Source organism: Lytechinus pictus, unplaced genomic scaffold (assembly GCF_037042905.1).
Source record: "Lytechinus pictus isolate F3 Inbred unplaced genomic scaffold, Lp3.0 scaffold_20, whole genome shotgun sequence".
In the NCBI taxonomy this organism is placed as follows: Eukaryota; Metazoa; Echinodermata; class Echinoidea; order Temnopleuroida; family Toxopneustidae; genus Lytechinus; species Lytechinus pictus.
Genome location: NW_026974141.1, coordinates 732953 through 877131, shown reverse-complemented (window position 1 = coordinate 877131; position 144179 = coordinate 732953). Strand labels below are relative to the sequence as shown.

The window sequence follows — 144179 nt, the reverse complement described above, 5'->3', positions numbered from 1 at the left end:
CTGTCATTGACTCCTATATAAAGAGCAACTTTGCTACACTTGGCAGAATACAGTTAATATCATTTTCCGCATTTAACCTTGAAAATTTCACTTAGAATAATATGTTTGAACTATAAATGATATGGTAATGGAGCCACATACTTTTCTGAAACTTTTCATGGTGGAAATTTAGAATAAACATAAATACTTTAATTATTATAGCAATATTACCTTAAATTTTGGTCATTTACTGTTGTAATGAATATTCATGAGTGCATAATCATTATGTCCAGATGAGGCAGGTATGGCAGCGTTGTTCCAATGTTGGTCCAACGTTGGGTAACGTTGATCCAACGTTGGTCTAATGTTGGTCCAATGTTGATGGAAAGTTGATTCAATGTTAGTCCAACGTTGGCGTAAACGTTGATTCAATGTTTGTCTAATATCGGTTCAACGTTGGTGTAACGTTGCTTCTTTGTTGGTCTAATTTTAAACAAATCCAACGATGCGCCATTTCCATCAAACAGTTTTCAACACTGTGCCATCATCATCTGTAACCTGTTCATGATTCTGTCAAAAAACATTACAACTATTATTACAACTATTCATTTATTTTCATTCTTTCTGTTACAAGTCTCTTCACATAATTAAGATGAATCAAGAGAATTACGTGTGATATTTATTGAGGCCTTTGTAGCATTTAAACAGTTTTGACATCCTCTTTTTCTTAAACAAGACTAATACCAAACATAGGCATATGTAATAAGAATTAAGATGTACTACATTTTCTTGCGAATTGCAATCTCTGTTTCTGTCTACAATTGTTTGATGACTCGGTATGCAATGCCAATTGCAACGTCAGTAATCATCACAAAAACTCACATGTGTAATTGCAGTCTCTCAGTATTTACAAAATCTAAAAAGGAGGTCGCGTAACTTGGCCTCACTCAGAGTAACATAGCTAATGCCTACTGTAACTTAAGAGCGCCTCTTTTTGATTAAGACAGAAGTCAACGGATATCTCAATATGCATGGCCATGGCCTAGTCTCGCTCATGCCATAACTCTTAAAAGATATTTCAGCGTTAAGTGTAAGCCACTCACACTATTGCGAGGTTAGTATGCTATACGGTCATTGGGTGATTTCAAGTACGGCCGGTGTTCGGTGTTGAGAGCGTGAAAGGGCTGCTGAACTGAGCTCCAACACCGAGCATAATATTTTTTCATTAAAATGTATTAAAACTCTAATGATTTGCTCTCATCTTAACTGTAAAAGATAATTTTACGGGGATGGTTCGTCGTGTTCGCCTTCTGTCGCTCACGGACAGGGGGCGAACACGACGAACCATCCCTGTAAAATGCAGTGACTGGTGTTAAGTACTTACACGAAAATACTAGCGTCGGACTGTATGCACACAGAAGCTGACTCCCTGACTCCGGGATCTTTCGGAGGGGATCAACAGTTGCAGTTCCCGACTATCTGCAAGTGCAAAGAAAATTTCACTGTAGTTTGTAGGTCCTAAATATGCAGCTTATAAGTACTGTGCCAGATCACTAGATATTCGGGAATTTAATTGTCTATATACCCAGTTCAAATTCTGCCAGATTCTTCAAGTTCAAAATTGAAGGAAGCAGACTACACAGAAGAAGGAGTCTGACGTCGACGCGTCGCGACTAATTCTGCGCATCAGAATAGTATGGTATTTTTAAAAAGGCACATTTGATGCTTGTATTTCCTTCTTCAATTTCTTCTAGCTATGTGACGGTAGGCCTATATCTCGTACTTACTGTGAGAGGCCTAGCCAGCTGCAAAGTACCCCAAAGGACGAGGGCGTTTCTGGAAATTCTGGTCTTGAACTGCATTTGTTTTCTTGTTTTTCTCCTTTATTTTCTATATATTAATCGACACATTTGCAGCCCCCGGTAGCCTGATCTATTCTATCCCGTCTTTGTTTTTGTTTTCCCCTTTAAATTCCTCTTTCCCTTCCCATTATTTTCCTTCTCTCTCGATTACTTTTCCCCTTATTGCTGGGAGCATACAAGGGTGACATGGATAGACAAGCAAACTTACTTGATCGCCCCCCCCCCGGCCCCATTGGATTTTATGCGAGTAGTTGTCGTTTGTATATCAATTCTCCAATGAACCAGTTCTGTTCTCTACACTGTGTATCATTATGCCGGGATATTATGTTGACTGTCAAACAAATATCCACCAAACTATAGTTTCCAACATTGTGTCAATGTTAACTGTCAACAACTCTCCAAAAAACTAGTTTCCAATGTTTGTCAACATTGTGTCATTGTCGGCTGTTCAGTAACTATCTAATCAAACATGTTTCCAACGTTGTGCCATTATCGACTGTCCAACAAATCTCCAATAAAATAGTTTCCAACGTTGTCCACGTTGTGCCATTGTCCGTTGTTCAACAACTCTCCATCTAACTAGTTTCCAGCTTTGTCAACGTTGTGTCATTGTCGACTATCCAACTAATCTCCAACCTAATACCATTTTCCAACATTGTGCCATTGTCGACCGCCCAACAAATCTCCAACACACTAGTTTCCAACGTTGTGCCATCGTCGACTATCCAACAAATCTCCATCAAACCAGTTTCCAACCTTGCCAACGTTGTGTCATCGTCGACTATCCAACTGATCTCCAACCTACCAGTTTCCAACGTTGTGCCAGTGTCAATTGTCCAACAAATCTCCAACACACTAGTTTCCAGCTTTGTCAACGTTGTGTCATTGTCGACTATCCAACTGATCTCCAACCTGCCAGTTTCCAACGTTGTGCCAGTGTCAGTTGTTCAACAACTTTCCATCTAACTAGTTTCCAGCTTTATCAACGTTGTGTCATTGTCGACTATCCAACTAATCTCCAACCTACCATTTTCCAACATTGTGCCATTGTCGACCGTCCAACAAATCTCCAACACACTAGTTTCCAACGTTGTGCCATCGTCGACTATCCAACAAATGTCCATCAAACCAGTTTTCAACTTTGTCAACGTTGTGCCATTGTCAGTTGATCAACAACTTTCCATCGAACTAGTTTCCAACCTTGTCAACTTTGTGTCATTGTCGACGATCCAACTAATCTCCAACTTACAAGTTTCCAACGTTTTGCCATTGTCGACTGTCCAACAAATCTCAAACAAACAAGTTTTCAACTTTGTCAACGTTGTGCCATTGTCGGTTGTTCAACGACTTTCCATCGAACTAGTTTCCAACGTTGCCAACGTTGTGCCTTTGCTGGCTGTTCAACAACTATCCAATCAAACGTGTTTCCAACGTTGTGCCAGTGTCAGTTGTTCAACAACTTTCCATCTAACTAGTTTCCAGCTTTATCAACGTTGTGTCATTGTCGACTATCCAACTAATCTCCAACCTACCATTTTCCAACATTGTGCCATTGTCGACCGTCCAACAAATCTCCAACACACTAGTTTCCAACGTTGTGCCATCGTCGACTATCCAACAAATGTCCATCAAACCAGTTTCCAACTTTGTCAACGTTGTGCCATTGTCGGTTGATCAACAACTTTCCATCGAACTAGTTTCCAACCTTGTCAACGTTGTGTCATTGTCGACGATCCAACTAATCTCCAACTTACAAGTTTCCAACGTTGTGCCATTGTCGACTGTCCAACAAATCTCCAACAAACAAGTTTTCAACTTTGTCAACGTTGTGCCATTGTCGGTTGTTCAACGACTTTCCATCGAACTAGTTTCCAACGTTGCCAACGTTGTGCCTTTGCTGGCTGTTCAACAACTATCCAATCAAACGTGTTTCCAACGTTGTGACATTGTCGACTGTCCAACAACTCTCCAACTAACAAGTTTCCAACGTTGCCAACGTCGTGTCATTGTTGATTGTCCATCATCTTTCCATCAAACTAGTTTCCAACGTCGATTCAACGTAAATCCATCAAGTTTTTCCAACGTCCAACGACTTTCAAGTTTCCAACGTTGAGCCAACGTTGGCTTGTTACCTGGGTAACCTGGAAATCGATGTTTACAGGCATGGCGAGGTATTGATCTTGCTATGATCTATGATTCAACGCAATAAGGCCTCATAATCATGAACTGAATCTTAAAGGAAAATGAAACCTTTTCGAACAAGATTGTGCAAAAAACAGAAAAATCAAAGAAAAGGATCAAAGAAAGGATCAAAGAAAGTCATTTGGCGGGCTGTATCTGGGTTTCAAAAAGAAAACCACATTGTTAAAAAGTTCAATATCTGCTCTTTAATTTGATACCTCAATTACAGAAAGTGGTCAAGAAATAACAAAGTTCTGGTTATTTGAAATAAGGCTTGTATTTCAATAATTTCATAAAATGAAGAGGTTCTACAGGCAAGCGTTCAAACTCACTTGACACTCCGTTTTGTTGACGATCAGCCATGCATTAAGTCTTTTGTTAACCATGCGATAGCTCCTGTTGGAAACCGGTGAAAACACGTTTATTTAATGAAAGTATGGTAATACAAGCATTGTTTCGAGGGAACATAACTTTTTTACTTCTTGACCATTTTTTGTGATTAAGGTATCAAATAAAAGAGCAGATATTGAACTTTTTAGGCATGTGATTTTCTTTTTGAAATTCAGATACCCCCCCCGCCAAATGAGTTTTTGGTATCCTTTCTTCAAATTGTTTTTGCTCACTCATGCGTGAATGAGGAATATTCTAAGTAATATCAGATGAAAGAGGAGATTCTAAGCTTATACATTGGTAGGTCATTTGTCTATTGTATTTGTGATTAAGTTATGATAATTCATCGCTTAATCTCGGTTTCGTTTTTTCTGGGACGCACTGTACATCACCATAAAGCTGAACTTCTGTACTTTCTCACAATGCCACTCTTGATATGCGGCACCTTTTAATCGGGTCAAGATCACACTTTTCCCACCAAGGTACAAGACGAGATTTCTGAAATTTTGTACTTGCATGAAATCCAGAGTTCTGATTGGCTGGATAAGGTTCACAGAACAACAGGCGCGGGGAATTTGAAGAGATTACCACATGGGAAGTGTGACCTTTCCATGAACCCAGGCACTGGAACCGTTGGAATTTGCCAGTGTGTGGTCTCTTTGACCAATCAGAGTGCAGTATTCTTGTTTTCAAGCTGCTTTATGTACTTGGCCAATGAAAAGTGTGATCTTGACCCGATTAAACCAATTCTTATTTTGAAATCTATACCATTTTAAAGCATACATATTCAGCTTTATCGTAATCTAAAAATCATTTGGGCTCAAACTAAAATAAAGTGTGAAAATAGCATCTTTTGTCAGGTAAAATAATTATTTTGTAGCACTCTTTAGATCAAAATTTTAAACTATATTACAAATTTTTTGATTAAATTCAAACACATGTCCTAAAAGAATTCTTCTTCTTCCTTACAATAATACCAAAATCATGAAATTCGATGCACAATTAGAGCAGCAATGACCGAATGAAAAGAGGTGTTTTGGTCCGCATCTAGCTCATTAAATATGCAAAACATCTCAAGTCATGAATATCACTTGGATGAAAGAGGCCACTTTCTTGGGACCTGCCGTCTGACTGTATGAACTATTTGCTTCCGTACACATAATTGTCTTCGACAACAAATGTAATCGACAACCCTTTTCAATATGGCGGTCTAGAAAATAATTCAATATAACTTAAAATGCCTGTGACCTAGAGACATTCAGTTATACTCAGGAAAATTAATGCATTGGTTTCTTCCTACAATCAACTATAAACCATTGTCATTGTTAAAACTTCAATATACTATGTCTTTCTTTCCTCCACAAAACATTGTGTTACCTTACACAATATCATGTAATTTTCTGGGTTTTCACAATATTGAAATTAATTCTAGCTGAGCATACAGTATTACAGTATACATGAAATATAAATCTAACATTATGCATCTTCAATGCTTACAACTCTTTGAATATCTCCAAATATTGTCTTTTCTTGCAAAACACTTGAATTGAGTTGGTGCTAAACTGAACCTGGTTTTGTCTTCTCTTAATTGGCAATAACAATATCAAACTCTTTGTATCAATCTGACACATTTGTAAGAAATACAGTCTTGTTTGAATAACATAATTTATCAACTGTGATCATCAATATGCTTTTTAGATAACAAAATACACAAAAATACATCATGAGGATTAGATATATAAATACTAGTTTAACTAGTCTCTTATCAAGTTGAAATGTCCTTTTTATATAGTCATTCTTCAATCTACAATTTAATAAACATTTTAATGAATTTCGGAACTTATTATGTCCATCGTCTTGAAATTCAAAGTTCTTCATGTTGTCAATTTCAAACTGTTCATGTTGTAAGTCATGATTCATGATAGCCTTGTTTCAAGTCTTGAATTTTTCGAAACTTTCGATTCTTCAAGAATTATAATAATAATAATAATATACAAAATTTATAAAGCGCTTTATACAAAAGTTTCAAAGCGCTAAGAAAGAAGGGTGAAAATACAAGATATCTCAGAAAAAGAACAACAAAGGAACTGAAAGTGAAAACAAAATTACGAAAACTTAATTATACGTACAAATAAAGAGATAATCGGTGAATACACAACTTAAATATAACGGGTCGATAATCATGTATGTAAATCTAAATAATCCTAATAACTAAGCTTACAATCCGACTTAAAAATCTGAACACAATATGATAATGCCAATTAACTAAGGGGGATAATTTCATACAGAACAAAAGAAGCGAAAAATAGGCAAGTGAAACTTATTAAAAGAGGTGGGTTTTAAGGAGAGACTTAAACAGTTCTAACGATGATGCCTCACTCATTGCTGCTTGGCTGAATGTCGTTGTGATAAATTGCTTGAAAATGTCTTCCTCGCTAACAGTCATTTATCGCGAAACAATGAGAATGATTGCTTTCACATTCTTAAACATTCCTTTGTGCATTTTAACACAATTCTTGATAACTGATGCAAATTCCTTTTCCTTGATTAGCAATTCCTGCTTTTGCTGTGCTATCAAATTATCAATATTCAATCGACTTGGTACTACACTAATTTTCTTGCTTTGTTCAATAAGAGCAAAATCAGTATTAAGAAATTCTTAAACAGATTTGACAGATAAATCTCAGATAAGAATTTACTTCTAATCCATTTATCAGATCTATATTCCGCACAAATTGCTTGTTAAGTGCACTTAGGCCAGGGAGGTAGGAGTTTAGACACTGCCATTTTAACTCGCTCACTGATTTAAACTTTCTGCTATTTCCAAATATACAATTTGTGTACTGGTCTTTTTTGGATCTCACTACTACCTTTTTACACTTTCACCACAATGAGAAATATATCTTTGTAGTGCCTTAAATTCAAATATTTTCTCTAACAAAATACATATGTATCAGATAATTTTAATGACCAAGCATGTACAGAATTTTCAACCGTATCCCTTTTCTGAATTACTTTGTTTTACAATGTACGGTGTGAAACTATCAACTCCAAAATCCATGTAGCCAAATAAAGGTTAACCAGGTGACACTCTGGGCAGATTAGCCAGGTCCGGCCCCTGTGGAACCTTGTCAGGTAATGCTTCTTCATTATGCTTTGCCACACAATCACTAATAACTTGTGGACTTATGACTAAATGGTGAGGTAAGTACAATGAGGTTATATCTTCTAATTGTTCTGTCTTATTAACTTTCATTACAGATTCGTTACTTAGCATATGTTCTACGTCCACTTGGTGTTTCTTCTGAAGTGTATCATCTATCAGTAATCTCTTGGGTGATGACTGCAAATGCTGTTCTGCAGTCAAAATGTCGTCTGGTGGTTTTGGCGTTTTCTTCTCAAATGCCGTTGGCGATATGTTGTGAACTCCATCCTTTTCACCACTACTCTCCCGGAAAGCTGATGCATTACTAACATTGACGGACGAAACATTGTCCTTCTGAAGAACTTCTGAGCTTTCATTCTTCCTGAATCTCTGAAGTCTGTCATCCTCCAGTTTGATGTCGCTACCAACAAAGCTTGTAGTAGCTGTGTGTATGTCTTCTGGCATCTTGGGCTGGACAGGACCACTTACTGCCCATCCTAATTTGGTTCTTACAGCATAAGGTCCATCCTCGGATGCTCTCATTTCTATAGGTATCAATGCTTCAGGCACATCTTGCCCGATCAAAAGTCCAACTTCATGTTGTGTGACGATAGGAATGTTGATTCCTTCTAGGTGGTTCCATCCTCTGATGTCATCCACCTTGGCGATGTGAGATTCTTTGACGTTGATTGACTCTCGTATAAACACGTGGTAACTTCACTATCTCTGTATCTTTGCCTGTGTCTACTATGAGGCTAACAACTGATGTATCTACTGTGCTGTTAGATCTTCCAAGTGTTGATAGATTTAGACTTTGCTTCCTTTCCACTGCATTAAGTTGTCTAGATAGGGCTGCTGTACAAAATGTGCTGGTATAGCCAGTGTCTAGGAGAGCATAAGTTTCAACAGACTTGCTCTCGTTGTGAGCCCTTACCCTAACTGGAACGATGGGAAGTACACACCTACCGGCCCCTGTGACCGATTTATCAATGAAGCTATTCTGAGCTGTTTGGATTTCATCAAATGGCGTTTGAGTGGAAGATGATCTCAAATGTTTATTTGGTTGAGGCTGATTCTCTATCTCTTGATGTGGAGTACCTCTTACAGGTGATGAGCTTTCCCGAATTACGTGGAGGAACTTTGTATGTTTTCTCTGACATCCTGGAACTGAGCATGTTCTGTTCAACTTACAAATTCTGCTGGTATGACCTTGTTGCAAGCAATTGAAACAGAGTCTATTCTCTTGTGCAAATTTAAATCTCTCATCAGGTGTCATGGAATTAAAGCTGTCACAACTAAACAAGGTATACTCTTGATGACCCTTGAAGCAGTTCTTGGGCTTAGGAAAGCTTGAATTATCAGTGACTGCTGTAGAGTAGATGCACTTGGAATATTGCTTGTTGAAGCTTGGTTTAGATGCTGATCTTGGAGAAGTCGCAGTACGCTCACCGAAGACTGGATCGTTAACTTCTTCGGCGAAATCAGATACAAACTTCACCATGTCAGTGATATCTGGTGAGCGACCTCTTTATCTAATGTCTCTCACTACTTTCAACCATCTAGCTTTGAGATGAAATGGGAGTCTTTCTGCCAGTTTGACCAGCTCTCTGTTCCTGCTGATTTCCTTTGTTAGATTCAATGCCTTAAGAGTCTCAAGACATACCTGTAATTCGTCAGCAAACTTGCGTAGTCCAGTTCTATCATTTGCATGAAGTGCTGAACCAGTAGTTATCTGTTCGATCCATGCTTCTCCTATCTTAAATCTACTGCCAAAGCGTTCTCTAGGTAATTCTCTGTCGCGTTGATATCCTAGCACTGGATCCATTACCATACAACACTGTATGATGTTCTTGACATCACCTTCACAGCACTGATACAGCTTCATGGGCTTTGTCCCTGTGTCTAGTGTAGACGAGCCTATCAAATTATCAAAACATGCCATGAACTCATGATAGTGTAAAGGGTTACCGTTAAACTTCATGATTTCCACATTTGACAGGCTTATTGCTTCCAACAAACGATGCTGTATTTTCTGATACTGATACAAATCTTGCTTGTGCTGCGGGTATGGCATTGTGTCTTCCAAATTCTCCTGCTGTACATTGTTGTCATGCTCACTGGCCTGAATCTGTGGCTGAACGGGCTGCTGCTGTTGACCAAGTTCTATGATGGCCTGAAGGAAGTCTATGGTCCCTCTACCACAGGCTCACTGTCCCCCCCTCCTCAGTGCTGATGGGTCTACTATAATCACAGACAAAGAGAAAACTCTAGAAAGATGGGCAGAGCACTTCAACGGTGTACTGAACATGCCTTCAGTCGTAAAAAAATGAGGCCATTGACAGGCTGCCTCAGGTCCCGGTCGATGAGACAATGGATGCCATACCAACCTTGGAGGAGACTCGGAAAGCAATCCATTCATTATCTAGTGGCAAAGCTCCTGGTTTGGACTCCATTCCAGCTGAAATCTACAAAAGTGGTATGGCCCTGTCTAAGAAACTCCACCAGTTGTTTCAACAAATTTGGCAACATGAGACAGTGCCCCAGGACTTCAAAGATGCCTCCATCATACATTTATACAAACGCAAAGGAAATCGCCAAGCTTGTGACAATCATCGTGGAATATCTCTGTTGTCCATCGCAGGCAAGATCCTTGCTAGAGTCCTACTCCATCGCCTCACCGTACACCTTGAGCAAGGCCTCCTACCTGAAAGCCAGTGTGGCTTCCGAAAAGCACGTGTTTGCTGCTAGACAGCTACAAGAGAAGTGTCAGGAACAAAATGCTGACCTCTACTCCACCTACGTCGATCTTACCAAGGCTTTCGACACTGTTAGCAGAGAGGGTCTTTGGAGAATCATGGCAAAGTATGGTTGCCCCAGAAAGTTCATGATGGCATGCTGGCAAGAGTTCAGGACAACGGTGAGACCACTGACTCATTCCATGTCTCCAACGGAGTGAAACAAGGCTGTGTCCTTGCTCCCACCTTGTTCAGTCTCATGTTCTCAGCCATGCTGACTGATGCCTTCAGCAATACAAACATGGGCATTGGCATCAGGTACAGGACTGATGGCTCTGTCTTCAACCTTTATAGGAGGCTTAAAGCAAAAACCAAAGTCTCAACTGACACTATCAATGACTTCCTGTTTGCTGATGATTGTGCCCTCAATGCTTCCACAGAGGTTGACATGCAGCATAGTGTTGACAAGTTCTCTGAGACCTGCAACAACTTCGGCCTTACCATCAGCCCAAAGAAGACTGAAGTATTACATCAACCAGCTTCAGGAAAGCCTTACGTTGAACCTACATCACAATAAGCGGACAACGTCTAAATGTGGTGGACAAGTTCACATACCTCGGCAGCACACTCTCAAGAAACGTTGTCATTAACGATGAAGTCAATGCCAGACTTGCTTAGGCAAGCGCTGCCTTCGGGAGACTATACAAGATCAATGTGTACAGGGCCATGGTTCTCACCGCATTGCTGTACGGCTGTGAAACATGGACAGTATATCGGCGCCATGCCAGGAAGTTGAACCATTTCCACACCACCTGTCTGAGAAAACTTCTTGGCATCAAGTGGCAATACAGGATACCAGACACAGGTCCTCACTCGTGCAAACCTACCCAGCATTTACACCGTCCTGATCAGTCTCAGCTCCGGTGGGCAGGACATGTAGCTCGCATGCCGGACGAACGTCTTCCAAAGAAACCTCTGTTTGGCGAGCTCCAGGAAGGAAGACGCTCTCATGGAGGCCCAAAGAAGCGCTTTAAAGACACACTAAAAGAATCACTTAAGTCTTTTAACATCAACCATGACACATGGGAACAGAAAGCCCAAGACAGTGGAGCATGGCGAACAGCTGTACATAAGGGTGCTGAAGCATGTGAGGCCAATAGGACCGTAGTGGCCGTAGCCCGCAGGCACGCCAGGAAGGCAAGGACTGCCAACCCTGTAGCAGCAGCCAATATTCCCTGTCCACACTGCCAGATACTATTTAGGGCACAGATTGGCCTGACTAGCCATCTGCGGACCCATCAAGCTAATGATTAAACCCAGGATGATTAGATGGTCCTCGTCGCATCGACGGACAAACAAGATTCACTTGTGGGTTCTATCTTAATGTCGAGTTGACTGGGATGCTGATCAAATTGTTCATATACAGCCTCTTCTGCTGCTGCAAATTTGAGCTTAGTTTCTAACATAAACTGTGCCTTCTTTTGCTGTAGATGAAATTCTTGAAGCTCTAACTCATGCTGTTCCTTCAAGGATGCTAGCACTGCTGCCAGGGCTGCCTTCTTGGCCTTCGTCTTTATCCTCAATGACGCTGTTGAGCTCTTCCCACCTTGGCTGGCTGAGTCCTCGGGCTTGATACTTTCAGATGATCCACTCATGGCGACTGACGGTGACGACTGTTCTTGAACACTGTTATTGAACAATGTTATTGAACTTTATGTGACGTATAACTACTAGTGACTTGACAGTAGACAGTACTCAAACAAAGGACTCGGTGACGCAGAATTTCCAGTTATCATACGATGCATCAAGTATACCATCAAGCATACGATCTAGCATACCAACTAGCAAACCATCTAGCATACCATCGAGCATGTTCAATCTGTAGTATAAAAATATAAACAAACAATAATAAGCATCCCAGGTAACAAGCCAACGTTGGCTCTACGTTGGAAACTTGAAAGTCGTTGGACGTTGGATAAACTTGATGGATTAACGTTGAATCGACGTTGGAAACTAGTTTGATGGAAAGATGATGGACAATCAACAATGACACGACGTTGGCAACGTTGGAAACTTGTTAGTTGGAGAGTTGTTGGACAGTCGACAATGTCACAACGTTGGAAACACGTTTGATTGGAAAGTTGTTGAACAACCGACAATGGCACAACGTTGACAAAGTTGGAAACTAGTTTGTTGGAGATTTGTTGGACGGTCGACAATGGCACAACGTTGGAAACGTTGGAAACTTGTTAGTTGGAGAGTTGTTGGAAAGTCGACAATGGCAAAACGATGGAAACATGTTTAATTGGATAGTTGCTGAACAGCCAACAATTACACAACGTTGGCAACGTTGGAAACCAGTTCGATGGAAAGTTGTTGATCAACCGACAATGAGACAACGTTGACAAAGTTGGAAACTAGTTTGATGATGATGATGGGTTCTTGTATAGCGCCGGTATCCACCTCAGCTGGGCGCTCATGGCGCTTGCTCAAAAATAGGAAACATCTCACAAATTTCAATGTCTTCAAACAGTGCTTAGGATCATCATTCAGTTCAAGTACTGTCCTAGTAATGCTACAATTGAGTTATTCTTGCAATAATGTTGGAGTGGGGAACAGAAAAGTCTTCAGGTAAGACTCAAAAGTTGATTGGGTCTCTGCTCTCCTGATGAATTGGGAAGGATATTCCACAGCTTTGGTCCAGAGATGTAGAAGGCTCTGTCACCCCAAGTTGTGTGGCTGAGGTTGGCAACGTTGGAAACTAGTTCGATGGAAAGTTGTTGAACAACCAACTATGGCACAACTTTGTCAAAGCTAGAAACTAGTTCGATGGAGATTTGTTGGATAGTCGACGATTGCACAACGTTGGAAACTGGTAGATTGGAGATAAGTTAGATAGTAGACAATGACACAACGTTGATAAAGCTGGAAACTAGTTAGATGGAAAGTTGTTGAACAACTGACACTGGCACAACGTTGAAACCTGGTAGGTTGGAGATCAGTAGGATAGTCGACGATGACACAACGATGGCAACGTTGGAAAGTTGTTGAACCACAGACAATGGCACAACATTGGAAACTAGTGTGTTGGAGATTTGTTGGACAGCCAACAACGTCACAACGTTGGTAACGTGTTTGATTGGATAGTTGTTGAACAGCCAACAAAGGCACCTGTAGCGTTGCAATGACTACGTCAGAAACTAGTTCGATGGAGAGTTGCTGAACAACCGACAACGGAACAACGTTGGAAACTATTTTCTTGGAGATTTGTTGGACAGTCGACAATGGCACAACGTTGACAAAGTCGGAAACTAGTTTGATGGAGAGTTGTTGAACAACGGACAATGGCACAACGTGGACAGCGTAATTGGAATAGTTTATTGGAGAGTTGGTGACAGTTAACAATGACACAACGTTGGAAACTATAGTTTGTTGGATATTTGTTTGACAGACAACATAATATCCCGGCATAATATACAGTGTTGAGAACGTTAGAAACTGGTTTATTGGAGAATTGATATACAGACGACTACTACTCGCATAATTTCCAAGGGGGGAGTCGATCAAGTAAGTTTGCTTGTCTATCCATGTCACCCATGGTATCCCCCAGCAATAATGGGAAAAGAAATCGAGAGAGAAGGAAAATAATGGGAAGGGAAAGAGGAACTAAAACTAAGGGGAAAACAAAAATAAAGTTGGGGTAGAATAGAGAGGCTGCATGCATCGGGGGATGCAAATGTGTCGATTAATATAGAAAATGAAGGAGAAAAACAAGAAAACAAATGTAGTTCAAGACCAGAATTTCCAGAAACACCCTCGTCCTTTGAAGCTGGCTATGCCTCTCACAGTAAGTACGAGATATATATAGGCCTACCGTCACAAAACTAGAAGAAATTGAAGAAGGAAATACAAGCATCAAATGTGCCTATTTAAAGATACCATACTATTCTGATGCGCAGAATTAGTCGCGACGTCGGACTCATTCTTGTGTGTAGTCTACTTTCTTCAATTTTGAACTTGAAGAATCTGGCAGAATTTGGACTGGATATAGACAATTAAATTCCAGAATATCTAGTGATCTGGAACAGTACTTATAAGCTGCATATTTAGGACCTACAATCTACAGTGGAATTTTCTTTGCACTTGCAGATAATCGGTAACTGCAACCGTTGATTCCCTCCGAAAGATCCCGGAGTCAGCTTCTGTGCGCGTACAGTCCGACGCTAGTATTTTCGTGTAAGTACTTAACACCAGTCACTGCACAGTATAACATACTAACTAACCTCGCAATACGTGTGAGTGGGAACGAGTATGCGATACCAAGGGCAAGGCAACAGTCATTGGGTGATTTCAATAATTTCAAGTACAGTGTTCAAATGTGGTGTTGGTGTTGTGACAACACCGTACTTGAATCATGCTGGTGTTGAGATCGACCTCGGAAAATATGGTGTATTTCCGGCAGTTTGTGTTGATCGAAGGCTGGTGTTGATTGTCATCTGTTGAACCCAACACTGCACTGCGGCTGCATGGTGCATGGTGTTGATGATCTACGTGCAATTTCCCCATTCAGCAACACCGACCCCCAGGGATTGGGAGAATCGTGATTTAAAGTTCGGTGTTGGTGTTGATGAACTGTAGGCCTCACAAACAGGGGGCGAACACGACGAACCATCTCCGTAAAATTATCTTTTACATTTAAGATGAGAGCAAATCATTAGAGTTTTAATACATTTCAATGAAAAATAATATTACTCTTGGTGTTGGAGCTCAGTTCAGCAGCCCTTTCGCGCTCTCAACACCGTACACCGTACTTGAAATCATCCAATGACTTGCTACCTGGCATTCATGCCTTATTCATTATACGCTGCCTTGAATTGACCTGGTCGGTTCTGCCTGGCCTAGGTTCGTAATTCCGAAGATTCGGTAGTCCGAAAACGAAATAAGGTTCGATGTTCCGAAGGTTCGATAATCCGAAAACGAAATAAGGTTCGTTGTTCCGAAGGTTCATTAATCCGAAAACGAAATAAGGTTCGTTGTTCCGAAGGTTCGTTAGTCCGAAAACGAAATCAGGTTTGTTAATCATTTCGTTTTCGGACTAACGAACCTTCGGAATTACGAACCTCATTTCGTTTTCGGATTAACGAACCTTCGGAATTTCGAACCTCACTTTGTTTTCGGACTAACGAACCTTCGGAATTACGAACCTCAATTCGTTTTCGGACTACCGAATCTTCGGAATTACGAACCTTCGGAAATACGAACCTTCGGAATAACGAACCTTCGGAATATCCGAACCTTCGGAATAACGAAGCTTCGGAATTACGAATGTATGCGGAATTCTCATGGGCATAGCGTCACGATATTAGCATTCAATCAGAAAACCACAAAGGACTTTCCTTCCCCGGCCCAAACAGCAAACACCGTTAGCCTATAATCTGCTGCCTTGCTGAGAAATGCATTATTTTTTTAACAATCCATCGAATAGATAGAAATTAAGCATGTTTTCAACTTTTTCTCGCCCATGCGCTAATCATAATTTTGTTATGCATAAGGTCTCATTATGAAAGAAGAAAAAAATAATGTTCAATTTCAAGTTATGCACTTTGTTTTCTGAATGACAATGGTGAAAGCCAAACAAATTTTCATTGATATGCATCTCATGAAGTAAATTAATGATGTTAACTGCAAAAACTTTCACTGAATTACGGGTTTTTTTTTTCATCTGGGACGCGCTGTGTAGCCTAATATATTCATAGCCCATGGGGTGGGGGCGAAGAAATGATAGACCACATTGTCTTTACCTTAAAGGTGCAAAAACTATGCATATAGTATAATTCTCAGTTACATCAGTCATCATCTTCATTGTCGATGCTGTCTCTTCAGTGTTTAAGTCCGCTGAAGTTGGTGTAACATCATCATCATCATCGGTTAATATTACTGTCGGTGCTGTATTGTTGCAATTGAGGCCACTGCATTTACTGCACATCGAGGTACAAAAGAGTCCAAGTTTCTTGCAGCTACATGTCATGCTTCTGCAACCATCTGGTTTGGGTTACACTTCGTAATTCTGAAGGTTCGTAATTCCGAAGGTTCTTTATTCCGGAGGTTCGTAATTCCGAAACACGCAAATTGCCTATACCTCGATGTTCGTTAATCCGAAAATGTAAAAGGGTTCGTTAATCCGAACATTTGTGGCGTTATTCCGAAGGTTCGATAATCCGAAAACGAAATAAGGTTCGATGTTCCGAAGGTTCGTTAATCCGAAAACGAAATAAGGTTCGATGTTCCGAAGGTTCGTTAATCCGAAAACGAAATAAGGTTCGTTGTTCCGAAGGTTCGTTAGTCCGAAAACGAAATAAGGTTAGTTAATCATTTAGTTTTCGGACTAACGAACCTTCGGAATTACGAACCTCATTTCTTTTTCGGATTAACGAACCTTCGGAATTACGAACCTCACTTCGTTTTCGGACTAACGAACCTTCAGAATTATGAACCTCATTTCGTTTTCGGAATAACGAACCTTCGGAATTACGAACCTTCGGAAATACGAACCTTCGGAATAACGAACCTTCGGAATAACCGAACCTTCGGAATAACGAAGCTTCGGAATTACGAATGTATGCGCTGGTGGTTTGCACCCACATGCTACCATGTTGAGAAGAGTATCAGGTGCAACAGCAGTGTCTGTCTCTACATGTGTAAGCCTTCCATCTTGAAATCCCAGCCCCAATCTGTTGGAGGTAAATAGTTTCCCATCCATTCTTGTACTGTGAGATAGGTGCGGAATGAATGTTGCCTTGCTGCAGCACTAGTTGGAGGCAAACTTTCTAGCTGAAAAGATGAACTCAGCGAACTACGGCCAATAGCCTTCTTGTATGCAATATGACGGTAGCCATAAAGAGATTCAAAGCTGCTGGCTCCATAAAGCTTCAGAATGAAGGCCTCTCCAACTCGTTTTACCTCGTCATGGGTGCTTCCCTTCTTTGTGAAAGTATCCAGCAAGTCATAGTCCCGCTTCTTGTGTACCATATTGAAAGCTTTACGCTTGCCTTGGCGATAGATTGCAGAAACTGTGTCACATCCTGTTACAGCGTGAAGAAACATCAAGTGATCTCTATTGCAAGCTGAATTTCATGAATGCTAAAGACCGTGACTAGATTACTACGGCATAGCATGTACATATCGGTGCAAGAAGTTGCCCGAGCAACTAGCATGACCAGTAAATCTGTGTCCGTGCCAACTACAACAACAGGCATCTGTTCTGACTCTGCTACCGCTAGTGCTGTGGAGACAATCATGGTGTCAGCATCTGCCTCTGCCTGCTTGACGCGTATACCAGCCATTAGCATTCTGTCACGTAGATTTTGTATAAGTCTCATCTTATTGTTGCTGTTGGCTAAGAAAGCTGTTTAGGTTGTGGAGATTGGCATATTGTCTTCAAATATGATGTCACCAGAGGTACACCTCTGGGCTCTTCGTCTCTGCTCAGCGACCTTTGTCGAGTTTGCACTTCCATATCCATCGAATATAACTGTCGAATTGGCTCCATAATGCTTCAGAATGTATGCAATATATAAGGTCATTTTGCCTCCGACGAAGATTCTGCTAGGATCGAAAGCTTAGGCCCCTTTTTGACTTTCTAATTTACTCCATTGGCTCTCTTTTATTAGATAAGCAGTTTTCAGCAGCTTCTTTTTGCCAATATATGACTGAACAACATCAACATAGGTAGAAGGTTGTGGCCAAACAACTGACTGGAGGAGGTGTCCACCATCTAAAACGAAGAGCCTATTTTCTGGCAGGTTGGATTGTTTGGTGAACGACTTCAGCAGGAGACCCAGAAAACTTTTTGTTGGCTTCCGCATCACCCCACCTTTGAAAAGGGAAGGTGGCTGGGGAGAAAGTTCATAGGCAAAGAACGTCTCCATTACCGCACTGTTATTCAGGACATAGGTGATTCTATTGAATAGTAGCGTTGGGTTGACCTCTGTGCTTTGGCCCCTGATTTTCACTTTCTTACTCTTGGAACCAATGGTCTTTACCCTATCATTACGATGCAGCTTGATATCTGCAAAGTTTCCACCATTCATTTTGGATGCTGCTACTAGGCCAATTTCTACAGCTTTATCGCAATTGACAGATGAGTCAGCGACAATGCCAGTGGACAAGGAGACCAAGCTTTCGGATTCATATCCAGCGAATGGTGGATGCGCTTGTAGCCATCCAACAAAGATGCATCGATCTTTATTGTCCCTTGACCTGGTACTTTGCCGTATGTCTTTGTGTTGCTCCGATGTACCAGTGTGCACTCCAGTGAACTGTTCAAGTTCATCACAAATAGGAACACAGCGAGGAAGTGCATGAACCCGTTTTGCTGGTGTACTGTCTGTGATCCCACGTCCATGAGTCATTCCTCCAGATGTTTTCAGCTGCCGCATCAGGAACTGTTCAATGGTCTGGTCAGAGACATTTCCACCCCAGAATGAATCTGTACGTCGGATGGTGAAATAACCCTTTTCTGTGAATTGCTTGTATTCAGTTCTTGGCATGGTTTGCTGTAGGGCTTCCATCTGTTGCAAATATAACCTGGCAGATTTGGCATAGGGAAGATGTCCTGATGCGTGGAAATGTGGTATCATTTCCCTCACACATGTTAGATGGAGCTCCCAGTCCCCTGTCCTTTCAGCTCGAATGAAACGTTGCAGAAGAACCACCTGTCGCATATACTGCACCCAAAGCTTTCCTGTCCTAGTTTCTTCTGCTGCCTTGTTAAGAACTTGCGAAATGATATTACTTAACTGGAGAATACAATCATCCTCGGCTACATCTGTTGCCTTCTTGTCCTGGTTCACCATAAAGATTTGCTAGGTGATCCTTGTCTAGGCTCTCTAAGGTGCCAGGTGTACTCATTAACACGCCAACGAGGGCTGCTGCAGTGAGAATATGAGCACGGAGCGAACGGGAAAATGCATGGCCACAACTCTGTTAGCCCACTTCCATCCATGATATGCCCTATGCTGCCGAGATATGACAAGGTTGAGGTGAAATACACCAAGACGAACAATCACTTTGTCAAGATTTTGCGAAGAAGCTACAATTTCTGCTGCCTTGATGTACAACGGCTGATCAAATGTTACTGCACATATTCTCAAGTCATGGTTTTCACATTGTGACCGTGCAAAGCATAATGCCGTGTAGATGGTACTTACTCATTGGTGGTGATTTTTTTTTTACCTGATTGCTAAGAAAGCATGAATGCTTGTAAGCAAGCAACCAGAGGACCGACGGCTTAAGGTCCCCTCCGAAGGACCTGGTACTGAGGATTAATGCTTTACCAAAGGGCACTAGCGCACCAAGTGGGAATCGAACCCGGGTCACCGGAATACGAGTGCCCCGCTCTACCGACTGAGCTATCGCGCCTCTTGGATTTGAGGGGTCCAAATTAATGAAGGGTAGTGTTTCAATTCTTGTCATCTGGTACTGATCACTCTGCATGGCCACCTTCATGAAGCCACTCCGTGAAGGACACATGTCTATCTCCATAACATACCCTGCAACCCAAAGGGAGTCTAAGGCGTCTGCGGTTTGGAGAGACAGGCACTGCTGGTCAGATTTCTTGAGTGGATCTATTACAACAGACCGTAAGCCAGGGAGAGCAGGTTTGCTGTATGTCTTTATCGGAATGTGTCCAAATGCTCCAACCTTGTCAGCCGATTGCAATGTCACGGTACGTTTAATGGATGAGGGATCCACATTCCCAGGTGGAGTAACATACACGATTCCTCCCATGTTGTGGAAAGTGTTGCGGCCAGTAACTGTTGCAACGTTGAAGTCAGCATTGTCAAAAAAAAAATGGGTAAAGGCGCCCAGGTGATAGGATGGTTCATCATTTAACAGGAGGGCTTGTTCAAACCGATGTACTTCTCTGTAGTCTTCCGCAAAGCTCATACTGCTCAAGATGTCTACCAGTTCACGTGAGCCATACTTTCGGTGTATATACACCGCTATTCCCAATAATATTGGTGACAAAAATGACCTTGGTCTGCTAGCAGAGATGATGGCATGTGTAATTGTGGTGCATTTCCTCTGTGTAACCTTGTGATTTTTGCCTTTGCTGTCCACTACATTATGCATGAAACGTTTTAGGGACCTTGGAACTAATGTTTCTCCATTTTCAGATTCATCTTATGTTGAGTAGTCTTCACGAGTGTACACCCATAGGCGGCGGAAGCGGGGGGGGGGGCAGGGGGGGACGTGTCCCCCCCCCCCTAAATTTGAGGTGGGGGGGGGACGATCCCCCTCTAAATTTTTCGGTGAAGACCTGATCAGCCTGATATAATTGAGGATGATTGAAGCAGCCATATCTATCATACGATCACTTTGGCTCTCAGCGTTTGACACTCTATCACTGTTCCACTTTTCATGAAGAATTTTGTGTGCCGAGTCACGAAAACTCACAATAGTGGACTTTCCTTTGATGCTTGTTAGGACTAAATCATCACCATAGTGTACCTTGAGCTTGTTCTTAAGATGCTTCATTGAGTAACCCACACTTCCTTCCAAAAATGTGGCCATGTATTCTGAAAGCTCTTGGAGTGAGTATTGGCATTCATCACTATCATCTAGAAACTTACATAGTTTCTGAAATGCTTTCTCTCGGATGGTTTCAGTTGATATTCCCTCATTCTTTTTGTGGAGAAAAGATTGGGCACATGCTCGATGATACTTGGCTTCAGCTGCAATCAGATCATACGCATGTTGTACACGATCAGAGACATCATTACCCCACTTGTCACCTCGCTCCTTTGCATGGTTCAGTACTGTTTCCTGGAACTCTAGGGTCTCAACACTACTTATTGAATATTTTCTGCGGAAAGGATGTCTACTGTCCCGAGTGATTGGCTCCGAACAAAACATACAATCACGTTTTATGTCAAATGTTTTGGAAGTACTTGATCGAAGTTGAGTTACATCTTCATCTTCTTCAAGACATGAAGATTTTCTCTTTGTAGAAACTATGGAAGATTTCCTTGTGTAAATCTTGCGAGAAATAGCATGGATCCAAATAGGTGTTGTATTCTCAAATAACTCATGAAAGCCATCACCGCGTTCTAAACTTGATGCCACAAGTGTCCTTCTTCCCTTCTCCCCCACTGCTACTGTATCAGCTGATGTCTCTTTACATATAATGCAAAGCGAATCCATTATCTGTAATGAAAATAAATGAGCAGTGGATTTAATTGTTCGTGAAATATTGTTCGGGAAATAGGAAATAATAATTTAATAATCACATAGTTGCTTTGGAATATAGGGTTAGTAACGTAAACAAAATTAATTGCCCTTACTTGTCACCTTCTGTTGCAGTCAAAAGGTGTTAAGAAGTCTCTTCCAATCGCCTTTTATTTTTTGATGCTTTGAATATAATATCTCCTGTCCGTCAGAAAGGATATAATTTGTTTTGAAAATATTCGAACTGGGTTTGTAGCTTATATATACCCGTTATGATTTCCAAGGAACCAGTTATCAAAATAAATAGTAACTTTTAAGATAACCTTTATTCAGTAATTGAAATGCTGGTTTCAATGCCCAAGATTATACGCTTTTGGCCCATTTCATAATAAGAAAGGATAGTGTATATATGTATAAAATGAAGGAAGAGAAAGGCATACATCACATGATTTAGTATTTTACTGTACCGCCATACTTTTATATAAACCATGAACATAAATCGAAGAGCTGTCAAAACATGTGGGGAGCCTGAATGTGTTGCATGAATGAAATAAATTGATCATCACAATGTTTGCAGGTGAAACAATATGCTACTACATCATGTCCATGTAAATTTACTCTTATGTGACATTTTTTGCACTTGGATTGTTTAATATTAAAGACAAGCATGAAGTGCGGGTACCAAAATGAGAGTTGTGCTCCCTAAGTGATGATTTGATGTTCCATTTAAAAATGATATTCTTTAAATCCATTTTATTTCTCTATGATTCATGAAAAAAAAAAACATGTATTTAATCAATACATAATGTCTCATTCGAATTGTATAAATTCAGAAGAAAACATTAAATCAAATCAAATCAAATGAAAATAGAAATGAAACTTACCTTATAGTAGATATAAACTGCATCCTGTAGTTAAGAGAAGGAAGACTAGCACCAAATTTCCATCTCATGTGCTTGAGGTAGAGAAAATGGACCCTGTGTACAAAGTGTCACCATTTCTGTTCATCCACAGAGCTGATAACACAATTTTCTCCCATAAGATTATAAGTGATTAAGGACAAAAAGACAGACTTTCAAATGTATCAGATTGTTTTTGTTGATATCACACATTAATTCATTACTGGTATATATAGGTATATTTCTCTATGTCTCTAGTCTAGTCAACACACTAATTTAATTATAGTCAAACAAGTATATTTACAATTACTATATGAGATAAAATTGGAAATGATGGCCATTTTGGACGTCATTTTGAATTTCGGGAAGGGCTAAAGCAGTTTTATTGTCATTTGTTTGGTCCAAAATATTTTACTATGTATTTGATATAATTCTTTATGTCTCAAAACATTTATCTAGACATTTAAATGTTGGTTTGGCGTTATCTGATTGCAAAGTCATCAGAAATGCATGAATCGGCCGCAATTTTTTTGCCATTTTGGATTTCAGAAATAGCCTAAATTATTTTATTGGTATTTGTGTGTTTCAAAATCTTTGAATAAGCATTTCATTGTATTCCTTGTATCTCAAAACAAATATCTAGACATTTAAATTTTGGTTTTGGGTTATCTCATTGCAAAGTTATAAGAAATTGAAGAATCGGCGGCCATTTTGGACGCCATTTTGAATTTTAGGAAGGGGTAATACGGTTTAATTTACAGTTTTACGTTCCAAAATCTTTTACTTTGTATTTATTGAGTTCCTTTTGTCTCAAAACATATATCTAACCATTTAAATTTTGGTTTTGGGTTATCTAATTGCAAATTTATAAGAAATTCAAGAATCAGCGGCCATTTTGGACGCCATCTTGGATTACGGAAAACCCCCACGGAGGATACATGGGGACTTTTAATATGTTATTCTAGACATATTCCTGGACCTATCCTGAAAAAATCAGCTTGTTACCAGAAATTTCCTTTCTTAAGCCTATTTTGGTCTAATGCTCTTGGCCTAATAGTTCAAGACTGTGTATTATTTAATTGCTTGTATCGACTAAATTGATTCTCTTCTAACATTATACATGGGGATTATATTTATAAACGTTGGTCCCACAGTTAAGAGTTCACAGTCTGAAATGTTAAGGGTTTCCTAAACGCTGCGATGCCACATTTAGCAAAACAAATTTTACATTTATGAAACCTCTTCTGCTCTTGGACAAATTAGAGAAAGACAGAAAAGGTTTCTGTGAATGCTTATTTTGAGCCATGTTTTAGTCAAACGGGTTACTTACATACGATGTTATTTAAGGAACTCTGCACTTTTCATGTTTATGCTTAGTTCCTACTTTGTATTTATATTATTATTATCAATGTAACATTATTCTGTCAATTTATGGAGAAAAATAAAACATTGCTATGGATGTTACATGCAATGACGTTCTGGTAACTAACGCCTAACCCCATTGAGAGCCTCTCGAAGGTACTCCCCACCCTTTTCTCAATATTAAGAGTTATATAATTTTTATTCGACATTATCGCTCTCATTTCCTTTCGAAAAAAAAGACAAAGACGTCCTGGTACATTGAAGCCTACACCCTTTACTATTTACGTTGATTGTCAAAGTAGCCCCATCATTCTCCTTCGACTCTATTAGTCTATTTAAAATGTCCTGTTGATATCGCCCCTTCTGTAATAGCCCAGAAGGAAAAACCAGTAAGACCAGTAAGAATTTTTACTGGTTTCCAGTAGAATTTTACTGGTTTCCAGTATATTTTTACTGGGCCAGTTGATTTTTAACTGGACCAGTAAAAATCAACTGGAGACCAGTTCCAACAATTGCATTCCAGTTGAAGCAATAAGTAATACCAGTTAAATTGTTTTTCATCAAACTGGTGTTTCTGGTCCAATAAAATAATGGTTTCCAGTAGATTTTTACTGGTTTCCAGTATATGTTTACTGGACCAGTTGATTTTTAACTGGACCAGTAAAAATCAACTGGAGACCAGTTCAAACAATTGCATTCCAGTTGAAGCAAATTAGTAATACCAGTTAAATTGTTTTTCATCAAACTGGTGTTACTTGTCCAATAAATAATGACTTTATTTTAAGTCAGATCATTTGACGAATTATGGAAAATCAATCTTGCAATTCAGAGAAAGTTATTATCGTTATCATTGTTATCATAATTCTTCTTCTCATTATCATAATTATTATTATTATGATTATTATGATCATTGTTGTTATCATTCTTATTACTGTTATCATTGTTATCGATATTGTAATTATTATTATTAATATCATAATTATCAAGTATTAACATTATCATTAAAATAATTATTTCCTTTAATTATGATTAACATCAAAGCAAGATATATTCCTCTGATATAGTCAACTGGTCTAAAGTAATTCATTGTTTGAAATTGAACTGGTCAAGACCAGTAATACCAGTAATTCTGATGATGCTGATCACGTGGTTTACCTCATTTGCATATTTCCTATTTTAAAAAGAAAAATCAGGATTTAGAATGGAATATCCTTGCAATGGCACTCATTGTTGTTTAAAAACTTTCCAAATAAGTGTGTGCACTAATTCACAATGAAAATGTGTAATTTCATATATCACATTTAAAATAACAGCAGAAAAATTAATTTACTAACCATCTTTTCCATCACATTTCACTGACCATGGTATATAACAAACCAAATGCATGTAATAAATCGATCCAGTAAGACCAGTACGAGGACCAGTTCGAGGACCAATCAGCCCAGTAGAAAATACCAGTAAAGACCAGCTTGAATTGGATACCAGTTTGAAGACAAGTGAGACCAGTAACAACCACCAGAAACAAGACCAGTACAAAATTCCAGTAATTCAAGACCAGTTTAATTTTTAACTGGACCAGTAAAATTTTAACTGGACCAGTATGACCAGTTAGACCAGTAAACCGATATTCCAATTTCCAGAGTTACCAGTTAAAATTCTACTGGTCTAACTGGTCCAGTGGAACTGGTTTTTCCTTCTGGGAGGGGCGCTTTTGCTGAATATTAAATCAGCTTCTTTTTTCATTAACGTCCAGGAGGCATAAAGATTAAATGAAGATAAATCCTGACAAAATAAAACCTATCCCCATCGAAACCTATAAGAAGATACACGACTAATTATCTTATTAATTACATTTCTGCAAATTCTGCTACACTGTATAACACTTCAATACTTATTGTTCTCTTGGATAAGAAATAGAAGACCCTATACTCTACTAGTTACGTTAACATTTGGTACATCAAAGCCTTTCCCAAAGGGATTCCCCATGGCATTTCTAGTACACGGGCACACATCAAAATATATTATTGTGCGTAACATAGACATGTATTCTTGAATTTAGATGGGTATTGGTCCCGGGGGGGGGGCACTTCCATTGACGAGTGGATACCATGCGCGACCACGGGGTCTCGAAAAGCACCCTAAACACGTATTTTCCATGTTCTGAAAGTGCACCCCTTAACAAGTATTGGTGTCTGAAACCCTACCCTTAACAAGTATTGGAAACAAAACTATACTCTTGGCAAGTAAATGAACCCCTAAAAAAGTATATAGCGATATTTCATTGTTGTGTCACGTGTCCGTCGGTCGTCGGTTTTACCCAATTTACACACCATTTGGTTTATACGGCCCTACTTTCCTCACCTTGCGCAAATCGGGACTCTAAACACGTAGTGTTGGGGCAAAAAGGACATCCTTTATACAACATTTTAATTTTGTTTCATCATCCCCGCAAATTTGACCCTAAACACGTAGCTTTCCTAGCGAAATAGATACCCTTTTTTCATTATTTTTGTGTTTTTGACACCCTTATCGCGTTACGTACGTAACGTGCCCTATCTTGAAAAAGACATCCTTTTTACGTGTTTTTTTGGTCGCGCATGGTATCCACTCGTCAATATAAGTGGCCCCCCGGGGTATTGGTACATTTTCCACTATCAATATTGTAATACAAAATATGAAGAGATTCCATTGGAAAAGGTGCCTATCCATTAGCCAGCCATGGTAACTATTAACAAGTAAGAGGAATGTCTTTTTTCCCCCAAAGGGGGTTTAAAAAGTGTAGTATGGAAAGGAGTGGGGAACCAGGAAGGTATGCTCTGTACCATGAATTTTCTACATGCAACTTGTGGAATTATGCCTCCTATAGATCTTTTCCAGGATGGTTTATCTAATATGTAATATAATATGTAGAATTGTGGGGGGGGGGGGTACTTCGACGGGCACACGATGTTGGATATGTTTCAATGTGCCGGATTTTCTTTACCTGTAACTTGCAGACAGACAGAGTGTCCCCTCTATGTTTTTTTAAAGAAATCAATAAAAAAAATGGAAGTGACTTTTCGATGTAGAAAAAATGACGTTTTGTCAAAATTGAGAGTTCCAAAAGGACGCTAGTTTCAAACATAATAGTCAAATGCGGAATGAGACGTGATACTTTCGACATGCAGGCTCCTTTATGGAATGGGATCTAATGAACTACATGAAATCGACAGAGCAACGTCTCTTCTATCTACTAAACAGAGGTTCCATAAAACTAAAATTTGCTTTGATAGGTACTAAAGACGCCTTTTTGCCACAGTTGGGGCTACAAAAACATGAAATATTTCAATATAGTCAAAATATGGAAATATGGGGAGCTAGCTCCCTCAGAAGTAGGCTTTAATTTGACAGAATTTCTTATTTATATAACCTGTGCACTAGGACAATGCTTCCTCCAGGGCACTGTAAACGATTTTTACCGCGGCGGGTGCTGAAAAGCGAAAAGGGTTCACTATAAAATGAGGGTCACTTTGGGCCCAAGAAATTTAACAAGCAAAGAAACAAAAGGGATTGCACTGCAAAATGAAGGTTATTTTGGTAACTTTTTGTTTTTCGTTTTGTCACATCCGCCGGAATTTCAGGGGGTGCTGTCTATATGGAGAATAATACACGTAATACCCCTCCCCCGAAAATCTTGGGGGCTTCAGCCCCTGCTTCCAGTGCCAAGGCCTCCTCTATCGTTATAGATGCTGCTTACCCTTTTCCAGATGAGGGCTTCATTAAGACGATTTTTTCAATATACATTGTCAAAACAAAATAAGGGGTGGGCAACTTCGACAGGCCCCCGTAATTTGCACACTAACTTATTTTCATGGGATATAAAACAAAGCCTTCTCTGTTTTTCCAAGAGGAGAATGTAAAGCGGCTTTACTGTGTAGTAGAAATGCATCTTTCTTCCGATGGGGCACTAAAAATATTTCATTTTAACATAGAGTGGAATCAATAAAGGGGTTGGGGTAGTTTAGAGCTCACATGTGGCTGTTCTTCAATGTACCACAGCTCATCTACATGTCACTTAAGAGTATTTTCTCCTCAATCTATTCCAAGATATCAATACAAACAAAAGTAATCTTTTGGGAGTACTAAAGACAATTAATTATTTTCGAATACATAAAATCAAAAAGGGAAAGGGTACCATATAGGCATGCTCCTGTTGGGTTATAGCCTTTACTGTGATAGAGCATCTTTACAAACTGCAGAGTAATATCCCATCTAAATAAAAGAGGTTCCCTAAATATAAAAGTTGCTTTACCAAAAACACTATTTGCCTTGCCGGTGGCTTTAAAAACACGATATTTTTATATAGTGTTGAAATACGGAGAGAGGTGGGGGTAAAAGGGGGGACGGGGGTCCCGTGGGCGTAGGCCTAAATAAACGAAAAACTTTCTTTGGGAAACATGTTGACTGATGTATCATAATTATGTCTTTTCCATGTCGATAATACAAGTCAAACTGGCTTTGTAAAGTAGCGGGAATCCAGTTTTGCCATTTTGGGGGTCTCCAAAAGATAGATATTTTAAAGGGGAATCCAACCCAAATAAAAACTTGTTTTTATATGAAAAAGAAAAATCAGACAAGTTGATAGGTGAAAGTTTGAACAATATTGGACAAACAACAAGAAAGTTATGAATTCTTAAAAGTTGTAAATATTGGTAATCACTATACTCATGGAGACTTCAAATTGGCCGCATATGAGATGTCATAGTGATGTAAGGCAAGGACTACTCTTTCATGTACTCCAATACATATTATGGCTAAAATGTCATTTTTCCCAAAAGTTTTATTTCAAATTATATTTTTCATTCATGAAGACATAAAACAATATACTACCTGGGTTTTATTTAGATTACTGCCCCATGGGAATTGGTACTTAGGAGAAAACCACAAATCCCTGATAATAAAGTACATGGCCTATGGGAAAGTTGTCCTTGCCCCTTGTCATAATTTACTTACCTAGTTGCCAATTTGAAATCTACATACTATTAGTGATCTCAATTTTAAAGCAGCTATAACTTTCTCATTGCTTGTCCGATTTCTTTCAAACTTTCACCATTCTGTTTAAATTATTTTTCTCCTTCCCAACACAACATTTTATGGCCAAGGCTGGATTACCCTTTAATAAAGTGAAAATATGGATTGATCGCGAGGTGGGGGTACATTCGTCATGATTCATGTGTTGATATTTTTTATGTGCCAGAGCTTCATTATAGTAACCTGCATAGCAATATCTCCTCTCAATTTTCCAAGAGATGCCATAAAACAAATGGTGTTTTACCGATACCGAAATGCATTTTGCTCGTATATACCCATAGCTTACGGTGTGGCAGACACACCAACAATTTAAGCGATACGAGAAGCCGATGGAAGCTATTGTCTTTGTGTTGAGATTGTGTTATCTCGAATGACATACCATTGATCGCTTTATTGTCGGATTCGTGAGTGTGACTGCGACATAGAGGTTTGTTTTGGTAACGTTTTAGCGCAATATTACGTAATACATTTTGACATTAAGCATTATTTGCCCTGTTTCTAAGCAAATTAAGATACTAATACTGTCATGACTCATGAAGCATAGGCTATATGTTTTCGCTAATAAAATTATATTCTCTTTCGTACGTGTAGAATGTTGACATTGTGCATTAATTGCTGTTATTTATAAAACAGTTCAGGATTCATGAAAATATACTTTGTTTTAAATTATAATTTGCATAATTTATGTAAATTAGGTAATAGTAAATAAGGATATCCCAATAATTTCATGACAATTTTCTTCCCTTTCTTACTTCAACCAAAGTCTTTGTTTCCAATTTTAGAGCAGTTCTGGTTAAATATATATTCTTAAATACTAAGCTTGATTTCACTATATCGACATAATATGCAAATTTAAGCTTGATTTCACTATATCGACATAATATGCAAATTTATGCAAATTACTTACTTATTTGCATAGAGACAGCGTGTCTCTTTGGATGAATCTTTTTCTTTTGACTCAAGGAACATTTGTGCCAAGTGGGACATATTTTGTACTAAAATTAAAAAATGCAGCGTTCAACCTCTTAACAAGTCTACTATACTGTACTATGAAGCGCCAAATGAGAGGTCGAATATTCGTCCTACAATTCAATTCAATCCAGACACAGCTGCATATATATGCAGAGGTCCATATCATCAAATAACATACATGTAATATACATCAAGACAAACATACAAAGATAATACTGGAATAAACAAAGAACAAATAAAGTATAAACAGTCGGAAATGAGAAAAACAAATCATACTAATAACTAGGAACAAACAATGAATACCTAAAACAAGTGGTTTAATAAGCAGTAAGTGAATATAATGGAAATATTTACATATGACAAAATGAGTAAGTAGAATATATATCTATAAAGATGTAGTCAGTAATCAAAGATACACTATGGAATAAATATTTAATTAATATGTCTGATTATGAAATAAATTGTCCCGCCTCAAACTACGGATCAGGCTCATGCAATATTATATTTATAAATTTGGATTTAATAAGTTTGCCATAATTCTTCTCTACTCGTAAATAACTTAACTTAAGGACGTTCCACAGTTAAAGTGAAATCCATGTCATTTTCACCAAACTTTGCACATAGATACTTTAGAACCTTAATATTCGAAATATGCAAAAATTAACATAGGTCCATGTGCTTGATTTTTTGCTATAGAGCTTCAAAGTTCACCCAAATTGATGTTCTTAAGAATTGCGCATTCAAAAGAATTTGGCATTTTTAGACCGCCCAAGATTACTACAATGAGTTTAAACCTCCATTACTCAGTCAAAATACATGAAAAAGTCATCAAATTTCGCAAGAGAGTTAATAATTGTATCGTTAGAATGGAGAATCTATTAATAGTGCTATTTGTTTGCAATTTTAAGTTTAACAGCACTGTCAGTTCTTAAAAATGGCGTAAAAGATAACAAAATCCCAATCTAAAAAATGTAAAATTTCAGTAACAAACTACAAACGTACAATAAATGCTGCACTTTATTCAAAATCCATGTCATTTTCACCGAAATTTGCAGAGTTGTAGAGGAAGGTATACCTAAGAGGTACAAACATTAAAAAATAGGGGTTCATGTGCTTGTTTTTAAACTATCAGCATTTTTATTAGAGCAAATGTACTTTTTAAAATACCAAAAATGGGCCGAATGCTTAGTATCTATGTGAAGAAAAAATCAAAACCACTCTACCATTTATTCAAACTCGGGGTAATATTCGTGATTCTTGGCAGCACTGCAGAGTAAAGTATTTTGAAATTGTAGAGAATATTTTTTTGAATGGTCCATGGAACAATTCAATTTTTTAGCTTCATGAAATAACGCATCGGATCTGCAGTTAAAGTGCAGAAGATGAGAAAAATCAGCTCATACCCGCAACTAATTAATCACCTGTTCATCCATTGTGACGTCAGCGCGCAGAGTGTAAACTATGCGCAGATCATAATGCGCACAAATATAACTGTGGAACGTCCTTAACTAACTCCATATTATACTAGCTTAGCCTACACCACGGTACGGTCACGGAGCCAAATCATCATTCAAACAAACAAAAAGAAACTCAGATAGGGCAGCGAGATAATGACTTCTCCAGATCAAAATGGATTAGGTGCCACGGAAACATATCTAGAAGCTATACAACACAATAAAGGTATGTTTTTGTTATCCAAATTCGGTATTTTATCGCATGATTTCTCATGTTCATTCACGCGGTCGTCTGGCTCAGTGGTCGTGACGATGCACCTACTACTACACCACATCGCCCCGGCGCGGCCGGCAGTGGACTCGCCGCTGGCGCCGGAGCAAGCTACCCGCTGTTCCGCTGAACTCCGTCGGCTCCACTTACCAATTACAGCGACCAGGGTGACCGGATTGAAATATGGGACAATCAACAAAGCACGGTGCATGAGCGGATTGACGCGAGCGCAAGCCAGGCCAGGTCTTAATTTAAAGTAGGCCTAGTGACTAGTCTAATTTTAATTTAAAAAATCAACTAAGAGTAAGACTAGTCTAAGTCATAGAACTAAGTCTAAGAAGACAAGTGTAAGTCTAAGACAAGTCTTGTCGCAAGAATGAAGGAGAGAAAGAAAAGAGAGAAAAAAAATGAATTGAGAGGAAAGAAAAAAAAAATGAAGGGGAAAAATAGATCTAAAAGTAAGAAACTAAGAAAAGAAGGATGATTGAAGAAAGAATAAGAAAGGTTTCCGTCATTCTTTAAAAAGAATAAAGAAAGGGAAGATGAATGAATGTGTGAAAGAGAAAAGGGAAAAAAAGAAAGTAAGAAAAAAGGAGGAAGAAAGAAAGAATGAAGGAAAGAAAAATGTTTCATTCATTCTTGGAAAGAAACAAAGAAAGAAGAAAATAGGAAGGAAGGAAGGGAAAAGAAAAAGGATGAAAGAGAGGGAGGAGAGAATGAAAACAAATAATGGAAGGAGAGAAAGAATGAAAAAAGGAGAGGAAGGCAGGAGGCAAAGAAACATTTAGAGAAAGAAAGAACGAAGGAAATAAAAAAAAAAGGGAATTAAAAAAAAGAAAGTATGAGAAAGAAGGAAATAAAGAAAAATGAACAGAGGGAGGGAAAGGATCAGGAAAGAAAGCTAGGAAAGATTGGAAATAAAGATAGATGGAACAAAAAAGGCAAGCAGGAAGGATAGAAAAGAAAAAGTTCAAACTTCAAGCAAACAAAAAAATCCAATCTAACAAAACTCTTAAATTAAAAAAATTGTTAGAAAAGTAAATTGTTTTAGAAATGAATAAAATTTCAATGTGAAACGTCAAACTTAGAAATTAGATAAAACATCGTGGCATCACACACAGGCATCTCTCATCCCATTACAAGTTCGCACCGATCACAAGACTCATAACGTAAAAGGTACATATTTTGACAACGTCGCGGGCCAGCGAAAATCCACGAAAATCCATGAACTTCATCATGAAAGCCAATATCTATGGCTTCAGCATGCATTGGTGATGCCCTGCATGCCTGCGAAGGTTGAATATGGCCACACATCAAATCTTTGAAATCAATCCATAAATTTGATCCCATTCGAACCCAAAATTCATAAAATGTGAAAAAAATGTGGCGAAACGTAATATTAGTTTCTCTGATTCTCTGAATCATTGATAGATTCGAGCTCATTTTGAGCAGATTACGTTGGATTTCAAAGCTAAATTTGGTATAAAAATCCAGCCGGTTACGATGCCGCCGTACATGTATATTGTACAGGGGTACAATCACAGAGGGGAAAATGGAGTATTATTCCGCACTGCCAGAGACTTTTAACGTTAGCGATATGCCACGATATCGGCATCAACGCATTGACAAGCGAACCGACTGGCATACACGTACAAATTTTGTGCCCATCCGAGAGTGTGCGTCTAGTGCCTATGGCCGTGCCTAGTAAAGAGTTACCCAGATGCCCAGAACCTCACCATTCTCCAATAGGATTTTCTCAAGGAAGAGGCCCGGGGGGGGGGGGGGGGGGCACTCGACCAAAAAAGTGGTAGGGGTGTGCCGCGGGCGAGACAAAAAACGGGGGCGTTGGAGCGGGCTTATTGTAAAAAGGAGGGTCCTCGGAACGTGCTTCGGAACTACTAATGTTTGTGAAAACGGGGGTCCTTGGAACGGGTCGCCTGCGTGCGAGTGCGTATGCATCCCTATGGAACGTGCATGCAGCTAGCCCGGCGGCACGACTGACGGGCGCGCTAGCGCAGAGGCGATGGTCGGACAGTGAGCTGCGGCCGCTTTTCACCAAAATTGCGACCGGAACGGCGTAACGGAAAATATGCGAAGCCCTGGAGCGGATTTTTCTCTTCTTTTTTCTCGAGAAGAAGAAACTGCTATGCTTTGGAGCGACTTTCTTTGTTCTTTTTCTCAATAAGACAAAAATGCTATGCCTCGGAACGGAAATTTGAGTGTAAAAATGGGGGTCCCCTCCGCGGCACATACCCATTATGCATGATATACTGAGTGCCCCCCCCCCCCCCCCCCGGGGAAGAGGTAACAATAACACTCCCAAATTAATGAAAAAAAAAGAATTCATGCACCCGGGCCGCCTCAATTCTATTGATGCTTGTCTAACAGGTTCTACAAGTAGGCTCCCAAGATGGATGCAGTAGCTAGACCCTGAAAAAAAATGTCACCTTTCATTATTCAAATAAAATATACGAAAGTGAAATTCTATGTCGATTTTGGTATGAGGTGATAGAGAACTTCACACTTGTTTTGATGCCATGCGCACTGGAAGACTTGCAATGCGCATGCTTACTACATTTTCATTCATAAATTGGCTTGCGATCATAGCTGGATGACGTCATGTAATATGCCAAATCGCCGATTGCTAGTGGCGAACATTGTGTCATTCATGTATGCTATATTTCATTGTGATATCAACCTTTCCCACAATAATTTTTGGGCAAACATGTAATTTTCCAATTTGTAAGCCTTCCTACTCTGAATGCGTACTTGTAACATAACAGCTTATAACTGTGACAGTAGAAAACACAATCTGAGAAAAAAAGTTCCGTAATATTGGATAGGATCAATAGATTAATCCAAATGGGGGTGTTTTTGATAAATAACTAAACGATTATTACAAGTACATTATGTTTATTAATTGTATCAAACCAACTAAACTATTTTTACTTTAAATACATAAAATAAGTGTTTCAGGCGGCCTCATTTGCCCCATTTCGGTGGCCACGCGACAAAAACATTCATGGCTCATTAATATGCAAATTAGGCTGAATAGTTCTAAAATTTCTAATGGATAATGTTGGTCTGCTCTAGACCTAGTAATAGACATCTAATCATGTTTTTTTACTGCTTTACATATATGTATGTAATTGGGAAAATTAAAAAAGTGGCATTTTTTACCCCTCTCTCCCCTATATCTCTATCTTTTTATCTCTACATTTTTAGATTTTCATGCCAGTGCCAGCCCACTCCCAAATGCCCACTTTTGAAAACTATGATTACCTCATTTTTCATCCATTTTATCATTAACTTGTCGCTTTTAATTTTACCCTACTTTAGTCGCATGTATTTCGAATTTATGATTCATTCATGGGTTTGCTGGAAAAAAAATCCATGTTGTGTCAAGTTGAGTTTTGCTTCATGTTATTCAGATTCAACATTGGCTGTACCAAAAAGTTGACAATTGTAGTACCCAAGGACAGAAATGAAGGAGGAAAAGTTGGTTGTTAAAAAATGAAATAATAGCTGACAAGTATCATACTTGCATCTGAATTTTCATTTTTTTTTTTAATGCTACAATGTAACATGATTGATGACTTGAGTGGAAGATTGAATCTCATTGTAATGCAGACAAAGATTTTCATCAGATTAATGAGAAACATTGAAGCAAACCAACTTTTTCTCTGATATTTCTGTCCTGTTTCAGTGTCAGATGAATTTGACGTTGAATTTCCTCCACCATTTGGCTATGTGCGTGATATTGAGAGTGCAGAGATTCTTCGCAGACGATTCGAGCAAAAGTTTGGTGTGCGATTTTCAACATATAGACAAAGCAAAGACTATGGAAAAGAAGGTAAGAAAGGATTCTATATATATTTTTGTCTATCACTTAAATTGACATACATGTACATGAATTCAGAGGTTTTGAGGCTGTGTTTTATAAATTATGTAAGTGAATAAAATCCTACTTGAATTCCAAGTTGCATGAACAGATTGTATTCACTTTGTTTAACGAGAAGTTAGTCTACCCGTCCCTTCACACGGGAAAAAATCGTTCGGTAATTTGAATGATGTTTCCAGTGAAAAGTAAGGCCAATGACAAATTTTTACCACGTGTGAAACCAAACTAGAATCACGAACGCTAATCACAATCACAAATTCAAATTTTACTCCGGAAGTGTTCACTCAAATTACGGTACAAATTTTCTGTGTGAAAGGTCTGATGATTCTAAAGGCAAATTGCAATCATCATTTATTGTGATTCAAGATTCAGGTGTGACAAGACCCTACATTTCATGAAGTCTAAACATGGGATAAACCCATTTGGTCTACTTTCAATCTGGGTTTATAATTGCCATATGGTGACACGTCTTGTCTCATATGCACGCCACTTACGGTAGTCTAATTCTCATTGCACAGTTGGTCTAATTTCACTTTGTCTACTAACATTATTTCAATTGAAAATTTGACAACAATTTGCACGCTGTAAGCAATTTTTTATCGAATAATGTACATACACTGTACACTTGCACGCTGCACTTCACCAGTACGACAATACACCAGACGGTGGACTGTACTGTTTCCAGAAGAAGAAGAAGAACAGTAAATGCATTTTAGGTGTGCTAGGGAAGAAAGCTTCAGCAAATACTGAATACGAGAAAGCACTTTCGGAATAGTCGGCCTGATTTTCCTTTTTTTCACTCAGGCACTGCCTTGTTTAAAGAAGTCCATTGTATAGCATGTTCCCATTTTTCTCCTTTAGATATAGATATCTAAAAGATAGATAGATATCTTCAGATATATCATAATTGTTCATCTAAAAATAACAAATCAGTATATAACACCTACATATATTGCTTTTTCAGATATAAAAATTGATCATCATAAGGTATGCTGGGAAGACGGCTCCAGACTTCGTCAAGGTCACCTTGTATTTGATCACGTACCATACATTGTGATTGGAATTAAGACATTAGATTGTCAGTATGGAAGGGACAGGCATGTTGCTAGAAAGAAAAGATCTCTTGCACAGGTTAGTTTTGTTTTTATTCAAACCAAGGGAGGGGGGACATGAAAATCTGAATGTGATTAAAATGAATTGAATAAAATTGATCAAAATTAATATTGATATTAAATAATTAGGTTATTGAATTCTTGGGCTGATTATGTCATGTATCCACTTCCCTTTTTCTTTATTACATAAAATCATAATTATTTCATATTTTGATACATGTAAGTGTGATACGTACTATGATGTCTCTCTTGTAATACACAAAATAGGTTGCAGCAATGATTACATGTATCGTACACCTAAAATCAGGAGTTAATCCAGCTTTATTGTTTCATTCTTTTATGACAAATTTGAATTCATAATTTCATAAAATACAAAAGAATTAAGTGGGGATAAAACATTAGGTTGCTCATTTGCATGTCTATGAAGTCATTGGTAAAACGGTTTCACCAAAATAATGCAAAGCTTTAAAATGTAATTTGTTATTCCTTGTCCGATATGATGAAATTTTGTGTGTTTTGTTTTTTCTGATATCTCTTCTAATCATATATATGTAGCATGGGGTACAATTGTTGATCTGTATGTGCTGTAATGAGAGGTTCCATGGGACATTTGCTCAGACGGTGACAATTGGTCGCGCTGACAATGCACACATTAAGCCATACGTAAACCTGTACTTCAAACCTTGCCTTAACCCTAAAATGGCCGGGGGGGGGGTTGAATCAACCCCCCCCCCTCAACATTTTCTGCGATCATTCCGCCGCGCGAAATTTTTTCACTGCGCCACTCGCAGAGTTTATACTTCTGAGTCTCGCGCATCTTTTGAGACCAAATTTATGACGCCTGGGTAGGCGGTTCCGAAATTACGTAACATTTTGTAAGTGCATGTCAGACCAAAAATTGTTCCAAAACGTAATTTTGTGTACAAAGTCAATGCAAATTGAGTTTTCTCATCTTATTCATAAAGATATGATTATTTTTACTTTAAACAGCTGAAAGCAATTGATTTTAGCATAATTATGCTACAAAAAAGGTTGTGCAATAAATCTGGTGAAAAAAACAAAGAAAAACAAAAGGTTGAAAAACACAGAAATACATAAGAAATTCATAAATCAATAAAATACATAAGAAAACCGAAGTTTTTTTCAATTGCCGTTGTTAAGAATGCTACAAAGAATATTTTTACCAAAAATTAGCATTCTAGGAGCTTTATTTAGTGAATTATAGCAAAAAGTATGATTTATGCATAAATTAGCATAATTAATTCATATAAAATAAAATCTCATTATTTTGGAAAATTTTACCATACAGCCTTGTAGATTTTTTTACGCCTGTTACCATGGTTATCCACGCTATTTTATTCATGGGTCCACTGTTTGAAGAGTGGACTCATGAATAAAAACAGTGGACTCGTGAATAAAATAGCGTGGATAACCATGGTAACAGGCGTCAATCTTGCGCACTGTGACAAAAGCGCGCATCAGCATTGGACATTTTTTTACACACGTGCCCGATACGCGCTAAATTAAGCGTAATTTATACAGGAAATCTGCATAAACCATGGACTCAACCGTGGGTTTTCAAAACCACCTTTGTGAATTCGGGCCAAAGGGCGTGGCCGAAGTCGAGACAATATCCTCAGTAATAAGAGCTACCTGTAAATCATAACCAATGCTTGCGTGTAACAGTAACCATTCCTTTTATAAATCTCAGTAATCATCATAATACAACAGGATATTACTTATCATACCATAGTAATGATTATTCATAATACATTTAAACAGCAAGATATTTTATCCACTGCAAATAAGGACAAATAAAAATAATCCAGTGAATTAAGATTTCAATATTCAGAATACACATTTCAAACAGCATTTGTATTATAACTCTCTAACCTGTCTATCATTCAATTAAATTGGAAGAAATGTAAGGGTATAATTCAACTTACAACTTGACTTGTGAAAATAGGCCAATAAAGAAGACACAGGTCCTCTCTCTCCAAAAGTCAATAGGCACAGTGCTTGCCCAAGCTATACAAGAACAGCAACCCTTCACACTATCTCTTACTCCACACATCAGCTCACACACTTCCATTCATAATCGCTCAAGCCAACACACAGTTTCTATAGAGGTTAATTTGCATATCAAGTCAAACTGTAGCTCCTAAGTTGTGCCTGCAATAAAGGAATCATAAATGCTAATAGGTTAACTAGCAAAAGAACTGAGGGATATCTGTCAAAGAAAGAAATGAGTCACACCTGACACCGTCTCACACTACGCGATCCAGTGCGACACGATTTTTCAAGAAATCACATTTTGCATTAAATATAGAATTTCCAAGAAGTAAAATTATTTCATTTCAAGTTTTGCATATTGCTAGGAAAACTCGAATCATATTTTTACTTTGTGCAAGCACTATGGTCTGAGTAAAAACCAAAATGGCTTCAAGTCGCAGCCGATGATGACGTCATTACGATTCGGAATTAAATTTGTTTCTATTCATTCAGGGAGACTCTATTAACTGGACTGAATTTCGATTTTAGTAGTCCTACCACTATTCTGAATTCTGATCCATATTATTTTAATAGTTGGAATATCCATATCAAATGTTATCACAATAAATTTGAAATTTGGATCGCAACGAATCTCATAGTGTAGGACGGGCTTTAGGCTTCAGTCACAACTCAGAGGGGCGACCGACCGATAAGTAGCCTAACTCACTGACTCACTTGTGTTCCCCTCGTTCTTGCCCTAAGTTGCATACTTTTTTGGGTGCATTGTGGTGCAGTGGTTCGGACTATCTTCTTGTTATCAGAGGATCATGGGTTCAAACCCCGCCAGGGCTTCACATCCTTTGGAAAGACATCAATCTACACTTTGCCACTTTCCAACTGTAGATTGGAAAGTTGTGACTGAAGCCTAAATGCATGCCTAGCAATTGAGAATATTTTATCATAAAGCACTGCTCTATTTAATATAAATTCTACATGTGGTGTATTGATTTTAAATTTTGTTTTCTTCAAATTTCTAGGAAGATGATCAAAAAAGGAGAAAACGGTTATCTGGCAAGAAGGTGGACTGTCCAGCACAAATATCTTTTAGAGATATCTTGAAGTTCCCAGATTATAAAGTGAGTTCTGTTTGGGTCTTCTCACGAGCCATATGATTATGTTTTGTCATCATCAAAGTTATTTTCTGCTTTAATAAACTATTTTTTTCATATAAACCTCGCCTTCGGTTTAAAAAAGTGCTCTGAAGGTGCATAATTGAGGTCAAATTGGTACCAAGAAATTTGGAAGAAAAAAACGAAATGAAGGTCATTTTCATTACATTTTTTTCAATTTTTACACATCTTCCTGAATACCTGGGGGTGCTGCCTATAGAGAATAAAAATGATACACAAAGCACCCCCCAAGGAAAGTTTTGGTGGTGCTTCAGTCTGTATATCCTTTATATCATAACCATTTTAGGGACACAAATTTAATATAATTCAAATGAATCGGAACACGGAATTGCATATAACTTCATTTCTTGCTTTATTGTGTTTAGATTGAGAGCAATACAGTATGGAGAAGAAAAGCCATGTCAGAAAGACTCAGGAAATCCCTATCTACAGAATCAGATGTTAAAATAGAGAGACGAATCTATATAAAATTTCCAGAACCAAGTGATCACAAATGTGTGAGTTTACAAGTACATGTATGAGTTGTTTGAAACCAGCTACATATAAAAGGAGCCAGGCCTTTTGCATATTCAGTTGCGGATTGGATGAAGCTTATTTCTGTTCAAGAGAGGTTGAAGAGTAGAAGAATACAGTTAATAAAAAGTTAAACTTTTGATCACAACACACAAAGAAATCTTGAAGAGTTACCTTGAAATTTTTGGCTACTGCCTTCTTCAGCAATGTGACTCGATTTGACTTTAGTGACGTAGCACTTGCCCGATTGCCGGGGGCAAGTAGAAGTTAGAGTTGGACAAGTGTTTTGAAGTAAAGACCAAAACTACTTGCCCAAAATGGGCAAGCGAAATTCACACACGGTAGAAAGCAAAATTCTCACAGTAGAATGACCAAAATTAGGGTCGATATGATATGATATTGACCCTAATTTTGGTCATGGTAGGCAAGATAAAATCACTTTGGAAAAAGAAATGCAATAGCAAGGTAGATCAGTTCATGTCAAAAGACAGAAAAAGGTCAATGGCTTATAAAACCGTAAAACTTTCTTTTGAAGAGATAAAACTTTTTTTTCAAGGATTTTTTCGGGCAAGTGAAATAGATTTTGGGGCAAGTATATTACAACTATTTAAGAATTTACTTGCCCGACTGGGCAAGCGCTTCTAAAAAGTTATGTAGCACCCTGCGTAGTGATCGCATCAGATTACCGTGGCTCCTTGTTCAAACCTTGTTGATATCAATGTGATGCTCAGATTGTCTATGATCCCATCATTGATTACTATATCAATAAGGTCAAATCACGTCACATCGCTGAGGAAGGCTGCAGTCAATAGCCAACAATTTTTGAGGTAATAACTTCAAAATTTATTTGTGTGTTGCGGTCAAAAGTTAACCTTTTTGTTATTCTCAACCAACACAGATAAACTTTCACGATCGTAAGAATACAGATTATTTGAGTGAACTTGTATTCGGAGGACTCCGGCTGCACTTAATCTCATCCTTGAATTTATGAACGGGATAATTGAATAATCTAGATTGTTTCTGAATTCATGAATGTAATTAGTATTGCTGGGTATGCGCTATTCTGATTTGAATTTATGAAAGGGTTGTAAAACTCTAAAAAAAGAATTTATTAAAGAAAGAAGATAGATTTTTCAAATGTTCTTTCATAATTTTCATGCATCATCAATCTACAGCCACTGAGCCAGAAGATTTCCAATTTATTTTTAAACTGCCTGATTGGTGATTGTTGTTATATGCAAGGGATTCTTTTTGACAGGTTTCCTTTTGTTCACGCTAGATTTGGAGCATGTTTATTTGGATTATCAATTCATAGTTATGCAACTAGTAGAAATAATTATCAGATCTTCTTTGTAAACCCCCTCTGCCACACTATGTTCTTGTCTCTATAGGTGTGTGTGGGAGTAAGAGGAAAAGGGTATTTCTTGTACAAGGACTTATTTGTGCATATGTACAGGGAGTTACAAAATACTATGTACATGAGAGACATATCCTTAAAGGTAAATGCTAGTTTTGGTAACGATATCAAAATGAGTTCGTACAGAATCCAATGAAATGACCACCAAAGTGTCTGTTTGTATAAATAAAACGCATGTGCCAAAGGATTCTGGAAGAAATTGTGTAATTGCTGAGAAATCAGCAAATAAGCACAGGATTCGGGTAGAGCGTCGGGCCCGACGCTCAAAGCAATAATTATACACTGTCCCACGTGTGCTTATCTGTGTTGGGGAAGTTCAGTCTGAACATTTTTCAGCGTAGATTTCAAGATTTCACAAAGTTCAGTTTATGTAACTGTACCAGATCTAGATCCTCGATGATATACTGACAATTAAGCCTGGTTTTACAGACTTTCTCATGAAATCAGTGTTTACTGCAACTACTGGAATTTCTCTTTAAGCCCTAGGTTGGAAATTAGTTTAACAGATCTTATTTGTGAACTCTTTCTCCCCACACACACAATCTGTCCTTAAAGTGTGTGTTTGGATGGTGGTAGCGGGTTATTTCTTATACAAGGATTTAATTACCCTTTTCCAATTCTGTATGTACATGTTCTTGCAGGCTGTTGCAGAAGACTATGTGCCTGTCCTTGGACACAAGGTCGTACAAAGCAGTTCGTGTGTGAGTGGAGGAGGTTCTGATGGATCAGGGATTCAAAGTGATGTACAGACACAGGTTCTAAATAAGGAGCTTGCTGTGCAAGATGTAAGACAACAGATGAGCTCTGAGACTACAGGAGCACACTTTAGGTACGGACACTTAATATTAAAAGTAGCCAGGGGCCTGATTCATGAAAGCTTTTAAGGATGACATTGGCCCGTATTCTGAAGTCAGGTTTAAATTAAACTCAGGTTTAAAGTTGTGATTTAAGTATGGATAGCCAATTGTTACATAAATCACTAAAAGTAGAGATATCATATTTCAGCTCATTTGGCTCTCAAATCATTCATAATTATCTAGGAAGTATAAATAGATGATTGTCTTCACCATCGATGAATCAGGAAAGAGCACAGCAAACATAAGAAACATACAACTTAATTAAAATTTTGACATTTTTGGCTTCCCATAATTTTAGCACTGAGTTAGACCATGGTCTAAGTTAAACCTGACTTCAGAATACGGGCCTTTGAGTCGAATGCACCATGTGAATTCATGAAACGGGCCCATGGCCTTAAATTATTATATTTTTTTTGCTGTAATTTTAGGTTTCATTAAAAAGAACCTAACGTCAGGGCGAACTTCACCTTCAATTGCATATGATTCTTTCCCAGTTACCAAACTTTTTTTTTTTTTTTCTCATTACATTTTAGGCAACCAGACAGAACATTTAGCCAAGCTGAGCAGTCCCCTCCGTCTACCGAGGCCAGCAATACCTCGACCACAGTTGCTGAGTGCAGACAAGAGGTGGTAGTTTCTGACCCATCAAATACAGCTGTTGATGGTACGAATGCAGCTAGTCACCAGAGGAGAAAGATGGAAATCTTGCAGCAGCTGACTCATTCTACTGATTCTATGATCCAGGTCAGCCAGTGCAGAAGACAGCTGGACGATTCCCTTCTTTTGACTCAGCCAAGTGAGATTAATCACCAAGAGAGTCGTGTAGATTCACTTCAGTTGGTCGAGGATATCAATACTACAAACCTAGCCATTCAATCGAGCAGTAAGGAAATAGAACCATTTCATTTGTCTGAAGATGGTACAGATCAAGGAAGTGATTGTAGAAGACAGATGGTACATATAGATGTACTTAGATTGAGTGACAGTAGCAATGATGCAAACCAAGGTGGTAGTCCGCTAGATGCAGTTCAATCAACTAGGCAAAGTGATGGCTCAAACCAAGCGAGTCAGATGGGTTCATGTCAATCGACAAAGGATAGTGATGGCTCAAACCAAGCAAGTCAATGCAGAAGACTTCTTGAGGAACTAACTGAAGAGACTTATGCCATTCAAGATTCATCTATCCTAGATGCTCTGCAGGAACAACTCAGAAACACCCTCAGGAATCTACAGAAAGCAAAACAAAAACGGGTATTGATTCCATCAGGACAGAAAAGTACAGATGTACTTGATTCACATACACAATCAAGAAAATCCTCCAATAGATATAATAGCAAGAAGCATAGTGGTAAAATTCATCCTGACACTACTGGGAAGAGTTGTACGTGCAAGAATAGAAGTTGCAGGTTTTGTTCTGCAGCCGAGAGGGTTGAGTTTGGTGAGGTCATGCGTGAGGAACTGTGTTCAGACCAGTCAGTGAGTAGTAGGATCATCAGGGAAGCACAGGCACTGATCCTAGAAATGTTCCCTCTTATGCATGGGTTTGAGGAAACCACTCTAGGTAACCATCTTCTCTTCTCAGCAGCCCAAGGAGAGTTCGGCCAGCTAATGAACGATGGGAAGGACCACTGGATTTTTGTCACGTCCATTTCCTGCGCTCCAGGAACAGTCAAGTACTATGACAGTATGGGTGCTCGGACGATTCCAGACATCATACGCAAGCAGATAGCATGTATCGTGTGTTCTCAGGACACCCAGATCTCTGTGGAAATCCAACCAGTTCAGTTGTCCAAGGAATTCACCGATTGTGGTCTTTTCGCGATAGCTTTTGCCGTGAGTGTCCTGTATTCTGAAGATCCGGCATTGGTTTGTTATGACATCACCTCCATGAGAGACCATCTCTACCATTGCTTCCAGAAACGTAGTCTCACACCTTTCCCAAAGATTGATCAGTCCTTAGAGCGAACCGTAAAGAGGACGATTAGTGTGGACGTGTTTTGCCTCTGCAGGATGCCCTGGTATGCTATCGCAAAGGAATCAAAGATGAAGATGGCCCACTGCAGCATGTGTGGCGAGTGGTGGCACTCGAACTGCTGTGGCATTCCTGATCCAGGTCAAAGAAGCAGCTGGAAGTGCCCTAGATGTGAAGATGTCCAGTCTGCAGTATCCGCTCTCAATTCTCTTCAGTCGGTAGTCTGTCCAAATGAAAGCCCAGGTCACAGCTGACAAGTTCATTGCCCCCCCCCCCCCTCTCCATCACCTGTGGAAAGGACAAGTTCACATTATTTTCTCTATTAGCAAATGTGATGGAAAATAAGTTATGGGGCCACTAGATCTTCACTATTCTATGTTCTATCAACCTTCAAGATTCCCACAGTCCTGGAAAATCCTGGAAAAATTTGTGGTCATTGAAAGTCAGGGAATTTGGAAAATTTGTGAAAAGTCATGGAATTTCATTTAATAATAATAATAATAATGCTCAATTCTTGTATAGCGCATCACACATAGCATAGCATGTCCCTATGCGCTTAAAGAAGAAATAGTGTAAGGTAAGAATAAAGTAATCAAGATATATTTATATTGGACCATTAGTTCAAAGTTAGTATTTTATGCATTGAATAGATATGTTTTAAGGGATCTCCTGAACCTACATAAATCACTTTGATGTCTCATTGAATTAGGTAAAGCATTCCAGAGGACAGCAGAGGCATGAGTAAAAGCACCTCTCGGCTATGGCAGCTTTCCGGATTGTTGTGTCTCACAAAACTCATACTCTGTGATCATACTCTGCTTTTATCATTGGTGTTCATGATTTCCATTTTTCCCAGTTTTGTGACATCCCAAATTCTGCATAACTCTTGGTACGTCTCGGGAAGTCATGGAAACCAGCAATTTAGTCATGGAAAAGTCATGGAACTCTGTTTTCAAATTTCTGTGGGAACCCTGACCTTATACATGTATGCTCCCAACTTCCTAAAGCCTCTTGGTTGCAAGAGGCTTTTGCCTGAATTCACAAAGAAGGTGTTAACCTGTTGGCTAGACCACAGTTTTTGTAGATACATGTAAAATGCAATCATTATGCATAATTTAGTGCGTACATTGAAAGAGAGTCCATTGATTTCAATTCTCTAGGAGATTGTGAATTCAGATATGCAGCTTCTACACTGTGGAACCAATTTTCAACAGCAAGAAAATAAAAATAAAGTGTTCAGTGTGTGCCTATCAAACTGGGTAGATCCAAGGGTCACCTGTTCAAAGGTTGTAACCATCGTTAATGAATATATTGGACACTTGAAACCCCCAAATAACTGAGGGTTCAACTCAAAACATTGTGTACATGTATGCATGATATGGGAGTGACAGTGACTTGATTAGAGTTTGGCCTTACAAAGTCAAAGGTCATATTGATCATTATTGAAATTTTTTAAAGTAGAGTATCGTCTTGCAATGGTGGAGGCATTAATTTTGACTCCATACGATTGAGAATCCATCTGCAGGTAACTCTTACACAAGTCAAATATTTGCCTAAATTATTGAAACAATTTTTGACTCACCTGCATAGCAGAGCGAGACTACATGCATATGCGCCGCTTTTTCTGATGTTGGCAACGGCGGCGGCTTCGTCAACGTCAAATCTTAACCAAAGTTTTGGAAATATCATCATAACTTAGAAAGTATGTAGGCCTAGTTCATAAAACTTGGACATAATGGTAACCAAGAATTACTTAACATCCTGCCAGAGATTGAGGTCAGATGACTAAGTCAAAGGTCATTTAAGGTCAATGAACTTTGGCAATGTTGGTGGTATTTGTTGATTTCCATCATAACTTTGAAAGTTTATGGATCTGGTTCATGAAACTTGGACATTTGAATAATCAAGCATCAGTGGACATCCTGCATGAGTTTCGGGTCACATGACCAAGGTCAATGAATTTTGGCTGTGTTGGGGGTATTTGTTGAATTGCCATCATAACTTTGAAAGTTTATGGATCTAGTTCATGAAATGTGGACATAAGGGTAATCAAGTATCACTAATCGTCTTGTACAATTCTTAAGTCACACGATCAAGGTAAAATATTTAGGGTCAATGAACTAGTATTTTTATATCATATTATGAATGTTTTTTTTTGTGAATGATTATTCTATAGTCGATTTCGAAGTAGGCACTGCTTCTATATTGACTCGTGCAATGCAGGCGAGACTGCCAGATGCACTCCACGAGTTTATCCATGTTATACTTATACATGTACCTCTCGTACGTAAAATTTCTCCTGAGTCAAACAGATTAATGTGGTTCCAAAGTTTTGACTGTATTGGATTGGATGAATTTGTGCAGGATTTTCCAAATAAACACAGGCATTTCAATAAATAGTGTCAATCAGTCAATTCTTCTTAATTTCAGTCTTCATTAGCCTCTGTGTGTATTTAGTGTCTGATTATAGCGTATGATTCATTTTGAGAAGTGGATGCAAGTGGATCACCCGTTCCTTGACAACTGTCTGATGTTAGGAAATAAGTAAGCAGATTAGGTCAATAGGATATCTATGTAGTTGTGCATAGTTTTGCGTGTTTGCAAAAAAATATCCCAAACCCTAAAAAAATTGTGTCTAGCAGTCATGAATATGGCATAGATCGATTCAATTCATACATTCAATGCGGTATCATGGAAATCTTTTGAAATGAGTGTTAGCAATGTTTTGTTTATGAGAGTGGATGTCACTGATCATGATAATCTTTGGTAATTTGAAACCCAATGATGAATTCATTTGCTTTATGGCTTTATGAATACCCTCCCCCATTTTTTATAGCGCACATGTACAGGGAAAACTAAAGAGGAGAGAGAGAGAGAGAGAGATGAATGCAAGGTGGGCTATTATATGTAGATGATGAATATTCCATGTGATTTCTGGGCTCTGTAACACAAAGGTTAGTAAGTAATCGTACGCTTGATTTTCACGATTAATTGTATATTGTAGTAAATGCAATCAATCATAGAAAAAATATTGTACAATCATTGCTGAGTTTTGTGTTATGGGCCCCAGGTGTTGAAAGCTTTTATGACCAATTCCGAAACAGACCACAAAATTATACTTGCATCTCTTTTATTATGGATGCTCTTTATGGTCGAAGTTGTCAGACTTGCTTAGACATGTTACAAGATTAAGTGAAAGAGAGCACGTCTTCATTATTAGTAGTCAGGTGGTTTTCACTGGATACAAAGCTACTGAAATCCTTCCCTCTGATTGGTTGAAAGCAAAGTACATAATTTACTTTTTGTTTCATGAAATACCCACTTGGCCCTGTGACATGAAGCTTAGCAATTGATCTTTGGGACTGATTTTTTTACAGTTGATCCTACACAGTAATCAATGCAATCGATCGCAGACATCAGCATCACAATCGCTAAGCGTGATGTTACAGGGCTGGTGTGAAAGTGAGACTTCCCTTGGTATGTGTTTAGTGTTGGGTCCTGTAATACAAAGAGATGCGATTGATTGCAAATTTGAAACAATTATTCTAATTTAGTAACATCCCATACATGCGAGTGCATGCCTCATTGATATTGATTTGTCAATTGATTATCAAAAAAGGTTAGGGTTAGGAAATTGGAAATTTAAAAAGAAAAGAAAACAAACGAAACAGAAAGAGGTTAGAATTTATTACAAATCTTGGAGTTAAAACCAAAGGAGTCTGTTTTGTGAAAGTTAGATTATTTTGTCTGGAAGATGTTGGAGTTATACTATCACAGGACCAAAACCGACTCCAGATTGACCATTGACAGACCATTGGTCAATTTGGAGACTTACATGTATGGGTCTCTGTCTTAGATCTTGGCTACATCTGGATTTACTGGAAGACGTTTGACTGAATCTCTTGGTCTCTTGTTGATTATTTAGCATCACTTGTCCACCCCTCATCTGGGTCTGTATTCTGAAAACGTTCTTATCTCAAATTTGTTCTTAGCAACATCATGATCTCAAATAGGTATTTTAAAAACGTTCTTATCTTTTACTCCTTTTTTCTCTCTCTGTACTACATGCTTGCCAAGCACGTAAATGTATAACTTGCCCATAATACCAACGCGCACTAAAAAGACAACATATTGTGCAGTATTGTGAATTATGTAATTACGCCTGTAATTAGTTTACATGTAGCGTGCATAATCTCTTCATATAAGGAATGCTAACTATTAGTTAAACTGCCAATATAAAGTCTATTTTGATTAGTAATATCTAAAAAAAATATGGGCATGTTGAAGGTGTGAAAGGGGCAGTCCTTACAGAGACAAGAAGGTGTTAAGATTGTCAGAATACCGAATTGCAATGATTTTAACGTCTTCCCTATCTCGGTGAGATATTAAGATAAGAAAAGAGATACCAACGTTTTCAGAATACATGTACCACCCCTTGTGATTTTGTATGGTGGTGACTCCTGTTTTTTTTTTTACCTGATTGATTAGCCTATCCAATATGCGTCGGGCTAGTGGGCAAACTACTGACGGCGAGGGTGCAGCCCGACCGCCTATCATCACTGGTTATTTATGAACCCCCAACTAAGCTTCAATATAACTATTCATAACTGTCCGCGAACACGGACCAATAAGCGACGAGGCTTGAACGTGACGTAGACTACGATGATATTTTATTGGTTAAAAAATACAGTTGATCGCCATATAAGGGTTATCTCATGAATGATGCATAATTAAGAGTACGTCACACATATGATAACCATATATGCATATTGATGACTTTACCAGTGATGATAGGCGTTCGGGCTTCGCCCTCGACCGTCAGTCTGCTTCGCGCGACCAGTAACTTGCCCACTATAGCCCGGCGCATATCAGATAGGCTACTGATTGATAAGAAAGCAAACTAAGGCTTTATACATGTAAGATCCTCTTTAAGGGTAAATTGCCAATTCGTCTACTGCCAACTCGTCCACTCACCACATTCATTAATAGTCTAATGCCATTCAGTCCGTCAACATTTCGTCTAACAACCGTTTGGTCCAATAACCATTTGGTCCAATCATCACTTCGTCTAATCACCATTTCGTCTCTGACCATTTCATCTCATAACCAGTTGGTCTAATATTAATTCATTTCATTCATATGCACAATTTAAAACTTAGTCCAATTAGACCTAATGGTATATGGACTATATGTCTATTGGACCAACTGGTTATTAGACAAAATGGCGGGTGGACGAAATGGCAGTTAGACGATGTGGATAGTGGACGAACTGATGGTAGACCAAATGATTGTAGACAAATTGGCAATTACATGTAGACGAATTGGCATTTGACAAATTGGAAATAAACCCTCTGGTAGTGGGGATGAATGGCTTACTATTCGAGCATAAATGAAACCCGGGTCACCGAACTGTGAAAGCTGTACCAACCAAACTATCACACCGCCTGCAATGCTTGAATTTTCCATTCATGAAGGGATTTAATTTTCTTGTTTTTAGATGGGTCTGTGATCTTGGCTGCCTCTGGATTGACTGGAAGACTTTGGACTGGATCCCTGTGGTACTTTGAGGATCCATCCAGTGCTCCGGATGTCAACAGAAGTAGTGCAGGAGTACGGACTGAGGCAGGTATAACAGACTTAGAATGGATTGATGAAAACAGACTGGCTGTTGCATCAGATACAGGTAGGATCTACTCTGCATAACTCAATAATAATAAGTACTGTAAACTAATGTATGAACTTCAAGCATTATTCAGACCTGCCAACCAGTACGTTTTAGCCGTATTTAGTACGTTTTTTTTTTTTTTTTTACTTGTATTTTATTGAGAAAAATAATCTCTATATGTCTCTATTTCATAAAACGTACACAAATATGGTAATTAGATCAATGTAATTTCAGGTAACTTGTTTTTTTTTCAATCATTTTGTTAAAACCAGGGTGAAGATATACACATGTTTTAATGTTTTTTTTTTCATCTGCAAGATCAGTGCGCATTTTAGCTTGCATGCAGCTTGAGCGCCGCGATGAGCGAGTGCACCAAGCATTTTATTATGAAATACACTTTTTTTTTGAAAAATACAGTTTTTTTAATCACAGAATACAGTTTTTCATTCCCAGAGGTTGGCAGGTCTGATTATTTCAGACCAGATTTTAAACATGTTATTTACATCGAATTCAAATTTTGCCACTTTGAAGTCAAACAAATTTGTGTGGTCCGAAGTATTCTTCCTGTACCTGACACCCCCTTCCCTCAATTTTTCCTCTCGAGACAAAAGAAACCCTTATAAAAGTTCAGGGTGTGTTTTGCAATAAATGAAGGTTATCATATTAGTTGTATCAAAATCAAAATATGTTTGAACAGCATGCAATCAAATAACCTCCCTAAGTGTTATCAAACATGTATAGATTAAAATATATGTGCCAAATGATTCGAAAAGCAACTGTGTAATTACTTCAAGTGATATATCAAAGGAGAATATAAATTGTCAGTCTGAATTCATTTTCACTGTCAACAATAAACAACAGTTCCTGGATGTTGAGCATGGCGTGAATTTGCCGTTCACCCTGCACACTGATTTGGATATTTTACTTCTTGTTCAATGATGTGTGACCCGACAATATAGGTCAACTTGAACTGTAACTAGTGCTAGTCTAGTAGCATCCAGCTTCACTCCACGTTTTCAATCTCTTCTTACATTTTAAGGCGTAATCATCTTGTAAAACTTGCTACTTGTGATATATCTCTCTGGCAGTGTATTCTTCTTACCCTTCAACGCACTGGAGGTTAACCTGGGTCATAAAAGTAAACGGTGTTGTCTACATCCTAGAACTTTTGGTTCTTGTTGATAGCAAGAATTGAATTAATCTTGAACTTATGGTGGAACTGTGGATTAAATTTTCAAAACTTAAATACTGCATGTGATAACAATTTACTTTGATCTTTAAAAAGACTTTCTCCCAAAACGATTGCTCACTCTGACTTGTTATCAAGTCAGGCTTAGCTTTACTTGTAGATCACGACAATGAAAGATTATTCTTAACACCCACAAGGAGAATCGAACCCAAGATTTATCTAATCATCTGTCCTCTTTATTTCAGGTGCAATCGAGATTTGGCAGCTTGAGAGCAATGCATTCCGTAATTTATTTTATTTGTATGAACATGATAGTACAGTGAACTCTGTCAGCGTCAACTCAAATAAGACCCGTGTCATCAGCGGCTCATCAGACAGACTGTAAGTAATAAACACACAGAATGGTGACAAGCTGTGATTGGCTGTCAAGGTAAACAAATTAGGCTTTTTAATAGTAAATAGCCTTTAATTTATTTATTTTTCTGTTTCTGTTTATGGTAACTCCCGTAGGAACTCGGCAGGACAGCATTTTGCTGGTAAACGGCAAGCTGGTATATAACCAATTACCTAGGAAACATTTACGTCTAGGTTAATCAGTCATAGTGGCTGACGTAATAGACGACAGATATCACTCTCTAACCACTGGACCACACGACCTTGACAGCCAATCACAGCTCATCGTTTAGCCTCTATTGCCTTTTTTTGGTTCTATTATATATTGTTTCATTCTAGCGTTCTGTTCATTTATGCAATTTTACTCCGATGAGTGCATGTCAAAAAGCTTAAGCAGTTATGATTATTATTGTTATTATTTACGTGTATTTTCCTGTTGTTTACAGGATTAAGATCTGGGATCTTGCTTCACAGCGCTCTATTCGTACACTCAATGTCCACACAGGAAAGATTGAACAGCTAGCATGCAGTCCAAATGAATTAGATGTCTTTGTATCTTGTTCACAGGTATATCATATAGTTCTTTTCTTTATTGTGAACAGTGTCCACATTTACAATAGCTATAACCCTAGAATTATGAGTTTAAGGCCTTCTGATATGTTTGCAAAAATTATACTTCTTTCAATGTCCAAGTTAAGCTTTGAAGAAAACTCCCGCAAAAAGTTGAATCTGTTTGATAAAGTAAATAAGAGTTCTACCTCCATGATGATTGGAGAATCAAAGAAATGACCCTTCCCAGGAGGATCTCTGTGTGGCAATATAACTCAAATATCAAAAACCTATCCGGTCGTCAGCTATCTTGTGCTAATCTTCATTTGGGTATATGCCATTGATCGGTCACTCTGTGCGTTTTCTGCTCTTGCACCTTCCCTGTTGAAATTTTCAAATCCTCACTTAAAGGTAAATTCCAGTTCTGGTACCGATCTCAAAATGACTTTTTACAGAATCTAATATAATGACCATCCAAGTGTCTGTTTGTATGAATAAAAAATATGTGCCAAAGGATTCTGGAAGAAATTGTGTAATTGCTGAGAAATAAGCAAAATAAGCGCGGATTCGGTCACTTCCGTCGGGTCTTTATTCCAGCAATAATAATACACTGTCCCACGTGTGCCTATCTGTGTTGGCGATCTTCAGTGTGATCGTATTTAGATCTTATGATTTCACAAAGTTCAGTTTATGTAACTGTACCAGATCTAGATCCATGATGATATAGTCATACTTAACCTTGATTTTACAGACTTTCTCACGAAATTAGTGTTTTACTGCAACTACTGTAATTTAGCTTTAAAACTCATCTTTTTTTCAATACTAGCATAGTTATGGATTCATTAATAGTCAGCCCACCTGTGCACTTTGAAACACCCGTATAAAGACCCCTCAGTACATGTAGAAAGGTTATTACTATTATTTATTATTATTTTTTAATGAATTAAAAAAACTAACCCTTTTTCCTTGAGAAAATGTATATTTATGAAGGCAGAATCACCAAGAAAGCAATGATATTTTTTTTTGCAGGATGGATTTGTACTATTATGGGATATGCGTAAAGCTAAGCCAGCTCAACGACTACCATGTCCGGCAGGTCTACCCACAAGTGTAGTGTGGAAGCCAGGAGAGTCCTACGTTATAGCAGTTGGTATAAAGCTCTCACTACATATCTTCTTCTGGCTACAAAACATGTTCACTGTATCGTGCAACGGGAGAATGATAAAAAAATAAAAAACATGTTATGCAAATAATGAATGTTTATGAGTGCAATGGACAGAATATTTCATTTTTCACCGAATGTACATTTCATGAATTGAAAATTAAGTCATTATTCATTTTATATGACACCTATAAAGAGATCCTTGCCATTTAACATTTTTGAAATTGGATGCAAAAGTGCATGCAGTTCAGTGGTTTTATGTGTAGTGCCAGTGGTCTCGGTGAGCGTGCAATGGGCAAAAATTGTGTGAATGAAACTTGCATGATGAATTGATGAAATGTGCTGTAAGATGATGTCATTTTAAAATGGACTGAATGGTTTATATACAACCAATTAAATGACAAAGATCTATCCAGGGCCCCATTGCATAAAAGTTACTATAATGGTAACTGTGCCATCCAATGGTAACTACCATGGAAACACTGATCAACAGCTAATCGTAATCAAGGATTCCATGCAAGTTACCATTGGATGGCAAAGTTACCATTATGGTAACGTTTATGCAACGGGCCCTTGTGTCGTATAACTGGTTATTATCACACCGTATCCAATTCGTTGGATTCACAACATGGTGCGCCATCTATTGGTTGCAGCGAACAGGCCAAATGTCTAACATTAGGGTGGACATCGCGTGCAAGCAGTGCGCACAGTGCTAGTGTACTGTAATGTGACTGTGATGCTTCAGAAATGAAAACCATATGGCAGGAATTCACCAAAGCGGTCTAAATTTTGCACAGAAATATGCAGGAAAATTTCTCTCTCACCTCCTGGACCCTACATGTAGTTAACATGTCCGGTCAAGCTGCGTCGGCCAGCGCTGAATAATCGCATGCATGCATTCACTTTAGCACTAGCATGTGCAACAGATGTCAATTTTTTTTTCCCATGGAGCATTGCGAATTTTGGCCTGTCCGCTGCAACCGATAGATGGAGCACCATATTGTGAATCCACCGAATTGGATAGCCTTCCCTTTGGCATGGTCGAAGATACACCAGCAATCACCATACATGTATTACCAGTTAAACTGAGATGATGAAATCCCAATATACTTGTCAAAGAACTACCTGATTATTTGGTTTCATATTCCTTCTTTAAGTCTGAACTATGAATCTCGGGTAATCTCATTGTGATTGGTGCATGCCGTATCGTGGACCAAACCGCCGGACACAGCAAAATCTGATTAATGTCTTCCACCATTACTTCACCAGAGTTAATACCCACTAGAGCCAAGTGGCTTATTATATGTGTCCGAGACCTTCATCCATCGAGCTTCCACAGTTCTTCCCAGGAAAAAATAAGTAAAAAATTCGATTTTTTCACATTAGCTCCACTTAACCAATCAGTTGTTTAGAATACTCATTAATATTCAAATAAAGAATATAATACTTAATAAATTGTTCTCTTCCTCAGGTGATGAGAGTGGTAGCATCTCCCTTCTTGATGCTCGCAATCTTCAAAATGCAGCTATCGTTACACCAGCTCACAACAGAGCTGTACATAGGCTGGCCTTTTCAACCAAATCGTAAGTTGATTGTGTTCTTTCTATATGATCTGTTTCTCCCCCATTATATATTTCAGGGGGCCGTACGCCATTTCATGAAGCTGTTCTTAAGTTAAGAGTGACTTTAAGAACGATTGGTGATCCTTCCTGTGGAAAATGATATTCACTGTTAAATAATCATTGGTGATTATTTAGTGCGTAAGAAAGATTCACCAGTCGTTCTTAAAGTAACTCTTAACTTGCGAACAGCTTTATGGAACACCCATGGAGCTTAAATTAATTCAAGGCCATGTTCTCTCTCTCTTTCTCTGGCCTTGGATGTATTTTGTGCCCCTTGGAATTCTTCCCATTTATGCTATAATAGATGAGCCTTTAAACAAGGCCCTGTGTCTGTTATGATATTTATATAAAATGCCTTCCGGGTGAATGCGAGGATTGCGAGTCCAGTCACAGGGCCTTTAGGAACCTGACTAGGCTTTCTTATGTTAATCATTGTTTTCCATTGCTACCTCTCAAAGTAGTGGTCAATCGGTGATCGTATCGTTCACATCAATTAACCCTGTATGATCACATATCACAGATGCGAACATTCTCGCTCCCATGACGTCATCAACACCAACAGCGTGGATTGGCGCATCAGCATACTCATGAATAATTCAGACATTCACGTCTCCTCCTGGTTCCAATGATGATTTCATTGCTTTGAGTATCCTTAGTAATTGGAATGCTCTAGTTATTTGAATTGAAATTTGTTGGATGGCATGTAGCTCCTTTATATTGATTATTATTATTATAATAAAGTGTCAGGCAATTCTTCCAATGTGGATATCATTTAATAGAAATTGCAATTATGCATGTTATCACCCCCAGATAATCACATGTGTTTCTGTGTATTGAAGACTTCTGCATACCATTAATTCAGCTTGGTTTCACTGCTAATAATTCAGCTTGTTTTTAACACATTGATATATTTGTTTTCGTTTTAGTCCCCTATTACTTGCATCTGTATCAGATGATTGCACAGCAGCAGTTACTGAGCTACAACCAGAGCTGAAACAAATGTAAGTCTTATTGACCTCCCACTATTTCATTTATTTGGCCTTTCCCTTCCCCTTGAGTCCAGCGCACACTGTACGAGTCGATACCGCATGATTTATGGTATTTAGCATTACAAGATCAATTTCCAAGAAGTAGAATTATTTTAGCATAATGTTAGGAATAACAATCATAATTTTGCTTTGCGGCAAGCCCGGTGGTTGGAGTAAGGTCCGGATCGGCTTCAAGTCGCAGCCGTGATGACGTCATTACAATGTGAAATTGAATTTGCTTCATTTAATTCAAAATAGAGTGAATTTCGATTTCAGTAGTCCTACCACTAATCTGATCTCTGAACGCTAAGATTTTATTGGTTGGAATGTTCATATCAAATGTTATTACAATTTCTGTGAAATTCGAATGGCAAAGAATTGTATAGTGTGCGCTCTTATTATTACTGCTGTTATTACACTGTACCTCGTTATTATCTTGGTTTTTTTTTCCAATTAATTATACCAATGATTTGTAAATATTGTGATTATGTTTGTGATTGTAAAACCAATAAAACTCATAAATAAAAAAAAAAGTATAGTATGGGCTGGGCTTTTCCCCACCTCCTTCCCTTCCTCCTCCCCATCTTTTTACACTGCCCCTTCCTCTGATCTGGCCCCTGTTTTTTTGAAAGAGTTGCAATCGATCCGATCAGCCACAACTATTGACGGCCAGCAATCTATTATTCATGTTTGCTCAAAATATTTTCCAGTTATGATGTATATTCATGCATTCATTGTTTTCTTGAAAATTCACTGTGCTTCTCTTTGTTTACAAAGGACATTGTGCAAATTTCCTGTAGGACCAAAAATTATGACACTGATGGATTACCATAGATTGATTGGATCAATTGTAACTCTTTGTAAGATGGGGCCCTGATGTAAAATAAGCAAGTTCTGACAGTCATTTTCAAATCATATGATCAATGTGAATGTGGGTTGCAATGATATCACATATTATATCCCTTACTTAAGATTGTTGTATTGAGAGTGTACACAAGGAGAAAAAGAATAGTTTTACTACGAAAAACGTTTGCCATGAAATTGTTCATTTTCCTTGCTGAAGTCACGCATAGTCCATTTTTCCCTAGGGAAAAAGTGAACTATACGTTTTTTTACCCCCCCTGCCTCGCGATTGCGAGCTGTGCGACGCAATACAAGAAGAGCGCTGCTCAGCCAAACGGTACTCTCCACTGCATGCCACGGGAAATTTGGCGAGCTGCCCTAACCAGGTGCGCTCGCTGAATAGACGGTCCATAGACTGTCTAGACTTTAATATTATTTTCTCAACTTCTCAACGATTGTTCTATATCGACCTATTAAAAATCGTTTCGCTGTAAAATGGTATGAGTGGAAGGGATATAAAACAAATATACAATGTCCCATTCTCGGAACAGGCTAAAACTATTCGCACTCAGGAACATCAGATAGTATTATTCTTCCTCGGGCCGATGGCCCTCGGGAGAATAGTACTATATGATGTTCCTTCGATGCGAATAGTTTTATCCAGATCCTCGAGTGTCATTGTATATTTGTATACTATTTCTTTTGTAGTTCATTATGTGTAATAAATGTTCAGGGAATAATTTTCCTGGTATCGCATCGCATTTTGCTACACATTTTTTAAAGACTGCTACACATAATGTTTTTTGTATAGCATATTTTAACAAAGGACTGTATGTTACATAGTTGACAGCTTTTCTCTTATGACCAAAAATGCTATTCACATTTGTAAAGAAAATTAATTCCCTGATGTTTATTCCTTCTGTAGTATAAAATCTTGTTTGACTCCATACACTTCAAATTTTTCATGTTTTGTATTTCTTGTTTTCAGGGAAATAATATGCCTACAGTATGTTCTTTTTTACATTTTCTTTACTTGGCCATAGACGGGAAAAGTACATAATCATTTAACCTTATTTTTTTCATTTTTTATTCTTTTTTTTGCAGATACCGTAGCTATGCCCACAATGACTTTGTTCATGGTTTATCATGGGACAGTCAGAGTAATAAGCTATTAACATGTGGCTGGGATCACCAGGTTATCTCTCATGATATTAACATCGCAACATCTATGGCCCTATGAGATGGCTGACAGTCCTCCCAACCATTCAAGTTACGCTCGTTGTCTACTATCTGTGGAATACTAATGATACCCAACTTGACTTTTCATTTATTGAATGATCGACTTTATACATGTAGCTTTTTTTTTTCCTGGGCTTAGCAAACCATGGTCAGAATTCACTAAAGTGGTTTGGAATCCATAATTTTAAAACCATTGTTCGTGGAGAAGTCATTATGCATAGATTATGATGTATTCAGTGCGTGTATTAAAAATGCATCCAATAGTGAATGCACACTTTCGCCACAGGTTTCTAACTTCATGCCTGTCACTAAGGCCTGGTTTCACAAACAGCTGGGCCCACAAACTCTTTCTAAAGTTTTTCCTGAAGGATGTTTAATGTAAAAAAAATGGCTAAGTCCATTATTCACATGTTATGCAGCAAAAGTGTGCCAAATTTGCACTTTTAAAGTGATTGTTTCATTTTGTTGCGGTTTGAAAAATTCTCATTTTGGTTCTTGGAAATGGGCTAAACTTCAGGCTTTAGTGTAAAAATACTAGTCCAAAAGTTTCAAAGTATCATATCTAGAGGAACTATTTTAAAAGTTTGAAAATGAATGAGGGTAGGTTTCAATGATATTGTGTTCAGAGAGAATCTGTACATCAAACACATCAACTCTGGATGAACCCTGCATGGCCTACGTACAGTGTAGCTGATAATAGTGTGTGTATAGGAGATTCAGAAAAATGCTGAGGTGGGGAAAAAAAGATGCATCACACTTTAAAGCTAAATGAAAGTAGTTGCAGTAAAACACTGATTTCGTGAGAAAGTCTGTAAAACCAAGGTTAAGTATTACTATATCATCGTGGATCTAGATCTGGTACAGTTACATAAAACTGAACTTTGTGAAATCATAAAATCTAAGCTGAAAAACAATCACACTGAAGATCGCCAACACAGATAGGCACACGTGGGACAGTGTATATTATTATGGCTGGAATAAAGACCCGACAAAAGGGCCCGAATCCTTGCTTATTTGCTTATTTCTCAGCAATTACACAATTTCTTCCAGAATCCTTTTGCACACATTTTTTATTCATACAGACGCTTGGGTGGTCATTATATTGGATTCTGTAAAAAGTCATTTTGAGATCGTTACCACAACTGGCATTATTGTTGTTGGTAATGTGCTGGTCATGGTAATACTTGATTCAAAACAGTTCCTATTTTATTATCTGCATAATTTATTATGAGTACAGTGCGGATAATTGTGAAACCTAATAGGTTTGATGTACATGTAAGTCTTAGAAAGTGCTTCAAAATGCATAACTACTCAAATTGACCAAATGCTAAAATATTTAATGACATCCAAATATGTTGTAAAATACATGTTTTCGTTTTTTATATCTTTTTTTTAATACCTATGCTTATGGTAGACCCTGCGTAAGCCTAAAAGGCCGGGGGGGGGGATTTTCTCCCTCAGTGTTTGAAAAACAAAAAATCTGTAATACAAGAAGTGACTGCCACGTCATTCCATGACTTTTTTTCCTTAAAGTCTTAAGCCTCTTATGAGACCAAATTTGTGACCCCTAATTACGCGGTTATGAAATTATAAAACTTTTCGTAACTGTATGTCAGACCCCAAATTGATAGCAATTGTGAATTCATGTACAAATCCAATGCAAATTGTGCATGTACATGAGCCAAAATTCATATATGTATCATTCTTTATAATTTTACTGATTAAAGTCCATTAATTTTGTCTTCTCTATGATCAGAATAAAGTAGGCAATGATTTCCACCAAAAAAAATGTAACTTAAAATGTTGAAAAACAAAAATACACAAGAAATTTTTTAAAGTAGAATACATAAGAAAAAAATTACAATACCAACTTTTTTTAACTTGCATTTGATCGGAATCCAACAGTCTGTGAATAGAAATTTTTGGGGGTGCTATTTAACTGATTAGAGCACATTTTCTACTTAACACATAAAATCTTACTTTTTCAGAAAAGTGAACCTTGTAGATTGCATTGCACACCATGAATGTACAATTATTTTCAGCACTGACGTGATTGGCTGCAGGGATGAAATCGCCCCCCATCCCTCCCCCCTGTGAGATGGGTCCAAATTACCTGGCTCTATTAGGGCTAAGTAAACCTCCACGAGTTGATTATCGCCAAATTAGAAGCAACTTTCAGACTAGAATAAGCAAATATGTTTTATTTTTATATCTTCTAAGTCAATTCCCAAACGATTTGACTTGGGTACTACTTTATGAAGGAAGAGCCATACATATTGTAAATCCTTGTGATGCTTTTTTTTGTCAAATTTAGCAACATGTGATGCATTATTATAATGATTATATATGTAAATGTGCATGTATCTCTGCGCTTTGACTGTTGGACAATGTGTTTTATTAAAGTCATTTGGAGAAAATTAATAAAAATCATGTTCATATAGTCTAAAAAGTGTGTGTATGTGTTATTAATTTCAAGCTTCATTCAAGGTGTACCAAGCACAGTTGCCAATAACTACATTTTCAGGCAGCATTCAGTAGTAAAAGTGATAATACTAATCGTTTCATGCAAAATATTGATTTCCAAAGTTCCAGTTTAAAGGAATGCTCCGGGCTGAAAATATTTATAACTAAATAAATAGAGTAAAATTCACAGAGCTAAATGCTGAAAATTTCATCAAAATCGGATAACAAATAACAAAGTTATGGAATTTTAAAGATTTTCATTACTCCGATGAAACAGTTCTAGACATGTCTTCATGAATATTCATTGGGTGGGCTGATCATGTCACATCCCCACTTTCCTTTTTCTTATGTTATTACATGAAATCATAATTGTTTCATTTTTTCATAAATGTGTAAATGATATGTCTCCATTATTATGAAATAAGTTGCAGCAAGAAATAACTAATGCACTTAATCAGTTGTCAATCCAATTGTTAAAGTTCTTGGTAGGAAAATGTTGAATAAACCTAATTTCATATAATAAAATACAAAAGAATAAGTGGGGATATGACATCATCAGCCCACCTAATGAATATTCATGATTACAGTGTACATGCCTAGAACAGTTTCACAGGAATATTGCAAATCTTTGAAATTCAATAACTTCGTTGTTATCCGATTTTCAAATGTTCAGCATTTTGCTCTGTGAATTTTACTCGATTTAATGAGATATAAATATCTTAAGCCCGGAGCATCCCTTTAACATGCTCATGATGAAATCCTTGCGTCTAAACCAGAAACCCGTTTTTGCTTTCCAACGCTACTGGACAACTGAGGTTTTAGAGCAAAGTAAGCAAAGGCGTCCCTCCACAAGAACAGACTTTGACAGGAGAGGGAGAGGAGTGGACTGCATGTACCTAGTGCAGAGACCATAGTGCAACTCAGCGGGTCAGTTTTTAGAATTATTTATATCGCCAATTCTAGGTCATTTTGCTTTGTTCAAATCTTGATTCAATCTTCATCCAAATAATGAGTGACTTATGGACATGAAGCGTTGTGGAAGTGTCGTGGTGTAGCGGTTCTGACTCTCGCCTTGTAATCAGAGGGTTGTGTGTTCGAATCCCACCATGGCCTAGCGTCCTTTGGCAAGGCGTTAATCCACACTTTGCCACTCTCCACCCAGGTGTTAAATGGGTACCCGGTAGGATGTGAAAGCCAATATGTAGTATGCCTAGCAATTGAGTCTTGGAGCTCTTGTTGGAATGCTCCCCAGGGAGTGGAGAAGGTGCATACATTGTATGCGGGCATGCAAGGATCCGATGACCGGGGTAATAATATGTCTGTAAAGCGCTTAGAGACGTCGTTCCGATGTATTAAGCGCTATATAAATGCGGAATATTATTATTATTATTATTAAAATTGGTGATGAAGACCTTTTTTTTCCATTTTTTTTTAAACCCCCCCCCCCCCGATTTAAAAAATCCTGCTTACAAATATTTCCTACTTCTCCTTTCCTATCAGGCAGAGCCGCAGTAAGAGTTTGCACCGACACTATTACATGTATTATGTATAAAGATGATGAAAAGTACAACTGCAATCCAATGCCATAATCTCACATGGGAAGCTGTGAGGCACTGCCCACTCTTTTTAATGAGGAAAGCGAAATTGAGGTAGCGATACCCCACCTGAAATACATAGGTCCATGTGTCATAACGGTGGTGTATTTAATGACGGGTGAGTGTAAGGTGTCCTCCGATATTCCTCTTGAAAATAATGATATTGTCTAAATACTGAAATGTTTTTGTTCAGGGTAGGAGCTCTAACTAAAGTTTGATGTTATCAATTTTCTTGTGTGTGTGTGCAATTACATACAATACTTAGGCAGAGCATGATGACCCTCCCCCCCCCCCCCCAACAAATTTGACAAGAATTCAATTGGTTTATGGATGCCAAATGGAGACTAAATAGACCCTGTTGAAATCAGTATAAATTGACCTGTTGGGGTTTCATACAGCTGTTCGCAAGTTACGAGCAACATTACGATTGACAGGTGATCCTTTCTTAGGAACTAAATCAACACCAATGATAATCTGTTGTGTATCATACCACAAGAAAGGATCACCAGTCGTTTGGGACAGCTTTTTGATAAAAATAAAAGAAAAATTCAAAAAGCATAACACTGAAAATTTCATTAAATTCGGATGTAAAAGTTATGACAGTTTCCCTTAATTTCAGAAAACAGTTATATGTACATCCTGGTTGGTATGCAAATGAGGAGACTGATGATGTCATCCACTCACTATTTCTTTTGTATTTTATTATATGAAATATTTTAATTTTCTCCTCAATGTCAAGTAAAACAGCGATTAATTCCTCTCTAAGCATGTGGAATTGGCATTGTTTAATGAAATTTTCAGCACTATGCTAGTTTGATTTTTCTCTTATTTATTCACATCAACATTTTTCTGGGGTGGACTTGACCTTTACGGAAGGTATTCATACAGCAACATCTTGAAGCCCCCATGGAGCAATTGTTCGCCAATATTTTTCATTGTGTCCTGGCACTGGGTTAATCCTTGGAAGGTTTTTTCAAACTGTTTCCTGCATCATGCAAATAAATATTCATATTTCAAAGCATGCAAATTGAGAGGGGCAAGAAGCTTTGTTGAGGGGCACTTTGTCAAACAAGCGAAATGACATGATGACTGGTGACCCTGTCATAAACTTAATCATATCTTCTGAAATGGGATTGTGTGCGTTTGTAAAACCATATTTTTCTTGTGCGCACTCTAGAGAAAAGACAACATTGATGACAAAATTATGACATCCACCAGAATACCGATTCCATCATATCTGAGAAAATGTAAAATATTGAGAAAATGCAATGTTCAGAACACTGCCCCTGAATTCTATAGACACTAGATTAAGAACTCGATTGAACACATGAATATTTGTTCTCAGAAAAGTTTAATCCTACTCAATTGCTGGACTAAACATAAATGTAATAGAATCTCATAAAAGATAATGACATTTTAGAATGGAATCTCAATGATTGGTCACCAATTACACAATTAATTACTTGAGATCAGTGCATAGCACGTTCGATAGAAAGATATCATACCAAATTTATAGCCGTGAAGCATAATACCCTCGAGTTGTGTTATATATATACTGAATGTTTCTTCATAAGAAAGAGATAGCTGCCTGTTCAAGTTCACAATCAAATACACATATTTGTATTGCAAAATGTAAATCTGAATATCTCTATTCAAAATGACAATTTAAAATTAATATCATGATTGGTTTATACCCAACATGGTGTCAATATGAATTATTTAACCCAAGAAAACAAGAATGGGAAAGAAATTTCATGAAACAAATGGTGACATTCAAGGTTATACTTCTTATAAGCTACTGAAATCCATGCTTCTGATTGGCTTATTTGTCAGTGAAAAGCACAGATTATGCTTCATGAAACTCCCCCAGATAGTAATCATATGATAATACTGAGATTTAAAAGAAGAGAGAAAAGTAGGAAATGTTACATAACTTCTGCTCAGAATTAAAAAATTATATCCTTTCCACTTACAGTGCAAAAAAGGAAGGAAAATTTAAATTTAAAAAAAATGTCTTTATATTACCCTCAAATACACTAAAATAAAACAGGGGAAGGGGGGGCGATAGAGAAATAAGAATACTGAAAAGTGTTTCCCAAAATACCACTTTAAAGAAATTTCCGTAATATATTTATACCTAAGACAAAACAAATTCCTGACACCTTTAATCTACTCTACAACTAAAGACATTCATTTTATTCCTTCTCCTGACAGATACATGCCTACATATACTACAAATACACATGAAATCAATACATTTCTATCTCCATTCAAATTAGATTTACGAAATACATTTACATTTCAAATTTGTCAAAACATCTTCTTGGAAGCATCATAACAATAAAAGTATTTCTTGGTTAAATGTGTCTAAGGTTTTCGTTCAATTGGTTAGAGTGAGACTATCGTTATCTTGAGCATGCTAGTTTATTTCAGTCTTCAAGTAGAGATAAAACAGACACTGACGTGATTTATATACAGATAAACTCTGATTGTGGTACCATGAACATTCTATCTGAATGAATTGAGTTTGAAGTCACCCTGGTGAGGTGATAGTCTTCCCAGGAGGATTAATTCATTGAATACACTGGAAACTACATTTGGAACAAACCTCAGGTGTCTGGCACTCTTGTACCTCAAATGAATAACTTATAATCTACATAATTTCCCACATGAATTACAATCACAAAGACGTTTCATCACCATTCTTATAACATTGTAGACCTTTTTTATAAAGCACTTGTTGCAGTATTTCATTGATTGGTGAAATTTAATTTGTAGTATTTCATTTGAATTGTTGATCGTGTCAGGGACATTTTATGTTCGACTTGAAGACTGAAGACGAGATCAGAGCCTGACCTTTCACCCAGAAAAGCCAAATTCCTTTGCATCGTCTTCGGTGATGTCACCATATCGCCACAGATTTTTCTGGAGAGAAAGAGAGAGAAAGAATATTAATTCAAAACCGATTTGTTTACCCTAATGCAGATTAATATTCCTAAAGCAGCATAATCAAGACATTAAAAAAATCAAAACCCATATATCATTGTTCATTTGATATAAAAATACTCCAAAAAATAATCTTTGCTAACTTGATCGTGGGCCTGGCAGCCACTATGCAGTGCCAAATCCATATGAATTGTCACTTATATCTTTTAATGCAAAACAGGGTAGCAGCAACTTCCATCTTTTAACTTCTTTTTGGTCAGACGCTGCCAGGACTTGAACTTCCTGACCTCTGGGTTGTGAGACAGATGCTCTACCAACAACACACCCTATATTGGCAGGAATATTTCAATGGATCAAAATGGATGCCAGGAGGGGGGGTGGGGATGGGCCTAAGGATTTCATCATTTCTGATCAGGGAAAGGATTCATCTTTATCCAGTATCAAGATTGCAACTCAGACTAACGAGATCATTTATAATCACAATGTTATCATTCTAAAGTTGAATGGAATGATTTATTGTCATCACTGTTGCATTTTCGTTCCTCATTACCATCCCCAGGGGCCCGTAACACAAGGCTTAGCAATGATCGTAGAACATTTTTCTACAATTGATTGGTTTGGCTACAATGTACAATCAATCGTAAAAATCAAGCGTACGATTAATCGCTAACCTATGTGTTACAGGACCCTGGTCTTGACTAGAGAAGGAATCTCTACACATGAATAACAAGAAACCCATAATCAACATCCTGCTAACCCTATTATAACCCCATCCACCCAGACCAGTACCCCCTTGGTGTTCACTTTCAAATGATCCAAGCTACCTTCAAATTCGAATGGTGAATTGAGCAAAATTCGCCCAAATTTTGGATTAGAGATACGATCCATAAGCCTTCAACTCTTTCTTCCCCGATTTTAAACTTAAATCTTCTAATTATATATATCATTTTTATTCGCACATTAACCCTAAATAGACTGGGCTATTTTGATGCCTAAGAAGACTGGGGGGGGGGGCTGATTCAGCCCCCCCCCCTATGATCTCGGCCGTCGACCGCGCGATCGCGACGAAAATTGGCACGTGCGTTACCCATGGCATAATCTCCAAGACTGTAGGATCAAATTTTCTGAAAAATCTCATAATTCATTAATTACGCTAATTTATGCGTAAAATAAAAGATTTGCTCTAATTAACTAAATATTAAGGCCTCTAATCTGCTAATTTTTTATTCACAGACTCTTTGTAGGATTCTGATCAAATGTACGCTTAAAAAAATTCAATATCACAATTCTTTTCTTATGTATTTTATTGTTTTATAAATTTCTTATGTATTTCATTGTTTTTCTACATTTTGTTTTTTATTGTTTTTTCAATGGAAATCGTCTGCTACTTTATTCTGACCATAAACAAGATAAAATTAATTGAGTTTGATTAGTAAAATTGAAAATAATGATACATTTATGAATTTTGGCTAAAAACACAATTTGCATTGGATTTGTACACAAATTCACGTTTTTGAGCAATTTCGGGTCGACATGCACTTACAAAATGTTGCGTAATGTCGGAACCACGTACCCGGGCATCGCAAATTTGGTCTCAAAAGTTGCGCAAGATTTGAAAGAAAAAAGTCATGGAATGGCGCGGTGCCAGCTTTTTGCGTTCCAGATTTATCGCGAAAAATGTGGAGGGGGGGGGGCTGAATCAGCCCCCCCCCCCCCCAGTCTTTTTAGGGTTAAAGATGGCACATTCACATCCATTACATAGAGGGGGAAAAATACACAACATATCATACAAGTGCAAATAGGTGGTGGTCCCACTACCTGATGAAAGCTGTGAGACATTAGGGTCGGAGAAGGATAAAATACACCCTTCTGTTCCAGAGCAATGGGGGGGGGGGCAGTGAAATACAGTAGACTCTACAGGTGTCTAGGTACTTTCCATAGGTCAAATTGTCACCTAACTGGAAGCATCATTTCAGACCAGAAAACTGCAAAAACATGTTGTTCATGACATTTCATCCATGTGGGACAGATTACCTTGGTCCGAAGAGATTCTACTTTGGTAGAATCACACTTCCCTTTCAATTTATTTACCATCTTTAAATATGAGCATAGAAAATCTGACATGAAATACAAATACATATTGTTTAACCCTAATTCTCCCGGGGGGGGGCCATAATGGCCCCCCCCTCGACAATTTTCGCGATATATCCGCTGCGCAATTTTTTTTGACCTCGCCGCTCACTGACTTTTTACTTTCAAGTCTCGCGCAAATTTTGAGACCAAATTTGTGACGACCGGATACGCGGTTACGACATTACGCAACATTATGTAAGTGCATGTCAGACCCAAAATTGCTCACAAACGTGATTTCATGTACAAATCCAATGCAAATTGTGTATTTAGCCAAAATTCATAAATGTATCATTATTTCTACTTTTACTGATTGAATTTAATTAATTTTGCCTTGCTTATGATCAGAATTAAGTCTGGAACGATTTCCATTGAAAAAACAATAAAAAAACAAAAAGTAAAAAAAAAAAAGGAAATACATAAGAAATTCATAAAACAATAAAATACATAAGAAATTGATTTCCAAACTGAAGTTTTTTTTAATTGCGATTGTTAAGAATGCTACAAAGAATATTTTAACCAAAAATTAGCATTCTAGGAGCTTTATTTAGTGAATTAGAGCAAAAAGTATGATTTATGCATAAATTAGCATAATTAATTCATATAAAATAAAATCTCATTATTTTGGAAAATTTTACCATACAGCCTTGTAGATTACATCGCACACAACCAGCGTGCAAATTTTTGCGTCGCTCGAGCGATCAGCGGCCGAGATCTTAAGGGGGGGCCATAATGGCCCCCCCCCGGGAATGACAAGAATCAAAATACCCCGGGAGATTGAGGGTTAAAATGGAGGGATACCCATACTAAGCACAGTGCTTGTAAGCAGGGTCCCAACATACACTATACATTTGAAGTTAACATTATAGATTATACATTAAAATATATATGTAACAATAAACACACATATGTATACACATAAATTAGAGAGAGAGAGAAACAGAAAGAGAGGGGAGACAGTGAAAGAAGAGGTAGAAAGAAAAGAGTCATGATAAGAACCATTCACAATTCCTTTAAAAAAAACTTACATGGGCTTTCTTGGCTTCTTCTTGAGCTTTGGCGTATTCTGAGACAAGCTTGGCTAATCGTTTCTCTCTTCTCATCTCAGCAAGGATCAGGCCTTCTTTGAGTAAGCCTTCCACCACATCTTCCTTCTTCTCTGGCGTGAGTAGAGTGACATACTCTAATGTTCCGTTCTTGTACTCCACATTGGCCAAGTAGGTGTTGTTTAAGATGGTAGACTGTACTGCTTCTATGGCATCCAGAAAGTTCTCTTCCTATAAGGCACAAACATAAAAAATAAGGATACAAATACTTGCTTATTTAGTGCAAGCAAAAGTATGATTTTGCATGCTAATTATGCATTAATTAGCATAACTCATCAATAGCAATTTCCATGAAATAAACAAGAATTTTGAAGGCTATGTCCCAAGCAACATGCGTGCCAATTTTTGGCACGATCATGCGGTTGACGGCCATATGATCTCCCAACAATACCCCAGCCTACATAGGATTAAATCTAAATTTAAATTCTTCAGTATACAAAAAGCTTTGTAGAATTAATTGAAAGAACTCTTTGCACAGTTGAATGTATCCATATAAAAGACAGCTATACACATTTACATAATTCTTATATTATAAAAGCGGATTATTATCATTTTTTCATAATAATGTGGGGGCATTGTGGTCAAGTGGTTACGACTCTCGTCTTTCAATCAGAGGGACGTGGGTTCGAACCCCAGCCATAGCGTATTTTCCTTCAGCAAGAAATTCACCCACATTGTGCTGCACTCGACCCAGGAGAGGTGAATGGGTACCCGGTAGGATTTATTCCTTGAATGCTTTAGCACCTATGAGGCCTCTCAGCTACAGCTGGGGTAATAACACGATACCAAGTATCAAGCGCAGTAGAACATATGCAATTATAGTAGCTGCACTATACCAATGGAACACATTATTAATATTATTTAACCCTAAAAGGCCCGGGGGGCGGAATCCGCCCCATCCCCTTGACATTTTTCGCGATTAATCCGCCACGCGAAATTTTTTGACCGCGCTGCTCACTGACTTTTTACTTTCAAATCTCGAGTCTCGGGTACGCAGTTACGAAATTACACAACATTATGTAAGTGCATGTCAGGCCCAAAATTGCTCATAAACGTGAATTCATGTACAAATCCAATGCAAATCGTGTATTTAGCCAAAATTCATAAATGTATCATTATTTCTACTTTTACTGATTAAAATTAATTTTGTCTTGTTTATGATCCGAATCAAGTCTGCAACAATTTCCATCAAAAAAACAATAAAAAACAGAGAGTAAAAAAACAAAGAAATACATACGAAATTTTAAAAACAGTAAAAACCATAAGAAAAAATTTGTGATTCCAAATTTTGTTTATGTACATTTGATCAGAATCCTACAAAGAGTCTGTGAATAAAAAATTAGCAATTTTGGGGCCATAATAAGTTAATTAGAGAAAATGTTTTATTTCATGCATAAATTAGCATACTTAATTAATTTTAAAAAGATCTTATTTTTTCAGAAAAATTAATCATACAGCCTTGTAGATTTTATCGCACACTGTGCAAATTTTCACGGCGCTCGTCCTATCGACGGCCGAGATCTCAGGGGGAGGCGGAATCCGCCCCCCCCCCCCCCCTCGGCTGTGAGATGGGTCCAAATAACCTGGCTCTTTTAGGGTTAATACTTACATCTTTTGGTAATTGTACACATGCTAGATGGTATTTCTGTGCCTGAGGAGCCTGTGTGTGATAACCAGGGGGTAGACTTGCTAGACTCGTGGATGGAACCAGCTCACGCTGTAAAAAGAATAATGTAAGACAATCAGTTATATGTCAACCTTCTATGGCTCTAACAATTGACAAAGCAAAGCAGATGAGACCATGCAAAGTATGTGATATCTGCATCTTCAAAGTTGAATTATGCCAAGGTCGAAAAGATGTCTGTGATCCCAAGAAATCATTTGTCGTAACAATTCAAAATAGGAGTTGATCTTAGGCCTATAATTATGCATGTTTTTTAGTACATCAAAAGACAGTGGAGCACTCATTTATATTGGTGTTTCAGGGCTGAGACACTTTGGTGCCCCCCCCCCCCTCCCCTTTCAGACCTTGATTTCTGTCTCAAGAATTTAGATAAAGTGGGTTCACTATAGAATTAAAGCATGATCATGATCATTGCTTCTCAACTGATGGGCCGTGAAGCTCTCTCAAGTGGGCCACGAGAAGTTCCGGATGGAGAAAAAAAATAGGGAAAAACTATCGTATATTTCACCGACCTGTCCAAACATGCTATGTTCAAAACGGTCTATGTGGGTCAAATAAAAATAATGCACGCTTAGAATCATGCATGTTGCAAAGCATGCACATGCACATTGTATGATGGTTTTAATCTAATTTTGATGTGAACCTCATGTGCATGCATACTGTGTATGCAGTTAATTGTCACCCATTTACCGGACCGTTGCGAATGCAGATTAATTCTCAAACTGTTTGTTTTGAATGTGCTTCACAGCTTTGTGTCCAAATGTAACAAAATATTTTTTTACCAAAATAGATGTTTTTTTTATTTTGGTAGGTGGGACTCAAAACCTTTGTTTTCACTCTGTTGCCAGTTAGTTATGGAGTTCCCTACATCCTGGTTTTCAATCTATTTCCAAAACCCTGCATTTTACACTTTGTAGTAAGTTTAACAAAACGCACAATTTGATTTATTTTTTGCAAAGCACCAATAGATAGTTAAATTCTAGGGCCCATATTCCGAAGTCCGGTTTAACTTAGACAGTGGTCTAACTTTGAATAAAATTTTGGAAAGCCAAAAATTGACAAAATTTGTTTACATTCCCTGTTTCTTATGTTTACTCTGCTTTTACTTTAATTCTTTAATGGTGAAGACAAATATCTCATTACTCTTTCCCAGACAGTTGATAATGATTTGAGAGTCAAATTAGTTGATGTATTGAACCTCTTCTGTTAGAATTTATGTCACAATCGGCTATCCAACCACAACTTGAAACCAGAGTTTAAGTTAAACCCGACTTCGGAATACGGGTCTAAATGCAGACCTGCCAACCTCTGGGAATGAAAAACTGTATTCTGTGATAAAAAAAACTGTATTTTTCCCCAAAAAAGTGTATTTCATAATAAAATGCTTGGCGCACTCGCTCATCGCGGCGCTCAAGCTGCATGCAAGCTAAAATGCGCACTGCTCTTGCAGATGAAAAAAAAAACATTAAAACATGTGTATATCTTCACCCTGGTTTGAACAAAATGATTGGAAAAAAAAACAAGTTACCTGAAATTACATTGATCTAATAACCATATCTGTGCACGTTTAATGAAATAGAGACATAAAGAGATTATTTTTCTCAATAAATTACGATTCAGTTTAAAAAAAAAAAATGTATTTTTCAAAGAAAAAACGTACTGCCGTATTTTGGTTGCAAAAACGTACTAAATACGGCTAAAACGTACTGGTTGGCAGGTCTGTAAATGTCTACTTTGAAGCTACTCACATTTCCGAAGTCAATGAAGAGTACAATGACCTTGTCCCTTGATGATACTCTCTCAACCTTCGCTCTATACCATTGTCCATCTAGAGCAAACTTAGCAGCACAGAGTTGACCAACCTGAGGTGTATAGGCTCCTTGCAGAGGAGGGGAAGCTTCGAACTCGGTCCGTAGCTGAGTCATCAACTGCTCAAACTTAGGACCTGAACAAAGATTTAGGAGTTTTGGGAAAATGCAATGAAATTATTCTGTTTATAACTAAGCACATAGGGTCATGATCAAGTCATCAAATGTGAAGACCTGATTGAGAGGGTGTTTAGGAAAATGAAATTAAATTGATATTCTATGCTCCTAATTTTGGGACTGAATAATGATTAGGAGGGGGTTTAGGAAAATGCTAAAGAAATGATTCTACAAACATTAGGATTATTATTCTAAAAACATCATCATCATCATCATCAAGGCACTTTTACATTCCTGGTTATGTTGATGGATTTTACAACTGGAATGAGGGGAGGAGAGTCAGGGGGTTGGGAGGCTAAAAAAAAAAGACTGATTTCATCAAGTACAGTATTAAGATCGCAACTCAGACTAACGAGATCATTTATAATCACAATGTTATCATTCTTAAGTTGAATGGAATGATTTATTGTCATCACTGTTGCATACTAGGAACATTTTTCCTAGTCTTGAGCTTTATTGGCTAATGTCCTGTAACAGAATGTGCCTTGCAATCAACATGCTTCAGATGTGGAGAAGCAAATTGAGAAGCAGACAATTTTTTGATCCGCTAACTTCCACAAAATTAGAACTGCACATTGATATTCCAGGATTTAAGTTATTTATCATCTTCCGCGCATACAGTTTGTGCAATATCAATGTGTAATCATGACCCGTTTCTTTCAACCCATGGCCTAATTCATAATGACCATCATAGGAACAGATATGAAGAGAATATTACAATGACAGTCACATGTAAGGGAATCCATTAGGGCATTTTCACCACAGATGGACACAGAGGTGAAAAAATCAAGTTGATATTCATGTCAAATGCTTTATGTTTTTTAATAAAACAAGACCTGAAGTTTGTGAGACAAATTTTTTTTCCGACTCTGGCAGCCATTTTTTATTTCAAAATGGCTGCCAAAGTATGGATACAAATTAGAGTTGAAAATAGTATATTGATACATATTTTGTTTTGACAGATTTTTAAAGAACAGGTTTGATCATGATGTTTTCGCCTGTGATTTAGCTTGCTATTATAACACTTTTTAAAATCCCACAGAAAGAAACACCAGTAATTCATTCATCTGATAAAAAAACATTGATGAAGTATGTGATATGGTATGTAATGTCAGTTACCGGAAACATGAACTTTTTTTTCTCATTTCCTGGAAAAGAGGATATATTATATGAAACTTGGTAGATTTCCTCTCTAGGTAACACCCCTCCCTTCTACACCAAAATTAAAGATTACCAATTAACAATGAAGCCATAGGGTACCATTAAATATATGTAATGTCAGTTACCAAGTGGAAAATGTAATGTCAGTTACCGAGATGTAATGTCAGTTACCATGATAAAACGTTGGTTACCAATATTGAAATGCAAATATGTGGTCAATTTTATGGTAAAGAAATATTATATACTTGTAATTTAAGTCTTTCACTTTAAAAGTCACACCAGAAGGAGCTTGCTATTGACTTTTAAAAGGTATAGTTCACAAGGAATACTATATGAAATTATGAAGGAAGTTGCATTCCCATCGTGCAAACAAAAATTACTATGAAATTGTTTTGTACATGCACTTACCAAGTACCTAATTGTTTGTATCAGACAATTTTTTGTTTGTTTTTTCGGGGGGGGGGGGGGGTAGGGGGTACTTTTCCCAACCTGTTGCCTAAATCTGCAACATTTTTTAAGCTTAACATTGTGATGAAGGGGATTTCCAGGGTCCCTTTTTTTAGTTTCTAGGATTCTTTTGAGCATTGCCTCGCTAAAAGTAAATTTCTGGTTTTTATACCTGGTAGTAGTGTGGATGTGTGATACAATTTGTTTTTGGTTTACAAGTATGTATGAAAAGTGAAATTTGACAGTTCTGATCAATGTTGCATGGATCTACTAAAACTAATTTACAAATAGTTCAGTTTCAGTTTAGAAGCTGGAGTTTATTTTTTGTTGACAGCTTATAAAAGAAATTAGCAAAGAAAATGATTAAACAAATTATGAAGAGAATTGAAATCCGACAGATATGAACAAGCATTGCTTGCACTGACAAGAATAGAAATCAATAAAACTACATGGCTGCATGAGATTCGGGGGAGGGGTACGTGTAGCCTAGGGGAGGAGACCCTTATTCATTTTGCCTTTTTTGAGGGGAGGGGGAAAAAGTCGATATGAAACTGATGAATATATTATGGGTGTATAGTCAGAACAATCCATGTGTACAGTCAATGCAATATTAGATTACTATAGGAAAACATGTAGCTGCTATGACCCCCCCCCCCCCCTGAGTAAGTAAAACATACATTTCTTATCTTTTGATAATTAAAAATGTGAAGTATTATGAAACTTTTATGATTTTAAAAAGCCTTACATATAAGTACCAAGAAAATTATGCCTCTGAAAATCATATAGCACTGGTAAATGTTAATGTGTATTGTCAGTTACCGACAAGTAATGATAAAAATGTTCAAATCAAAGAAAGGAATTAAGAAAAAGAAAAAGTTTTTTCATTGAAATGTTCCTAGAAACTCTGGTATACTTTCACATCAAGCTCACTTTAATGTGAAGCCCTGCACAGAAGATACAATGCAATGATTCCACACATTTGACTTCCATGTGTTATCTCTATGGCAAATTAAGTGTAATGTCAGTTACCAGCATGGTTGTGGAAAAATTATCATAGCCCCCAAAAGACAAAAACGAATTGTTAAATATTTTGACACATCTTAACCCTAATTCTCCCGGGGGGGGGCCATTATGGCCCCCCCCCTCGACAATTTTTGCGATATATCTGCTGCGCAAAATTTTTTGACCTCGCCGCTCACTGACTTTTTACTTTCAAGTCTCGCGCAAATTTTGAGCCCAAATTTGTGACGCCCGAGTACACGGTTACGACATTACGCAACATTATGTAAGTGCATGTCAGACCCAAAATTGCTCATAAACGTGATTTCATTTACAAATCCAATGCAAATTGTGTATTTAGCCAAAATTCATAAATGTATCATTATTTCTACTTTTACTGATTAAACTTAATTAATTTTGCCTTGTTTATGATCAGAATTAAGTCTGGAACAATTTCCATTGAAAAAACAATAAAAAACAAAAAGTAAAAAAAACAAAGAAATACATAAGAAATTCATAAAACAATAAAATACATAAGAAATTAATTTCCAAACTGAAGTTTTTTTTTATTGCGATTGTTAAGAATGCTACAAAGAATATTTTTAACAAAAATTAGCATTCTAGAAGCTTTATTTAGTGAATTAGAGCAAAAAGTATGATTTATGCATAAATTTGCATAATTAATTCATATAAAATAAAATCTCATTATTTTGGAAAATTTTACCATACAGCCTTGTAGATTACATCGCACACTACCAGCGTGCAAATTTTTGCGTCGCTCGCGCGATCGGCGGCCGAGATCTTAAGGGGGGGCCATAATGGCCCCCCCCCGGGAAGGACAAGAATCAAAATACCCCGGGAGAGTTAGGGTTAACCTAGTAATGGAGGTATATTTACAAATTCAAATTATTACTCTATCTACTCAGGGACATGAGATATTTCAATTTTAATGAACACCCTGAAATTGCATGTCCTTTTGCGTAATGTCAGTTACCGACACATTTTTTCTTGCTGATGCGTAAAAAAATGTGGTTACATAGGAAAACTTAGTATCAGAGTATACAGCAAGGTTCACTTTATCAACTCTATCAAAAGCAAACTCCCATCATTTGTTGTTTTAGAGATACACACAATGAAAGGTGTGAAAACATTGTGCCGTGTAATGTCAGTTACCGTGAAAATGCCCATTAGCTAACCAATTAATGTCTATCTCTTTGTAGGTCCACGATCAAACCCATGGACCTATCCCATCGATTTAATAGTTAATGAATTCACTAACATGTGACCGTCATTGCTCTCTGAATAACATTCTCTCCATATTTTGTCTACTTTGATCCTACTGTGTTCCGCCGTCAGTTAGGCCAGGAGTTGAAAGAAACAATTCACGATTGGACATTGATATTCCACAAACTCAGTTTGCGCAGAAGATGATATATCACTTAAATCCTGGTAAGTCGATGAGCAGTTCTCATTTACCTTCGTTCGATGTGGTTTATTTGGGAAAATGAATGCATATTTTAAGATAGAGACAATATTGTGATTGTTAATTGTTTACAATCTCTTTGTTTCCAAGTTTCCAGCTAATATTACAGAGAAACATAGCACATAGCATGTACATTGTAGAGATCGTGTATCTTTCAATGCTATATTGAGGTCATTATGTGTGAGCGGAAGTTTGCACATCGCATAATAACATACTTTATATCACAAAATCATCTGCTTCTGAACTTTGCTGCTTCCAATGTGAAGCATGTTGATTGAAAGGTATATTCTGATCAGGGCATCAGCCAACAAAACCCAAGAAAAGGGAATCTGTGCCTTTGTAAATGATCAGATACGCCTTGGTAGTCGCTGTTGTTGGAACACCTGTATGTTCTCATTAAAGGTCAAGTCCACTCCAGAAAAATGTTGATTTAAATAAATAATGAAAAATCAAACTAGCATAATGCTGAAAATTTCATCAAAATCGGATGTGAAATAAGAAAGTTATGGCATTTTGAAGTTTCACTTATTTTTCACAAAATAGTGATACGCACAACTCAGTGACATACAAATGAGTCAGACGATGATGTCTATCACTCACTATTTCTTTTGTGTTTTATTGTTTAAATTATACATTATTTCATTTTTTATATATTTGACAATACGGACCAACTTGACTGAACCATATAGTATTAAACAATGCTCATTCCACATGTTCAGTGAGGAATTGATCGTTGTTTAACTTGACAATGAGAAGAATATAATATTTAAGATTTCATAATAAAATACAAAAGAAATAGTGAGTGGATGACGTCATCAGTCTCCTCATTTGCATACCGACCTGGATGTGCACATACTGTTTTGTGAATTTAGGCGAAACTTTAAATGTCATAACTTTCTTATTTTACATCCGATTTTGATGAAATTTTCAGTGTTATGCTTGTTTGATTTTTCTCTTTCTATTCAAATCAGCTGTTTGATGGGGTGGACTTGTCCTTTAACATGCACATAATAATCACTAGGCAGCGGGTTTCATTCGATCAACAAAAGGATTGTGTTGAATGTCAATCTCTAATAGCAAACCCATCTACTCACCTGACTCAACATACTGTGCAAAGAAGTCCAGCTCCTTCCCAACTTCCGTCACCAAGATCTTTACATATTTAGGTTTCCGTTCCGTCTCTTCAACCTGCACTGTTTCAACCTGTTCCACGTAGTCTTCCCAAACCTAGGATTTCAAGAACAATGCCATCATTATTGTTATTTCATTCTGGATTGAAGGAATCCAAAAAAGACTAATTGGGCATTGCAAGGAATGTAATGGGCCATAGCAAGAAGTGGAGTTGTAATCAAATGCAAATCAATAACAAATTTCCATTTCATAAAGAAACTCATGCTTGCATTTGGGGCTTACAATAGATTTAGAATTGAATCGTTCCTATGGTATATGTAACTGCCAGATAAAAAATCCTACAGATTTTTTATTGTAATACGTACTACACAAGAACTGTTTATAATTACTATTATTATTATTACCTTTAATTTGCTGGACTTTGCTTTATTTTCTGCATCAGAGATCTGTCTGGAATAGTTGCTTCTCTCTGCAGTGAAGTGCATCTTCGAGAGTCCTTGTTCCACCAGAGATACAGAGAGATTAACACCATCAACAAACAACCAACCAATCAGATTACCACCTTTGTCCATGTTCTCAACTTCTACCTCCACCTACAAATTTTTTTTTTTTTTAAGATTAAAGAAAAATATGAAAATTTAGCAGCATTGGGTGTTTTGAGACATGTCCCAAAAATGGTAATTGTGTGTCTTCTATCTCATCTCAGTTTCATTTCGAATTTTCTATTCTCAGATGACAGACAAAACTGTTACCCAAGATTTGGTACCTTTGCTCGAAAGAGAGGCATTTATGAGAAAACCTGCTCGCAAGAATATTCTAATACCTTTGTTTATTCATTACTATAACTGGCAAGTGCTATTGGTGTGTTAGCTAAGTTAGTAGAGCGTCCGTCTCACAATCCAGGAGGTCGGGAGTTCAAACCCTAGCCCCGTCAGACCAAAAGACGTTAAAAGATGGGAGTTACTGCTACAATGATGCAAGGGATAGAGCTACGTGGGTCTGGCACTGCATATTGCCAGACCCCCGATCAATAGGGCAAAAAGAATTTTCAAATTTTTTTTTTTTTAGATTTAATTTTGAATAATAATATATAGATTTTTTTTCATTTTTTATTTAAGACACGTGTGTATCATTGACTGGTACTATTGATGATCCATCTTACCTCTCTTTGTAGACATGTCTCTTTGGTGAATTGAAGAGCTTCTTCACCGAATGGTTCTCCCTGAGTTGGACCTCCTGGACCAGTCCTTGCCATACGTGGACAGCTAATCCCTGTAATCACAAAATATAACACTATTAATGAATCAAGTACAAATGGTTCTCCTTGAGTTGGACCTCCTGGACCAGTCCTTGCCATACGTGGACAGCTAATCCCTGTAATCACAAAATATAACACTAGTAATGAATCAAGTACAAATGGTTCTCCTTGAGTTGGACCTCCTGGACCAGTCCTTGCCATACGTGACAGCTAATCCCTGTAATCACAAAATATAACACTAATAATGAATCAAGTAAAAAACCCACATGGATGGATGGACTGATGGATGATTAAAGGAATGAATGCCTAGAATTATGATTGATTGATTGAATGATTGACAGATTGACCGACCGACCGACTGGATTGATTCAATTCAATTCAATTCAAGTTTATTTTGCCTCTGCATAAAAATGAACACAAGTGTGGTAAAATACATAGGAACAAAGTTTACATAACATCAAAGACATAAAAAAGCATTGAGAGGGAAGCAGCCAAAAAGGAAAAGAATATCCTTATAAAAAGGCCGACCCAACTTACTTTAAAAAGAATAATAATTATTGACAATATCAAAAGTAAAAAAAAAAAAACAATTAGAAGACAATACAAAGGCATAGATACACAAATGGTAAGATTTAGATTATATATATATATATATAAATATTTACAAACAGGTTTAATTATCAAATATAAAGTTTCTGAAGTTACGTTTGAAAATATTAAATGAACAAGATGTTTTCAAATTAACCGGCAAAGAATTCCAAAGTAGTGGGCCACGAAAGAAAATAGATTTATGAGAAAGGCAAGTTCTTATTTTAGGAAGGTGGAAGTTTGCAGCATTTCTAGTAGGGTATTCATGAATATTATAATTTAATTTAAAACAGTTCAATAAAAAAGAAGGTAAAAGTCCTTTAGAACATAGATACATAAAAAGTCCCATTTCATACTTGTACATATCATAAATATTTAAAATTTTAAGTGAATGAAAAATAGGATAAGAATGGGCGTAAAAAGGGGAGTTGTTTTTAATTCTGACTGCACGTTTTTGAAGTTTATGTAATCTGTCTAAATAAATATTCGCAGCACTTCCCCAGGCAAGAATGCCATAATTTAAAAATGGTGAAATAATAGCATAATACAGCATCTTTAAAATATTTGGTGGAAAATTATGCAATTTGTACATTATGCCTATGTTCTTAGATATCTTATTGCAGATGGCATCAATATGATTTAACCACGTTAATTTATTATCGATTATGACACCAAGAAATTTTAAAGATGAAACTTCTTTTATCATTGAACCACACAATTTTATATCAATTTCATTGGAGTTTATTTTCTTATTTGTAAATATCATAAAGTTAGTTTTAGAGACATTGAGGGATAACTTGTTCAAGTATAACCAATCGGTAACCTTCTGTAATTCCTCATTAAATTCTGTTTGTAACGTCTGTAAATCTTTGTGGGACATGAATATACTGGTGTCATCTGCGAATAAGATAAATTTAAGTTTACTGGATACATTGCACATGTCATTAATATATAAAAGGAATAAAAGAGGTCCAAGTATCGAACCTTGGGGCACTCCACATCTTATAGATTTCAATTCTGATTTAATTCCATTACATAATACATATTGTTTGCGATTAGATAGATAATCTTTTAATAAGTCTAAAGTAATTCCTCTTATTCCATATGCATATAGTTTTTTCAACAAAATATTATGATCTAACGTATCAAATGCTTTTCGCAAATCTAGAAATAAACCTATCAATATACTCTTGTTATCAATTTCATTTGTAACTTTCTGAATAAAATCAAGTAATGCTGACGATGTGGAGTGCCCCGCTCTAAACCCATATTGACTATGGGTAAAAATATTGCACTTATTGATAAAATTTAAAATACGATTATATAAACATTTTTCAAATAATTTAGAAAAAACGGGTAAAATAGAAATGGGACGGTAATTGGACAACGTTTCGGAATTTCCTCCTTTAAAAATAGGAATAACTCTAGCAATCTTCATTGAATGAATTAGTGAGTGAACGAAGAAACGAACGAACGAGTGACTGAATGAATGAATGAATAAATGAATACATGGAATTATATGAACAAAGAATTGGGCATAACCATGATAGCTGTCAACCAGGGATGCCAACCTCTTCAAATAATTTTACAGTATTTTTAGAGATGAAAATAAAATAATTTTGGTAAATAAACCATATTCATCTTTTTTTTGTAAAACACATGGTGCATAATAAAACATTTGTAGACAAATATTTCTACTAAACCTGCAATATTTTCTTTTAAAAAATCATTATGTAATACTGCAAAAAGGAGCAATTGGCATCTCTGAGATAAGATAATAGCAAGTCCTTCATGAAATGAGGCCCCTGTTGTGAAATATTTCTGAGTATTGTACCAACCTGCGAGTAGGAATGTCATAAGGCATGTCTCTTTGGGTAAGAAGAGTCTTAATCGAGATCCACTAGCGACAAACTCTACAACAGCTTCAGTTCGACCAGCTCGTTGAAGGAACGGTAAAAACTGCTTCGCCTTGGCAGAATCCTGTCAAACAAAACATTGTTCATTCTGTATTTGGATTTGTAACAGTGATGGGGGGGGGGTAATAATCTTATGCATGCAGATTTCAAGTACGAGCAGCTAGAGACAAGCTATTCAATAAGGTTGCTCTTGATAATGGTCTATGTTTGGAAACAATTTTTTGCAGAATTCAATTATTATTATGTCAAGCTATTTTTTAGACCAGTGGCTTTCAGACATTAAACAGTCACAATTAAATTTTATTGCCTTAGAAAATCCATACTTGCCACTCTTTACCCAGGTGTAGTAAATAGATACCTGGTAGGAAGAGATAACTTGAATTTTTAAACACCTGAACAGGGTAATTGTCCTAAAGCCAATGATAGTATTTATATGCCATGCTTAAAAACATTGTACAAAGAACCACCTGTCTATAAATGTTGCATATTATTATCAATATTAGACTGTATTAATGAAATAGCCTTCATACCGGTAAAAAAAAAATTGTTTTTATTTTCAGGGGCTATTTTTCACAAGTTACTCCCTAAATCTGCGATATCGGATAGGCTTTAATATTGTAATGAATGGGGATTTTTTTTTAGGGCTCCTTTTTCAGTTTCCAGGGCTCTCTTGAGCATTTCAGGGGCAAATTGCCCCAAGCCCCCATGTTTTTTTTCCCTGATACATACCCCTGAGAGATCAGCGACTCTGTGAAGGGGTTGTTCCTTTTTACTATGTAGGCCTTTGACATTCTTGATGGCTCGTGTCTCTGCGGCTAACAGTTCATCATAGTGAGCCGACCGTTGATCATCATCTTGTCTGTGACGTAGCGCTGTACATAATCCCTTGCTCACCAATGCTTCAGCCACATTGCTGTATGATCAAATGAAATAAACCTTGAGAATTACCCATGTTTGCAAAGACACAGCTTATAACACAGTCCATTAAATGTCACAAATTTTCTGCGATACCTTCTTGTAAATGCTGGTTAAGTACTTAATATGCACAGGGAGGAACAGGAAAATGATAAAGAAGTATATCTTTTTTTCCAGCTATTTCCCATTTTCCTCAAACATTATCCAGGCAGTATTTCTCACCTTGGCCAACCCTGATATCAGGGCTTTGTAATTTTCTATTATTAAAGAAGTTATTTGCCAGAACAGTAATCGAAACATAACACAGAAGGCATATTGTTTTATGTCCCAATTAAAGAAAAATAAAATTTTGAAACTTGAAAATACAGTATGATATTTCAGCCATTCTGTGTACTGGAGCAAATGGAAAAGTAGTCCTTGTCCCATATACATGTATCTCAATGTGGTCAATTTGAAGTCTCCATAGGTATAGTGATCAATTCTTTTCTTATTTTAAAGCTGTTAAAAATCCATAACTTTAAGACCAATATTTTTCACCTATCTGCCTGTCAGATTTTTCATTTTCTTCTAACAAGAAGTTTCCTTTTCGGGTTGGATTCCCCTTTAATATTATTAATGGAAATGCCAAGTTACAATTACCAGCATTTGGCATGGTGCAATGTGATTGGTGTAAACATGTTTTCAAAGAATGAGTATTTGTAATTGATAGCAAAGCATCACCCTTGGTCAGCTATATGAATGCATCACGGCTGATGCAAATTCATTGCCCGAGAGACAGAGAAGACAGATGGGGGTCTGCAACTCAGACTAACGAGATCATATATAATCACAATGTGATATCATTCTTATAGTGAATGGAATGATTTGTTTGTCATCATTGTTGCAAAAAAAAATGGAAGTTAATCTTTATAAAATCTTCATCATAATAAGTATGGATAATTCCATAAAATATGAACACCCGAGCCGATCTACATGTATGTGAAGATGGGCTGGAAAAGGTTTCTCTCTTATCTTTATTCAAAGGAAAGTGCTCTCAATTTTTCATGGGTTGAGCTGTTTATGAAGGGAGGGGGTGTCCCGAAACCAATTATCTCTAATGGTTCCTTGTGCTTTTTGTTGTGAAAGCAGACCACCACATTCTTCTATGATCGTCATCATCAACATCATCATCATCATCATCATCACTATCTTTCAGTTTAATCATCAATAATTCTTTTATTTTTCAATGCCTGTTTGTTTTATGTTGATTTTATCTAATAATTATAAATACCTTGTAAATACTTTGATTGCATGAGATTGGAAAGTCAATTAAAATGTCTAATTGAAAAACCAACAAAGGAATTTCTAAGAAAATCTATAAAATAGAATCAACATCCTACTAACAGGTGCTCAAAAGTTTGTGAACCCTACAAGAAAATGAACATATTTTAAGTGTTCAAGTTCTGCTATGTTTTAGGTATTTTATTGTGAAGTCAGGTGATGAAATATAACATTCGATAAAGTTTGTTTCTCTGGGTTCGTTGAAACATTCTAGTGTTGTTGTCTACAATCAACAGTGAGTATAAAGGAGTACATCTTGTGGTAGGATTCACTAACTATTGAGCACATCTGTATAATGTGATTTTAGGTGATTGAAAGGTGGATAAAATGCATAATTGAAAAAAAAAAAATTATAATGCAATTGATGGAATAGCTTACACTTGTCCAATGGTGACAGTTGCACATGTTTTCTCAGGATAGCCATCAGAGGCAGGTTTGATGTAATCAACAGACACGTTGATCCTCTTACCAATTAACTTCTTCCTCAGATATTCCCTTGCTTCAAACATGTATGGAATGTCATACAACGGTCTAACCCGTCGATCCTGAACAGATAAAAATAACAAGAATATAAATGTAAGAGGCCTTTCATAAACAATGTAGGGGTGTTGCATGAAAATCCGGCTATTATTCTTAAATAAAATTCATACGTCCAGTCCCTTAATTGAGGGAATGCCTACATTGTATATAGTTTCAGTGTGGGTTGATTGGTTGACGTTTCTTTTGACATATCGAGTGTATGTTGCCCTAATTTTGGGTTTTTTTTTCATTTGTTATGTACTGTACTTTGCATGGAATTTTTTTTTTCATCCCAGTCCTTTTTAGTATCGTGTCTTTTCTTTATGTTATGTTGTCACTCATAACAAGCTGCGCTATTAGAATTGTCACCTCCATTATACTGCAACTCTTGTAAATTTTATGATGTGAATCCTTTGGAAAAATATGTTATTGAAGTAAATTATTTTGACAGTTATATATGTGAGAGCATTATGTTACCTTAGGGGCTTCTTCTGTGGTAGCAGGAAGTCTTGGAGGTCGTATACTAGATAAAGTGATCTTCTTAAAGGTTCCATTATCGAGCTTGACAACCAGTGCATCTGCATTGACAACTTCCATAACCTGTTTCAAATAAAACCAAACAAATTTATCTATTATGAGAAGTGAATTTTCAACCGATATCTGCAATTCAAAAAATAACATACAAATAATGCATTTATGAGTGTGTTGTGGTGATGCAGTATGCTCGAGGATATTAAAATTTGCAAAAAGCACAAGGCGCTGTGTGCGTTTGTATAATACTGTGAATACCTGAGATGCTTGCATTGTCAATAACATCACAAATCTTAAAATGTACATTTATAATAATAATAATTATAGTCAGTTCTTGTATAGCGCATGACACATTATGAATAACGTCTCTATGCGCTTCCAAAGGACTTGGATATTATTACGCCGGCTGTAGCTCAAGCAGCTAGCTTCCAGCGCTCGGCATTTCAAGGAATAAATTCCTGCCAGGTACCCTTTCACCTCACCTGGTGAGGTGAGGTATAAAACAGGTCGGCAGAATAAATTTGCATTCGAAGGTTTGTTCAAATGCCTCCGTATTTCTCTTCAATCCTAGGCCATTGAATACCATGTATCTGGATGCCCTTTTGATTGGCATCAATGCTCCTTTCATTGGACTTGGATAGTTATGTAACCTTCTCAATTATTCCATTTAGCGTTACTATAAGGAAAAGTGGCATTGCCGTAGGAACATTGAAATATAAGGCCTGCCGTTAGATGAAAAGAACTGTGTATTAACAATGATGCTAGAGGTTAGTACATAAAGTGACTATGCGTGGACTTTAATAATAACTAGAGGATTCTCATATAATTTGAAATAATGACCTCTGTGACCTTGGGACCCAAAAATCTCTAGTTGATCAGTCGAACAATTCCTTTATAGTCATCGCAAGAATGAAAATGGATCGACGGACAACCCCAAAATAAAATCAAATGCAACTCTTGATATAATAATAATAATAATAATAATAATGGGTATTTAGAGGCGCTAAAAACAAAACGTACCATAGCGCGTACAATGTAGGAATAACAATTCAACATTTGCAATAATTACTACAATATTCAACATAAAAAGGGAAATTAATTATTGAGGAAAAAGGTATGTTTTAAGGGAAGATTTGAAGCCAAGAACACTGGAAGCATTTCTTATTGAAAGAGGGATAGTATTCCAAGTCTTGGCAGCTGCTACAGCAAACCGTTTTTCGGCAGAGGAGAGTTTTGACAAGGGAATGCAAAGTCTGCATGTGTCAGTGATTGAACGAAGATTACGAGAGGGTGTGTATAATTTGATGGTATTATTAAGATATTCAGGTGCTAGATGATTTAGAGTTTTATAGATTTAGAGAGATATACTGATTTCCAAATGAATTGAATGCAAACCTTTCCACTGAAGTACTTCTCTCCAATATCAACAGTCTTAGTGGGTGGGGTGTAATCTTTCCACAGCCGAAGACGCTTCTCCTTGGCTACCCTATGGATAAACACAAAGAGATACAAGGTTACTGAAAAAAAATATACTCCAAATAATAAACATCTAGCACCACAATCTCATATGATATACCTATTGAGATGACTATTACAGAAAAAGTATAGTAAATTAATTAGCCTCCAGTTTTATTTGTATAGAGAAACTGAAATGTTTTTGAGAGTAAAAATATGTTTTGCAACTTGGTAGCATAATTTTTGTGGCATGAATATACCGAGTACTATCATTTAAGTGTTGTCATTCCATTGGGCCTACTTTAATACAAGACTTCTCTGCTCAGTATCTTGCATTATGGGTAAGGAACTTGGCCAGATTTGAGTAGTTGAGGATTTTAGGCTGCTGGTTTGTAATGGCTTTAATAAATCAAGTGATCAATGATAGTACAGCCAATTAACCATCTGGGTTTTTTTTCACTGATATCTCAGTTAACTGCTTTTGTCTAAAATAGTCAGTGTATCTTATCGGATAAAAACCTACAAACAAAGTGGCCCGAATTCACAAAGGTGGTTTTGAAAATCCACAGTTGAGTCCATGGTTTATGCAGATTTCCTGTATAAATTACGCTTAATTTAGCGCGTATCGGGCACGTGTATAAAACATGTCCAATGCTGGTGCGCGCTTTTGTCACAGTGCGCCAAATTGACGCTTGTTGCTGTGGTTATTCACGCTATTTTATTCATGAGTCCACTGTTTTTATTCATGAGTCCACTCTTCAAACAGTGGACTCATGAATAAAATAGCGTATATAACCATGGTAACAGGCGTCAATTTGGCGCACTGTGACAAAAGCGCGCATCAGCATTGGACATGTTTTATACACGCGCCCGATACGCGCTAAATTAAGTGTAATTTATACAGGAAATCTGCATAAACCATGGACTCAACCGTGGGTTTTCAAAACCACCTTTGTGAATTCGGGCCAGTATGTTGCACTATGTACTAACCCAAGATAAAGTGTACTGCAATGTACATGTATATCATCTTCAATTAAAAGTTTGCTGACCTGTATACTATCTTACCCAGTATATGCTATGTGCACATATCCATTTCTTTTTCATGAATTTTGCTATTCGGGCCTTGGGCTTTAATAAGAAAAATCTCCTTCATTTCCTTAATTAAAAAATATCATATGTGGACTACACACCAAAGTATCACCTTGTTGTTTGAGTAAATAATGCATATTGTACAACGCCTGCTTAGCTTGTTGTACGCGAGCAAATGAGAGGCCGAATGTCAAACATTCGTACCGTTGCACACAAGACGTACCATCCAAAATGTACCGTTGCACGGCTTTAGGAGGTGACGTCACAATACGATTTAATTCATTGCGCTCAGTAAAATGAAGGTGCGATACGCGTATAAGCCTGCCGGCTCAATGCGCATTGCTGCCCAAGGTCATGTGCGCTTGTGGGATTTTGCTTTTCGCTTTCGATTTTTTTGCTCCCTTTTCATAGATTACTGCAGGGAAAAACTCTTGTTTTTTCATATTTTCGCTAACTTCCGAGGCGTTGTACAACACAAATAGCGAATATTCTTATTCGTGCAATGGTGCGAGATTTTGCATTCGGTGAAAGAAAGAGACGCTCTATTCAACTCGGCTAACGCCTCGTTGAATAGAGCATCTTTCTTTCACCTCATGCGAAATCTCGCACCATCGCACTCATGCCTATTCGCTATTTGTATACTATTAATTCCTCTGCACCATCACCATCACCACCCCTACTACTACCACTAATAACTACTAGATAGTACTTGAAAAACTCATTTTCCTTCCATTTATTGGTGTAAAAAAAACTCACTTTTCTGCCGCCCTGAGTTTGTCCGCTCCAGAAGAGACTAGTCCCATGCTCCAATCTACGCAGCGAGCAAAACCATCACGAAGCAAGCACTCAGCAATGTTCATATTCTATTTTAAAAAGGAGGAAACAAGAACTGAGCTTCGTACATTGCATTTGCAATAGGAGATTTCCAGGCAGGTGTTTTAAAACAATGTATCTCAGATCACTTGAATTTCTTAGTTTGCATAAAACAAAGATTGAAGAAGTAAGATGAAACCTTGCATTCCGGAGAAGTGTGGACTGAATATCTTGTTCGGTCTAGGGTTAAACCTAAGTTTGGACTTAAAGGAGAATGAAACTCTTGGAGCAAGTTAGCTTTTGTGAAAGCAGAAAAATCAAAAAATAAGATCAACAAAAGTTTGAGTAAAATAGGACTAGCAATAAAAGAGTTATGAGCATTTGAATGTCGAGATCACTAATGCTATGGAGATCCTCCCATTGGCAATGCGACCAAGATCTGTGATGTCACACACGTACAACTCTCCCATTTGGACACTGAAAATATACCCCAAAACATTTCTTTTTGCTCATTCTAATCATATGACAAACGATTCATCAATGATATAATGTTGTGAAACCTCTGTACTTGTCATCTCATAAAGAGAACACCTCACCTTGTGATAGACTCTATAAAAGTGAGAATATAAGTGAAATAAGTACTAAAGTAATGAGGGAGTTGTACGTGTGTGATATCACAGATCTTGGTCGCATTGCCGATGGGAGGATCTACATGGCACTAGTGATCTCAATATTCAAATGCTCATAACTTTCTTATTATTCATTCAATCTTCCTCAAAATTTCAACAATGTGTTCCTTTGATTTTTCTCTTTGATATGGATTCAGCTGGTTTCAAGGGTTTCATTCTCCTTTAAGTTTTAATATCAGAACACAATCCTGTGAGCTTAGATTTTAATACAGTGTCCATGATACTTACGTTAACAGGATGCAAGACGGTTCCAAGGAAATTCTGATTTGATACCCCCTCCAAAATTATCTTGACTTCTCTTTGGAGTAATCTGCTTTCGGTGAAGAATTTAGCCTGGTCTGCAAACGGTTCTGCAACTTCTTTATCCCCTTCTCTTTTGAACATGGGACACTATAGTTAAGTAAGAATAATAATAATAATACTCAACATTTATAACACGCTTTTCCCACATGGCCCAAAGCACTCAATTTCATTTAACTTATTTATACAAACAAAAATCAGAATGACATATTAAATGAAGGCAGTTGCCTAGAACAAAAGGGTTTTAAGGGACTTCTTGAAGGACTCAATTGTTGGGGATTGTCTTATTGTGAGAGGGAGTTTGTTCCATTCCATTGAGGATGCAACGGTGAATGTTCTATCTCCGGTCTGTTTTCTTTTTGTTGGATATGTTAATTCAAGTGGGTCTTCAGAGGATCTAGTTTTTCTACCTGGGACATAAATTTCTAAACAATCAGACAAGTATTTTGGGGCTAGGTTATAGAGAGATTTGTATACAAAGAGAAGTAACTTAAAAATAATAGCGATTATGCAAGAAATATTAGCAGAATGAAATTTTGGGTGATTTGAGCCACACAGAGTGGATCCACACCCTACAGCTACAAATTTCAATAAAATAACAGTTCAATCTTCACATTTTGTAGAATTCTTTCTCAAGTACATTTTCATATTGCATGGATGCTCCAAGGAGATCAAAGAAATGAAAGGTACCGTAGTGACAATGAAAGCAATAACTCAGTTATCAAAATTTGAATGTGAAAAGATCAAAATCCAATAAGCACAGAGTGGCACAATTTTCTTGCACCTCCCCTACATTAAACAAATATATCAGGCTTTGAGAAAGTATAGTGGAATTATTTATCCGAGGTTGGTCTGGCAATTACTATTTTTCCCCGAGGGGCGAAGCCCCGAGGGAAATATAGTAGTTTTGCCAGTCCAACCGAGGATTAATAATTCCCACTATGCTTTAGAATGAAACGCCTGATATATTTGTTTTATATCCTACTTTAAATAATTTATAACCAAAATCTATGCGCTGAGCATGCAAAGTCCTGTTACTTACTTTGAATTATCTACTTTTCTCCGAGCCACCGCGCTCAGCGGAACGCAGATTAGTGTCTGCGCTGACGCATCGCGCTGGACTTGCGCGCCCGGGAGAGAGAGCGCGCAAGCCGGTGCGCCGAGATATCCAGTTTTGTGAAATAATGACGTCAGAATATTGGTATATCCAAAAATATATCGAGGTCTGACGTCACGCAACATCATAGTTGAAATATATTCGGTCACATGATGCTACTTGAACCAATCACTATACAGGATTCAATCTATGTAGGATATAAACATGTATATATTCTGATATGCGTTCCTCATTCAGTGGAGAAAGCAATATACCTAGCAGTAAGAATGGAGACACGTACGTCGCTCTCAGATGGCCCCTGTGCACTTGATGTATCAATCACATGATACAGTCACATGACACGATCACATGACAAACATCTGAGGGACTTAATGCTGCCGTAAACCTGGACGGTATGCAAGAAAATCCCCAGGGCGCAACTCATCATAGAGCATTGGTCATTTGCTCATGTGTGTCTGATTCTTTGCCTGTTACATTAAATTGTTGCATGAAAATATTCATCTTTATATGAATACTCGGCATTTTCATAGCAGTACTATGGAATATATTAATTATTATATTAAAATGTACCACTTTCAAATGGAAGCACATGCATGCTAGGGAATGATCATAATTTTTATGATAGTCAATTCAGGCAAGCAAAGACTTGATACAATGCATTAGCTTGACCTGTTATACCACCATAACTAGTAAAAAGCACAAATGATGGGATGTATTCATGAAAAAAAATCTATTTTGAGACTACACAATTATATGTATTCAACAAGGCTATTCTAGGGCAACAAAATGGGTTTGTAATAGTTCTACCAACGTTACAACAAAGAGAAAGAGAGAGCGCAAGAGAAATAGAGAGTGCATATGTGTGTGAGAATGAGAGAGAAAGAAAAAAAAGACAGACAGGGAGAGAGGTGAGAAAGACGAAGAAAGAGAAAATTTACCTTAATTCCAGAGAGCATAACAGTGACATACTGGAAGGAAGGTTTCAAGAAGGCACGAAGAGTACACCCATCCCGGACATGCTCCACAACGGCTATTGAAGGCAAGGTAGAAAATGAAAGGAAAGATAAATGATATCAGTGATAAAGTACATTACATCCTTCAATGTTCCTAAGTTCTACCCACTATACTTGAAATATAAGAGAATGTTTAAAATGTGGGGGGAAGGGGGGGTCCACGCTAAAAGCACAAAACATCAAGTTGACTTTTAAGTGATTCATTTGAATTCATCAATTCGCAGATAACCAGTTAATATGCTGTATCACAAAATAATGCCTAATTTCTCAATTGTATCGCATGCAAAATCAAAGAGCGATTGTCAAGTCATGGCATGCTTCAATATGTGGCAGTTGTAGTTCATTGAAAGTTTTAAGTACTACAATGCAGGATGTCCAATAAATGACCCATCTTCATTGTTCAAACATTAACAAATATCAACCCTAGAACTCCCATGTGCATTATCCCTCAATATCTTATGTGATAAATCTACACACATCTCTACTTCTATACATCTATACACCAGTTAAAGGGGAAGTTCACCCTGAAGAAAACTTTGTTGTAAAAATAGCAGAAAAAATAATAAAAAATATTGGTGAAGGTTTGAGGAAAATCCATTAAAGAGTAAGAAAGTTATTAGATTTCAAAGTTTTGGATTTGTGACGTCATAAACGAGCAGCTGCCTCATGTGTTGTGTAATATAAAATGCGTGAATTTCAAAATTTGTATGGTTCCTGATGACTTAATTTTGTTTTCTATTCATGATCGGGTGTGAAATGATTTGTCTATTGATATACAAAAGGTACAGTGAAAACTATTTTCAATTTTCTGAGAAAATGACATTTCATTGATTTTTTACCATTCGCTATGTAGGAATGCTGCTCGCATATGACGTCACAAATCAAATAATTGAAATTCTAATAACTTTTTAATTATTTGATGAATTTTTTTCAAACCTTCTGCAATATTTTTTATTATTTTTTCTGCTATTTTTACAATAAACTTTTTGTCAGGGTGAACTTCCCCTTTAAAGCTCAAGCTGCAGTTTCAAGCATTGTGCATTCAAGAAATACAAGCTCAACGGTAATTATTCACAACCTCTGTGTGGAGTGAAGCACAATGTCTTGTGGAAGGAGAACAAGCCAATGCTGGGATTCAAACCCGCGACTCTCTGACTGAAAGACAAGAGTCAGAAACGCTAGACCACCATGCCCCCATGAATGAATGAGGAACTTTTCTTCTAATCTCACCATCGACTGGTTTCTGATGGAGTGAGTCCACCAAATGACGAGGGTTTTCAGTGGTCCAACTAATATCACGAATAGCATCAGGAGACTGCTCCTTTGCCCACTTCCCCTTCCCGGCAGCCTTTGCTGCATCCTCTAGGTCACACAATCGAGTCTGATCACTGCAAATATTAACAAGGATTAAAGATAAAATGCTTTCAAACAATATGATACAATAAAAAATAAAGAAAACTCAAGACAAAGTTGAATGAAATTGTACATTTTATTAGTAAGGATTTTCCACTGCAGTGAAACTGCATAAAGAAATAGTATTGAAATCCCTGCTACACTGAATAATTTTTGAAATAAAATTTAGGTATTCATGACGTCAAGGGTATTGATGAACATGAATTCAATTGAATTAGAGCAAACTTTAGATTTCATGCATAAATTAGCATAATTAATTCATAATCAGATTTTTAAGCTTACAGTTTGTTTATTATAAATGCCATCGGTAACACACTTTACGATTTTCATCAGAATCGACAGACCCGGTTCGTAAGGAGGGGGGGGGGGCTGAATCAGCATCCCTCCCAGTCTTCTTAGATGTCAAAAAGACCCAGTCTTTTTAGGATTAAGGGTATGCACAGCCATGACATTCGATAATCTTGGATTAATTTAAGCCCGGATTTAGGATTTGATAAAAATACTACTTACTCGCTGGGTTTGATTCCTCCTCTTCTAACCTCCACCAAACCTTCTGAGACAAGGGCTTCTGTCACATTTTCTCCACTTGTATCTAAAAAAACAAAAACAATACATATGACCAGGATGATCGTAGAACAGTTTTCTACGATTGATTCCACTGACTACAATGTACAATCAATCGTAAAAATCAAGCGTACGATTAATCGCTAACCTTTGTGTTACGGGACCCTGGATAGTGTTTCATCAAAGTTCAGTGATTTTTACTGACTTATTTGCTCTAAGCCAATCAGATGCAAGGATTTGTTGTAGCTTATTAACATTTTGTCTGTGAAAACCACTTAACTTTTCATGAAATGCTCACAAGATTGATGATTCATGGAACTTTTGTTGTTCTCATCACTTTTATTCAAAATTATATGGGACGGTATTCAAAATTATACAATTTTCTATAAAAAGTATAGTTTTTTTCTTTTAATGAAAAAAAAACAATGCTGTATTACAAAATAATAATAATAGCCGCTGCGCTTTATCAATCTACGACTGCTCAAAGCGCTTCACAATTATTATTACCCGGTCACTGGATTCATAGCATTTCAAGCAGCCTGTTAGGCGCACACTTGCTAAACCAACCACAATGACGGTTGTTTCCTACTGGTACCCAATTAGCACCTGGGTGAGAGTGGCAAAGTGTGGATTGACGCCTTGCCAAAGGATGCCAGGCCACGGTGGGATTCGAGCACACGACCCTCTGATTACAAGGCGAGTCAGAACCGCTACACCACGGCGCTTCCACTAAACGGTAATAATTACGGCAAAATTGTAATCACCTGCAGCTTTGTGAAACACAAGCAAATGGTTAGTCTGAATACACACCTTTGCCAATGTAGATACAAGCATAAGCCCTTCCTGATCCTGGGACCGTATATTCTACCACATAACAGACTTGCTTGCCAACAAGTTTGTTTCGTAGCATCTCCCTAGCCTGCCATGCGTACGGCTGTACAAAGAAAAGTATGAAAAATGAAATGAAATGAAAACGACCAATGCCTCTTGAGGATAAAATATTGCCATCAGAATTCATTATCACAATGTTATTCACCAAATAGTTTTCATCAATTTCAACAAGTTCGGATAATTACACCATTGCTACTTTCTACCGAATTGGGATGCATTTTCCAGGAAAGTTATTTTTCACTTTCTTTAAGCACGCACTAAATAATGATTTTCAGGTGCAATTTTCTTCAGGCTTTCTTTTCACAACACATCACAGACACAGATATTTTAAAAGTCAAGTCAATGTTAGCCAATGCCACTTAGAACTTAGAAGCAGTACAATAAGGATATGAACTTGCCTCATCTTTTGTTGGTAGTGAATTTTCAGTATTTGGAAGTGCTCTACGCGCTAGTTTGGGGGCAGTTATATTAGACAGACTGATCTGTTTTTCTGGTGGAGGTCCGTTTCTTGGCTGTTCCCGGATAACCACAGAATCACCTGAAAGAACCTGCAAAGATTAAATATCGAATTTGTTATTCATTCAGTTATGTTATTATTTATCAATTTTTCAATTATCAATTATCAACTTTTCCACACAAAAAATACAATAAACAGAGGACGTAACAAAAAATAATTGATAAGCAAAACAATGGACAAAGTTTGATTTTCAAATGATTTATCCAAAAAAAAGGTTGAAGGAGTTGCTTATGCTGTAGATTTACAAATTTTATTTTACTTATACATGTAGCTTAAGCCTAAGTAACAGACTTATTGTCTAATTATTGGCTGGCACGTTCGTACGCTCAGCTGCGCTGACGGCGATCGAAGAAGAACATGGCTGATCCTGATCATCTGTTTGTCATCAAATTTCGCTATTTTCCGGCATATTTTTTTGGAAAGGTGGTAGGCTGATTTTATTTGATATAAATTTATCTTTATTATTTCTACCTTTTTCCCCCATCAAAGAGCAAAATTTTGGAGTAGGAAAATCCCGGAAATTAATTGACTTTGTACACGTTGCGATACTCTACAAACTCCAACGAACACGATGCCATATCGACGCTAATTCGTAAGATTTTGACAGAAAAGCAAGAAGTAATCGAAATTCGCTTACCTGGGCCATATTGGTGAGAAAATAGATCCTCCGAGAAAACCTCTCATAATTCATATAAAATATAGGAAAGTGAAATTTTAGGTCGATTTTGGTACGAGGTGATAGGGAATTGCACACTTGTTTTGGTGGAATACTGTGTGGGGCAATGGAAGGCTTGCACTGCGCATGCTTAAGTACTATATTTTCATTCATAAATTGGCTCTCGGCAGTGGCTGGATGACGTCATGTAATAAGCAAAATGTACACGCCCGCTAGCGTTGAACACACCGCTATCCGTTCTATACAATTTGCCACTGTACGTCGTAAGGCCTAGTCAAGAATAGCTATGGTGGTGTGACCCTTAATTCACACGTTAGCCATTACCTAACAGGGGCGGATCCAGCTTTTTATAAAGGGGGGGTTGGGGTGGTATGCGAGGGAGCGTAGCGACCGAGTCCAAGCGAGCGGAGCGAGCGAGGGGGGAGGGTGTGGGAGGGGGGTGTCCCCCCTCCCACAGTAGGGAAATTTTTTGAAAATCTGTGTGTGAAAATGGCGTTTTCTTGCATCTAAAACACCACTCTTTTTGGTATAGAGGTCGTTGCCAAATTAACCCCCATGAAAATTTGTAAAATTAAGTTGTTCGCCCAACCCCCCCCCCCCCCCCAAAAAAGAAATAATAATAATAATAATAATAATAATAATAATAAATGAAATAAATACATAGAAATAGAATAAAATAAAATTACAAGTTTTAAAAAAAAGATAAGATTTAAAAAAATGGTCCCCGGATTTTTTTTTTTGGGGGGGGGTTGCAACCCCCCAACCCCCCCTCTAGATCCGCTTCTGCCTAATTTTGCGCACAGTCAAATATCTCAATTTCTAATTAAAATCTTGAAAAACTGATATTGCCAACAGAAAAAGCGACTCAAAATTACTGTTTGGTAATTTTCTTGATCTCAATTTGTGAAAATATTGGCAAAAATTCGGCAAATTTTGTTACCATTTGCGTACGCTCCAAGAAAATCCGAACTTTTCGACAACATCAAGAAATCGCCAGTTTGCAAGCAGAGCTCTCCAAATAAGTAAATTGTAATACCAACCGAATTTATGGCATTTTCAATCTGATAATCTTACCTAAGTTTGTCTGTCATCAGCTTGATTTCGTTTGTCGAGCTTTGCAAAACGATCGTGCGCAAATTAAGGTCACACTATTTTATGAAACTTTTTCAGCCGAGCGCGCACTAGTCGATCGCCATGGAATTTTTAGATCGCAGTACCAGCGAAACCCTTGATTTGAGTTTTGACAGGTACAGGCAGTAGAGGCGCACGGCCAATATTGGAGACTGTCTCCAATGTGGGAGATTATCTCCAATATCAGAGACTTTTGTAAAGAATTTGGGTATCCAATTTCAGAGACAGGACTTCTCCAGTTTTGGAGACCAATTTCCTTTGCTTACATTTGCTGCAAAAGGATTACCTTGGTGGCAAATAAAAATGTGATATAAGGAGATTCCTCATGAAAAATTACCCCTTTTCACCTTCTACTTTAAAAATTCACCATCTACTTTTGTTTTGATAAGGATTTTTGTTGTCAATCACACACAAAACAAATGGGGGTAAATTTCGAGCGAGATCTTGTGCGTGTAATTGTCCATAGACATCGGTTTATTTAGTCAGTAAAGGGTCTGCGAGTCAAGACTAGTCGAACTATCGGCTGATAATCGTAAAAATACCCTTTCCGGTATCAGCGCTACTCGCTAGCATAGCGGGAAAGGTCTTGACTGCAGATCAAAGGAGGTGAGTTCGAGTCCCAACTAAGGTAAGCAACAGTAAAAAAATGATAGAAAAATCTGAAGTGAACGAACCGGAAGTCTCAACAATCTTTTGTTATTTTTGGTGGGGGGTGCATATGGAACTCTTTCCCAAATGGGCTTCTGACCTCAGTGAGACAAAATTTTGGGTGGAAAAAATCATGCTTTTGTTTGTGTTGTTTCTTTTGTCCTTTTGCAAAGCAAGTCTCCAATGTGGGAGATTGTCTCCCCTATTGGAGAGTCTCCCATATTGGCCGTGCGCCTCTACTTACAGGGTTCTCTAACTTCATGAACTTACTTTTATAATTCGGTCAAGCAATTTGACTTTGGGATCTTGCCTTTCGTCTGGTATTTATGATTTTGATTAAGTTTGTGTGAACTTAGACCAAAAGCTTCGGTCTCTGTTATGTTGGTTGTTCAGCTGAACTCCGTTGGCTTCACTCACCAAATACAGAGACCGAAGTTCTAGCGCGATCTGTACAGGGGACTCAATGGCAATATGTTTATGTACTTAAGATCGGATAAAACGGGGAAGTGAATTTGCGCGACAGCCGAGGTAAGTCACTGTTTTTGTTCCTTTTAACTTGATTTTTCTCCGTTTTTTGGCAATTAATGCCAAGAGGAAATATTAATTTGCATCTTGGTCGCGTTAATTTTCAAAATTTTTATCCATTAAAGACAAAAATTGAATAGCCCCGACGGGGGGATTTTGCATTGCAAGTCCCCTAATGGTGGCTGCACGCTAGCGAGCCGTCTGTGTATGAGGAGAAATTTAAAAAACAAAAAAATGTTAAAAAACTCCTCGAAACAGACGGCTGCCAGCTGTCTAGTGTGAACTGTGAGAAATAATTGATTGAAAATCAACTTCAAAATCATGATAATTTTTTAAATGTGCGCAAATTTTATGGTCACCCCATCATTAATCATACAGCCGGGCGTTCCGATATATTCGGTAAAAGCGGTGGGTATATTGACCATGATTGTGATTGAGGTACTTGCTCATATCATTGTATATGATTTGTGAACATCACTAACATTTCCAAGTTAGAGAGGTGTTCAACAAGTCAAAGTCAAAGATCGAAAAGAGCTACCTACGATACGACTTATCACCGTGCCCTCTCTCACCCGCTGCATTCATACCAATTGGTCCAGCAGTGTACACATCCAGATGAACAGTTACTGGTAAGGAAATTCGGGCGCTAGTGTAGTTTCGCACCTCCCCGTTTTCGTTTAATGGTTTTCAAACATGTACAATCTCACCCTAAATAATTCACAACCTAAAAATAAAATACTTGCATCTGAGCCTCCAAAGTCCAGTAGAAGTTGAATATTTGCCGTTTTGTAACTTTTTTTTTTTACAAAGTTTTACACCTATTTCGGAATCACTCGGTCGCTTGAAGCTCAGCGCTGCACATAAGCAGTCGGTACGTGTACAGTACGTACCACCTAGTGAAGTGCAAGAAGAGCGAGTTTTTCTATGGTATCTTCAAAAAGATTTTTTTCCCCTCTTTCAGCTTATTTTCATCGCTAAATCTACGTGTATTCACATTTTTCACATTTCTTATTTCATTCAAAAAATCACACACACGCACACCCCACACACATCAACCACTCTGCACAACCACTACCGTAATACTTGGTGCAAGCTGAAAGAGGGGAAAAAATCTTTTTGAAGATACCATAGAAAACTCGCTCTTCTTGCACTACACTAGGTGGTACGTACTGTACGCATACCGACTGCTTATGTGCAGCGCTGAGCTTGATCAAGCGACCGAGTGATTCCGAAATAGGTGTAAAACTTTGTAAAAAAGTGTCAAAACGGCAAATATTCAACTTCTACTGGACTTTGGAGGCTCAGATGCAAGTATTTTAGGTTGTAAATTATTTAGGGTGAGATTGTACATGTTTGAAAACCATTAAACGGGGAGGTGCGAAACTACACTAGCGCCGAAATTCGTCTCAAAGTCGGCCGGTGCGAAACTGCATTAGCGCCCCAATCCGAAGTCCAGATACAGAGCAGTCGCGTGCTGGTGGCGTTACACCGGTACCGGCGCCCGGCCCGGTACGTAGGCGTAGCCATAGGTCACAGTTCCGGCTACGTTGAACATGCAACAACACACATGAACCAATTACACAGATGGTACGACTCTTTGGAACGACACAGAATGACAAACACGAACATTTTGACACGAAATAGAATAACTGATTAATTTTTCAATAATTCGAGGTTCATTACATAAATCACAACATGAAATGTATCACAATACCTGCTTTACAATCCCAAATTGGGGAGCTTGTCGAGTAGATGGGTTGGCCATGTCTGCTGCTTGCACACGTTGTACACATATGATGCCAATTTGATATTGATTTAAAGAGTTGCTTCAAGGCCAAGTTCACAAAATTTTTATAATTTTATTCTATCTTGTAAGGGACTAAAATAGTCTAACATAAATATAAATCATCAATTATTATTTATTTATATTTTTACAATATTTTTAGTGGAAATATATCAAAAATGCTATCATTTTGTAGGAATTTTCTAAACCGACAATCTCTCAAGATTATCGTATTCCATTCTGACGTCACAAAATACGGATATGCATGCATCGAACGGACCTTTAATTTTTTCTATTTGTATGTTTCACTCAGCTATAGTTTAGTATCGACTTCGATAAGAATCTAGATATAAGAGAGAAGGGGGAAGAGGAGGAAAGGAAGAAAATAAAAAAGAGGAAAAGGGGGAAAGGAAAGAAGAAAAAAGAGAGAAGAAAAAGGGGGAATAAAAAAGGGGAAAAAGAGAGAGAAAGGAGGAAATTAAGGATGCATGCAGACGGAATTAAGAGGGGAATTAGGAATTAAAAGAGAAGAAAAAAAAAAGAGAGGAAGAGGGGAGACAGAAAAGAAGAAAAAAGAGAGAAGAAAAGGAGAAGAAGAGATCAAAAAGAGAGAGGAAAAGCTAGGAGAAAGGAAAAGAAAAATAGAGAGAGGATCAACTGCCCGGGGGGTTACAATGACGAGTGGATATCCATGCGCGACCAAAAAACACGTAAAAAGGCCCGGTAAAAAGGATGTCTTTTTCAAGATAGGGCACGTTACGTACGTAACGTAATAAATTAAGGGTGTCAAAAACACAAAATAATGAAAAAAGGGTTTTCATTTTCGCTAGGAAAGCTACGTTTAATAGGGTCAATTTTACGAGGGTGTAAAACATGTTTTATAAAGGATATACTTTTGGCCCTAAGAGTCAACACTACGTGTTTAGAGTTAGTAGCCGATTTCACATGTTCATCAGAGAGGAATTAATCATTGTTTCACTTGACAATGAGGAGAACATTTGAATATTTCATACAATGAAATACAAAAGGAATAGTGAGTGGATGCCATGTGTCTTCAGTCTCCTCATTTGCATACCGACCATGTGCATTTAAATGTTTTGTGAAAAAAAGCGAAACTTTAAAATGTCACAACTTTCTTATTTTACTTCCAATTTTGATGAAATTTTTAGTGTTGCGTTTGTTGGATTTTTCTCTTTTTATTTAAAGCCACTTTTTGTTCGGGTGGACTTGTCCTTTAACAATAAAAATATCGCTGTACATGTTTAGGGGTTCCGATTCAGGGAATACTTGCCAAGAGTATTTTGTTTTCAATACTTAATTGTTCAGGGTGGGGTTTCACACGCCAATACTTGTTAAGGGGTGCACTTTCAGAATATGGAAAATGCGTGTTTATAGGGTGCTTTTTGAGACCCCATGGTCACGCATGGTATCCACTCGTCAATGGAAGTGCCCCCCCCCCCCCCCGGGGGGGGGGGAAGAGCTAGAGGAAAAGAGGTCAAATAGGAAGAGAATGGCAAAGAGAGGGGGAAAGAAAGAAACGAAAAAAGGGGAGAAAGGAAGGGGAAAAGAGGGGGAAAGAGAAAAAGAGAAAGAAAAAAGGGGGAAAGGTGCCTTGGGAAAAGATGAAGAGCTATACAGTGCGTCCCACAAAAACGAAACCGAGATTTATCGATGATTTATCATAACTTAATCGCAAATACAATAGACAAATGACCTACCATTTTAAAGCTTAGAATCTCCTCTTTCATCTGAAATTACTTAAATTATTTCTCATTCACGCATGAGTGAGCAAAAACAATTTGAAAAGGGAATACCAAAAAGTCACTTGGCGGGCCGTATCTGGGTTTTAAAAAGAAAACCACATTTTTAAAAAGTTCAATATCTGCTCTTTAATTTGATACCTCAATTACAGAAAATGGTCAAGAAATAACAAAGTTCTGGTTATTTGAAATAAGGCTTGAATTTCAATAATTTCATAAAATGAAGAGGTTTTACAGGATAGCGTTCAAACTCACTCGACACTCCGTATACGTTTTGTTGACGCTCAGCCATGCATTAAGTCTTTTGTTACCGTGCGATAGCTTCAGTGGGAAACCGGTGAAAACACGTTTATTTAATGAAATTATGGAAATACAAGCATTGTTTCGAGGGATCGTAACTTTTTTACTACTTGACCATTTTCTGTGATTTAGGTATCAAAGAAAAGAGGATATTGAACTTTTTAGTCGTGTGATTTTCTTTTTGAAATTCAGATACCCCCCGCCAAATGAGTTTTTGGCATCCTTTCTTCGAATTGTTTTTGCTCAATCATGCGTGAATGAGGAATAATCTAAGTAATACCAGATGAAAGAGGAGATTCTAAGCTTTACATTGGTAGGTCATTTGTCTATTTTATTTATGATTAAGTTATGATAAATCATCGCTAAATCTCGGTTTCGTTTTTTCTGGGACGCACTGTATAGCTATATAGGAAGGAAAAAGAGAGGGAGAGGGAAAGCGCCCATTTCGGAAGTTGACCTGGACGTCGATTTGATGTTCTACCTATGGTGCCAAAATGATCTTCAACCTATTATGGGGGGGGGGGGGGCAATTGCTAGGGGCGCCGAATCGGAGTATGAGATATAGGGGGCGCCGAATTTATGTTCGACCTACTAGGGCGCCGAATTGATGCTCGAACTAGGGGCGCCAAGTTGATCTTCAACCGAGGGGTACGTGCCGAATAAACTACTTAGGGCGCCAATTGAAGTTTGATATAGGGACGCCGAATTTGTGTTCAAACTATTAAATTGATGTTTGAACTACGGGGGGGGGTTGATGTTCAAACTAAGGGGCGCCAAATTGATGTTCAAACTATAGGGGCTCCAAATTGATGTTTGAACTAGGGGGGCGAATTGATGTTCGAACTTGGGAGAGGGGCGCAAAATCGATGTTCGCACTAGGGGCGAGAAATTGAAGTTCGACATAATGGCTCCGAATTGATGTTCTATACCTATAGGGGCGCCGAATTTGAGTTTGATATATGGGCGCCGAATTGATCTTCAACCGAGGGGGGGGGGCTGAATTGATGGTCTACCTAGGGGCACCGAATTGGAGTTTGATATATGGGCGCCGAATTGATCTTCAACCGAGGGGGCGCTGAATTGATGTTCTACCTAGGGGGCGCTGAATTGATGTTCTACCTATAGGGGCACCGAATTGGAGTTTGATATATGGGCGCCGAATTGATCTTCAACCGAGGGGGCGCCGAATTGATCTTCAACCGAGGGGGCGCCGAATTGATCTTTAACCGAGGGGGCGCTGAAATGATGTTCTACCTAGGGGCACCGAATTGGAGTTTGATATATAGGGGGCGCCGAACTTATGTTCGACATAGCGGCTCCGAATTGATGGTTCGATCAGTTTGGCGCTCGCATCGACGTTATTAGATGCCCATCCTGTAAGTTCTCGCTTTTACCAAAAGTGCTTATAGCCTTTACAAATTTAAATTCAGAATATCCAAGAGCTCGTGCTTCGCGCTCAAATCAATTATTTAGATATAGATACCCATCCTGTTAATGTTTCAAAAATTTGCTTAGAATGTCCAGTTTGGGGTCTGAAATTAAAATAACCATCCTGTTCATGATTACCAATAGTGCTTAGAAAGTCAAAAACTTTAGGTCAGAATATCAACAACAAAAATCATCTCAACCTTCGGGCTCGCATCAATAATTGTTAGGTGACGATCCTGTTCATTGTTAGAAAAGTGCTTAGAATGTACAACTTTGGATCGAAATATCAAAAATTTTGAGCTCACGCTTCGCGCTCGCATAAAATGTTTTGTTAGATACTCATCCTGTTTATGATTACCAAAATGTGTTTTTTAGAATGTCCAAATTCTAGGTCAGAATATCAAAGGTTTTCAGCTCGCGCTTTGCGCGAGCTAAAAAAATGTCGGATAGATACCCATATCCTGTTCTTGAATATACCAAAAGTGCTTTTAGACTTTCCAAATTTTTGGTCAGAAAATCAAATATTTTCAGCTCGCGTTTCGCGCTCGCATAAATTGTTGATTTAGATACCTACCTTTTCAATGATTAGCGAGAAGAACACTTCCAGTTTTTTAGTCGAAAAATTAAAATTTTAAGCTCGAGCTTCGCACTCGCATAAATTGTTTAGTAAGATACTTATTATGTTCATAGTTACAAAATGCGCTAAAAATTACCAGTTTAAAAGTCGTAAAATCAAATATTTAGTCAGCTCGCGCTTCGCGCTCACATCAGTTGTTTGGTTTAATACCTATTTACAAAAAGTGCTAAAAGAAAATAAAAATATTTCAGCTCGCACTTCGCGCTCGCACAAATTGTTAAGTTTGATACCTTTTAATAATTACGAAAAGTACATTTCCAGTTTTCTACTCGGAAAATGAAAATTTTAAGCTTGCGCTTTGCCGCTCGCATCAATATTTTTTTATTTTTTTTTATTTTTTAGATATGCCCATTATGTTCATTCTTACAAAAAGTGCTTAAAGTCTATTATACTGCTCGCACTTCGCACCCTCATTATGTGATTGGTGACATATATATCCTTTTCATGAGTCACTGGAAACCGTCATTATAACAGGTCGCTTTTTAAATCAGTGTATTAAAATTTTCAGCTCACGCTCGCAATATCCTCTGCATGATGAGTCACTGCAAACCGCACCTTTACATTTTTAGGTCGCGCTTCGCGCTCGCATTAATCATTTAGTTACATAACCATCTTATTCATGATAATAAACAACTGCACAAAATATCATTTATTCATCATTATACATGAAACAAAAAAACAAAACAAAAATAGGTCGTGCTTCGTGCTCCCGTTATCATTCTCTATGCCTTATCTTGTGTGTAAGAACAAACCTGATATGTAGGGGAAGGCGGGATGTAAGTTGTGCCACTTTTTGCCCTTTTTCATGTTAGAACTTATTCATAATCTTGTAGAATTAAGTACATTGCCTTAAAATTTGATTCTTGGAAAACATTTTTTACTTAAATATAACATTCTACCCCCACACTGAAAGTCACTGTCACCTTTGAAAAAAAAGATGTCAAATGGCTCAACTTGCCCCACCAATGGGGTAATTTGAGCCACCTTCTGGGGTAAGGTGAGTCACAAAAACTAAGTGCAAAAGGTATGGGACAAGAATTAAGGATCCATACCTGGACTAACAACATTGTTCTTTATGTCTTTATTTTATTTAACGATGCGTGTGGGTAAAAAGTGCTGATCTAGTTTCACACTTTTTTTAAAGACATTTTTGACTGAAATTCGTAAATTTCCCTCTGAAAATTGTTTTTTGTTTCAAAGTTGAAAACAATGTGGAGGGATTGAGCGTTATGCAATGGGTCATCAATACATGGCACCACCATAATGTCTGACTCCATCGGCCGGGGGGGGGGGGGCGGTGGCTTAACTTACCCCACCTTCCCCTACTTAAATCATCAGTCTTTTGAGGGGGGAATATCTTCTTTAAAAAATCAGCTTTTTAATTGCGGCCAATCGGGGAGAATGTGAATAAAAATATTTTTCTGCCAACTCCCACCCCCTTGGCAAGAGCTGGATCTGCCCCAGAGTCTATGGATTAAACTAACTTGCACATAAGCATTGCATTTGAAATTTATCGTAAATATGTATTCTGTTCATGATAACTTCAAATATTTAGCTCTTGCTTTGAATTCTCATCATTCACTTAGTGAGATACCTTTCCCCTTAACCAATTTCCTGCATGGTAACAAGTGCTCAATATGTTCCCACTTCTGGTCAGGACGTACAATAAAATTTCACCGTTCGCTTTGGGCTCGCATTAATCATTCATTGAGTAACACAAATTGATCTTTATTTTAAAACGTGCCTAAAAATGTCAAATTTTGAGCTAGGAATATGAAAAATATTTAAGCTCGTACTTTGCGCTGTTATTTGCGAGTTACACAGCTATTTGTTTATTTTAAAACATGCTTATGAAGTTTCCAGTTGTCAGGTTAGAATATAACAAATTTTCAACTCGTGCTTCGCGCTCGCATCAATTATTTCCAGCTTCAATACGGTGCCCCTACGTCGGACATCAGTTCGGCGCCCCCCTTCCCTAGGTTGAACATCGATTCGGCGCCCTTAGGTCGAAGATCCATTCGGTGCCCCCTATGTCGAATATCAATTCGGCACCCCTAAGTAAAACATCAATGCTCGGTGCCCCCCTTAGTCTGACATCGATTTGGCGCCCCTAAGTAAAACATCAATTCGGCCCCCCTTGGTCGGACATCAATTCGGCGCCAGACCCTCCCCCCCCCCCCCGTTGAAAATCAAATCGGCACCCCCTTGCCTAGCTCGATCCTCTTCTTTTCTTTGTTTTCCTTCTCTCTTTCTTCCCCCTTGTTTTGCTCTTTCTCTGCTTCTTTCCCTCCTTTCCCTTCTCTTTTCCTTTATTTTCTTCTTCTTTTTGGCGCCCTCTTTTCGCCTACCTGGCCCTCCCCAGAATACGTGCATGTCAAGAAACAAGAAAACAATACTCTCCTTTTTATATGTTACTACTTGTAACTTGTAAGAATAATCCTAGTCATTTTCTTTGTGTTAACATAGTGCCAAAAGGTGCCCTTTTTTCCCTGCCCCCCCCCCCCCACTTTCAACTTCTCTCCGTCGCCCAAGACTTAACACACTTAGATTAGCCCTGCATGACCCGACAGTATCATTTTTTCAGAAATGCGTCAGTCCAACAGGCTTGCGCAACATAATATTTATCATCCAAGTTTTGTATTAAGTAGTACTGTATATGTAGTCAGGTTAAGCTAACTATTTGTTATCCATTCAAGTGTTACAAATTATATCTATTCATGTTCAGCCACAGATGTAAACCTGCAAGGAATTACTTATGTTGGGATATTCTTGCATCATATTCAGACCAATTTTGAGTCTAGATGTTTCCTGATGAGTGCTAAAAGAATTGAAGCCAGTAGGCCTACTATTATATAAATGCTAGTTTACGATTATGAAAATATATAGAATACAATATGGTAATTTTAAAATCATACTCATTTAGACCGGCATTAGCATTTTTTTGTGGGACACGCTGTACGGCAAATACAATATTCTTTTTAAATGAGAGACAGGTTTGATGGACACTGATGGGTTTTTGTAATAGACAGGTTTGCCTGCAAATGAATTCAGTTTGAGAATCACACCCTCGCCTATTTGTTGATTAATGAGTAAAGGAAACAATTGACATGTGTTTTATGATACAATTTAACAATTCATTTTTATTTCAAAAACATATGGGAGCATATCTTCATCTCATATTATAATACAAGATTTCCATTAAAAATATTTATTGCGATACATTTACCTAAATATGATAATAGCAGAGAATAATTGAAAACACACAGATTAAATAAATATAAGTATACAATAGGTAATGTCCATTTGGAATGTCAATTATACATATAATTAAAACAAAATTCAGCTCTACTTACTTGTACAATTATAACTAGGTAATTCAAATTATTATTATCTTATTAATGATGGCAAAATAAGAAAAAAAAATTATGAACGAAAAGAGGAGGTTGTTTCTCAATCCGTACCCCTCAGCTATGCCCTTATTAATATCATGATAAGAGTTGATTTTAAAGACAAATACCTGGGGCCCGTCTTACAAAGATTTGCGATTGATCCGATCAATCGCAACTATGGAAAGCCAGCAAAGTCAACATATAAAATGCATGTTTGCTCAAAAAAATTCTAGATATGAATGTATATCCATAAATTCATTGATTTCTTGACAGTTCGGTGTGTTCTCCTTTGTTTACAAAGAACATTTTGCACATTTCCTGTAGAAAAAATTATGACACTGATGGATTTCCATAGAGTTACGATTGATTGGATGAATCGTAACTCTTTGTAATACGGGGCCCAGGAGGGCTTATTATAATCACTCGGGTCGCGTTCGCGTTCGAAATCACTCGGGTCGCGTTCGAAATCACTCGGGTTTTTGATTTTTGGCGATTTTTTTTCTAACGGTGTCTTCAATGGGACAAACACGCTGGGCAAATAAAATGAAATTGAAATTCTAATTTCGTTTTAAGCCAGCAAATGCCTTAAATAAAATGCATCATCTTAAAGGCGCAAGTGCAATTAAAATGTAATAGAAGTCGCAAGCACGCGCGATGATTCGGAACATGTTATTAAAATGCTTTGGTGAGCTAACGTTTTCAAATCAATTTATTACTATCTTCAGAAATTAACTTTTGATAACCAAGAACAAATATAAAACAAGCGGGGTCCGCTATCACCACGAGGTTGAAGAGAAGTGTCTATCATCATAAAGGAGGTAAGAGAGTAGTGCAGTGATGTCCGTCGGTAATACGACCTTTAAAAGTTCACGGCGTTGTCCGCTATCACCACGAGGTTGAAGAGAAGATATCTATCCTCGTAAACATCGTCAGAGATAATACTGCGTCTTTCTCCCTGATTAATGCGACCTCTAAATAGCTAGCACCTCAAAAAAATCTTGAAATATGTTCTGAACGATCACGCACTGTAACTAGATCTACGCCGATATTTTATATCCGATTTTTCCTTCAAGGGGCATGATCGAAGATTGGCAGGTGATCGCGCCGATTGTGGTAAAATCGGGTAAAATCGGGAGCCGATTTTAAAATCGGTTAATTAGAACAGGTACAATTACGATTTAAAAATTAATTTAAAATCGATTTCCAAAATCAATTTTAAAATCGATCTAAGATCAATTTTAGATCAGTTTTAGTATTAGTTTTTAAAAGCCCATTCACATTTTTACTGATGCTGACGAAAAGTTAGTTTGGTTGTCAGAGCATTATTTGTCCTGCGTCTAAATAACTATGTCCGATCGAAGGACCGTTTTAATTTCGGAAAGGTAGGAGAGACAGAGGGAGAGACTGATCCCCGTTCAGCTCAACGTATACGTTTGGCACGCGAGCACAAAGAAGATCAATTAAGCACATCACCTAATGCAATGTTTCGAGAATTTAGGTAGGGAATTTTTTAGGTCTCCAGTTACTTAAAACGTGATATGGCGATTTTATCTATAAAATAAGACAAATTTTATGAGAAATGGACAATAGTTAAGAGCAGAATTTTAAAACGCCTATCGGAAAGATCGTCCTCAAAGCTCATTACGTATTAGACAGCTGGCAGCCGTCTGTTTCGAGTTTTTTTAACATTTTTATTTCTCCTCGTACACAGACGGCTCGCTATGGTGCAACCATCATTACGGGGTTAACAATGCAAAATCCCCCAGACAGCGCTCATCGATTTTTGTCTTTATTTCATAAAAATATATGGAAAGAACTGTATCAAATAAATATTATTATTCTGTTTTGTCCTAAAATGCACCAAAAAAAGAGAAAATAAACTTAAAAGGGGAAAACAGTAACTAATTGCTTCGGTTGTCGCGCAACTTCACTTCCCCGTTTTATTGGAACTTAATGCATAAACATATGGCCATTGAGTCCCTGTACAGATCGAGCTAGAACTTCGGTCTCTGTATTGGTGAGTGGAGCTAATGGAGTTCAGCGGAACAACGAACATTACAGACTGGAGACCGAAGCTTTTGGTCTAATTGCGTATATTTGCATTAAACCACGGATGGCTGGCTATGCATACCGCTGAATAAAATACTTTCGGATGAGCTGCCGACTGACTGGCACTGTAACGTGGGATCTAACTCGGCTGGACTCACGTTACCTTGCTCCATGCTACCGATGCACGCCGTGTCCGACCGTGGCTGGGTCCCGGCTTGGGGCCATTGCATGCAGGCATACATGTCCGTACATGGGAATGACGATGTAATATCGATGTGGCAGATATGGCAAGTTCCGACTCGGAGTCCTCGTATAAAAACAGTAGAAGTCTGGATGTATTCTAAGATAGTTGAGCCACATGGCTGATTTGCTTGTTTGTTATGTTAAGCAGTAGGCGAGTGCCTGTTTTTTAAGGCACTTGCCGGCTTAAAACGAAACTAGAATTTGAATTTCATTTTATTTTCCCAGCGTGTTTGTCCCATTGAAGACACCGTTAGAAAAAAAAATCGCATCGAAATAAAAAAAATCGCCAAAAATCCAAAACCCGAGTGATTTCGAACGCGACCCGAGTGATTTCGAACGCGAACGCGAACGCGACCCGAGTGATTATAACAAGCCCCCAGGAGTGCTAACAACCTCAAAATGAGTTTGAGCAGAATCCAATAAAATTATTACCCAAGTGTTTGTATGTATAAATAATAAAAATGTGACAAATGGCTCTGGAAGAAAATGCGTAATTGCTGAAAAATGAGCAAAATATGCTCGGAATTCCATCAAATGTTGGGTATTTTTCTCAGCAATATTAATACACTGTCCCACACTTGCCTTTCTGTGTTAGTGATCATCAGAATTATCGGTTTTCAGCTAAGATTTCATGATTTCACAAAGATAAGTTTACACTAATATACTAGATGCAGATCAATAATATTTCGACCATTAATCTTTATTTAAAAGACTTTTTCATGTAATAATTGTTTGCTGCAACTACTTTCTTTAACTTTTAATACTGAAATACTTCCTATGCATTTTAAACAGTGATATTGTTGTTTTCATGGTGTTGCCAATTTAGAGTATGTAATGTTTAGCTCTGGTTAAAAAGTGTTTAATCAGGAACCAAAAATACTAAAATAAAACCATTATTTTGATATGATAAGATAATTTTGATAGGTGCATATATTCTTTTTTGAATAAGAGCGCCATTAAAAACCAATCAACAACAACAACAACTGCAACACCACACATGGCACTGGGAATCGCATTTCATGTGGTACCATGTTGGTCAATTCGTCTACTGCCAACTCGTCCACTCACCACATGGTCTACTTTCATTTAGTCTAATGCCATTCCGTCCATCAACATTTCATCTAACAACCATTTGGTCCAATAACCATTCGGTCCAATCATCATTTCGTCTAATCACTGTTTCGTCTATGACCATTTCGTCTCATTACCAGTTGGTCTGATATCCATTTTATTTTGATTAATTTTGCACAATTAACACTTAGTCCAATTAGACCAAATGGGATATGGACTAAATGGCTATTGGAGTTTGGACCAACTGGTTATTAGACGAAATGGTGAGTAGAAAAAATGGCAATTAGGCCCTGTGGATATAGTGGACGAACTGATGGTAGACAAGTTGGTAATTGGTCAAAGCATTCAGTATACTGTACGGTCCTCTAATGGAAACTGTCACAGTCATTTTATGGAAGCTGTTGCAGAAGGTGAGTTGCAAATCTTGAGATGCCTACTTCTCGAATTCTCCAACAAAATATTGAGAAGTTTCACTTACAACTTTGGCTCAAGGAAAAATTCTTCAAACAAATAATACTGTAAGAAATTTGACTTATTACTTATCAAATGAAACATAAATATTATTTTTTCCAGTTTCACATCATTGTGAAACATCATTTTATCATTGGAAGTTTGCTAAAATCAATCAGAATCATATGCATTTCATTGGATAATCAATCACCTCTGTTACTTTATAGTTTTACAGTACATGCATATCAAAAGTAAATAAGAGCGGTCCAACCCAACAAAAAGTTGATTTGCATAAACAGAGAAAAATCATACAAGCTTAATGATGAAATTTTCATCAGTATTGGATGTTAAATAATGAAGTTATGACATTTTAACAATTTTATTAAATTTCACAAAATAGTTATATACACACTGCATGCTGGGCACCGTCATACAAAAAGTTGTGATCAATCCGATCAACCTTCAGAGGGGACCTTAAGCCGTCGGTCCTCTGATTGTTTGCTTACAAGCATTCATGCTTTCTTAGCAATAAGGTAAAAAAAAAAAAAATCACCACCACAACTATGGAAAGCCAGCAACATCAACATCTAAACTGTATGTTCGTTCAAAATATTTTTTCAGATATGATGTGCATTCATACATTTTTTGTTTTCTTTAAAATTAAGTGCGTTCTCTTTGTTAACAAAAGACATTGTGCTAATTTCTTGAGAAAAACTTTATGACATTGAAGGATTTCAAGTTGAGGCTGATTGGGTCAATTGTATCTCTGGCCGGCCCAGGTCATTATACAAATAGGGGAACTGATGACATCATCCACTCACTTTCTGTTTTGTATTTTATTAAATGAAATATCTAGATTTTCTCTTAAATTGTAAACAAAGTTTGATTTCTCCCTAAACATGTGGAAATGTCATTGCTGTAACCTATCATAATTTGATGAAGAGTCTCATTTGGCAAATATGCAAGAAATTCAATATTGTATAATTCAAACAATACAAAAAAAAGAATAGTGAGTAAAATCATTCAATCTCTTATTTTCAAACAACTGTGTTGTGTGTGGTATATACATGTAACTGTTTTGGGTAAAATACCGGTAAGCAAATTTTCAAGATGTCATAACTTTCTTATTTTACATCAGATTTTGACTAAATTTTAAATGTTATGCTGGTTTGATTTTGCTCTTTTCATTCAAATCAAATCTTTGTATGGGTGGCTTCACATTTAAAGTTTCTATGAGACAAGGAAAGTGATATAGATGACAAAAAAAATATGGCAGGTTTACAAGAACTTACTGATTTCAATAACTTCACAAGAAATAAAATGGTTCTAAATTCAAAACAAATAAATATACAATTAAATCATTTTCTGCAAATTGACCTACAACCATCCACTGAATTTGTATTATGATGATTAGGATTATTTTGACATTGTTTTTCAAAATTATAATAATAATAGGCATTTATATAGCGCCATCTATCTAGAAATATTTTATTCCGAGGCGCGTTGTTATTATTATTATAACCCCGGCTTTAGCTCAAGCTGCCTCTCAGCGCTCATGCATGCAAGGAATTACTCCTGCCGGGTACCCATTCACCTCACCTGGGTCTAGTGCAGCACAATGTGGATAAATTTCTTGCTGAAGGAAATTACGCCATGGCTGGGATTCGAACCCACGACCCTCTGTTTCAAAGTCAGAAGACTTATCCACTGGGCCACAACGCTCCACTCAACGCTCAAAATTATCTTCTGAATCAACAACCTGGGGGTTTTTCACGAAGAGTTAGGTGTAACTAACAGTCATGGAGAAGTCTTATCAATCTTATTGATTAAAACCAAAGATACTACAAGGGGAAGATCGGACAGTACATAGAGCGTGCAATGAAATGCTAGTGAAGAGCGCCCCACAGCGTTGAGTAAGTAAACCTTCGCGTATCGCCATTTTTGGTTGTGTACAAACCATATGAGGGAAATGGTGGAGGGGTGGAGGAATAGACGATTTATACATTTTAAGATATTTTTTCTTCAATTTTTTTTATCTAAAATTAGAAATGAATATATTTTAGAGGTTTCTGGGTAATAAAATATGGACTTATTCCCATGCGCCGCCCTTGTGCCCTCTCCCAAGACCCCTCTCTCATTTTCCCCATATGTTTTCAACACAGCAGCGTGCCGATGTGCGATGGTTTACTTACTCAACGCCAGTGGGCGCCGTTCCCCATGAGCATTAATCGACCATTTAAAAAAATCGCTGAAGTGTCCGATCTTCTCCTTGTAGTCTTTTTGTTAATACACAGTAGCCTTCTCTTTATAGCAATGCAGTGTTGTCTATTATTCCACATGCAACTGGGTAGTTATGTACAACTCTAACTCTAATAATGGGGCGTTGCAAGAAACTTGCGATCAATTGCAAGTCTATTTTCCTTCCCGAAATCAAGCATATGCTGTGCAATTAATTGCAAATTTGCGGTTGATTGCTAATCTGCTCCATGAAACAAGGAGTGTAATCTGATATGCTAAAGTTAAAAGTGATCAATCAACTGTAAAATTGCAACAAAATATTTGCGATTGATTGCAAAGAAAATTCATCTTTGTGAGACATCCCCTGCTGTTCATTGTATCAACATTTAATTCTATTCTAAAATATATGCAATTAAAATACTTCACTATCAGTGGAATGTACCAAAGTGCATATTTTGGCTAAACATCTACATTCAGATCTAATATACATATTGTCACATATACAATGTAAATTATTGCTTTTGTAATTTTTTTCTTAATAAAATTATGCTACTGCAGCACATTTAACCATAAGAAGGTTATCGCTACCCAGGGTTTCTTTTTTAGAAAGTTATGGAGAATTCTTGAAATACCTAGATAAGCATATGCCAAATGAGATACATCAATAAATAAATGAAATAGTTATGATCTGTTTACATAGGGTAGTTATTTCAGGTATGAAAGTGCTTTAATCTGAATATTTCAAATTCAAAGCCTGTTTAGTAAAGGGTCTACCAATAATGTGAAATACACTCAATCATAATCTAATATTTCAATATGAAAAAAGTGTAGTGGTCATTGAATGTTTTTCTTTCAGCCATTATATTCAAATTTGGCATCTAGAGCCTCCTCTAAGTAATATTTTTATTTCTATTTAGCATATGAGCACATGCTTGATTAGTAATTTGATATGAGAAAGCTACAAAGATTATATCTTCAAACTTTCAGCCCAATCCACGCTTAAAAAGGGGTTTTACAAATATACAAAGACACTTTAATTCGATTGGGCACTGAATCAAAATAAATTTTGATGTAAAATCAGTAAATCTATCAACAACAAAAAACACATTTTGATTTCATATCCGTCACACCAAAACCATTTAGGGCAAATGCGCTCATATAATGTTAATGAATTGAGATTGTGTTATGAACTTATGCACTTTTGGGGATTTGCTTTAACTAACAAGTGGAACGCCTCTAGCAGTCTCGCCTGCATTACGCAATTTAATATAGCAGCAGTGCTAACTTTGAAAACTACTATAAAATAATCGTTCACAAAAACATCATTCATATAATGACATAATACCACGTTCATTGACCATAAATGACATTTGAACAGAGACTTAAGACTTGTCAACTACACCCATGTCTACATTTCATTCACTCTATCCATTAACTTTCAAAGTTATGATGGCACTTCAACAATTACCCCAACTTGGCCTAAGTTTATTGACCTTAACTGACCTTTGATTGGTTTTGTGACCTGAAACTCACAGGGGATGTTTAGTGATGCTTGATTACTCTTATATCCCAAGTTTTATGAACTAGATCCATAAACTTCAGAGTTAGGATGGTAATTCAACAAATACCCCCAACACGGCCAAAGTTCATTGACCTTTAATGACCTTTGACCATGGTCATGTGACCTGAAACTCGTACAGGATGTTCAGTGATACTTGATTACTCTTATGTCCAAGTTTTATGAACTAGATCCATAAATTTTCAAAGTTATGATGGTAATTCAACAAATACCCCCAACTTGGCCAAAGTTCATTGACCCTAAATGACCTTTGACCTTGGTCATGTGACCTGAAACTCAGGCAGGATGTTCACTAATACTTGATTAACCTTATGTCCAAGTTTCATGGACTAGATCCATAAATTTTCAAAGTTATGATAGTAGTTCAACAAATACCCCCAACATGGTCTAAGTTCATTGACCCTAAATGACCTTTGACCTTGGTCATGTGACCTGAAACTCAGGCAGGATGTTCACTAATACTTGACTAACCTTATGTCTAAGTTTCATGAACTAGGTCCATATACTTTCTAAGTTATGATGTCATTTCAAAAACTTAACCTTAGGTTAAGATTTGATGTTGACGCCGCCGCCGCCGGAAAAGCGGCGCCTATAGTCTCGCTCTGCTATGCAGGCGAGACAAAAATAGGTTTTAAACAACACAAGAAACAAAATATTGTTAACGTGCTTGCCAAAGACCTTTTAAACGATGAAGGTCTTTGACACAATCATCAACAATATTTTATTTCCTGTAGTGTTTTGTTGACTTTTATGCACTGTTATTTATTCATCCAGCACCTACAAAAACATTTATAATAATAATTTCTTTCAAATTTATCTTATCAACACTGACTGAGCATCCCAGGTAATAAAATTATAATTTTGATCTTTTCCGGGGCTACCTTTTGAAGTCACCAGCCCAATTTGGCTACATAGTATAAAAGTTTACATTGGACCCTATGTGAAAGGGGCTCTCAAATTCTTCTTTTAGGGTTCTGTAGGGCATTTCAGGTGCGAACTCACCCCAAGCCCCTGGAAATTTTCAACCCTCTGGACCATGAGACATGGAATTATGACTAGCTATAAGAAAAAATACACCTAAAAGTACTATTTTGAAAATGCATTTAATGTCCGAAATGCAAGAATTTGCTTAATTTGGGACTAACATACAAGGAACCATTTCAAGAATATTTGTGTCAGTAATTTCACCGACAGATCTTATAAGCTACCGGTTTTAGTAAGCCTTGAATACCCTTCTAGCAGAGGAGGATTCCATGTAAAAGCAGGGGTCCTGGCAAAAAGCTCTGAAAATATTACTCTCTGATTGGTCATGAGCAAATTAGTCAGGAAATGTCCAAATACATGTATGAGGCTATTTCTAATAAGTTCAATGCGTATGCTTTAGCTACTGGTCACTGATAATCCAAACATTTCAGAATCTTTTACCAAGATCCAGATGTAACAAAGAGGGAGACCACAATCTAACTAATATGAAAACATCCTATTTGATTCCTGTGACTAATCTGCTGTAGATCTGTAGGCAACAATTCTGAAAAGTCATTTTTCTGGGTAACGAGTCATTCAATGTTTAAGAAACCAAGCTGAGCTTGTTGCTAGGTGGGTAGGTGACTGGGCGTGTCCCTGTTGCTATGGATGCAGAGCGTTAGCGGTGAGTTCCGCCAATGAGAAGGTCTGAAAGGCGATTCTCTCGTAGGGATGAAGACTACCACACTCATAGAGACAAGCAAACTTGACGGTATTCCTCCCTGTCGCTCTCTCCTTCACCCGGTAACAGGTGAGATCGGAGTACGCGCTTGGACCGGGATTCAACGAGAGTGGTGGGCTCCACGTCTGGCAAGCATCGCGACTAAACCGCACTGACATGTTGACACGTGTGTTGCGACTGGCGGGGTTGGAGAAGATGATCCAACGCTCGGCATCTCTTTCCAGTTTGGGAATGTGATCCGGGGGTTCAAAGCTCATCACACTTGCCTAAAACAAGAGAGAGAGAGAGAGCAATATTCATTCATTTATTTATTTTACAGTCCGAGTTCTCTTATCCGGCCTCCCCTTATCCGGATCTCTCTATTATACAGATACACACTTGCCGAGATTTTTTTGTCAATCTAGCTAGCACGTGGGGAAATGAGATTTCAATCTAAACTCAAAATTCCTATGCAAACTCACTTTGATTACATACAATTTTCCATTATAGTCTACCTACAAAAAAAATTTTTTTCATGAAAAATATCTTACACATTATCACCAAAAGAACTTAGGGCAATTTCCAGTAAATCATGGCGTAGCACAACTATTTTATCACGTTCCCTTTTTTTCAAGGAAAAACATCAATGTATGTCACGGTAGCTAGCTCTAGGCCTCGATACGGACAGCGCCATCTATCATGTTTGAGCCTACAGTCATAACAATGGCTGGGTTTGCGAAGTTGCGTTGCTCGCTGCAATGATCCAATTTTAAAACTTAGTTTCATCAAGTCATTCTCTTTCCTTTGAGTTAAGCTCGATGTACCGTACTTAGTATACATGTACCTCAACCATTTCAGCAGGTAAATTATCCAAGAGTTTTGCTAACCAATTGATTTCATTTCCATAAAAAACACCTGTAATTTGCACTGACACTGCAGTGAATACTGTCTGTGTACGCCCACTATAATAGATTACGTGTAGCAACCATAGACTGCGAGAATTTACTATTGGGTCTCCCTGATCCGGATAAAACCCTTATCCGGATTGGTGCTGGTCCCAACATGTCTAGATAAGAGAGGTTTTTTTTTTAATTTCATTTTTACCACAATGTATATGGTGTTCTTAGAAAAGGGGGCCTTTTAATATACAGGCTCTGCTTTTAAGTTGGTTTCTTTTGATTTTAATTTCATAAAGTTATTGTTAAAAGTTATATGTTGTATATATGTAAATTGAACTACCATTGTAAATATGAAGAGGTTGACAGAGGACAATGAATTGAATTGAAATTGTCCCAAAGAGTGGGAAAGGAAAAAGCTTATTAATTTATACTAAAAACTACTTCCATTCCCAAAGACATGGTTTTTACTCTACAGTCCGACCTCTCTTATCTAACCTCCCCTTATCCGGATCTATCTATTATCCGGATGCACACTTGTCGAGACTTTTTTATTTTCTTTTTAAAATTCAATCTAGTACGTGAGGAAATGAGATTTCAATCCTATACGCAAACTCACTTTAATTACATATATTTTCCAATATAGTCTACATACAACATTTTTTTTCATGAAAATATCTCGCCCAAATCACCAAAAGAACTTAGGCAGGATAATTTTCCAGTAAATCAGGGCGCAGCGCAAACATTTCATCACGTTCTCTTTTTGTTTCCCGGGAAAAAACAACACATGTCTCGCTAGCCTACAGTCGGTATAACAATGGCTGACATTGCGAATCGAAGCTGCGATACCTGCAGCGATGATCTAATTGTAAAACTTTGTTTCATCGAGTCGTTCTTTCTTTCGAGGTATGCTCGATGTATACCTCAACCATTTTAGCAGGTAAATTATCCAACAATTTTGGCCATCGAGCGATTTCATTTCCGTAAAAATACCGCCTATAATTTGCACTCACACTGCAGTGAATACGGTCTGTATGCGCGCCCACTACAATAGATAACGTGTAGCTACCGCCGTTGGGGAGCTGAGGCAGCAGCTGCGTGGATTTAATATTGGGTCTCCCAGATCCGGATAAATCCCTTATCCGTATTGGAGCTGGTCCCAACGTGTCCGGATAAGAGAGGTCGGACTGTATTTTTGAAATTATCATTTTACAAATTAGTTTTGTTCTATTAACTAAGGTCTATTCAATATATCAAACTTCTCTTTTGCATTTGTTTGGTCTCCTTCACATGGTCAGGCAGTGGGTAAAGCACATGTATTCCCCTCTGTTTAGAGAGAGATTAGGCGGTTTCAAACCGCCTCGATCACAAGAATCCCTGTTAAATTACGAGAACATTTTTAGGCTAAAAAATACCCATTAATTATTCCTGCATTCACACCGCCCCGAAACATACCCTTCGGGATAAATTCCTGAAGTTAGGAGCATGCGCAGTATGATCTAATAAGCAGGCAAGGCGCGAGATTCAAAATCACTAGCCCAGCAGCCACCCACGGCGCCCGCGCCCAACGACACGCTGGGCTAAAAGTTCCCGTAAATTGCTTTCACATTGCCAAAATACCTGCGACCTTGGAAAAATCCCCGCGAAAGTTCTCGTAATTTCGCCAAGTACCTACTATTTAGCGGGTATTTTCTTTCGGGGAAATTACGCGTAGTTTGCTTTCACATTACCAAAATACCTGGTATTTTCTGATCGGGGTAAATTTCCCGATCAGAGAATACCTGGAACTGACGAACTTCGAGGCGGTCTGAAACCACCTATTGAGAAACGTGCAATTTTTGCAGTGGGGCAGAATTGGGAAAAACAATACCCTTGCAGAAGGATAAGGAAGGTAAAGCTGTCAGAAGATTAAGATTTAAACAAATCTATCCACAGATGCTCATTTCCGTGACTAGAGGATTAATCTGGAGTAGATCAATTCTTATCTTAATAGGAATCTGCCCGTCATACTCCACCTTCCAGGTCCTGTGGCCGGTAACATGAAGCTTTATAGCAATCATCGTATTCTTTGTTTACAATTGATTGCATTACATGTAACTACAATGTTAAATCACTTGTGAAAATCAAGCGTACAATTAATTGCTGACCTTTGTTTTTTGGAACCCTGGTTTTGAAAACTCTACTAAAATAGTTTTCCCCTGCCCATGACATACTAGTCCACAATAATAGAGGGAAGCTCCTTTGCTCAGAGCTAATGTAGGGGGATGTCACCCAAATTCTCTAACCCAGTGTTAATCTCCTCAGTTCACTACGTTCCTAAAACTAGTTTACTGGAAACTAGTTTAGTGGAAACTAGTTTAACGCGTAGTGAGAATGGTCGAAACGATCTTCCAAACCAGTTTGGAAAACCACCTCGCGATGTAGTTTTCAAGATCGCTTTGCCTCGTTAAACTGGTTTTAGCGTAAGTGAGGACACAACCGTTCTTCGGGAAGCGATCTTCGCACATTTTTAGCGCGCTACTCCACACGACAATCGGACAGGTGTAGAATGCCTATGCTGCGGTTTCGAATTTCGCGCGAAACGTGTCACCCCACTGAGAGCGTTTCCATAGCAACAAGAGCGCTTTACGTGAAGTGAATTTGAAAACCACTTTCGTGTGATCAAGTGGGAACGCTAGCAAAGCGATCTTCCAAAGTGGTTTCCTGAATCGGTTTCCAGTAAACTAGTTTTAGAAAGCGTAATGAGAACAGCCTCTATGTTAGCTTGGAGAAAGACAGTTTCCCTCTTTCAATCTCTAATCTGAGGACCGTAACGCAAAGGTTGGCGATTAATCGTATGCTCAAATCTAATGATTAAAGGAGAATGAAACTCTTGGAGCAAGTTAGCTTTTGTGAAAGCAGAAAAATCAAAGAATAAGATCAACAAAAGTTTGAGTAAAATAGGACTAGCAATAGAAGAGTTATGAGCATTTGAATGTCGAGATCACTAATGCTATGGAGATCCTCCCATTGGCAATGCGACCAAGATCTATGATGTCACAGATGAACAACTCTCCCCTTTTGGACACTGAAAATATACCCCAAAACATCTCTTTTTGCTCATTCTAATCATATGACAAACGATTCATCAATGATATAATGTTGTGAAACCTCTGTACTTGTCCTCTCATAAAGAGAACACCTCACCTTGTGAAATACTCTATAAAAGTGAGAATATAAGTGAAATAAGTACTAAAGTAATGAGGGAGTTGTACGTCTGTGACATCACAGATCTTGGTCGCATTGCCAATGGGAGGATCTACATGGCATTAGTGATCTCAATATTCAAATGCTCATAACTTTCTTATTATTCATTCAATCTTCCTCAAACTTTCAACAATATGTTTCTTTGATTTTTCTCTTTGATATGGATTCAGCTGGTTTCAAGGGTTTCATTCTCCTGACTGGAAAATCTTGTGGTAAATGATATTCATCATTAAATGTTCATTGGTGATAATTTAGTGCGTAAGGAAGGTTCGCCTGTCATTCATAAAGCCGCTCTTAACTTACAAACAGCTTTACGAAACACCCATCAGTACTAATGACATACCTGACACCCTCCAAAGTTCTTGATGGAAGGTATCCATCTTGAAAGGAAATATCCAGGTTCGTCTAGGTCATCTGAGAGTTCACCCATGGTGAATGAGATCCCTCCATCGATGCTATAGGACTCTTGACGCGTTGCCTGAGGATCACAAGTTCTGCTGTTGATATAAACATGACCTTCCTCTAACTCGGCGGCCTGGAGAAAACACAATATAAAACAAACTTTTATTATCATGTCAATTTATTTACTCATAAATATCCATGAAATACACAATATATACAAAGAGTCAAATTCACCCCCTCCGAAAACCCCCCAATAAAGTTAGTATGACAGGGATAGCAAGAAAGGAACAAGCCTTGTCATTATATGTAGCTAACCCGATAACATCAAACATACATTGCATGATAACGACAAAAAGGAAAAACAAAAAATCACCACAATAACTACAACATTAAGGGGTGGGGTATGCCTATATAAATTTAAATAAACAAATAAATAACTGCTTTAAATAAATTGCCTAAGTAAATCATCATTTTGGGGAAAGATTTTTGAAAGTAAAGAAAATTGCTTTGAATCAAAGAGAGGCAAATATTTTTTAATATTTTTTTAAACTTGTACCAACAAAACATGAAAGTTATAGATGAAACTGAAGTTATTTCCTTAGATACACACTTAACAGTTTTCATTGTCTGGGGTAGGGGAGAGTGGGGCATTTCAATGTGGACATCATGTTTGTACATAAAAGGTGGGTTTTCACTGTCAGGTGATGCATATGCATTTAGTGAAGAGGAAATCAAAATTGCAAAAAAAAAGTATATCAACAGCCTGGATACGTGTAAATAGAATTTCACCATACATAGTAGAATATTCAGGCAGGGTGCAAAAACCTGACAAAATACTTGTTTTGCTTATTCTGTGATTAAACAATTAGATCGTGTAAAGATCATGTAATGTCATTGCTACTCTCTATCAAACAAAAACAATACAGAGCTACAGGGTGCGGGCAATCCCCCCTCCCCCTCCCATCCCAGAAAAATTACTCCCGCAGAATACACAAATGTCTACCATTTTGGTCTTGAAAGCCATTTCCTTTCAGTGTGCCTGTCAAATTCATGTGAAGTCAAAATATAGATCTTTTCTACCTCCATGGTTGAATGCTTTTATCCTCAAAAGATTTTTTTTATTAAAGTGACCCGCTCCCATCCCCCATAAAAATCGCGTACAGACTTCAGTATCTTATATCATCCACACGAACAGTGAGTCATCAATACCCTTATATATGTATGTAGTTTAATGAATGATGGATGTACGTCATCCTGATTATAAGGTTAATGTATTGCTATATTAAGATACATCTTATTAAGTCACACCTTGGTAGCTAAGAAGAAATCAGGGCATCAATCAAAAGAAAAATTAGATCTTAAAGGGAACAGATCAGCACTGTACAAGCTAGGTCTCTTACTGACAAAGTCTTAAAATATGGGTATCCCCCGGATGTATCCACATTAAGATAATTATTAATAATATAGAGAATAGAATTAGCCAATTGAATTATTTGTATAGTAAAACTAGAACATTTTTTTTACATGAAAAGTACTGATTGTACTGCTTGGGGAAAAAAATTATTGTTTTAATAATGAATTGCATAATGAGTTATCATTAAAGTTGGCTGATATTACGAAACTACACGGCTTAGAATGTTGCACTATGGGATAGGAATCTAGCCAGATTTGAGTAGTTGAGGATTTAATGCTCACCAATGTTCCTAAACTTACATTATCAGTTTACCATAAATCATGCACCTCACACATAAAGCAAACATCGTACATCTATAACAAATCAATTAACCTACGACACTTTTTATAGAGCAATTAACATAACTCCTCACCCAAAAACATGCAACTTAACATTACCTTAAACCTCAAACCAACCCCAATACTTTGTTTCATTAACCCCAAAAGTCACCCTAATATCCTTCATTGTTTGCTCTACATTAGATACCAAGTACTTGATTGATGATATCTCTTGCTACTTTCATAGACAGGTAGCAGCAGGTGCATCATAATTATATCCCCAATAAATATGAATAATAGATATTGACATGTGATATTGTCCTGTGAGAAATCGACAAAGTTATTTCTATTTCATTCACTCTAGCATACTTTACAATAGAATGCATTTGAAATGAAGAGCGTTCTTGCATTGAGGACTGATGCATGACAGGCATAAAACCTTTTCACACAAGACTTTCAGAGCTACAACTTTATTTTTTTCAATCCATTGACTCCAATAGAATTAAAGACTAAATACATGTATTGGATGAAACATGAAATTCATACACTCGTCTGAAGAAGGGTGAATTCAGTTTTAGAAACTATTTAAATAACTAGTCCCAGATAATTTGCTCTTATTTTTATCCAAAGGATCACAAGCATGATATGAGGCAAGATTTTAGGATAAAATAATGCCTTTCAGTATATTGGAGTATTAAACATAATATTTAGTGGGTGCTAATATGGTAGAAATGTCCAAAATGGTGAAAATGTCTGTATATAGAACCTTGCTTTATGCAGTATCTATCAATGCCACATTGAGGTTTAAAAATTGTTTATTTTTTTATTTACATGTACATGTATCTCTGATTAATTGATATAATAACAAATAAGCATAGAAAATATGTGCATGTAACTCAAGAATATATTTTCATTTATAACAGAACTGGTATTGGAAGGAATTACAAAATGAATTATTTCCAATCATGACAACCTATTACTGATAGCTTCTAATAGTCAATTTCTATCAAATAATAAATTATCCAGGTATTGTAGATGATATATTGCTAGATGTATGTCAGTTAGGATATTAAATCATGATTGATGGTAGCTCTGCTTCCTAAGGTCTATGTTTATGGATATTGAATTTAGCATGCACATGTAGTTATTTATGGATATCCCAGTAGAGTAGAATGTCATCAATATCAACTCTGTTGGAGTAATGGAGTAATATAACAGCCTTTTTTTTATTGCATTTAGCATTACTTGATAAATAGTAAATTCAATTTGTGCAGACTTCATAAAAATGATAATGGAGAAGATGATGATAATGATGATAATGATGATGGTGATGGTCATGATGGTGATGATCATGATGAAGATGGTGATGATGATGATGATAATGAGGATGATGGTAATATTGATGATAGTGATAGTGATGAAGATGGTGATGATGATGGTGATAATAATGTTGAATATTTCTCGTTTCTATTTTTCCCTGTTAAAGGGGAAGTTACCCTTGACAAAAATAATTCTGCTACTATAAAATTGCAGAAAAAAATAAACAAGTTGAACGCCTCTGGCAGCCTTGCCTGCATTATGCGATTCTATGTAGCAGAAGTGCTATTGAATAATTATTCACAAAACAACACCATTCATATGATAATAAATAAAACACTATAATCATTTACCATGATACTCGATTACTCTTATGTCCAAGTTTCATGAATCACATCCATAAACTTTTGAAGTTATGATGGTAATTCAACAGATATCCCCATTAAGGCCAAAGTTCATTGACCTTTGACCTTGGTCATGTGACCTGAAATTCGCACAGGATGTTCAGTGATACTTGATTACTCTTATGTCAAAGTTTTATGGACTAGATCCATTACTTTTCAAGGTTATGACAGCAATTCTGCAATTACCCCCAACATGACCAAAGCTCCTTGACCCTGACGACATTTGACCTTGGTCATGTGACCAGAAACTCAGGCAGTATGTTCAGTGATACATCATTACACCTACATGTAGGTCTAAGTTTTATGAACTAGGTCCAAATAGTTTCTAATTTATGATGACATTTCAAAAACTTGACCTTGGTTAAGAGTTCACCGTTGACGAATGCTGCTGTTGGAAAAGCGGCGCCTATAGTCTCGCTCTGCTATGCAAGCAAGACAAAAATATGATAATAATAATTAGACTTGTGTCGCGCCAAATCCACTCTGTAGAGTGCTCGAGGCGCTTTTTAGGAAATTATAAAGGAAAATAAGAAGAATTGAAGAGAAACGTTTTAAGGTATTGTTTGAAAGTTTCAGAGGTCAAGCACTGTGAAAGTGTATTACTGTGAAATATAAGTGAAGGTTTGAGGAAAATCCATTAAAGATTTTCAAAATGAATTAAAAAGTAAATGAGATGCTTTTTTCTCAAAAAATGAAAATGGGTTAAATTATTGAACCATCAGTATATCAACAGACAAATTAATTCATACCAGCTCCTGAAAGAAGGAAATTTGTAGTCCTCATGAAGTGAAAAATAGATATTTTATGCATTTAACATATGGGGCAGCTGCTCGTTTATGTCACAAATCAAAATACAGGTCATGACAAATTGGCAATTATGTACATCTCATACCCCACGTTCAAAACTGGAAAATGTCCAATTAAATACAAGGAAAGATGACGTCTGCACCCCTCCCTCAGATATTAAAATTATATTTCATCCTCAAATTGGCAATAGTGAATATTCTGTCAGCTTCAGGAGCACTTTCAATGACAGTAAACACACTATTGCTTTTTAAAGCTCATAATGGGATTCAGTGAACAAATCAATAATATCAGGCAATGAGTATTGAGGTGAAGAATTGACCGTGAAACTAATAAATCATCTCATAAATACCATTTGGCTGCGTGCGGGGGGGGGGGGGGGGGACAGAACTAGAATATTGACTTGGCTGGACAGGATCTTGACAAATAGAATTAATAACCACACAATACAAACAAAATGGCTATTGAGAGCGAGACATGTCGATAGAAAAATGAAGTTCATTTATCTTCTCGGCTGTACAAATAGTTTCATTATGGTGTGTTGGTCATTTCATATTACTAGCAGATGGCAGGCATGATATTCCCCTCTGAATAAAAAATCTGAAAATAGCCAAGGGTCGCTAAGTCACCACTGAAGTCCGAGGCGCACCGTTCGGGTTACAAGCTCTTGCACAGCAAAGAAATCCAAAGTGATTTCTCAAGGTGAGTCTGCATGATAGTTTTATCATTCGACTTTAAAAAGCAGTAAAAACTACATGAGAATGTTCTTGGGCAAAGGATTTCATGTAAAAACAAATTTGAAAAATAAAAAATCTAAAAAAAAAAAAAAAAAAAAAACGTTATTGCATATAAACCACACTCAAAGCTATCAAAAAGTCAAGCTATGATTCAAGATAACCCAATTTACAATACACATTCATTTAAGTTACCCTCATATTCACTTTACTCTCCCAAATCAATTTACAATGTATGTCAGGAGTTAAATTAAGCCAAGGTCGCCACAATCGCTAATCAATTTGAAACAGATGGCTTCTGCAGAAGAGAAATCAATAGCATTTATGGCTTTACTTCAAACAGAGAGGGAAATAGCTTTTATTACAATGTGTTATGGAATAGTGTTTATAGCCATGAGTCAAAGAGACTGGGGGAGGTGGATATTGCAGTTACCTATGGCAAGCAATTCATGTCACATTTGCATTTACCATTTATCTATGGGGTATAATATAGATTCTATAATTTAAAAAAAAATACTACATAAGATTTCTATACCATTCTTTCCATGCTAATTAAATGCTCAAGGTACCTCAGAGCAAATTAATGTAATTACCAAAAATGTATATTTAAAGGAGAATGAAACCCTTGAACCCAGCTGAATCCATATAAAAGAGAAAAATCAAAGAAACATATTGTTGAAAGTTTGAGGAAGATTGAATAAATAATAAGAAAGTTATGAGCATTTGAATATTGAGATCACTAATGCCATGTAGATCCACCCATTGGCAATGCGACCAAGATCTGTGATGTCACACACGTACAACTCCCTCATTACTTTAGTACTTATTTCACTTATATTCTCACTTTTATAGAGCCTATCACAAGGTGAGGTGTTCTCTTTATGAGAGGACAAGTACAGAGGTTTCACAACATTATATCATTGATGAATCGTTTGTCATATGATTAGAATGAGCAAAAAGAGATGTTTTGGGGTATATTTTCAGTGTCCAAAACTGGACAACTCTCCCCTTTTGGACACTGAAAATGTAATGAGGGAGTTGTACATGTGTGACATCACAGATCTTGGTCGCATTGCCAATGAGAGGATCTACATGGCATTAGTGATCTCAATATTCAAATGCTCATAACTTTCTTATTATTCATTCAATCTTCCTCAAACTTTCAACAATATGTTTCTTTGATTTTTCTCTTTGATATGGATTCAGCTGGTTTCAAGGGTTTCATTCTCCTGTAACTTTAAGGTTAAATTTTTTTTTATGAATGAAAAATACTGTCTGTCAAAAAGCATACTTTACACAGGTACATGTGCAAACTGCACTGAATCCTAAAGCATTCTTGCATTTTATTTCATGATATGTTCAAAGAAGTGCAGTTTTTGTTTAGCTGGGTTCAGTTTACCTCATGAATACAACCATGGCCACGGGGCAGCCTCAATGCAAGCAATATTCCAGTATTCATGTCTTTGGACAAATCCCATTTTGGATTTATTTTTTTTACAACATTTCATACTGTAACAGTCCGTTCACTAATGACTGCATGAGCAGTTCAGCTCCTAGAATGCTGAATGGATGTCTCGTGGTTCTGACACACGCCTTTGTATTAACAGAGGGCTATGGGTTTGAATCCCAGCCATGGCATCATTTACCTCAGCAAGAAATTGATCAACACTGCCACACTTTACCCAGGTGAGGTGGATGTGTACTCGGCAGGATTAATTCCTTGAATGCACCAAGCGCCGTTAAGCAGCTGGAGCTAAGGCCAGGATATTACATATATAGTAATTTGCCTTGAATAGGCTACTAGATAATGCACTGATATATAAGAGCTAAGTCTGTAATTGATGGCTTGCAATAGTTGAACTCCCTATTGATCTTGGTCTCTAATGGTAATGTGGCATTCTAACAGACAAAGGCAGATAGTATCTCACATTAAAGGTAAATTCCAGTTCTGGTAACGATCTCAAAATGACTTTTTACAGAATCTAATATAATGACCACCCAAGTGTCTGTTTGTATGAATAAAAAATATGTGCCAAAGGATTCTGGAAGAAATTGTGTAATTGCTGAGAAATAAGCAAAATAAGCGCGGATTCGGTCACGTCCGTCGGGTCTTTATTCCAGCAATAATAATACACTGTCCCACATGTGCCTATCTGTGTTGGCGATCTTCAGTGTGATCGTATTTCAGCTTAGATTTTATGATTTCACAAAGTTCAGTTTATGTAACTGTACCAGATCTAGATCCACGATGATATAGTCATACTTAACCTTGGTTTTACAGACTTTCTCACGAAATTAGTGTTTTACTGCAACTACTGTACTTTAGCTTTAATGAGTGAAGTATAACACTGTGAAGCCGCCAATAAATGACACCTACAATGAAGAAGACTGAGGGATTTGTAAAAGAGAAATTGAACTGTTCTAATAATACTGCCTTTACAAACTTTTCTAGAAAATGTTGGAAGATTGAAACGAGGAAGCCAGGGTCAACATAATGTAGGTCATGGATGGGAAAAGATGATGCACCTGTAAAATTTACAAATTTCATAAAGCTAATACTTCAACCTCAATGGCAATACAAGTATGTAGCTTAAAATTAAGTATGAACAGTCTAAAGACAGTCTTAAAACATTCCACGCATAGTAGACTAATATTTTTGTTATATTATGTTTATGATGTTTATGATTATGCCCCATATTTTGGTTTTTGTATATGTAACAGTTTGACTGATGATTCATCAGAAGTGTGCACGATTAGAAATATTTATCATTTTTGTTATTACAATTATAAATAGTATTAAAGCAAAACGTCCTGAATACAGTGTATTATTAAGATTTTATCTCTTACTGGACCATATTTCTCATGAATTCTGTAATCTGATTGGTCGATTTGATTGTGAGACAAACCCGTATTCACGTATTTTACTCGGTCAAAACGATCAAACCGGTAATATGAGCCGTATCACCTATTTGGTGTTTAGCTGTTGTTGTAATGTTGTTTTCATTGTTACGCGCATGCCCAGTGCTGATTTCAACCAAGTAATATGAGGCCGTATTACAGGCATATTATTCATGCATCGCGCTGCGCACTACTACATGTATTTGTGCATTAATTTTAGTGGCCAAATGCGCATTGTTTTTACTGCGATGTCATGAATGACTTCCTTTCAAAAATCATTCTCAACATGCAGGGTTTTGCAAATTTTTTTTTGTTCTATTCTATTGATTTCCCCTATTTTGCAATAACATAAGGATATACTTAAAGAGATAAAATCGTGACGCCCTGCTTGTTCTTACGAAATAGTTACTATTATGGTAACTTTGCCTTACAATGGTATTTAACTAACAAGTTAATGCTCATCAGCCAATCAAAATCAAGGATTTCATGCTAAATGTAGTTACCATTGGATGGCAAAGTTACTTTTATGCACTGGGGCCCTGGGCCCATATTCCGTTCGGCCTCTTGCCTCATGGAATATGGAACCAAAACAGATATTTCCCGTATTATGTGAACAGGCAGGGTCTAACGAATAGTACCAGGCATCTAGCCTGATCACTGACATAGTGATACTGCCTCAATCAACCTAAAAATGACAGGAAAGGCAATCAATATCTACAGATATCGACTGGTAATGAAGGCGATAGTAGCTCGTAGTCTCGGGACCATTGAGAGGTAATAGATTTTACTACAGCCCGAAGAAACGAGCAGTCAATATCTGTTATATATACCAATCATTTATTATCAAAGTTAAACAAATACCGCCCAGCTCAAATTGATTGATTGGTTGATTAATTGATTGATTGAATAACTATTTTATTTCCATGCAGCAAATGAACATACAATATATAATGAATCAACAATGATATTTTATGATAAAATAATTACAAGGGGACAGTCATAAGCGCAAATCATGCCAATCGGTATATTAAGGCCACCGCACACCTTACGACCCGACCAGTCGCCGACTGGCTTGCGACTGGGTGAGGGGAGATGTGACGTCACAGCGCATGTCAGCTTCAGAGTCGCAGACCGGTCAGAGACAAGTCGCAAGGAAAATCGGAAGGATTTGACATGTCGAATCCTTATGACTGGATCGCAAGCTCAATCCAAATTCCAGCCAATCAGACAGCAGAGTTGCACGACGCGTATATGATAAACAATGCGCATACGCAGTAGTAAACGCATTCTCTTTGTTGTTATGCCAAAAAGCAAAAAGCGCATGCGTGAGTCGCAAATCGGATCGCAAGGTGTGCGGTGTCGTGGCTTATGACTACCTTGCGATTCATCTCCCCTCTCTCAGTCGCAAGCCAGTCGCCGACCAGTCGGGTCGTAAGGTGTGCGGTGGCCTTTACATGAAACAAATCTCAGGTAAACTTACCTGGCATTCATTAGCTGGTATATCGACCCCATATTCATCTTTGGCTGGTGGTATCTTCCCTCCAACCTGCCAGGTATCACCACCGTCATCACTGAAGAGGACAATAGAACAATTCCTACTACCATGAAAACTATCAAAGAACTCCAATATTGACCACTTCAACTCCGATAACCAACCTGGAAAACAAAAACAATGAACAGTAAATAAGTCATACAGGACAATATTTCATATTGTACAACGCCTACTTTATAGCTTGTTGTACGCGAGCAAATGGGAGGCTGAACATCAAACATTCGTACCGTTGCACACAAGACATACAATCCAAAACGTACCGTCCAAAATGTACCGTTGCACGGCTTTAGGAGGTGACGTCACAATACGATTTAATTCATTGCGCTCGGTAATAATGAAGGTGCAATACGCGTATAAGCCTACTGGCTAAATGCGCAATGCTGCCCAAGGTCATGTGCGCTTGTGCGATTTTGCTTTTCGCTTTCAATATTTTTTCTCCCTTTTCATAGATTACTACAGGGAAAAACTTTTGTTTTTTCATATTTTCGCTAAATTCCGAGGCGTTGTACAACACAAATAGCGAATATTCTTATTTGTGCAATGGTGCGAGATTTCGCATTTGGTGAAAGAAAGATGCTCAACTCGGCTAACGCCTCGTTGAATAGAGCATCTTTCTTTCACCTCATGCGAAATCTCGCACCATAGCACTCATGCATATTATCTATTTGTATACTATCATTCAAAGACAAGGGGGGGGAGGTAGATTCATTCCTCCTCCTCCACCATCCACCCATAGATTACTGTACATGTCATAGTGTTCCTAACTGACTCAATTGAATTAAAGTATTATAAATAATCATTGTTTTATGCATAAAATACCAAGAGATGAAATATTTTCATATCTAACAAAGATGATAACGTTTCAAGTGAAGATTACACTCAACACATAATATTTTGGGGTCGAATCAAACATACTTAGTACTTTGGCTAAAGTATTTTTAACAAAAGTTCCTGAAAGGGTATGGATACTATAAACATTTGTTTTAACATTGGTATCTTTTGGTCAACGTTGAAAATATTTTAATGAGAGGAAAATCACTAAATCATTGAAAAACCAATGCAAAGTTGCCAGTTACAGTTAAGGTAACAATAGGTGGTTTCAGACCGCCTCGAAGTTCGTCAGTTCCAGGTATTCTCTGATCGGGAAATTTACCCGATCAGAAAATACCAGGTATTTTGGTAATGTGAAAGCAAACTACGCGTAATTTCCCCGAAAGAAAATACCCGCTAAATAGTAGGTACTTGGCGAAATTACGAGAACTTTCGCGGGGATTTTTCCAAGGTCGCAGGTATTTTGGCGATGTGAAAGCAAATTACGGGAACTTTTAGCCCAGCGTGTCGTTGGGTGCGGCGCCGTGGGTGGCTGCTGGGCTAGTAGTTTTTAATCTCGCGCCTTGCCTGCTTATTAGACCATACTGCGCATGCTCCTAACTTCAGGAATTTATCCCGAAGTGTATGTTTCGGGGCGGTCTGAATGCAGGAATAATTAATGGGTATTTTTTTAGCCTAAAAATGTTCTCGTAATTTAACGGGGATTCTTGTGATCGAGGCGGTTTGAAACCACCTAATAAGAATGGCTCAGGCACTCTGCAGAATGAATATTATAATTATAGGTTCCACAAATATTTTTCATAATCATAAAAATCTGTGGGATTTTTTTCACAGGAAAATAAATATTTAAAAACGTCTAAAACCACTGATTATAATAATAGTCTGTATTCATCTTTAACAGATGTATTCACTAATACAGGTTAATTATAAGTAAACCTTCCATCAGTCAAATATTTGGGCAAGTTCAAGCATTTTATTTTTAGACAAAATTATACAAACTCGAAATTTTTCCAGAGTCAAACAGATTTTTATATTTTTTCGCAAAAGATTTAACTTTATAGGCAAAGTAACTTGTGTTCAAACTTCTAAAAATAATGTTTTATTTTAATATCAGTCTTTATTCAATTATGCATTAAACTATAGTGATGATGAATACAACCATGAAAGAAAAAAAATATTGCCAATTTGAAGAATAATACTGATTATAAAAGGACCAACCTGTGGCGCCTGGCTGCGGTTTCTCTTTCCAATGAATGTTACCAGGAACAATGAGTCTTCCGGATTTCAGCTGTAAACCATGTCCTGGACCTACAAATAATTACAAAATACACCATTAAGTTGATCAACTCTCATCTACATGTACAGTGTAAGCACCCCTACTGAAAATGGTAGGTCCCGCCTTAACACTGTACCAAATTATACACAAGTTTGTCATAATCATTACCATCATCATGATCACCATGATCACCATAATCATCAACATCATCATCAACATCATCATCATCATCACCACCACCACCACCACCACTATCATCATCACCACCACCACCACCACCACTATCATCATCATCACCACCACCACCACTATCATCATCATCACCACCACCACCACTATCATCATCATCACCACCACCACCACTATCATCATTATCATCAGCACCATTATTATCACCATTCACCAATACCATCATCATCATCATCACCATCATCATCATCATCAATTTCATCATCATCATTCACCAATATCATCATTCACCAATACCATCATCACCATCACCATCACCATCATCATCATCAATATTATCACCATCACCACCACCATCATCATCACCGTTATCATCACCATCATCAACATCATCAACATCATCATCATCATCATCTTCACCATCATCATCATCCTGCTCATCTTCATCATACCAACCAACCTGATGCATATATGAGTGGTTCTGGATCCATTCTACCAAGGGTTTGACTTGTAATATCCAAAGGTTCTGACCATGTCCGTCCATCATCTACACTCTTTGTTACGTAGAGGTTCTGTTGGTATTTGTCACCCCTGATAAGATCTGCCTCAGATAGTTCTATTGGGAATGTAATGAAGACCAGGATAATGGTGTCTATGTCCTCATCCACGATTGGTACGGGGTTCATCGCCCTGGTAACAATAATTAACACTAGTACATTCATATCCTGCAATTTCTATATGTATGTACTGTTACAATTTCATATTTGTGTACTCAATTGTGCACTACAATAATGTTATTAGCTTTAGCGGTGCTGCCTATAGGAGCTCAAGATTTCGAGGAATTTCTTTCTTCCTGGTACCCATTCACCTCACCTGGGTTGAGTGCAGCACAAAATAGGTAAATTTCTTGCTGAAGGAAAACATGCCATGGTTGGGAATCGAACCCACGTCTCTCAGATTGAAAGACTAGGGTAATAACCACTAGACCACGACCAGAGATAATATTAACATATGTCTTAAAAGCCTCTTTCAAGTTTTCGTAAATGATAAGTACTGCATATGATTTATTCCAAAACAGAAACAAGTGTACATCACCCAAAAATGTTGCTGGGTTATGAGCTAATACATTTTTCGCATGCCCCTCAGTTTCAAAGACATCAAAGGAGAATGAAACTCTTGGAGCAAGTTAGCTTTTGTGAAAGCAGAAAAATCAAAGAATAAGATCAACAAAAGTTTGAGTAAAATAGGACTAGTAATAGAAGAGTTATGAGCATTTGAATGTTGAGATCACTAATGCTATGGAGATCCTCCCATTGGCAATGCGACCAAGATCTATGATGTCACAGATGAACAACTCTCCCCTTTTGGACACTAAAAATATACCCCAAAACATCTCTTTTTGCTCATTCTAATCATATGACAAACGATTCATCAATGATATAATGTTGTGAAACCTCTGTACTTGTCCTCTCATAAAGAGAACACCTCACCTTGTGATAGACTCTATAAAAGTGAGAATATAAGTGAAATAAGTACTAAGGTAATGAAGGAGTTGTGCGTGTGTGACATCACAGATCTTGGTCGCATTGCCAATGGGAGGATCTACATGGCATTAGTGATCTCAATATTCAAATGCTCATAACTTTCTTATTATTCATTGAATCTTCCTCAAACTTTCAACAATATGTTTCTTTGATTTTTGATTCAGCTGGTTTCAAGGGTTTCATTCTCCTTTAATAGACAGATTTGTTGATATTTCATCACACTGTCACATGTACATGTAGTTCTTATTCAGATATACTTTGTACATTTGTGAATGTTCATGAAATAATATCAAAAAAAATACTAGATGTATTCCACTGTAAAAACTGACATCTGGGGAACGTTTAATCAACATTTTGGTCTGACATGTTGTCAGATCTGACAACTTTCCTTGATTTTGATTGGCAGAGAAGTACTGTTGCTATGGTAACTGTAGAATAAAGTGATGCTTTATCTGACAAGTCCATTCACGAAACACCCCCCCCCCCCCCGAATCCATTGATAGTAAAATACAGTGATAGTGTGCTTGTGTATTTATAAGGTACGTTTTTCATTTTTAATTTATTACATTACACTTTTTAGTTAAACATTTTCTATTTGTTTATTCCGTACAGGGTCCCATTATACTTGCAAGCTATGCTTTTCTTTGGGGCCCTTCTGATTTAAAAAAAATTGTATGTGTTTGCTTTACTTATGTTTTTAAAGGAAATAAATGAAATGAAACAGTTTTATACAATAATTACTGTATCGGAATACAAGTAGATGATACATTGAAAATTGATAGCCTAGGTCATTATCAATTGCATTTGTTCAGTTTATGTAAATTTCTTTTCTATCATTGACAATCATTTTTACTTAATATACATGTTTACTTTTAACATCACCATCATCATTGCCATCTCCTCCCTCTCCTTTTACTCCATCTTAGCAGTAGACTCCCCATTTATACAAGTATTATTTTTATATTCTTTCTCATTTGTTCTTTTCTGTATTTTAATCTCATGCAATATCTTTTTCCCCCTCTACATGTATCTTCGTTTTTTTCTCTCTCTCACTGCTTCGTTCTTCCTTCCTCTGTCTCTTTCCCTTTATCTCTCTCTCTCTCTCATTTGCTCCTGTTCTCATCTCGACTCTCCACTTCCCCCTCCTCTATCCCTCTCTCCCCACATCTTTCCCTGACTCTCCATATATGCATAACCCAATACACTCCTAATTCCCACTACGCATAGTTATTGACTTTTAATGCTCAAAAGTCAATACCAGCAATGTGGGAATTAGCCCAGAAATTAGGGCTAAGTACTCAGGGGGTATCTAAGTGACTATATACCTAGATAATTTTTAAGGGGGAGCCCTTGTCGAACTGAATTAATTTTCTTGTTATCTCGATGATGCTTAGGGGTCGATCAATGGCGTAATGATATTACGTTAGTTAGCCGAGTCACGCGGTTCGGGGGATAATTCAATTCATGAAGATGCGATGAGTAAAGATGGATGGAACGGTGCTCCAGTGATATTCTCCACATAAAAACAGTGACGTAAATATTAGTCAAAGTTGATGTACTGAAGATAATCATCATGGAAAGCAGAAAAGTTGGGTTTAGAACATAAATGAGTAAAATGAATGAAATTGATGAAATAAATGAATCAATCAATGAATAAACAGATAAATAAATCAATATAAATGAAATAAAAATAAATAGAGAACTAAACAAATTAATTTGTAAGTAATAAACTATTAAATAGAATATATAAATACATAAAAAATAAATAAACAAACAATACATAAATATAAATAAACAAATAAAAATAGATAAATAAATAAATAAATGAAGAAATAATAAATGAATTAATTAATGAATAAATGAATAAATAAATGAATGAATGAATAAATAAATAAATAAATAAATGAATGAATAAATAAATAAATAAGGAGTGACAAGAAGTTGTATGTGACAGCAATAAATTCTATTTAATGCAATTATATTCTTTCAAAGAAGGGCAAGTCCATGTATTTTTTTGAAGTTTCACACTTCTGTTGAAGTTCTATATAATATGTTTAGTAAGGCATGATAAAACAATATCTTGATATTTCTTTAATTTCACTTAGTCAAATATTTATTTAAATGTTGAAATACTTGTTTTATTTGAAAAGCATCTGAGCCTCCAGAGGTTAAAAAACAGTGGCTTCTTAAGAAAAATAAAATTTATAACTATACCAAGAGAATATTGAATAATTTTCTTTGATAAAAAAATGAATAACATCAATGACAATATATTCTGAACTTAGCTTTTACCAATCTTCAAGGAGTCTACAACAAGTCAAAAACATTTATAAAAGAAGTTACGGAGGTACTTTGGTCTAAGTTACATTTCTAAAAATGATTAATGAATTGAAAGTTTATTTGACTGAAGTATATTAATGTTGCTCTCCGATCGACGAGTGTGTTTGCTTTGCTCTCGATCAAAGAGAAGAGAAGATCGCTACATGAGACAGGGTATTAACTCTCTCAAAATGTCGCGATGATAACAGAATGGTAATCAGCTTCAAGTAGTGCCCTGAAAGTGAGGAGTGACGACATGATTCCCTATGGGTGGGACAACAATGATGAGGGTATGAATCTTAGAGGATGACATACATAAAGGTTTATGTTTATTTCAGTAGAGTTTGCCAGTCTCTATAGACCTCAGCAAGATGAGAGACTGGGGAGAGTTCAAAGATGCATGGTTTATCTTTGTTGCAAGTATTTAAAGAAAAACACCTTTGACCTTTCTGTCAAACCTAGGGCCATTTTTTAACAGAGGATGATGATAATAATAATGACATAGGGTATTTATATTGTGCACATATCAACCTTGCTACATGTAGGTGCTCAAGGTGCTCCTATAACCCCAGCTAAGCGACATGCAGCCTACCAATTTCGGTGGCCAAACACTCACAAATTCTTTACCCAAGTTGTTCAAATATTATACTGACTGCATGCAAGCTGGCTCAGGATTTTTGAAACCAACACTTGGTAGGACAATATTTTAACAATCTTTGGGCTTGTTTTAACAAAAAATTCCGAGAACCAGCTTTTTGAGGAAGTCCTTCCTGCTGATACCCATTTACATCACCTGGGTCAAGGGCAGACATGGATGAATTTCTTGTTGAAAGAAATGAATCAAAGTTGAGTATAAACAGTACAGTGCGGCAAAGCAAATCTAGATTTTTCATTGATATGAAGATGACTTCAGAAATAAAGATAAAGTGAAACACCTGCATGAACAACAAGGGTGTGAATATTAGCTCCCTGCGTTCAGCCTGTCTCACACCTTTGCGTTTTGTATAGTTTGCATTCAGCTGTGGATTGACTGAACGCAGATTATTTATGCAGTCAAAGGCAACACAATGCAATGAAACGAGCTAATACGAGGTCAATATGCAGACTAACAAAGAGGCCTTGCATTCTACCTCAGCAGTATGATTTTTTTTCCACAACTAAACACAACCAAATGCAACCTAAATTCATCAAAAATCTGAAAAGTCCATGATTAAAAAAATATTATTTGAGATTTTATACAAGTAGAAAATGGACGATTCTTTCCCATTATTTGACAATAGAAAAAATAGGGGTTTCATTTAGCAAAGATGTTACCAATCATTCACAAATTTGTGCATAACTTATAAACAGCTTAATGAAACACCCACTTGATCGGTAAGAATAGCCCCATCCCTCATTGTCCTTTGCTCATGTGTATGGCGTGATATACATGTATCATTCTCATGATACCTCTCTTTGTGAACGAGCTTTGTCATATCAAATAAGTATCCCATGCAATATTCCTTCATATCTACCAATCAATAACTCTCACTTCTCAATATTATTTCATCTTGCCTAGTCTGCTTTCCAGAGTCCACTCAATTCTACTAAAAATAAATACTATCATAAGGACTAGGGAAGTTCAAGCAAATATCAAAGTTGGTTTGATATTTTTGTAAAGCAGAAAAATCAGAGAAAATATTGGTGAAGATTTGATGAAAATCTGGCAAAGAATAATGAAGAAATAAAGTCATATTCATAGGCCATCGTGACGGTATTTGTTTTACACTGAGCTGTAATTTACATGAAATGGCTAAGGCTTGATTTTCATTTTGTTAATCATTGTCAAGCTTGGGAAAAGTGTGGAGAAACAAGTATTAAATGAAAAATGAAACGTAAACCCAATTTAAATGATAAAAAGTTAGTGAAAAAATGCTAGAGATGTCTGATATAAACTTTTGTTTAGATTCAGTTATTTCCTCAGATCGAGCTGGCACAAAAAGGGTAAAGGTTGTGCTTACTAAGGGTTGAAATTTCAATTTTGGTGGCAAAATTGTTACAAATGCTTGAATGTATCCGTTTTATTTAATTGACTGAAAGTGCAAGGGAAATGTATGAGAAATGTTTCACAGGGTAAGTTAGATTTTGCCCTTTTCCCTTGACACAGCGTGAAAACGAGCATTTCTGCGCAAACAGATTTCTGCGAGCTTTACAAAAATGGACAGTGCTCACTCAAGTGTAACATTCTGTCAAAACTTTTACTTTCATTGGATAGATGAGACCCTAACCCAAGATTATATGTGAAAAAATTACCCACATGTTGTATATTTTTTAATTCCCAGGTCTTTTTCAAAGTGTAAACTTTTTTTTGATACGCACTGTAGAGTCACAAAATTTTAAAAACTTCAAAAATTATTGAAAGAAAAAGAGAATATTGAAATTTTGCATGGACCAGCATATCCCACTCCTTTGATTTTACAAAGCTTAATATACTATTATTTCTGTAGTCAGAAATCATTACATATATGGGGCATAAGACATCACCAATGTATTGTTGTTGTTTCTTAATGGGGACAAAGGTTTAAGGATTTTTTTTTTTTTTTTTTTTTTTTTTGTGGGGGGGGGGGGGTTCAAGCAGGAAATTATGATTGGGAATTTATTGTGAAAAACAACCCAACCCATATGCAAAGCATGTAAGCCTATATACATGAACTTTAAACTCAGGAACGGAACATCATGCCTACTGCAATAAAATGATTACCAAAGACGTCATGTCAAGCGACATTATACAAGATATCATTCAAATCAATTGGGCTGTTCTCAAAACAAATTCCCCCCTTTTCTCCCACACAATAAAAACTAGGTCAAGTCAATTCAAATGACTATGAGATAGGATATGAATTAATTATTGCTGTCAATTGTCTTTCAAGGTATTTCTCTAATCATTTGCTCCCGAATTCCAATCAAACTACGTCAATTAATTCATTGGAAAGTGATAATAAAAACATACAGGAATAATTTTAATACATGCCGGTCTAAAATAAGATGCTTGATAGATCTATAGCCTCTTGTTATGTTCCCCTACTCGTCTGTCTGCATGTGATGTCATTTTGATCCATTATAAATGAAATTCACCAGGATAAAGTGACATGTACTGGATCATGTTGGCATCATTACCATAATTTCTCCCTTCTGTGCAATAAATAGAAAGTAGAGGTTGAAATATGGGTCATTTACACTGCTGTTTTTAACTGGTGGATGAGGAGGTGGAGGAATGAAACTATTTTTTAAGGTCCACACTCAACACCATCCCATATACTGTAGGAAAACTTTTCAATGTGCCTGTGGGAAAGAACTGGCAGGAAAGACTATATTTCATTTCTCAGTGTAAATGGCACCCAACAGTCAACATCATACTGATGTACATGGGATAAATTTGAGGGAGGTAAATGAGTTAAAGGGATTTTATCTCCCAGTGTAAATGACACTGTGACTGAACAGTCAACACCATACATGTAGGAATTATTTTCAACATACAATCTTGTGGGAAATATCTGGCAGCACAATCCAAGTGATTTTATCTCATAGTCTGAATAACACTTGGCATGGTATTCACGTATCTAGAAGAAATTCTCTCGTGGGAAATAATAGACAACGCAAAATAACAGGTTTCCTGTCACAGTGTAAATGAGTACAAATGATACTCAACACTGATGTAGTCTACATGTAGGAAAATGACACCAGCAAACACGCAAGATAACCTTTCAGTGTAATTGTTGGAAACTACGGCACAAAACGGTTTTAATCTCACAGTGTGAATGACCATATTATAGTATGCAGACGGTGATGTGAGAGACATTTTCAATTCTATTTCACCTTGATGCATTTCACACCCTATAATCCCTCAACCAAGTCTGAAAGGATATCAACCTTAAAATTCAATCTACTGCTTCCAATGTTGGCTTATGTTTACATAAACCGTTGCGTAGAATTATCAACTACGACATTTATGTTAATATAAAAGGTCCCTCACATTTGGGAATGATTAAAAGTTTATTGACAAATGAAAGGCATGTAAATATTGCAAGGTTCATGTACATGTATGATGTAGTATTGGGAATCTGTTCACATAATTGCTAAGTCACTTCAAAGATTAGAATGTTAACAGATACATGTATGCTAGGAGCATGTTACCACTAAATCTGGTATTATTTGGATCTGCTTCCAGATAATACATTAAGTGAGAATGGACATTGAAATGAATTCAATTAGATTCAGTGAGGGAACCACTTTTCATGTAATTCAGAATACACTGAAAAATGTTTTTATTAAATGGGAAATGAATAATTCTCTCTGAAATGTAGAAACCTGCTTTCTACATTAGATATGAACTAAGTATTCTCAATGAATAAAACAGGATATTAGAAGTGATAGCTCAGCATCTCATTTCTTTTCTCCTCCTCCTCCTCCTCCTCCTCCTCCTCCTTCTTCTTCTTCTTTTTCTTCTCTTTCTTCTTCTTCTTCTTCTTCTTCTTCTTCTTCTTCTTCTTCTCCTCCTCCTTCTTTTTCTTCTTCTTCTTTTTATTCTCCTCCTCCTCCTTCATCTTCTTCTTCTTCTTCTCCTCCTCCTCCTCCTCCTCCTTCTTCTTCTTCTTCTTTTTCTTCTCCTCCTCCTTCATCTTCTTCTTTTTCTTCTTTCTCTTCTTCTTATTCTTCCATCTTCTTCCCTCTTCTTCTCCTTTCTACCAATACATAAATCTATCACAACTTTGTACATGTATATAACAACAATATATTAATCTATCTACCAATCAATCATTATCTATCCATCCATCTGTCTATCTATCCATACAGGTTAAATATCCCTCTTTTGCCTAGATCCCACCTCTCTTACCTGTCAACTTCTCAAACTCCAGTGAGCTTGAAATAATGAGCCCGAGTCTAATCATCTGAATCTAATCCTATGTTGATTAGCATACTGGTTTATATGCCTTACTGAGCCGACTCCTCCAGACAGCCAACCACACTAAATCTGACCCGACGAGGTTGTGCTTAAATGGCACACTCATATACCACATAATCAAATAACAAGATTTCTCCCTATATATTCTATTCTTTGCAGACGGGTAAATAGTGAATGTTAATAGGGAAACATGTTTGATAATTCAAATTAGATAGTTTATGATGCTGCTGGCAAGAAACGAGAAGGGGAATGAGGAGTCATTTGAAGAAAAACCCGAGGGCCTACACCTCAGTCTGTTATTTGAATTGTTACAAATTACTTTCTTTTTTGCTTTAAAAAATCAAATAACCCTTGGACTTTTCCTTGGCAAACAGACTTCAATTCTGCTCCCTTTGAAATCATAAAACATAAACATGCTTTCTCCTCTCAACACCAATCACCCACTCATCCATTTCCTCCACTCTCTCTTTGATATTTGCTCATACAGAAACACCCACCTCTCACTTGCTACAAAGTACAAATTCATCACTCCCCTTCCCACTTTAGTGTCATGATTCTTTGTTCAAAATCCAAAATCTTGCTCTAATATTTCCTCTTATTTTAAATCTAAATGGCTTTCAAATTAACTCTCACTCCTTGACATGCCCTGTTCCCATCCACATCATTGATATGCCCCCCACCTCACCAAAGTCATCCCCTATTCAATCCCTCCTTGATATACCCCACCCCACCTCACCAAAGTCACCCCCTATTCAATCCCTCCTTGATATGCCCCACCCCCTTCTCACCAAAGTCATCCCCTATTCAACCCCTCCTTGATATGCCCCACCCCCTTCTCACCAAAGTCATCCCCTATTCAATCCCTCCTTGATATACCCCACCCCCTTCTCACCAAAGTCATCCCCTATTCAATCCCTCCTTGATATGCCCCACCCCCTTCTCACCAAAGTCATCCCCTATTCAACCCCTCCTTGATATGCCCCACCCCCTTCTCACCAAAGTCATCCCCTATTCAATCCCTCCTTGATATACCCCACCCCACCTCACCAAAGTCATCCCCTATTCAACCCCTCCTTGATATGCCCCACCCCCTTCTCACCAAAGTCATCCCCTATTCAATCCCTCCTTGATATACCCCACCCCACCTCACCAAAGTCATCCCCTATTCAACCCCTCCTTGATATACCCCACCCCACCTCGCCAAAGTCATCCCCTATTCAACCCCTCCTTGATACACCCCACCCCACCTCACCAAAGTCATCCCCTATTCAACCCTCCATGATATGCCCCACCCCCTTCTCACCAAACTCATTGGGCTATTTCAAGTCTTGTGTTGGCCTTGGTGTTGAAATTTGGATTGCTTCCCCTAGCTCCAACACTTATTTTTAGGTTGTAAAACTGATCCAGATAACACCATTGGCATCTCAACAACTAGTGAGTGACTTATCGGGACCATCTTCATTTTATGTTTGGTGTTATAATCGTGTAAAAATTGACCTAACACTAACACCAAAAGGTCAATACTGAACTTGAAATCACCCTTTCCCTATTCAACTCCTTCTCACCAACCAAAGTCATCCCCTTTTCAACTCCTTCTTGATATACCCTACCCCTTCTCACTAAAGTCAATCCCGTTTTGACCCCTTCTTGATAGCCCTTATTCATTTCCCCCCTGACACGCCCGTCCCTTCCTTCCGCAGACCCCCACCTCACCTCGTTCAGGAGGATGGGGGGATGTTATGGTTTCGTCTGGTACTTCATATCAAGTGTGAATTCAAGTGTCCTTTGAGCCAAACACAGTTGATCTCATCACATTCACACTAAAATAAATCTACAATTCTTTTCAAAATATATCTATGCATGTACTCCAATTTTTACCAACTTTTTTTATTTTTTATGGGTGTTTTTGCAATCTGCCGAAAGAAATTATATACATTTAATAAACATAAAAGCAAAATTACAAGTTGGCCTCGAAATTAAAAAAATATCTGTACTAATTAACAGGGTAGTTACTAAATATTATCATGTTCATGATATTCTCCCTTATAGAGCAAGATCAGTGCAATGATTCATCCCCTTTAAAAGTTAGTCCAAATCATTTTGGAGGTGATGAGTCACATGCACACCATATCTCACACCTTTCAAGGTCAAATTGATTTAAAAAGTCTGAAAATCATTTGAAATGCCCCCTTCCTTTAATACATGAAAAAGGCGTTGTCTATATAGATGGCAGAAAATATGTTCGAAGAAGTCTGAATTCAGATGTTAGTTTCAAAAGTGGCATCCATATAAAAATAATAATAATAATAATATTAAAGGTATATTTACCCACGGTAGCCACTTCAGTTCCGAAAACTGTTCTCCCAGCGGGCCCTGCTATTATTACCCGGCTAAGCTAGGCTACCTATTCGATGCACACAGCTTTTTGAGGAATTACTTCCTGCCTACCCATTTACCTCACCTGGGTCGAGAGCAGCACACTGTGGATGAATTCCTTGCTGAAGGAAATTACGCCATGGCTGGGATTTGAACCCACAACCCTCTGTTTCAAAGTCCGGAGACTAATCCACTGGGCCACGACGCTCCACTATTTAATTTATATACCGGTAGATGAATAATCAAGCAAATGTATCGAACAATTCAGTATTATATTAACTCCTACAATTCCATCTATGTAGAATTTATCTTTTCAGAATGATTTAAAGAAAAATACATTGATGGTGTAAATGGGACCTGAACCACACCTTGAGTGTAGAAGCCGAATAGGAGTCACATGCACACCGTGTCTCACACCTTATACTTCAATAACGTTTCAACATACCCAATGGGCACGTCACAAAAATTGATTTAGCACCAGTCTATATATGTGCCAGAGGAGCATAATCTCTCTCGCTCTGTCCCTCCCCCTCTTTCCCTCCTTCTCTTTCTCTCTCGCTCTGTCCCTCCCCCTCTTTCTCTCTCTCCCTATTCCTCCCCCTCTCTGTCCTTCTACCTCTCTCTATATCATATCTATTTTCTCCCTGTTTCAGTCTCCATCTCATCACCCAGATATATTCCCCTCATCTACATATATATCTGAAAGTACAAGAATTTTATAACAGATGCAATCAATACTGCCATCCTTTGTTTTAAATGATAACCTGATCATTTCTCTTCTTCACCAACCACCTCTCCCCTCTCCCTCTACATTCTTCCCTCTACCCCATCACCCCATCTCCATATATCTATCATTCGCTTTCTCTCCATTCAAGTTTCAATTGTATGTATTAAAT

At 37.3% G+C, this 144179-nt stretch overlaps 5 protein-coding genes across 5 annotated transcripts; 2 read left to right on the top strand and 3 right to left on the bottom strand.

The window, feature by feature from the left end:
- Positions 1–9085: 9085 nt before the first annotated feature.
- LOC135157915 (uncharacterized) lies at positions 9086–9631 on the bottom strand. Its single transcript, XM_064115110.1, has one exon. It carries the CDS (start codon positions 9629–9631, stop codon positions 9086–9088), a length of 546 nt encoding a protein of 181 aa, XP_063971180.1.
- A 21709-nt stretch (positions 9632–31340) lies between these two features.
- On the top strand, positions 31341–48128 carry LOC135157862 (uncharacterized). Its single transcript, XM_064114943.1, has 7 exons — positions 31341–31504; positions 35256–35402; positions 36415–36581; positions 39592–39690; positions 40110–40241; positions 42316–42503; positions 43065–48128. The coding sequence occupies exons 1-7, from the start codon at positions 31435–31437 to the stop codon at positions 44755–44757; spliced, it is 2496 nt and encodes an 831-aa protein (XP_063971013.1). The 5' UTR covers positions 31341–31434; the 3' UTR covers positions 44758–48128.
- Positions 48129–49265: 1137 nt separating this feature from the next.
- On the top strand, positions 49266–60642 carry LOC129282956 (methylosome protein WDR77-like). The gene is made up of 8 exons (XM_064115109.1): positions 49266–49320; positions 50001–50186; positions 51603–51738; positions 52197–52317; positions 53329–53449; positions 54933–55044; positions 56010–56084; positions 58059–60642. The coding sequence occupies exons 1-8, from the start codon at positions 49266–49268 to the stop codon at positions 58192–58194; spliced, it is 942 nt and encodes a 313-aa protein (XP_063971179.1). The 3' UTR covers positions 58195–60642.
- Positions 60643–63585: 2943 nt separating this feature from the next.
- On the bottom strand, positions 63586–99027 carry LOC135157785 (staphylococcal nuclease domain-containing protein 1-like). The gene is made up of 20 exons (XM_064114664.1): positions 98926–99027; positions 94113–94262; positions 93634–93757; positions 92770–92851; positions 92077–92234; positions 90772–90863; positions 88645–88806; positions 87671–87777; positions 85766–85856; positions 84317–84439; positions 83699–83865; positions 81815–81998; positions 81008–81149; positions 78486–78595; positions 77728–77916; positions 77287–77419; positions 71866–72062; positions 70043–70150; positions 68356–68604; positions 63586–65176 (listed from the first exon to the last, which is right to left on the bottom strand). The coding sequence occupies exons 1-20, from the start codon at positions 98974–98976 to the stop codon at positions 65111–65113; spliced, it is 2685 nt and encodes an 894-aa protein (XP_063970734.1). The 5' UTR covers positions 98977–99027; the 3' UTR covers positions 63586–65110.
- A 12776-nt stretch (positions 99028–111803) lies between these two features.
- On the bottom strand, positions 111804–132789 carry LOC135157790 (sialidase-3-like). The gene is made up of 5 exons (XM_064114678.1): positions 132563–132789; positions 131856–131945; positions 129735–129910; positions 120308–120499; positions 111804–116109 (listed from the first exon to the last, which is right to left on the bottom strand). Exons 1-5 carry the CDS (start codon positions 132786–132788, stop codon positions 115765–115767), a joined length of 1029 nt encoding a protein of 342 aa, XP_063970748.1. The 5' UTR covers position 132789; the 3' UTR covers positions 111804–115764.
- Positions 132790–144179: the final 11390 nt, after the last annotated feature.

Bases quoted from the DNA above. Each gene is read 5' to 3' on its own strand.
- LOC135157785 (XM_064114664.1), bottom strand. From the start codon at position 98,976: ATGGCCAACCCATCTACTCGACAAGCTCCCCAATTTGGGATTGTAAAG. The intron at 81,999-83,698 runs GTAAGCTATTCC...TTGATCATACAG, and splicing joins ACTGTCACCATTGGACAAGT to CAATGTGGCTGAAGCATTGG. The intron at 77,420-77,727 runs GTAATAATAATA...TTGAAATCCTAG, and splicing joins CAAAGTCCAGCAAATTAAAG to GTTTGGGAAGACTACGTGGA.
- LOC129282956 (XM_064115109.1), top strand. From the start codon at position 49,266: ATGCATATTGATGACTTTACCAGTGATGATAGGCGTTCGGGCTTCGCC. The intron at 53,450-54,932 runs GTATAAAGCTCT...TCTCTTCCTCAG, and splicing joins GTCCTACGTTATAGCAGTTG to GTGATGAGAGTGGTAGCATC. The intron at 55,045-56,009 runs GTAAGTTGATTG...TTTTCGTTTTAG, and splicing joins CTGGCCTTTTCAACCAAATC to TCCCCTATTACTTGCATCTG.
- LOC135157790 (XM_064114678.1), bottom strand. From the start codon at position 132,788: ATGAACCCCGTACCAATCGTGGATGAGGACATAGACACCATTATCCTG. The intron at 131,946-132,562 runs GTTGGTTGGTAT...AATTATTTGTAG, and splicing joins ACCACTCATATATGCATCAG to GTCCAGGACATGGTTTACAG. The intron at 116,110-120,307 runs GTATGTCATTAG...CTCTTGTTTTAG, and splicing joins AGAACTTTGGAGGGTGTCAG to GCAAGTGTGATGAGCTTTGA.
- LOC135157862 (XM_064114943.1), top strand. From the start codon at position 31,435: ATGACTTCTCCAGATCAAAATGGATTAGGTGCCACGGAAACATATCTA. The intron at 35,403-36,414 runs GTAAGAAAGGAT...TTGCTTTTTCAG, and splicing joins CAAAGACTATGGAAAAGAAG to ATATAAAAATTGATCATCAT. The intron at 36,582-39,591 runs GTTAGTTTTGTT...TCAAATTTCTAG, and splicing joins AGAAAAGATCTCTTGCACAG to GAAGATGATCAAAAAAGGAG.
- LOC135157915 (XM_064115110.1), bottom strand. From the start codon at position 9,631: ATGCCATACCCGCAGCACAAGCAAGATTTGTATCAGTATCAGAAAATA.